The following is a 141,402-nucleotide window of genomic DNA, read 5'->3' as shown; positions in this document are numbered from 1 at the left end:
TTTTATTTTTTTATAAAAATAAAAAAATAAAAAAATAAATATTTTCATGTATTATATAAAAGATTTTAAATGAATTATATTTTTAAAATATTTTGATAAAAAATTATATTATATAATAATATTTTTAATAAAATAATTAGTTAATAAATTTAAATATAATAATCTAATTATTTATTAAATAATATCTAATTATTATAGTTTAAAATATTATTTTAATATATTTTTAATATTATATTTTTTTACATAATAATTAATCTTAATGAATAAAGAATACTCATATTTTTAATATTTATATGTTTTATATTTAGTTATTTAAGAATAAAGATTCTGTTGTCATTTAAAATAATGTGTATTAAATTATTATTGTTTAAAGTATTTATTTATGTAATAGAATATTCTGTAATTATTAGAGTCTATCAATTTTCTTTTTTTTTATACTTGCTTTTTATTTTTATCTAATAAAATCTAATGATCTATATAAATATAGTATGTTCAATAAACATATAATTGTTGTGCTTATTTTAGACATACCCTATTGATGGATATATCACATAAATTTTTGTACATAGCACAGAAATTTATTTGTTATAGCACAAAAAAAAATTGTTGTGCACTAATTTTTGTAATATGTATATCAAAATTTTTGTGTTGTGCATCAAAATTCATGCGTTCAATATCTTTACTAAACATATATTGGGAAAAAAAGGAAGTATAACAATAATAATAAAAAAAGATGATGAAAAAAAAAGAAAGAGAAGAACGATGAGAAAAAAAATGTTTAATGTCTTTGCTAAACGTATATAGGAGAAGAAGAATAAAATGACAATAATAATAATGAAGAAGAACGAAAAAAGAAAAGAAAAAAGAGGAGGAAGAAAAAAAAAAGACAACCTAAAATAACAACGATAACGATAATGATAACAACGTAAAAAAAAAAGAAAAAAGTTATAAAAATGAAAAGAGAAGAAGAGAGTAAATAAGTCGAAAAAGCAGTCTTACATATGCGAAAAAGAAAAAAAATACGCAACGACTTAATTAAAAAATCGGTTTAAAAAACGTTTCAACATCTAACTTTATTCTGTGTATATGTATATGTCATAACACTTGAATGCAAAATTTACACTTTCAATTACTCCTAATTTCAACTTATTAAATAAATTTTATTTAAACTTATTTTTTTTTAAATAGTAAATCCAGTTTGTTATATGCATATAAAAATGAAATATAAACATTGATATACTTTAGTTATTTCAGTTTGAAAGATTATCAACTTAAAAATATATTTCTAATTACACTATCATCTAATTGTATCATTATCAATCACCGCAATAATTATTATAGAAAATTTATAATATATTATTTGATGATAATTTAAACTTTTTAATTTAATTGATTAATAGTTTAATTAATTTTTTATTCTCTTATAGAATATCTAAATAATATTTTTTATTTTTGAATTTATAAAATGTACACTTTTATGTTTTGTATGATTAAAATAATTTACCTTTTTAATTTATTTGTCTAAAATACTTTTCAATAATAGTTATTATATTAGTGATAATTGTTTGGTTGATTCAAATAATAAATTAAAAAAATTATTTTTTATTAATTTAATATTATTTATTTTTAATATTTTATTGTTAATAATTCATATATAAAATTTAAATAAATATTTCTTAACAAGTTAATATTTTATATTTTGTGATAAAATATTAGCAATAACTAAATTATTAATATATTATTTATATTATAATTATTTAATTTAACTAAATAATTATTACTAATTTGTATATAACTTTTAATGATTATTAAATAATACAAATTAAAAATATATTATTGAATAAATCACTCCAATAAGCATGGTAAATATTACATACATCACCCAAAATTAAAAACATTACATGCATGTTCCCATTCGTATTTTTATATAAATCGAATAAGGGTTTGATCAAGGGACCATATCAATTTAGCAGGAAATATAGTAAAACGATTCAAACTGCTTCGATTTATACATGAATGCTTAAATCCCTAGTGAACAGGGGTCGTAATAAATAGGGTAGGATAGGATTTAGATCTAACCCTAACTCTACTCGTGAGTTAAAATTTTTATATAAACTCAACCCTACCCTGCCTGCGAGTTGAGAATATTCTAACCATAATCTTACCCACTCTTAACCTGCAGCTATCCGACTCTATCCACGGGTTAAAAAAATATACAACATTATTATATAACTTGATGATAATTTAAGATAGAATTGATTTTTATGTAAAAAAAAAAATTTAAATTTTCAATTAATGATTTTCTTTTAGTGGTTAAGAATCTTTTGTATTTAGTGAGAGGTTTTTGATTCAACATCCACTTAAAACATATTTTTATATAAATATATAACATAAACATATATAGAGTGCGAGTTAGTCGGATAGGATTGAGACTCAATCCGCACCCTACTCGATCCGCACAAAAACCCTACCCTACTCCCGCTGCGGATCGGATTGACAACCCTACCCAATCGAATGGGATCGAATTAGGTACCCGCATATAAGGTACATATTGCCACCCCTACTAGTGAATCGAATGAGTACAATTGGATTTAATCTGCTATAATTAATCAAATAAATCGAATGACACTGCATCCATTTACATGCATATGAACCATTAATAAATCGACACAATACAATTCGATTTACTATGTGTTACGGTGGGTAACCGGAGATGGATTGGACGGATGGCGTTGACTAGCCCAAATGTGTGAAGGAAGAAGTTTCCGTCTGGGTATGCAACTCGGGAGACTCCGTCTGACTTGTGCTCACAAGTGAATGGGGGGTGGTACCTGCAAAGACACTCCGATGCCTAAGTTAGCAAGGGTGCGAGCAGGTCTAGAGAGTATTAGGCTTAGAGATACCTGAGGAGTGTCAGTGTACTTATAGTGGTGAGCCAATAACCACCGTTGGAGTAGTGCCGTATCTTTAGGATGTTAACCGTCCCATTATCTTAGGGATGTTAAGATATGGCTTTATGAAGCGGTTAGAGAGATTTTAGGGGCGGTTACTCATTTGAATGAGTGCTTATCTGCCATCTAATCTCATGTCCGACTTCTTCAGAGCAAGTCGTAGTGAACACCGACTTCTTGGGTGAAGGTCGGCGCTTAGAAAGGCTTAATCTATTGGATTGGGCCTTTTAGTTGGACCTGGGCCCTTAACATTGGGCCAGGGTATGAACAGTGCCCCTACTTGAGCCCAAGATCTTTTTTAAGGCTTGGGTTCAAGTATTTAATTCGGATCCGTAGCCGACTTTCACGGGTTTTGAAACCGACGTGATTTTCGCGACCTTTTGTTTCTGACAGTTACGTCAATTCAAGCGTCGTGTCCGTTGGGGAAGAATTTATGGATTGAGGGCTTTGGTAACGGTGCAACCTCATTAATGACTGCTCCGCTTTTACCATTATGCCCCTTAGTATGTTTATAAATACTTTCCCTCTCTTTCCATTTTCCGTTTCTGCAATCTTTCAAACTTCTTCTTTCTTTGCACGCGTCTTATTTACTCATACTACGTTCTTGTGCTCCGGAGACCTTTGCTTCTTCCTTCATTCCGAAAAGAGGTTAGTTTCTTTCTCCTTTTTCGCACTTTTCGTATGGCTTTGCTTTGTAGAGAAATAGGTTTGTAGACTTGCGCGTGGTTCTTTTTTCTCCTTTTTTAGAGACCTTTGTTTTTTTTCTTTGTAGGTTTCTTCATTTTTCTTAGAGAAAGAAAATGGCCTCCGTAGATTGGGTTGACGTTACTGTTCTGGGGGAGGAGCCGTTGGTTGATGCGGAGTTTATTACTCACCTTCGCACCCATCACCGGCTCTGTACTTCGGATGAGGATGAGCCTAAATATGAGTTGCTTGTTCCCGGTTTAGAGGACCGAGTCTGTCATGGGAGAGCCAACGAAACGGCTCCCCATTTCTTCTTTATGTATGAGTGCATGATCACCCGTCTGGGCGTCTTTCTGCCATTTTCAGATTTTGAGATGTCGGTTTTGCAGCATTGTCGGGTTGCCCCTACCCAGCTTCACCCCAACTCCTGGGGTTTCTTGAAAATTTATCAATTCATTAGCCAGGCTCTGGATTTCCTGACTTCTCTGAAAATCTTTTTCCATCTTTTTCATATGACCAAGCCTTTTAGTGGGCTGAATAACAAACAACAATGGGTTTCCTTCCGAGCCATACAAGGTCGGAGGGTTTTTACCCTTTTTGATGAATCTTTTCATGACTTTAAAAATTTCTTTTTCAAAGTGCAAGCTGTAGAGGGTCATCACCCCTTTTTTCTGGACGATAATTCTTTTCCTCGCTTTCCTTTATACTGGCTGGAGGCCTTTCCTTGTGAGAAATATGGTCTGGATGACCTGGATGAGGTAGAGATTGCTGTCGTGGGGTTCCTCCGAGAAGTGTGGGGGAGGGCCCCATATTTGGATACTAAAAAATTTCTCCAAGGGTCTCCGACCTTTGTTCAATCACAGCTAGGTAGTTTTTTCTGATCTTGTTAAGTTTCCGACTTATTAACTGATCATCCCGACTTGTTTGCCTTTTTAACTATTGTTTTCTTTTTCCAGAAATGGCAAAGACAAATGCTCAAAAATCCTTTCAGAGGGTCCAGGAGGCTAAAGCTAAGTCTCGCGCTCGGTCTGGTGGCGCCAGGGTTATCTCTCCTCCTCCTCCCCCTCGCAACACTGGGACTTCTTCCAAGCCTATTGTAATTTCTTCTTCAGCTCCCTCTCAGTCGCTCCCCGTCGTCCGACCTTCCCCCGATCCAAAGAAGCGCAAGACTTTAGAGTCTGGTGCTTCTGAGGTTAGGGCAGATGCCCTTGAGTTTGTCCGAAAGAATATCTATCCCCATGTTCGTATAGGCATGGATGATATGTCTGTTCGGGGTCATCTTACCACTATGGTTGAGGAAAGTCTTAAGGCGGCGGGGGTTTGCGGTAAGCTCTTGGATATCTTTGAGAAGGCTCCCCTCAGCTCTTTAGGGACGACCTCGAAGGTCGAGGAGCTAGAGGGGAGGCTTCGCACATATCAGGAGCATGAGGGAGAGTTGAAGAAAGAAATTGCCAAGTTGAGGGAGGAGAGAGATACCTTTCGGGAGAAGGGGAAAGCTTTGCAGGCCCAGTACAACATGGAGGTGGAGCTGAGGAAAACGGCGCAGGCCAGTTATCAAAGCTTATTCAAGGACCTTGTGTCTGTGAAGAACGATCTGTTGAACTCTCGGAAGGCATATAATGAGTTGGAGGACTCAATTGCTGATGGCGCCGAGGAGTCTTGGAGGATTTTCTTGGAGCAAGTAAGGGTCATTGCTCCCGACTTGGATCTTTCTCCTTTACATCCTGACAAAGTTGTTATTGATGGTGCCATCGTGGATCCTCCTGCCCCCGTGGTTGTTTCCGAGTCGGAATTGAAGACTCGTGGGCAGAGGATAATTGAGTCCCCTCCACGACCTAAGGACGCTCCGAGTTCTTCAGATGTTCCTCCGATCCCTTCATCTCCCATGGATGCTTCTGGTGCTCCTCCCGATTTTGGTGGTGATGACTCGTCTGCTGTGAAAAAATGATCTTTGGCTATTTTGGGGGTCCGGCCTGTGGGCCCCCCATTTTTAAACTCTTTATTTATTTCGTTCTTGGTTGTGTAGTTTGAACAATTTCTTTTGGCCTTTTAAGGCCGTTAACAAAATATTTTGGCGAGTGCCCTTTTTTGAATAAGGGTTTCGATTAACAAATAAATACCCTTTTTTGGATAAGGGTTTAAGTTACCTTGTGCGCGCATGCTTTTCTGTTTTTCTGAATTCCCCTTGGCTTTTTCTTGAAAACCTTTCTTTTTTGGCTTGTTTGTTTTTCGGAATTTTTCGTTTAAGGATTTTTGGGATATCCTTTAAACTTCTTCCTAGGTTTTCCTATCTCTTTTGTTATCCCTCACACTCAACTTTTGTTCTAGCGAGTTCCTATGACTTAGATTATTTTTGCGATGCGTTTTTCTTCTACTCGGTTCTACGCTCCGATTTAAGAATCGGTGTGTTTCCGAGCTTTCCTGTTCGAAATATCGTTCCGACTTATGAGTCGGATTTGATTCTGAGTTTTTACGATCGACTCATATAATCTCTTTACACCGACTTGTACATCGTCGTTTTATCCTGACGACCATTTAGGTCGGTTCATGGGATTTTCACGTTTTGTCGAGCTTAAGTCGGTGCGTTTCGTAGAAGGACTTAGAAAAATGAAGAAGGATATTATAAGAGATATTATGAATGAAAAAGAACTTTATTAAATGGGAAGGTACCTTCTTTTGCTACTAAGGGTCTTGATAGTCTATTTTTCCCTTAGTCTCTACTATGATGCCTCGTTAAAAACCCTTCTCCAGAAAAAACCCTTTTTGGGAAAAAATCATGAAGTTGGGAAAAGAGTACATCAGGGAGTAGAGTTCGCTTTTAACTGTAGTACCTTTTCATATTACAAGCATGCCACGACCTTGGTAGCTCAGTGCCGTTTAGGTCGGTTACTTTATAATAACCTTTTCCTAGGACTTCATTGACTTTGTATGGTCCCTTCCAATTTGCGGCGAGCTTTCCTTCTCCCGATTTGTTGACTCCAATGTCGTTTCTGATTAAAACCAAATCATCTGGAGCAAACGTTCTTCGAATGACTTTTTTGTTGTACCTTGTAGTCATTCTTTGTTTCAACGCAGCTTCTCTTATCTGGGCACCTTCTCGGACTTCGGGGAGTAAGTCGAGCTCTTCTTTGTGTCCCTGTATATTTCCGACCTCATCATGGAGAATTACCCTTGGGCTTTGCTCATTGACTTCTATTGGAATCATGGCTTCCACGCCGTAGACTAGTCGGAAAGGTGTTTCTCCCGTGGCGGATTGGGGTGTTGTCCTGTAGGCCCATAGCACTTGAGGGAGCTCTTCAGCCCAAGCCCCTTTTGCTTCTTGCAATCTCTTCTTTAGCCCCGCCAGTATGACTTTGTTAGCTGCCTCGGCTTGCCCATTGGCTTGTGGGTGTTCTACCGAGGTAAACTGATGCTTGATTTTCATACTGGCCACTAAGCTTCTGAAGGTAGCATCGGTGAATTGGGTTCCATTATCCGTAGTGATGGAATAAGGTATCCCATATCTTGTGATGATATTTTTGTAGAGAAATCTGCGACTTCTCTGAGCGGTGATGGTGGCTAGTGGTTCTGCTTCTATCCATTTTGTGAAGTAATCTATTCCCACGATCAAGTATTTGACTTGTCCTGGCGCTTGGGGAAAAGGACCTAATAAGTCCATTCCCCATTTTGCAAAAGGCCATGGAGAAGTGATACTAATGAGCTCTTCTGGTGGAGCCACGTGGAAATTTGCATGCATCTGACACGGTTGACATTTTTTCACAAATTCTGTGGCATCTTTCTGCAAGGTCGGCCAGTAGAATCCAGCTCGGATAACTTTTCTGGCTAGTGACCTTGCTCCGAGATGATTTCCGCAGATCCCGCTATGTACTTCCTCCAATACCTCAGTGGTTCTTGAGGTCGGTACGCATTTTAACAATGGTGTCGATATCCCTCTTCGGTAAATGACATTTCTTACCAAAGTGTAATACTGTGCTTCCCTTCAGATTCTTTTGGCTTCCTTTTCCTCTTTAGGGAGGATGTCGAATTTCAGATATTCGACTAAGGGGTTCATCCACCCGAGGTTCAAACCGACTACTTCAAGTACCTCTTGCTTATCTTTTGTTACTGAGGGTTCCTGGAGGGTTTCTTGGATCAGGCTTCTATTGTTCCCTCCTGGTTTGGTGCTTGCTAACTTGGATAGGGCATCTGCTCTGCTGTTCAGATCCCGAGTTATGTGTTTTACCTCGGTTTCTGCAAAGCGCCCAAGGTGCTCCAAAGTTTTTTCCAAGTACCTCTTCATATTAGGGTCCTTTGCCTGATACTCTCCGCTTATTTGGGAGGTCACTACCTGTGAGTCACTGTATATCATCACTTTTGTAGCACCGACTTCTTCTGCTAATTTTAGCCCAGCAATCAAGGCTTCATATTCTGCCTGATTATTTGAGGCTGGGAATTCAAATTTTAAAGAAACCTCTATCTGGGTTCCTCTTTCATCTACCAATATTATGCCTGCGCCGCTTCCCGTTTTGTTGGAGGATCCGTCTACATAGAGTTCCCATGTAGTTGGCTTTTCCTCTTGGTCTCCTGCGTATTCTGCTACGAAGTCGGCGAGACATTGAGCTTTGATTGCTGTCCGAGTTTCATATTTTAGATTGAACTCGGAGAGCTCTATTGCCCATTGAACCATTCTCCCTGCAACATCCATCTTTTGGAGGATTTGCTTCATGGGTTGGTTTGTGCGGACTCTTATTGTGTGAGCTTGAAAGTAAGGTCGTAGTCTTCGTGAGGCTATCACTAAGGAGTAGGCAAACTTTTCAAGTTTGTGGTACCTTAGTTCAGGGCCTTGTAGGACCTTACTGATGAAATAGACCGGGTGCTGTCCGACCTCGTCTTCTTTTATCAGGGCTGACGAGACAGCTCTATTTGCTACGGATAAGTACAAGACGAGGTCTTTCCCTGGTACTGGTCGGGTTAAGATAGGAGGTTGGCTTAGAAATTTTTTGAACTCTTGGAACGCCTCCTCACATTCCGGAGTCCATTCAAATTGGCATCCCTTTCTTAATAAGGAGAATAATGGAAGGGATTTTAGTGCCGATCCTGCCAAGAATCTGGAGAGGGCTGCAAGTCGGCCATTGAGCTGTTGGACTTCTCTCAAACAAGTCGGGCTTTTCATTTCTAGGATGGCTCTACATTTATCGGGATTGGCCTCAATCCCTCTTTGTGTTAGCATAAATCCTAGGAATTTTCCTGCCTCTACTGCAAAGGCGCATTTTGCTGGATTTAGTCTCATCCCATGCAGCCTTATGGTGTCGAAGACTTGTGAGAGATCGGATAAGAGGTCGACTTCTTCCTTGGTTTTTACTAGCATGTCGTTGACGTATACCTCCATTAAAGTCCCCAGGTGAGAGGAAAACACTTTATTCATCAACCTTTGATATGTGGCTCCTGCATTCTTTAATCCGAATGGCATGACCACGTAGCAGTAGTTGGCTCGGAGTGTGATGAATGATGTTTTTTCCTGGTCGGGCCCATACATCGGAATTTGATTATATCCCGAGTAGGCGTCCATGAATGATAAGTATTGGTACCCCGAGCTGGAGTCCACTAGGGTATCAATATTTGGTAGGGGATAAAGGTCCTTAGGACATGCCTTATTTAGGTCGGTATAGTCGACGCACATTCTCCATTTACCGTTTTGTTTTTTGACTAGCACTACATTGGCTAGCCATGTTGGGTACTTGACCTCTCTAATAAAGCCGGCTTCCAAGAGCGCCTGTACTTGCTCTTCTACTATTAGGGCTCGTTCGGGGCCGAGCTTGCGTCTTCTTTGCTGTACAGGTCGGGATCCTGGATAAACCGAGAGCTTGTGGGACATGAGCTCGGGGTCAATCCCAGGCATGTCGGAGGCCTTCCAGGCGAAGAGATCGGAATTATCTCTTAGGAGCTTAGTCAACCCTTGTTTTAAAGTTTCCCCTAGGTTGGCTCCTATGTGAGTGTTTTTCCCTTCCTCTTCACCAACCTGTATCTCCTCGATTTTTCCTCCCGGTTGTGGTCGTAGCTCTTCTTTGGCCTTTGCACCGCCGAGTTCTATTGTGTTGACTTCTTTGCCCTTTCCCCTTAGGTTTAGGCTTTCGTTGTAGTACTTCCTTGCTAGTTTTTGATCTCCCCTTACCGTTGCTATTCCTGCTGAGGTCGGGAATTTCATGCAGAGGTGAGGGGTAGATACCACTGCTCCGAGTTGATTGAGGGTAGCTCTGCCGATTAGAGCATTATAAGCTGACCCCACATCGATGACTATGAAGTCTATGCTCAGAGTTTTTGATTTTTCCCCTTTTCCAAAAGTAGTGTGAAGGGGTAAAAATCCTAGTGGTTTTATTGGCGTGTCCCCTAATCCATATAGGGTGTCGGGGTAGGCTCTTAGTTCTTTCTCATCTAACCCTAGCTTGTCGAAAGCAGGCTTGAAGAGAATGTCCGCCGAGCTTCCTTGGTCTACTAGGGTTCTGTGGAGATGGGCATTTGCTAGGATCATAGTTATTACCACTGGATCATCGTGTCCAGGGATTATTCCTTGCCCATCTTCTTTTGTGAATGAAAAGGTGGGGAGGTCGGATGACTCTTCCCCGACCTGGTAGACTCTCTTGAGATGTCTTTTGCGAGAGGATTTGGTGAGTCCTCCTCCCGCAAATCCCTCTGAGATCATATGGATATGTCTTTCTGGGATTTGCGGTGGTGGGTCTCTTCTGTCCATATCATCTCGCTTTCTCTTTCCGTGACCGTCCGACCTCTCTATGAGATATCTATCAAGCCGACCTTCTCTAGCCAGCTTTTCTATTACATTCCTAAGGTCGTAACAGTCGTTAGTGGAGTGACCATATATTTTATGGTACTCGCAATAGTCGCTACGGCTTCCCCCTTTTTTATTTTTAATGGGTCTAGGGGGTGGCAATCTTTCAGTGTTGCAAATCTCTCTATATACATCCACTATAGAAACTTTCAGGGGAGTATAAGAGTGATATTTCCTTGGCCTTTCGAGACCGAGCTCTTCTCTTTTCTTGGTTTCCCTTTCCCTCTCTTTTGCTGAGGGAGGGAGCCCAGGTCGTCCGCTCAGGTCTCTCAGTTTGGCGTTTTCCTCCATGTTGATGTACTTTTCAGCTCTCTCTTGTACATCACTTAGAGAAACGGGGTGTCTTTTAGATATGGACTGTGAGAAGGGACCTTCTCTAAGCCCATTGACTAGCCCCATTATGACTGCCTCTGTGGGCAGGTCCTGGATCTCCAAACATGCTTTGTTGAATCTTTCCATATAGGCTCGTAAAGATTCCCCGACCTCCTGTTTTACTCCCAGGAGGCTCGGTGCATGTTTTACCTTGTCTTTTTGAATTGAGAACCTCATCAAAAACTTCCTTGAGAGGTCTTTAAAGCTTGTGATAGATCTTGGGGGAAGGCTGTCGAACCACTTCATCGCAGCTTTTGATAAGGTGGTCGGAAAAGCCTTGCATCGAGTAGCGTCGGAAGCATCAGCTAGGTACATCCGACTTTTGAAATTGCTTAGGTGATGCTTTGGATCCGTAGTTCCATCGTAGAGGTCCATATCAGGGCTTTTGAAGTTTCTCGGAACTTTTGCCCTCATTATGTCCTCGCTAAAAGGATCTTCTTCACCTAAGAGTGACTCTTCTTGGTCGTCGCGGGAGTTGTGACTCTTGAGGGAGGATTCCAGCTTTGAGAGTTTCCTTTCTAACTCTTTCCGCTGTTCCATCTCCTCTTTTAGGTACTTCTCTGTTTCCCTTTGTTTCTCCCGCTCTTGTTCTAACTGCTCCAGACGGCTGTGGACTAACCCCATTAGCTCAGTTATGTGGGATGGTCCGCCTTTTTCTAATTCTCGCTCGTCTGAGGGGTTTGCCTTCGGGTTTTTTACCCCGGAGGTGCCCTCTCTTTGCTGATCGTTAATTTCTTGGTGGAGGGTCAAGTCCGCATTGTTATTACCCGCGTCCAGATTCTCTTCTTCGGAATCTGTTTCCGCATGGACTTCTTCGTGGGATCTATCCGCCATCAATGGATGATCTCTCGGGTCCCCGGCAACGGCGCCAATGTTACGGTGGGTAACCGGAGATGGATTGGACGGATGGCGTTGACTAGCCCAAATGTGTGAAGGAAGAAGTTTCCGTCTGGGTATGCAACTCGGGAGACTCCGTCCGACTTGTGCTCACAAGTGAATGGGGGGTGGTACCTGCAAAGACACTCCGATGCCTAAGTTAGCAAGGGTGCGAGCAGGTCTAGAGAGTATTGGGCTTAGAGATACCTGAGGAGTGTCAGTGTACTTATAGTGGTGAGCCAATAACCACCGTTGGAGTAGTGCCGTATCTTTAGGATGTTAACCGTCCCATTATCTTAGGGAGGTTAAGATATGGCTTTATGAAGCGGTTAGAGAGATTTTAGGGGCGGTTACTCATTTGAATGAGTGCTTATCTGCCAGCTAATCTCATGTCCGACTTCTTCAGAGCAAGTCGTAGTGAACACCGACTTCTTGGGTGAAGGTCGGCGCTTAGAAAGGCTTAATCTATTGGATTGGGCCTTTTAGTTGGACCTGAGCCCTTAACATTGGGCCAGGGTATGAACACTATGTATTCACCAAAATATATAAATAGATGTATGTTAATTCGATTTATTATGGTGCAAAGTATATAAAGAGTATAATAAAGAATACATTTAATAATATTCCTAATGAATACAATAAACTAATAAAGAGTACATTCAATAGTAAATAAAAAAATAATAATTATAATTATTTTCCATAAATTATTAAAAATCTCATTATAAATTATAAATAATTATTTATTAATTAATTTAATCAAAATATATTTTTACTTTTTTAGTAAATAAAATATAAGTAATGAATTATTAACTAATCTTAGCAATGTATTTTTCATAAATAACACACATATAATTTATATGATTTTGTGTATACATTATATAATTATTTTTATAATGTACTTTTTATTTTATAATAATAATATTTGAAAGATAAAGAAAATCAGTTAAAATAGTTTAAATTTATTTTATTTTAACCTTTATTAATTATTATTATAATTAATAAATACTAAATAAGTTAAATTTAGTAAAATAAAAAATTTTAACTAGAAAAGTTGTTTTGATAAAGTGCAATTTTTAATGATTTGTTGAGTATTTATTAAAATAAAAAATTAAAAATTTTTATTAATAACAATTTTAGTATGTATGTCAATGAATTATAATAAAAATGACATAGTTTTGTTGTACTTATCATATGTTTAGAGTTTGAGTCTTCTTATATTTAGTAAAAAAAAAAATAATTTTGGCATGTGTCCTTAAAAATTAGAACACATAATAACTAAATTCAAAATTAATTGATATTTTTACCAAAATTAAATAACGAATAGAATAAGAATATTTTTATATAAAAATCAATCAATGATTTAGATAATATCACAGTCAATAAATTCAATGCTAACTGATTAATAAAATATAATATTTTTGGTAAATATTTTATAAATTTTAAATATTAAAGACTAAATTCTAAATCTTAGATTTTAATAGTATAAAATAAGTTATTAACTCAAAATATTAACTAATATTGATAAAAAAATTTAACCTATTTTTCATAAAAATGCTAAAAGATTAATAGAATTATAAATAATTATTTATAATTTATAATAAAATTATTTAATAATTTATAAAAAATATTTATAATAATTATTTTTTAATTTATTATTGAATGTACTCTTTATTGTATTTATTATGAGTATTATTTTATAAAATTTTTTACTTTATATAATATATGTAATATTTACAATATTTTAATTTATTGAGGTGATTTGTTCTATATTATTTTAACATGATAAAAAATATATATTTTATAAATAAAAATGTCAGTATTTTTAATTTTTATATCATATATTTATTTTAAATGTTTGTTTGGTTCTGATTATATTTTTTAATTTAAACAAAAATATATTTTTTAAATATTTTGTGTGTATGTGTTTTTTTAAAACTGTTTTTAAAAAAAAACAAGAAGCTAATCTTTTATGATAAGATGGTTACAAATGTTGTTTTTGAATAAGTACTCAGGATATAAATATACACGTGTTGGGATGCCATTCGATAGAACACGTGCCCGTTTTAACACAACTACCACATGGCATAGCGGTAATTCCGTGGAGAGAACGAGGTCAATTTCAGAAAGTCAACACCTGCAACAAATCCTTCCTTTTCAACCTTCTTCAATTTTCCTTTCACTTTCTCTCTTTCCATCACTTTCTCGTTCCTCACCTTCGGATTTTCTCATCTCGCCCGAGAAACTGATATAGACTCAGACACACAATATCCGTTTTCCCCCTTCGCAGCAGCAATAACAATGGAGGATAAGCACGCATCTGCGTTCGAATCCGCTGCCGCCGAATCCAACGGTGTCTCCTCCGCTGCCTCTCACGGCGCCGACCATGGCTGGCAGAAGGTCACCTACGCCAAGCGACAGAAGAAGAAGCCGAACAAGGCCGATGCCGCTAACGATTCGCGCGCCAATTCCAATAAGCTCGCTTCCAACGGCATGCTCTCCGGCTCCGATGGCGTTTTCAGGTCACTGGAGCTTCAGTCGGAGGACCGACGCCGGAGAATTCTTGAGGCGCGGAGGGTGGCCGAAGAAGGATTCGACGATGCTCCTGTCAGATCGAAGCAGCGGACTCGTGATTACAACGATTACGATTCCGACGATGATGACGAGACGGATCGTCACGCAGAGAACGGGAAAGCAGAGGAGGCGAAGAAGGTGAAGCAGAAGAAGCCGAAGAAGCCGAAGGTGACGGTGTCGGAGGCCGCCTCGAAGATCGACGCAGCTGATCTGGGAGCTTTTCTTGTTGATATATCGGTACGCCAATTTGAATCCCTTACGCTTTGTGCCAATTGAATGTTGCATGTTAATGATTCGTGTTAGAGTTTGATCTGTTAGATCTGGTAGCACATGCATTTGGGTTGGGTTTGATTTGACTTTGTTTTATGGTGTTATTGTTGAAACAGTCATCGTACGAGAAGCAGCAGGATATACAAATGATGCGGTTTGCAGATTATTTCGGACGTGCTTTTTCTGCTGTTAACGCTTCCCAGTTTCCATGGGTGAAGTTGTTCAGGGAGTCACCAGTGGCTAAGATTGTTGATGTGAGTTTTGCATTGTTGTTTCTTATTCTGGGGATGAAATATCATTCTTGATGTGACTCTTGCTGATTCTAAATTGTATGTGTCATTACACAACTGTGATGCTGTGTGCCCGAGTGTTTGAAGCATTGATCATTGATGTATCTTTTTCTTTCTGGCAAATATGTTTGCATAATTTTGCAACTTAACATGCAGATAGACTGTGAGAGCATTTATTTAATAATTTTTGCTAGTCTAACAGTTCATATTCTATCTTATGTTGTTCATCAGAATAGTGATTCTACTTTCTTATTTCTTCACGTGCCACTCATTAATAGCTATGCCTTTTTTTCAGGTTCCATTTTCTCACATACCTGATGCTGTTTACAAGACATCGGCAGATTGGATCAACCAACGTTCCCCTGAAGCACTTAGTTCCTTTGTGCTTTGGGCTTTAGACAGCATTCTTGCTGACTTAGCTAGCCAACAGACGGTCGCCAAGGGTTCCAAAAAGGCTGTGCAACAAGTGTCATCAAAATCTCAGGTAATTCATGCCAAATAGGCTTCTTTGTCATGCAATGCTGAATCCCCCCCCCCCCCCCCCCCCCCCTTTGTGGGTTTTTTTGGGAAAAACAGAAGTTACCTCCGTTAGAATATTAGGATGGATAGAGAAGGATCATATTGAATCCAAAACTAATAAGAAAGCCACCCACCAAACAGAAACAAAGCTAAAGCTCAAACAAATATACCGAATATTTCTCCTGGCAAACGTGTGAGTTCAAGTGAACAATCTTGCCCCTAAGCATTATTAATTAACAAAAGAAACCTTCCTTTTAGGAAGCCAAATCTTGCTTTCTATAGCCCGTTGCAATATGAGTGCTTGATTTGTGTCTGAGGGTGAGGGTGACTTTCTTACGTATGTACCTATGTGCCGTTTGATGTTTTCTATTATTTGCGGTAAGTTAGCAGATTTCATATGATAACCTCTTTTCTAAGTTTTTAAGTGGCTTGGATTTGTATATCCTTTCGAGAGGCCAGTGGATAGGGCTCAATATTGCTGAATTTTAATTTCATTTTTATGTATGATGTCTCAATTTTCTATGGGGATCTTCTTTGACCTTGGCATATGCAAGTACAAACATCAACATGCATTTGTACATTTTTTCAGGATGTTAAACAAAAGAGAGAGAAAAGGGGGGGGGGGGGGGTTGTTATAAAGAGATTTAGATTTCGTGGTTCTAATATGGACACGATTTATAATTATCTTGTTGGCCTGCGGTTTAAGGGGCATTCGATAGTGTAGGGGCCTAGGATGTCAAATGACCATGTTCTTCAGTTGCCATTCACATATTTCCACGTTCCAAGAGTTGGAAAAATAAGCTATCTTGTGCCTTTTAAACTATCCAGTGGATATGATTTCTGTTCTAGATTTTGAAAGCATTTGAAAATGAAGGTGAAAATGATAACGAATACTTCCATCTGAATCTACCATATGTTAAATTTGAATTAAAATGTTGCTTTGTACATTGCAGTTCTGATTTCTTTGCTCTGGCATCATCATTTTTCTTGATTTTATTTTGCCCTGTTTCTTTTACTTGACAGATTATTTATTTATGTTTTTAAAGATTATTATGTTCGAACTTTCTATTTATGTGTGGCTTTCCAAATGCCAACATGTTCTCTTTTCTCCCCAATCTATCATATGCACATTGACATTGAATTTACATGACCTTCAGGTTGCAATATTTGCTGTTTTGGCAATGGTATTGCGTCGGAAGCCTGATGTTCTTATTGCTGTGTTGCCATCATTGAGGGACAATACCAAGTATCAAGGGCAAGATAAGCTTCCAGTGATTGTATGGATGATAACTCAGGTAAGAGAAGATGCAGTCAACTTCCATACATCCCAAAATAACTTCTGTTTAAACTTTTCAAAAGGAGAAATTTATCTTTCCCTTTTATTTTGCTAATGCTTCATATTTAAACATTTCTTTTAGGCTTCAGTAGGAGATCTGTCAGTAGGGTTGTTTGCTTGGTCACGGAATCTCCTACCTATAGTGACTAGCAAAAGTGGAAACCCACAATCTAGGGATTTGGTTTTGCAGCTGGTTGAGAAGTATGTACTTTTTTTAAAAAAAAAAAATTGAAATATTTTCTCAACGTTGGTTTAATTGCTAATTTTATTTATTTATTTGTTTATCTTTTATGTGATTTGCTGGCAGAATTTTATCAACCCCTAAAGCACGGCCTGTTTTAGTAAATGGTGCTGTAAGGAAAGGGGAACGCCTAATTCCTCCACCTGCTTTTGAAATTTTGCTCCGGGTTACTTTCCCTACATCTTCAGCTAGAGTAAAGGTAAATGTTATGCTGGCTTGTCTATTTCTGTCTTTAAATGTATCATAAATCTAAAACACTCTATATTCTACTTTTATCTAGGCTACTGAAAGATTTGAGGTCATATATCCCACTCTGAAAGAGGTTGCTCTCGGTGGTTCCCCGGGAAGTAAATCAATGAAGCAAGTTGGACAGCAGATGTTCAATTTCGCTATCAAAGCAGCAGGAGAAAGTATGGAAAAGCCTGATTTTATGTTTTCACATGTGTACTTTTCTTATTTAGATGAAATAATTATTTTTGAGGATATTTTGAAGATTAGATGTATTTTTCAGATAATCCTGAGTTGTCCAAAGAAGCAGCTGGTATCTGTATTTGGTGTTTCAGCCAGAGCGCTGAGTGCTACAAGCAATGGGTGAGCTATTTTATTTATTAGTGTTCGTGTTGGTTTATGTAAAAGTTGTGTTCTCTTTAAAAATATTTTTAACTTCCATTCATTGATTCAACATATTCAATTTACTTATTTTGTCTTAATTTTTTATTTACATGGCCAGGAACGAGTTTATCAGGACAACATTGAAGCAAGCGTTGCAGTTCTGAAGAAGCTTTCTGATGATTGGAAGGAGCAATCAGCAAAATTGTCTCCTTATGAGGCACTAAGGGATACACTGAAGGGTTTTAAAATAAAGGTAGTTTCTTGCTCATCATTGAATTGTGTGTATTGTAGTGAAGTAGTGGAATATCTGACTTTGGTATATAATGGATTAAACTATTTTTGGCTACAGAATGAGCAAGTATTGACTACTGGGACAGATTCTCGCCAAGCACTCTTCAAGGATGCAGATAAATATTGTAAGATAATATTAGGAAGAGTTACCCGAAGCCATGGCTGCACAGCATGTTTGACCGTTACAGTCATTGCTCTGGCTGTGGGATTTGTGTTCTTGTCCCCCAACTTGGAGTCTTGGGATGTTCAGAAGCTCTCTGCAGTTTTCAACCCTCAGCACTGAGCGCTCTGAAAATATTATGCATTGCTGGCAATTGGTTGCTCGCACCCACGCAGGAAATTTCTTTCCATCCCAATCCCGTTGACAAAATGGGTACAGTAGACCAATTGCCTCATAATAAAGGGCATAATGCGGAGGTTGTACACTTGGTTCAGATACTTTTCGGCAGATACAGAATAGTTGCGGTCGACACTGCTTTGAGCTTTACTTTGGTTTGACCATTTTATAATTTATTTCATGTTGTTTTGGTTGAGTTCCCAAATTTTAGTTATTTTAATGCCTTACATTAACCATGCGGCAAAATGCCATAGGTAATTACAGTGTATTCTGAAGTGAGTTTAGTTGAATCAAATCTGGGCACACTTTTGATCGGGAAAAAGAAAAAAAGAAAAGAGATGGGCACACAACATTTTCCCTACATTTCACTGTTGTCCATTTATCAGGGTTCTTCCCTCATCTCCCTTATGTTTTTCTTTTTCTTCGATTTCTATTATATATTTTTCCTTCCAATGAACAACGTTCCCGTGCAGCTTATAGAAGAATCCGGTCGATACAGAATACAAACATATGATTGCTTTGCTTCAAGCTCGCTACTTTAGTATTTCCAAAATTTGGCATGATGTTGCTAAATTTGGCGTTGCATAATCAATATAATAATTGCTAATACAACAATTCAATTGCTGAACTGATTATGGTTGGCTATTTTATACGGTTAATCATTACAAGTTTATGTTTGTCATATGTATCAATGATCAATCTTGCTAAGTTACTGATAGAAAGTGGTTGATGTATTTCTGCTGTTTCAACTGCGTTTAACAATACTTGAATGAATAGTACTAATCTTAGAAACAGTTTATCGGAGTTGAGATTGGTCTTAAGTTTTACCTATTAATTTCTTGCAATTGAATACTCAACGCATTCTGTAAGCAGAAGCAGGAGGTGTATATTTCTACATTCACAACAATGCAGTTGGGGAGAAGTATACTTTAGTCTCGGAATTACAATCACAAGTGATGTGCTGTATTGTGATCTTAAATTCACGGATAATCATAATCTTCAGGTTCGGCAAATGGATACTTAGAGTATGAATTTCTAATTTTTGAAGGATCTTCGGGTACAGACCAAGGGAACTTCAAGGATGGATCCCTGGGGAACTTCCTGAAGTTGAGAAATGGTGCCCACAGAATAATCCTACAACACAATAAATAAATAAAAACAAGCATTGTGGCAATTGTTTAGTTTGGTTTGAGACTTGAGAGTAAGAGGGTCTTACGCTGGGAAGAAAATGAAGACAAACATGAACTGGAGATACATCTCCCCAAGCTTTCTTCTGTACCACCTTATCCTAAGCCAGTTCATGATTATTGGCTGCAATTCATTCACCATGTTTCAGTTGGATGAACACCAAACAGCACAGAACAGTATAGGAAACAACCTACCGGTGCGACGAGGAAGTAGAAAAAGAAAACAATGCCGGCTTGTGTTAAAATCCAGGTGAGTTCTACTGGGTGATTATTCTCTCCGGTTACTGCTAATGCTGGCTGCTCCGCCTGTTCAAGTAGCCACACTCAACTCTCTGTCTAAAAACAACACAACAAACTCAATTTCTATGTATATAAGAATCTCACCAAGGCCAAGAGTGCTGCTCCTATGTGCAGTGCCACACCTTGTTTCTCCATGCTGAAATAGTCATGTTTGCCGCTGCATGTCATCTACAATTGGATTCAAGTCAGATAAGATTCTTTAAAAGGATCTTACAAATTAAACTACTGGCTGGGGAGAAGATGTACATGTAGTGATTGGGAAGAGGTGGTCTTGTGAGATGGCTGTTGGTGTTTGGAAGCAATGAAGAGAGAGGAAGTGCCACGTGGTGGAGTGGGGAGTGGAGGCAGAGCTTTAGGAAGATGAAGATGGAGATGGAAGTTGAGTGAGGAGCTCATGTTCTGTAAATTGCTGTTTTCCTTATCCTTTGATATTGCTTAGTTGATGAGTTCCATGGACTATGAGCAAGAAGGCAAGTGTGGCAAAATAGATGACAAAATCAAACGGCGGATTGAATAGATTACGCCTTTATTGAGACTCATCTGCCACCACTCCTTCTTTTTCTTGTCCTTTCAGCTTGTAAAATTCGTTTCTTATTATTATTATTATTATTATTATTATTTATTTATTTATTTATTTATCTCGTGATGTTTGTGATTGCGTAGTTAGCCCAACCAACACCGTTCCTTCGTCTTTACTAATATAGTCTCACTTTCACACCAAATCATTGCTCTTGATTCTAATAGCATCAACCAATTAGTTGGGTTAAAATTTTATGCAAGTGAACTCATAATTTAAGAGTCGACACTTCTTTCAATTTTTTCAAAAGACAATGCTATTCAAGACAAAAATTAGACAATTTGAACTTTGATTATGTCTGTCATGAGACAACCTGACCCCTCAGAAAAACTTACCATGGATGGTTAGTGAAATTTGTTTAGATAGTACATTATTGCAATGACAATAATGTTAAGTATTAGCTTAGAGGAGGATTAATATTAATTAGGATCAATTTGTCTCTCAAAAAGGTTAGGATTGATTAGAAATATTTTATGAGCAATGCTAGGGGGCCAGCAATTTTTGTGATTGTTAGCTATCAACTAGCCATCAATGATGATTTGATGGTGTGAGATTGGTGTGAGATTTTATCCAATGGCTCACCTTCCTCTGCTGGTTACATGTTGGCCAAAATTCAATAAAACTGCTGGTCCCTAGACTTTTCCATATTTTAGTTCCTCATCATCCCACACTTATATGATCCTCACCCTTATAATTGTCACAATTTTAAGCTCCGCAGTCTCTCTGTTTTTTTTTTTTTTTTGAGACTATTCATTTAAAAACAAAAAAAAATTAATCAGTTAAAAAAATTAACCATATTTGTTTGGGTTATGATTTTACAAAAACAAAACACCATAATACTTTGATACCTAAATAAGTAACATTCAAACCCGTTTACACTTTTGAATTCCAAATTTTAGAAGCCATCTTTTCTGTTTAGATTTTTGGTTAACAAGTAACAATCTCTCAGAGAGGTTGAAAGAGATAAAGGAGAGCTTGATTCAATGGTGAGGGAGAGGTGACAACAAACATTGGAATTGTGGCAGCTGTGAAAGTTTGGATAAGGATAAAGGAAGATAAATACTATTCCTAACATCTATCAAAGGTAAATTTGATCCTTTATTAATTTTAACCCTCTTCTACATAACACTTAACGTTCATGCATGATTATCATAATGTCATCACAATAACGTGCCGTTTTTCTATTAATTTATGATGAATTTTATGAAGAGATCCCGTAGTCTCATAATAAATAACATTAGAGTTGAATTATCTCTTGTTTTTCTATAATTTAATTTATTATTAATATTTTGTATTTTATTTATTTGAGATGATAGTTTGTGAACTTTTTTTTTTGGATCAAGATCCTCTAAAGTGAGAAAATTAGTAAATAAGTAAAGTAAGAAGTTAATCATTCTTAAATTAAAATAGTAAGACACACATTGCATGGAATTTACAAAATTAATAGTGAATAACTCTTCAATTTATCACTTTACCAATTTACTCATTTTAAAAGATCTATTTTTTTTAAAATATTTATGGTTAAAAAAAGAAATCAAAAGATTTCTCAAGTTGTTTTTCATGAGTTGCATAGAAAAAAAATTACAATCAAATACAAAAATTTTATACTCAAGTGAAAGTTACTAAACAAAAAAATTAGTTATTTTAAAATAAATATTTTAATTATTATATTAATATATGATTAAATTTTTGTGTAAAATATAATTATAGTATACATTAAAGTATTGAATGTTTGAATTCATTATATGTATATTTTTCTTTTTGGGTGAAAATAAACTTGTTAGCTAATACTTAATAATTTAATGTAGAGTTAACTACTAATTTAATAACAAAAGATTCATAATAAGGTATTTGAAAAATGTTATTGATAAAATGGTTTTGAATAATTTTAAAATGCGATAAAAAATTAATAAATATTATATTTTTTATAAGTAACAAAAAACTTTCATATTTAGCAAATAGATTATCTAATCTAAATTTTATATCAATATTAAAATAAATATTTAAAAAATATATAAAAAATTTAGAGTAAAATTTAATCTTTAAAATTTTTTAATTATAAAAAAATTTAGACTAAAAAAATTTTAAAAAAATTATCTGATGAAAAATTATAAAATTTTAAGAATAAAAATATTTTATTTTTATAATGATGCTTAAAAAAATTATATTAAAATATTATTTTTATCATATATTTAATATCTAATTTTTTCATATTTTTAATTTTTTTTAAAATTTATTTATCGTTAATATCTTTCAAATTTATTTCTGGGAGCAGCATAAATTTTGGAATAACATTTTCACCCTTTACTTTCAAGTAACCAATTTCATCAAAATAATACTACAAGGACTTTTATTTTATACTTTCAAAAAAGAATGTTACCGGAAATATATTATATAAAATATATAAAATAATAAAATAAACAGATGATGACGCACAGCGAAGGGAGGGGCCGTCAAAAGCCAAGGTTGTCGGAATACCCAATTCGATTCTTTCTTCAATCCTTCGCATAGTCGCAGCAGTTCGAAGAAAATTTCAATATTCTTCGATCAAAGTCCCTCACTTTCTCTCTCTTCATTGCCCTCTGATCAATACCCATCACACACGCAAGATCCTAGAGAGAGAAAAATCTAGCAAGAGAGAGAGAGAGAGAGAGAGAGAGAGAGATAGATCATCGCTTGAACTCAAAAAATGGGTACGCTTCAGTCTTGGAGAAGAGCCTATGGTGCCCTCAAAGATTCTACCAAAGTGGGTCTCGCCCATGTCAACAGCGATTACGCGGTACTCTCTTTAATTGGGTCTTTTTATTTCCCTAAAAATTTTATTTTTATTTTCTCCTCTTTCTTCCGTTATCTAAAGATAGGTGTTTGGATGCCAAGAAAATCCCCTCTCCTCGATTCGCTTCTATTTTCTTTCATTTTTTTATTTATTTAATTGTGTTTTCTTTGATGGGTTTCTTCTCTCATCTTGGGCGGGTTGATTGGTTTTGCTATTGTTAGGATTTGGACGTTGCGATAGTCAAAGCCACGAACCATGTTGAGTGCCCTCCTAAAGAGAGACATCTCAGAAGTGAGTGATTTTGTAGATTTGCGTGATCTCTATAGATCCAAATCGATCTTTATATTGAGGGTTTCAATTTTGCAATGGGAGAATCGTAAAATTTGCATTCTTTCTTGGGTTTTGTTTGCAGAGATTCTTTTTGCCACTGCTGCTGTTCGACCCAGGGCTGATGTTGCATACTGCATTCATGCACTCTCCCGTCGACTGGCCAAGACTCGAAATTGGACGGTATTACATTTGATTGGAAATTGCATTTAATACTCAGTTTGTGTGATGATCAATTGAGATTAATGGAACTTGCAGTTATGATGTTGTTTGAGTATTCAATAGTCAATAATTTGTATTGTGTTCATTTCTTAGACATGTACTTTGTCCCTTTTCTTTCTTGATGGGGCTGGTGTTTAGTTTGTGGATTGTTTGGGAGGAATAGGATTCTGTGCATTCTGTACTTTTTTATTTGTCTCATTTATGGGACCGAATCATCTTTCCTGCTTGTTAAACACAATGCAATACTTGTAATTTCTCAAGGTGCTTCAACTATTGATATTTCAACTGAGTATTTTGTATTATTCTTGATTCTTCTGTTTTTCCAGAATTTAGACCTTGCCCTATGTGATTCCAGTAACTGTTGATCTTCTTCTACCTGTAATTTGGCATTTGTTACTAGCTCAAGTGCATAACTCTGTTTATTTAGGTCATAATTGTTTAATATTTAGATATAGATATGCATATTTCTGTTCATTTTGTCTTGTTCACAGGTGGCATTGAAAACGCTGATCGTCATCCATCGGTTATTGAGGGAGGGCGATCCAACTTTTAGAGAAGAACTTCTGAATTTCTCACAGAGAGGACGCATTCTACAGCTTTCTAATTTTAAGGATGATTCTAGCCCAATTGGTAACCTTTACCTTATCATTTTTTATGTATTTTATTTGGTTTGCGGTCATTTGGGTTCTAGTTAGAGGTTTCAACAGAATGTTATGAAATTTAATGATTTTTTCACCTATAATTAAATTGAATTTCATACTTTATTTTTCCTATGTGATTTTATTTGCATTCAGCATGGGATTGCTCTGCCTGGGTTCGTACATATGCATTATTTTTGGAAGAAAGACTCGAATGTTTTAGGATTCTGAAGTATGATATTGAAGCTGAGCGGCTACCCAAGCCTGCTCCAGGGCAGGAGAAGGTAATTTCATTCATCTCTCCCTTGTGATTGCTGCTAAATTTCAAGTATGTAGTATCTATGACATTGTTTTATGTCGTTTAGTAGTGTTCGTCTGAAAATAAATACCAGTCTGATGCTATTTACTGCTACCAAACTCGTATCTAATTACGAGTGAAAAGCTTGCTATGTTTCAAATATGTTTATGCGTTTATACTGGTGGTGAAGGTCATTAGTAGTATTTCAGATGCTTCCCGAAATTGGCCTTCCCTTCAATCCAACAAGAAATTTCTTTTAGTTCCCATGTCTGATGACAGCTTGTTTACCAGGGATACATTGGCTTTTGATATTTTATGGGACAGTAATAAGGGTTTAGGTGATCCTTCACCAATAGTGTGGACCTTTTAAGTTCTTTACTTCTTTTTGCTCGATAATTAGACCCTTTTTTCAGCTTCAAACTCAGTCATACTAATTCTTCTATCCACGAGAGGCTTGTCCTAGGAAAACCTATTTGGGAGTTCAAAATTCTCAGGAAGCTCAATCTTTTTGTTTGGGTATATGTAACAATGAAACTAGAAGAGCTGGGGTAGGAATGAATTAGTGTGAAATCAACCCTTCACCAGTTATGGAATTATACTGGAAATGCAGGAAATTATAGAACAGAAAAATGCTATGGTAGTGTTAGGGTGACTACCATTCTCGCTTCAATTCTCTCTTTATTCCTACCCTCTCATTATCCCTTTTCCCTTATATAACAGAATCTCTCTTCCCTAACAGAATCAACCTAGGATCACACACCCATCCACTAAATCTGCCATGTGGCTAATTAGTTACAGAAGTGATTCTCCACCATTTACTTTTTTCCCTCTCCTATTCTTGCTACTGTAAAGGAGGAATTCCCTTGGCTCCTGTTGCTGCCTCAATAGAATCTCCTTTTTTGCTCCCACCTTTGTGAGGGTACGTAACAGTATATTGAAGTAATTAATTGGATTAATGCAAATGGCACAATGCTATTTCGTAGATCTCACATAGTTTTTCTTCTGTCATGTGCAATGTATGCTGATGTATTCAGAAACACTTATTTTTCTATTGCTGATTGATATTGTAGAAGTCTACATAATGGCTGTTTGTGGATGTATTTGTTTTTTCTGTTTGTAGTTATGGTAATGTATTTTGTTAGACTTGCTACTAGTTAAGTATTTGCTCCTTTTAAGAATAATTTTGTTGTACAATGTTCAATTCTTAAGTCTTCAATTATCATTTATGTTTATTCGTTTTCAAGCAGGGGTACAGCAAGACCAGGGATTTAGATAGTGAGGAGCTCTTGGAGCAGTTGCCTGCTCTGCAGCAGCTGCTATATAGACTTGTTGGTTGCCGGGTAATGTTTTGTAACATTTCGATATCTATTATCTTTTTGTATCATAGTCATAGAAACTGATTGTATGCTGATCTTTATATTTACAGCCAGAAGGAGCAGCTGTTAGCAATTATGTGATACAATATGCTTTGGCTCTGGTATGTCTTGATATATAATTTTGGAAAGTATGCATGTATACAATTTTGGGAAACCTGTGACTGAGCGCTGAGGATTTTCAGGGTTTACATTTTCACTTGTATTTCTATTTATGCCAACTATAGAAAAAGGAAATATTAACTATCGGGCTTAGAAATATAAAAGTAAATTTTAAATATCTGCGCCCATTTACTAATGTTTCTTTTATTCAAAGTGAGACTGGTATCCTCCATAGTGTGCATCCATCACATCCTCTTGGTTAGTGAGGGCTAATGACACTAGGCTCTTTTTTTTGTTATTCCTCTAGTTGGTATTGAAGGAATGTATATAATTATTTGATTTTGAAATTGACCTGGTTCTGTGGCTCATTCTAGGTACTGAAAGAGAGCTTTAAGATTTATTGTGCTATTAATGATGGCATTATCAATCTTGTTGATAAGGTAAATTTAGCATAATTTCTCTATATAATGTTATGAAGTTCAGTAAAATGTGTTTTATAATGGGAAGTGAAGCGGTATTTTGTTTTTGCAGTTTTTTGAGATGCCCAGGCATGAAGCCATTAAAGCTCTTGAAGCGTATAAACGTGCCGGTCAGCAGGTGATGATTTGTATAGAGTTTTGCTAACCTCAACACATCTATTTTAATTTCATGATGCATGTATTTAAAAAATAGCTCAACTTTTGCAGGCAGCAAGTCTCTCTGATTTCTATGAAGTTTGCAAAGGGTTGGAACTTGCCAGGAATTTTCAGTTTCCTGTTTTAAGAGAGGTTTGTCTTTGCAAATGTGTCAATTTCATGCTTCAATTTAGCGTTGTTACTTTTTATTATTGGTCTTCCTGTTCCATTTTTATCATGGGGCTGCCAATTTCCAATTGTTTTGATTGTTGTTTTCAGCCTCCACAATCTTTTCTCACAACCATGGAAGAGTATATTAGGGAGGCACCGCGAGTAGTGACAGTTCCAAATGAGCCATTGGTTAGTATGTTTATTGTGTGCCCAGTTGGCATCATAGCTTATTTTATGTCATTTTGTTTCTCTATACCCTGGCTAGATATCCCGAAATCCTCAAACATTAACTTCTTTCTTCTGTGTTGACAGCTTCAGTTGACTTACAGAGCCGAAGATGCTCCTGAAATTGAAGACACTCAAGTACACGTTGAAGAACAGGAGCCATCAGTTCCTGTTGACAACGATGTTGCCTCCAATTCTGAGTCTGCACCTCCTCCTGCTTCTCTGCCACCGCAGCAGAACAATTTTGAAACTGGAGACTTACTGGTACATTTTCAGATACAAAATAAACTCAGTTGTCTTGCCTGAACTTTACTTATTTGTGCCCCAATTGCAGGGATTGAATGACACCACACCTGATGCATCATCACTAGAGGAAAGAAATGCCCTTGCCCTAGCCATAGTCCCCACCGAGAATGGTGAGCTTTTTTTTTTGGTGGTGCTTTTTTTTTGTTTTCTTCGCAAACTATGATGCTCGTCAAGCTTTTGTGAAATGTTTCTGCTCATCTATGATGCTCATCTTTTTTGTGCAAGTAGGCACTACTGCTTTTAACCCAGGTGCTACTCAAACGCAACCAAAAGATTTTGATCCAACTGGATGGGAGCTTGCTCTGGTTACCACTCCAAGTACCGATATTTCTTCAGTCAATGATAGACAACTGGTAGGACCTTCCTTTGATCACTCTGGGTTGTTACCAGTTATAAATTGATACTAATATTAGTGTAAAATCAATGTAAAGTTATGTAAGTGATTGGTCCTTCTAGCAGATATGTTTATCTTTAATTTTATTTTGTGTTTCAGGCTGGTGGATTGGACTCTCTTACTCTTAACAGCTTATACGACGAAGCAGCGTACAGATCTGCACAGCAACCAGTATATGGAGCACCTGTCCCGAATCCATTTGAAGTGAATGATCCATTCGCCTTGTCAAGCAGCATCCCCCCGCCAACCAATGTCCAAATGGCATCAATGGGGCAGCAACAAGTGAATCCATTTGGTCCTTACCAACAACCCTTTCAGCCGCAGCCACCACAGCAGCAGCAGCAGCATATGCTGATGAACCCAGCAAATCCCTTTGGAGATGGTGGCTATGGGGCTTTCCCTGCACATCCTGTTTCTCACCCGCAGAACAATCCATTTGGAAGCACTGGCTTGTTGTAAGGGAATGAATGCCTTTTTGGAGATGCATGCATGCTTGTATTTAATCAAAACCAAGATGGAATTTTCTACATTTTAGGGTTGTGGAAATTGTAAAATGATCAACTACTACTTTCTTCTTTCTTTGTTGCTAGATAGGTTGTTTCTTGATTGGGATGCTTGCCTTATAAAATCCAAGACTAGACACAAAATGTAATAATCATTTTATTATATAAAGAATTGTGGATTGCTTTCTTTGGATATTCTCCACTCATTTTCTTGAAGACATAGGCATACATGTTCATATATGATACCTTTTTATTGTTTGGTTTTATGGATAGAGTAATGTTACACATTCAAGTTTTTTTATGAATCAAGTCTAATCAAATTAAACAATAAGACTTGAAATGATGTTAGTCATAATTGATCTTTATGTTAGATTAACTTGGTTAATAAAAAGACTTAAATGTATAGGATTACTTTTATGGATAATAAACAGTTGTGGGGATCCATTTACAGCAAAAAAGGAAATTTACTCGATTTTTATTTTTCACCAGATCAATAGCTTATTTACATTGTTTTAAAGACCCATAAAGTTAGATATGTCTCAATTAATTACTTGGGTAGAATACACACGTGTTACAGCTAGAGAAACAGAGTATTGTTTAGCAAAGAAGTAATTGATAGCACAAGAGATCATATGAGTATCTACTATCCACTATCAAAGTGTTAGATTTGCATTCATGACATTGTTACGTGTGCCTATGCATGTGTGTATTTTTGGATGGTAATGTATCAAAGAGTTTTTTGAAAGAGAGAGTGAGAGGGTATCTATAACAAAGTGAAAGCATAGTAAAGAAGAGGGTGAATAAGGTGAATAGATATGTCCATGTCCCACATATCCAACACTTTTGAAGTCATCATCATTACTACCACATCTCTTTCAATTTATCTAAGCGGCCTTCTCCAGGAATTTTAATTTACTTAAAGGAATTATTCATCAAATTATATTCTCAATATAAAATTTAACTTTCAGAAAATTCTGTTGCCAAAAGTTAAAATTTTTTATTCTTATTAAAATATTATTCTATTCTCAATTATTATATTAAATATCAAAGAGATTTTTCTTTTATTGATAATGATAGTATTTTTGAAAATAAGAATATATTTCCAAGAATATATACAATGAACAAACATATTTATAACTTATTTTTGAGAATATTAAAAATAATCTTTAATTATTTAGAGTAATAAAAAACAAGTTTTTTTAATAATACTTAGGTATAATATTTCTAAGCATAATATTTTTAAAAATATAATTTTTAAAGTACATTTTTAGCCTTAAAATAATATGTTAAGTAGTACCATTTCTCATTTTTGTGTTGGGTGAGCTCTCTATGTTTATTTGTTTAATCTCTTCTATTTTCTTGCTTAAGGAACAATGAGTGGTATCCTATTATCAGCCAACCATTCTATGATTCTTACTTTCTTTAATTTCTCTATTATGTATTTCTTTTTATTTTTTGGTTTTGGTTTTATATTAAAACAGAATCCTAAGTTGTAAAACAACAGAAAAGAAAAAGGCAGCGTTCCAACCTGCCTTTACTTCCTAAAAGATTTCAGAAAAAATAAATATTCACAACTTAGAATACAATATTCCAAAAACCTATGTTTATTGATTTGCTTTTTGTGACTGCTATTTTTACTTATATATATTTTTGTATATATAGATATACCCTTATAGAATTAGAGGGCCCCTAAAAGGTACATGATGAATTTGAATTATACATCAATGTTATATAGTGCAATATTGTATATTATTGATATTAACCATGCATTTTCATTGGTTGTTGCTTTGCTAGTAATTTAAAATTGAGTTTATTTTTTGAAATGAAGTAATAGGTTTAAGATTATTTTTGTGGCAGTTCCATTTCTGCCACCAAACAACAACTCAAGTTATAGGCTGTTTTTAAATTCAGGCAATTTTTCTTTTGGTCCCATCTGTGTGAACTGTCCTTCAAATCCCTGCTGATTGCTGTTTATTAAAAGGATTAGGGAATAAAATGGTGTCGGATTTCATTTGTAGCCATAGGAATCTAAGTTCTCTTCATTCTCCAAACCATAATCTTGTATAGATTTTGAAGACAGAAAGGTTAAAATTATATCAAATCAAATAAAAATACAAGAATTGAAGATGTCTCCATCGATCAGTAGATGTCCTTTCACCCCTTTGATATGCTTTATAGACATGATGTCAGTATCATGCAAATCCATCTGTATTTGTTGTATACAATATAGTTAGTTTTTATGCAACTTAAAACATTCATATCTAATCATTAGTTGTTGCATAGGCAAAATTAATTCTCTTTTAAATTCACTATCTTAAAGATAAAATAAAATAAAAAACTTATTGAAGGTGCATACTAGCAGATAAATGCAGGCCATCTTTCAGTAACCAAATTTTTATAGGCTCTTTGTCCATACATTAACATGTTGGGAGTAGTATAACTTTGAAGAATCTTTCTCTTTCTTTTTTTTTTTTTTAAAAAAAGAAAGAGTTTAACCCGCTCAATCTCAAAGTGGAATATACAAAGACACAGATAAAATAATAAAAAAAACAAAACAATGTTATTTTCGGCATAACCATCAACAAATGAGTTATTTAATATTTATCACACTATTCCATAGCACATAAAAACCATCGGGCCGCACAATTTACAATCCATATTGTTTTGCTCTGAAATACGACGTCATTCTTTTGTAATCAAATATTTTATATAACTGAAAAGAACCCAACTGACTAATATTTGTGAAGCTCTTTTCTCGTGCATGGATCTCTAACTCTCAAAGTGGTGATATTTTAAGGTACCGAGAGCAATCCACATTTGTCTAACTGTGATTCATGTACACCACACTTGCCAAGAATACTTACAAGTAATAAATAATTGTTGTACATTTTTAACATCCTTCTTATACAACACGCACAAATTATCATTCTGTTATAGGATTTCCAACCTACTTAGCCGATTCTTTGTATTGACCCGGCCTACAAATATAAACCAAGTGAACAACTCAACTCGAGATGAAACTAATCTTTTCCAAATTTCTTTTATAAATTTGTAATTCAGAATCTTCTCGTCTAAAGTCTCTTCTTGCAAAACCTGTACAATTTTTTTTAATTACATCTTCAGTGTGGTAAATTAGTAATGAGAATGGGAACATTCAATTACATTGATCTATATATTTTTCTTAAAAAGAATGAAAAATTATTTTTGCTCATTCTTATCCGTGAACCAAAGAATTGGACATTCTAACCATCACCTAATACCTATGCTTATCTCAAATTCTCATTCTATAATAGATTCTGGCACCTTATCACAATTTGTTAAATAGAACGAAAGAGAAATATAACATCCCACTCTTTATAGGCCATTTTTGCCTTTTCAATTTTCATATCATTCTTAGCATGAGGACTCTATAAATCAAGGTTACAACATGGCACTAGAGCCTAGAGGATATGATATTTATTTTAGGAAAATAAATGCTAAATTAATTAGCTTAAAACTCAGTTAGCATCGCTTCTGGATTCTCATATCAAACATTGGAGCCTACTTATAATAATGCTAAAACTTTGATCCTCTAGAATGTCATAGTCACCCTTCATTTTCTATCCAGCAGTTTTAGACTTTAGTATACCATTTTTTTTGAAATAAAAATAAAATTTTAATTGTAGACCCCTTCACTTTCTCCCGCGGCGCTCCCAATCAAGAAAAAAAGAAAGTTAAGAGTGTAATAGAAGGACGTTAATGGTTATCATTGGAAATGAAAAAATAGGGGCCATTTAGTATAATTAATATGTAGGATTAAATAAAGTATATACACTTGCAGATTAATTTCATAATATTTTATATGTCACATTTTTTGTTGGCTTTGAACCCACGCAAGCCGTCTAATCCTGATTAAGGGTCCCTCATCTAATTGAGCAATTAGATAACAATTACAATTCATGAGCTCATTTTCAGCATAACTCGCCAAATTTGAAACTTACAAGGAGCTATTTGGTCCATAATATTGGACTTTTAGTAACAATGTGTGAATAAGTATAACATAATCTTTTGAATAATATTATTCTTGTTCACATGGTTTTAATTATTTTACACCATGTCATTTGTTCCAAATATGGGAAATTGAAGAATAGTATGCAATTTTTGAGCTCTATTTATATTTTTTGTTCATCTTTTTTTTTTCGATTATTATTAGGAATCTCGACCCAAAGGGAAGGATTGTCTAAACAAATTACAAACGATTCATAATCTCAAAAAGACTATATCCTAAATACCTATTATACTTAATCACCTAAAGAGATATTTTCCTCGAACAATCGACATAACCATTTTACTTTATCCTCTATTGTAGATTCTGCAAATTTTTGAATCCAGCTCAGATGTACACATATTCATCTAATGATCTTTTAGTTAGAACAAGCAAAAATTGGAATTGGGTAAGAGCAAATTTTATTTTTTAGAGCTCCCAATAGGAAAAAAGAAAAGAAAAGAAATTTTTTTTTTATCACTTTCTTTTGTTTCACATTTTAAAAAATGTTTGATGCTCCTTTAATTGGGATTTATTAGGAGCAATTGAGGGCTCCCCCACCAGTAATTAACTTTATAAAGTTGTATTTAGCTTTGATGTTTCTTCCAAGAACAAGAAAGATAGTGCCTTTGAATTCAAAAACGTTTTTAATTTTTTTTTTTCTGTTTTGCATATTCAACTCTGCCTAATCATAAATGGCCCCATCTCAATACCTATCTCATTTAGTCCCAAGTTATACACAACTACTTGCCCATAATTAAAATTATGATACAATATGTTCATATAACAAACTTTGATGAATCATGAATGAATTGGTTTATTCATTTATTGTATATAATAAGACATTGTCATTAATGAGGGGGCAGCTTCCTTTTTATTTTTTCTTCTCTTCAATTTTCTCTACCTAAATATATACTTATATTGCAACTTAGGTACCATTTTACTATCTGGCATAACAATTATTTACATCTAAAATTTGTACTTTATGGATTCAAACATGATCAATTATGATGAACAGGTGCAAAAGTATGATCAGATTTGCTTTTGATTTCGTTTGAGCTGGCAAGTGTGTACTAAATAAATTTGATAATGGGAGTGTAATGTAGGTTAATTATATTTGCTCAATTATATAACAAAGTAGGGCCAATTTGGACACTGAAAAACTTATGGTGGAGACTTGACTAAAGGAAAAGCAATTTGGAGGGCCAAAGGCACAACATTAACTGAAGCTAGCCATAGATTTCTCTTTCAAAAAATGTACATATTATTTTCGAAAGTACATATATTGTCACAGTTTTGAGTTCCAATTCTAAGTTAGAAAATAATAATAAAGAAAAAGCGGATTAATCCATCTTTTATAATATAATTATAAATCACAAAAAAGAACAAAATAATATTGAATTGTCATAAAATAATTTTAGAAAACATGGCAACAAGGTCGGTGAGAGGCGGTGCAGCCCTGCTTCCATAAAAGGCCAAGTTGGACCCTGTTGGAGCCTAACAAACTGCTCACTCCATATTTGTTTCGGCTTCTTAAGCCCCCCACCATTCATTTTCTTTCTTTTTCGCTTTTTTTGTTTATATTGGATTGTATACCTAACTAGTCACTCATTTTCATGGTACATCCAACATGAAGATAATGGAAAAAAAAAAAAAACAGTGTATAAATTTAGAGTTTTACTAATAGAAATTTCTTCCGTCAAGGTAAAGTTGGATAAAGAATAAAATTTATAATTAAATATTTTTATATTTTAAATATTTTTTTATCTCTTTACTCAACTTTTTTTTTCACTATAGTATTATCCTTTATTAATATGTGTTCTAGAAATACATTTTGAGAATATCATAAAAAATATAATTAAATTTTTAAAGAAAGTGTGTATTGCACATAATATTTTTATTTTTTAACATATTTTTTATATTATAAAACAAACAATTTTCACTCTTTACTCAACTTTTTTCTTCACTATAGTATTATCGTTTATTAATATGTGTTCTAGAAATACATTTTGAAAATATCATAAAAATATATTAGACTAAAAAGTTATGCAAAACCATCAATTTTTTAAAAATAATTACTATTATAAACTAATAAATTTATAGATTAGTATATTTGACAAAGAAAGCCAATTTAATTTTGGGTTTTGACATAATCTTGAGTGAGAAAAAAAAGAAGACAAGATACTTTTCTTCCATAATATAGTAATATTAGATTTGTTGAGGTTATTTATCAGCATATATAAATGCTTGTTAGCAAAGTAAAATGAGTGAAGGTTTTAAGGAGCAATATTGTGAATAAAGAGTTTTTACTTACAATAATAATTGGTTGGTTGGAAGTGCATTATATGTATATAACAAAAAACAGAAAGTGTGATAGGAAACAGACCCTCATAATGAAGTGAAGCATCTGCAGCCGTATAAGGCCCCACACCCACACCCCCTTACTTTGGAGTGGTCCCCACCACCTCATATCTGTGGTCTTGTGGGCCATCCCATTTCTTGCCTTTGTGGATTTTTCCAACACGAGCTGGCACCATTAATGGATTTTCAATAATATTATTTTCGCCAAAGAAAATTCTAGATATTGATGTAGTAAATTATTTAGTACTTCAATCCTAAAAAAATTACTGGTTGAACAAAGAAACTTATTCAGATTTTGTATCCACAATATTAAGGCACAAATGGGACAAGTAACCTTAATTGTTGTTCTAGTGGAACAAGTGAACTACTGCTACTAAGGTTCTATAGTTTTTGTCAAAAAGGCACTAAAATGTTGCTTAGAAAATAAAACATTCTTTAACTTTCTTTGACTCAAGAACATCTCTTTTCTTTTTAATTTTTCATTTTCATTTTCATTTTCAATTTCCCCCTCACCTCAGAGTCTTCTTTGGTTGTCATTCCATTCAAACCATACCACCACCAATACCTCCAAATAAAACCACCCTCTCTCTCTCTCTCTATCATAAACAGTTAAACCCTCTCTTCCCTTGGAAACTTGTTCCTCTTCCTCTAATTCTAGTACCACCTCCTTTAGATTCCACCAAAATCTGATATACTAATACTATTGTAGGGTAAAAGATCATCCCTTTATTGTACATAACAAAAGAGAAAACACAGAGAAACCAACAACAACAACCATGGCTGCTAACAAGTTTGCAACCATGTTACACAGGAACACCAACAAGATCACCCTTGTTCTTGTCTATGCCATCCTTGAATGGATTCTCATCCTCCTCCTTCTCCTCAATTCTCTCTTCTCCTACCTCATCATAAAGTTTGCAGATTTATTTGGCCTCAAGAGACCCTGCATGTGGTGCACCAGAATCGATCATCTCATAGAGCCTGCAAAATTCAACAAGAGTTTATGCAAGGATCTTGTTTGTGAAGCTCATGCCTCTGAGATTTCCAAGCTTGGGTTCTGCTCCAACCATCACAAGTTGGCTGAATCAAACCACATGTGTGAGGATTGCTCATCTTCATCTCAACCAAGTTATGCCAAATTGTCTCAAAGCTTTGGTTTCTTCCCATGGATGAAGCAAATTGGTGTGGCTGATGACAGGGCTATTGAGAAAACAGAGGAGCCTCTGACTTGTTCTTGTTGTGGCACCAACTTGGACAGCAGATTCTACCCTCCTTGCATTCTGATCAAGCCTTCTCTTGATGTTTTGGGGTATAGCCAGAAGCAGAATTTGCTCACAGAGCGTGGCGTTGACACGGAGGTTGACGATGGCGATCGCTCAGATCACAGCAGATCAGATGAACAGAGCACTGAAGAAAACAGGGGAGGTGACTTGGTTTTTGAGATTGATCAGTGCTCTGGTAGAAGAACAGAGGAAGCAGGGGAGAGTTGTGCTTGTTCTGTTTGTGATGGCTTGGATTTTAGTTTAGAGAAAGGGAAAGAAGCCATTGAAGAGGAAGTAGAAGCTTTGATAGTTTCTGAGGAAAAGAATGATGATCAGGCCTGTGAGAAGAACACTACTTCTAAAGTTGATTGCACTGAGGAGGAGACGACTCTGGAAATTCCAAACAAACATCTTGAATTTTTCATTCATGGTGATGATTGCAGGTTGATTCCTGTTGAATTTGACTCTGCTGCCACAGAAGATGCAAATCAAAGCAGGTATAAGGCCAATGGCGAAGATTTTATTCTGGATTTTGACACGAGTGTTGATGCTGAAGCTGCGCCGGTTATTGAGAATTGGCACATTTCCGGGGAGGAAACTGTGGCAGAATTTTCATGCCAAGAGAATACAAAGGCCTTCAAGGTCAATGAGATTGAATCAATTCAATTACAAGAAGAGGAACAACATTTGGAGCAAGGTTATCAAGATGTGAAGATTGCTGAAACCACTGAAGATTTGCACAAGGATGATAATGCTGAACCAAACATGGAAAGAAGAGATGGAGAATCATGTTCAGATGTTTCAACAGGTTAGTTGTTATTCTATTCTCTTACTTGATTTTCTATGTTTATTGAATGATCTAATACCTATCTTTATTCGCGCAGCGTCTGAAGATGGATCGCAGTTGCAGGGAGAGGAATTTGAAGCAGAAGTGTCCATAGGGACTGAAATTCCTGATCAGGAGCAAGTTGATGAGTATCAAAGCCAAGATATTGTTTTGGATACAAGTCAAAGGATACAAGAAGATCCATCTACTAGCACAGTCAGTTATCAAGTCCAGGATCATAGTGGTAAACCTTAACTTCTTATCTCATTCTTGCTAGAAATTTTTCATTCTGTTTTGTGACATTTTTCAATTTAATATATAAGTAGGCCATGAGAAATTAGAAGAATTTGTGGAATTCAAAACCATGTCACTTGAAGTGAGAATGCCAACAGTAAATAACCACTTTTCGGAGTCTTCTGAGGTTCATGAGAATGAGGAAGAAAGGGTTCCTGAGACCCCAACTTCAGTGGAGAGTCTGCATCAAATACACAAGAAACTACTACTCCTTGACAGGAAAGAATCTGGAACAGAAGAGTCGTTGGATGGAAGCGTTGTAAGCGACATAGAATGTGGCGAGGTATCCATTGAGAAGCTAAAATCAGCATTGAAATCAGAAAGGAAGGCTTTAAGCACTCTATATGCAGAACTAGAAGAAGAGAGAAGTGCATCTGCTGTGGCGGCAAATCAAACAATGGCAATGATAAACAGGCTTCAAGAAGAGAAAGCAGCAATGCAGATGGAAGCTTTGCAGTATCAGAGAATGATGGAAGAACAATCTGAGTATGATCAAGAGGCATTGCAGCTTCTGAATGAGCTTATGATGAAGAGGGAGAAAGAGAAGCAAGAGCTAGAAAAGGAGCTTGAAGTGTATAGGAAAAAGGTTCATGAGTATGAGGTAAGGGAAAAAATGTTGATGATGTCAAGAAATGGTAGCAGTATAAGAAGCAGAACTTCATCTCCCTCTTGCAGCATTGCTGAAGATAGCGATGGATTATCTATCGATTTGAGTCATGAAGCGAAGGAAGAAAACGGATTTTGTAGCAGCCAGCAAGAATGCAGCAACAACCAGAACACACCTGTGGATGCAGTCTTGTATTTGGAGGAATCATTGGCAAACTTTGAACAAGAGAGGCTATCAATTATAGAACAGTTGAAGGTACTGGAAGAGAAGCTTATTATATTGAACTATGAAGAGCAAGAGCAAGTTCATGATGATACAAAATCAACAGAATATCTTTGTGAGGAGAATGGGAATGGATATCATGATCATGATGTTGATAATCATGGTGGTCAGGTAAATGGATATGCAAATGGCCATGCAAATGGTAAGCATCATGAAGGGATAAAAATCATGGGTGCAAAAGCCAAGAGTCTTCTCCCACTTTTTGATGCAATGAGCACAGAAGAAGATGTGGAGTTGAGTGGAGATGAGTTAGAATTTTCTCCCATGCAACACATTTCGGCAGAAAAGGCTAATTCGGATAAGAAAAAGCTTGCTCTAGAAGAGGAAGTGGATCATGTTTATGAGAGACTACAGGTGTTGGAGGCAGATAGAGAGTTTCTAAAGCATTGTATCAGCTCCTTGAGAAAAGGGGACAAAGGGTTAGAGCTTCTTCAAGAAATTCTACAACATCTTCGTGATCTCAGGAATGTGGAACTCAGAGTGAGGAACATGGGAGATCTTGCAGTGTAACTAACAAGTCCATGCTCATACTAGGTAAAATGCTGAACTTGAGTTAACTCCCCAATTGAGTTTATGATTTTATAATACTCTGCAACTCTCGAGTTTGATTACCTTGTTTGATTTTATGGACTTATCTTGTTCTTTAATGAATGCAGATTTGTTATACTGGAATTGAAGTTGATCCACATGCAGCAGATCAAGCATACAACATGAGCATTGAGTACCACTGGTGTGGTCTACCATAGATACAGGACAACCAATGCAAATGCATCACTTCAATGTTAACAAAAAGTGGGATTCCTTAATGGAGAGGGGAAATCCTGGTATGGTCTGTGTTGATACAATCATGGTGGACAACAAAACTGGAGTCTACCCTTCTCTTTTTCTTGTTTTGTTTTGTCCATGTAAGCCCAAAATTTTTATGGGGTTGGTGTCTCCATTTCATCATCAGTCTTTGTGGAAAAGGATGGTGATGATTGAGTATATGTCTGTGTAGGGTAGTGAGGTTAAGGCCAACCTGTCACATTGTGTATTTTGTGAGAAAAAAGACCTGGCTTGCAAAGCTGGAGGGATATAACAAAAGATTCCAGTGCCAGGTACATATAGCTTTAGTTTATTAGAGACAGAATTAGGGCCACTACTTTTGTCATTTTCCTTCATTTTTTGTTTCCTTTGATAAGGGTGAAAGATGGGGTAAGTAGCCTCTTCCTTTTTCTCTTCTCTCATCTTTTGCATACTTGCATTCTGTTGAGGTTTGTTTTTTAAATTTTTTATTTTTCTGAGGGGGACAAGGTGAGTCACTTGTATACTACATGTATTCATTTTGTAATTATATATATATATATATAAAAAAGTGTTTGTTTGTTTAAACTTTATACTGATTGGAAGTTCCTTGGTTACTGTTGTTGCTTAAAGCTAGCTTGTGACTGAGATATGCGTTCCGAAATAACTAAAAAGTTAAGAATAAGAATCAGAATATGAAGCCTCTATGGTTTTAGCATTGATTATGCTTTAAGGTTAAGCATAATGCAACTTCTTGTTAGGTTGAGACAAATGTAAGTAAACTAAAATAATAATAATAATATAATATTGAGATGCATGCTGCGTTGAAAAGTGAAAACAATAGAAGGACGGCACTGAGATATTGATTACTAAAAGGAACATTGCATGAAGTCATGAACCTATTGATCATAAGATGAGAAAAGGTTCCAAAATCTATTAAAAGTGAAATGGCTAGTTAGCTACACAAGTCAACATCAATGCAAGAAGTTTTCTCAATACTAGCACTCATTAAGTTTGCAGGGTTATGAAAGAAAGAAAATGTTGAAGAGTTCACATTCATTAAAGAGTTGCTTAACTACTATAGAATTCGACAAAGTGGTTTATTATGTCATCCAAATTAAGGATAAAAGTAAACATAAGGGGGCAATAATTTAATGAATATCATGTATGCGAGACAATTAGATTTATGTTTATTATTAATTATTTATTTTGACCAAAAAGTCACATATTTACCAATGTAGTTTTGACGTGCAGAAATGAAGGCTATAAGTGATAAATAGAAAGTCAACATTTTTTTTTATGATTTGCATGTAGAGGGACAAAGATAGTAATCTCCATCTTATTGTGTGTTTTGTACCCAACCTCATGAAACATAAGAACTTTAAAAACCTTCCAAAATAAATGTTATTAGTAAGAAATTGTCGATGTCAATCAAAGATGACGAGTTATGTATGGTGTATACACTGCATCTGCCCCCCAACTAAGTTTTTCAATCAGTGAGAAACAAAAAAAAAAAAAAATGTTTTCAGGGAAATTTAGGAGTGCCCCTGATGTCACGGTAGCATCCCAATGGACCCAATTTGCCGCGAAATTTATGTACCATCCCGTTTTCTATTTCTTCTGAGTCCACAGACCTTACTCTAATAAATGTCACTTTTATTTTCCATGGAGAATGAAATAGACAATTATACCCTGTGACCGGACAATTTTGCAACCTAGTATTAGTTGTACACAACTTTGGTTCAAGGAAAATGTACCCTTTCTTTAACGGAATTTTTATTTTAATAAATAAAATAATTATAATAATTACTGAAATAAATAAATAACTCTCTTTTATCTTGTTTACACGGTAAATAATTTAATTTTGTATGTATTTTATTTACAGTATAAACGAGAGATACGTGCAAACATGTAAACGAGATAAGGTTGGGAGACATCTTTAAATATATGTCGTTCACAACCTTTGACCGGATCCCAGTTTAAACTTTTCAACTACTTTTTCGTCTCTTTTACTCTTTTCTAACCATATCAATAAATACAACGATGGCACGTGCAGTTAGTAATGATGGAGACATCAATAGGATGAACGAGATTTCGCATTACGTTTGGCAGCCGACTTTAATGTTAGTTCTTATGTGTTGAATTTTGTGCTATCCCATATAGATATATTTTTGTATGTAGCCATAATTAGGATTGTCGCGAAGAACTAGAATATAATTTGTAGTGTTAGGAATAGGTCGTTTGTAGAAATTTGGAACTCTATTTAATTATGGTAGGTTATTACTATATAGTTATTAGTTTGGAATTCTATTTTATCTGTGGCAGGTTATTACTACTTATTATAATCTTTTAGTTAGGTTTTTTTAGTATCAAATATATTAAAATTAATAGAATAATATTTGTCTAAAAAACATGTAATTAAAGATGTAAATATGTCCTTAATTAGAAATATCTTTAACTTAGAAAAAAATATTTATTTAACTTTAAAATTTGTTATACTAAAAAAATTCAATTACAAACTAAAATAGTGTAAGAATTTATTAAAAAAATATAGAAACCTATTTAAAAATTTTAAAATATGAGGACTGTTAAACGTCGAAGACCTAATTAAAGTTTTAAAATATTTTTTTATAATTATGAATATTTTTATTTTTTTCAGAGGCCTCACCTTCTACTGACTTGACAAGTAAGTCATACCTTTCCTTTATCGGATGTCATTGTCCCGTATCTGGTTGAGACTGGATTCGGCGACACAGTACCCCTCAGAAATTTCATATTCAACAATTCCCTAATTATGGCATTCGTGGAGCGATAGCTTCGGAGATCCACACGTTTCATCTCCCGTGAGGTGAGGCCACTATCACCCTGCAGAACGTGGCGTACCACCTAGAGCTACGCGCACACGGAGCCCCAATCAGAAGTACCTTTGTGACTTCGATAGGTGGTATCACATGGAGATGTGACAGTTGATGGAGCGATTGATGAGGTATTTAGTCCAATCATTAAACCAGCCACAATCCGGGTTATACTTACCATTGCTCTATCAAAACGTTGGCAAATTTTTCAATATGACTTCAATAATTAATTCTTGAATAGTGTCCTTCATGAGACGATGTATATGCAACAACCACCATGCTTTGTTGATAATGACTCTATTCAAGATTGTCGACTGCACAAATCCATTTATGGATTGAAGTAGGCACCACGTTCGTGGTTCATGACTCTATCCAATACTCTTTTAAAATTTTGCTTTAAAACCACACGGTTAGATTCTTCCCTTTTTACACGTCTTACCTCTTTTTCATCCATTTATATCCTTATTTATTTTGATGACATCTTAGTTACTGGTTCTAACAATAAGAAAATTTTCCTACTTATGAAACAATTGCACTCTATTTTCTCCTTAAAAGAATTGGGTGAGTTTAATTACTTTCTTGGTATAGAAGCCATCAAATCTGATGCAAGTTCCTACATTCTAACTCAATCTAAGTATATTAAGGATTTACTGCATAGAGTTGGTATGAATTACTCTAATCCTATGCCAACACCCATGATCACTACTGCTAAGCTCTCTAACATTGAAGGTGAATTTTTTGACAAACCCACTTTCTATATGTCAATGGTGGGTGCCTTGCAATATGTGACTCTCATTAAACTAGAAATTACATTTGTTGTGAACAAAGTTTCATAATTTATGCATAACCTCGGTTACCACATTGGCTTGGAGTTAAAAAGATCCTTAGATATCTTGTTGGCACTATTGATCATGGGATTATTTTCAGACCGTGTACTAACTTAAGGATTTTTGCCTTTGCAAGCTCAGACTGAAAAAGTGATGTTGATGATTGACGCTCTACCTTTGGTTCATGTGTCTTTCTGGGATCCAACATTGTAGCTTGGTCTAGTAGGCAGCAGCGGTCTGTGAGTCGATCTAGTGTTGAGGCAGAATTTCAGAGCATTGCAGCTGTAGAAATTGACATTCGATGGCTTCAAAACCTTCTATCGGAATTGATGATATCATGTTCGTCTATTCCTACTATTTATTGTGACAATATAAGCGTTGTTCTTCTTACAGCAAATCCAATCCTTCACAATAAGACTAAGCATTTTAATTTGGATCTTCATGCTGTGTAAGAGAGAGTTCAGCAACGTAAACTTCGTGTAGCTCATATCCCGGCCTGTGATCAGATATTGCTGATATCCTCACCAAATCGTTGTTCGTCAGTTCCTTTACCCAATTTAGAGACAAACTCAGGGTCTCATGTTGAAGGACCATGAGTTTGAGATACATCATTTACATAGAGTTAACTTATTTAACAAACTTCTGTTAGGCTGTTCTATATAAAGCTAACAATTTTGAGACTCTATAAATAAAAATATACATACTGCATAATAATGTAATGATTCAATATTAATAATAGGTTTAATTACTCTATTGATCCCTATAGTTTTACAAAATTTTTAATTAGGTCCTTATATTTTTTTTTCTTTTAATTAGGTCTTTGCACCAAATTTTTTTTTCAATTAGGTCCCTCTTAGTAGTAATTGACTTAATTATATAGAGATCCAACTAAAAAAAAATTAGTGCAGTGACTCAAATAAAAGAAAAACAAAAATATAGGAACTCAATTAAAAAAAATTTAATGTAAAAACTCAATTAAAAAAAATATAAAAACCTAATTAAAAATTTTACGAAATTATAGGATCAATAAAGTAATTAAACCTTAATAATACTCATTGTCATATTCTTTTACTCTCTATCATTTTAATCTCTTTCTTCTCAAGCCAAGATCATCATTGTTATCTGATACCTTATAACATTGTTATTAATTGAATTATCTCCCCTTTTCTTAAAAATCAACATTTTCGATTCTTTTATGTGAAGTTACAAAGTCAGGTTATGTGATAAGACACTTGATGATTCTATAAAGTTCAACCATTTGAAAGATGACTTTGTGAATTTATACCTTGGTTTGCAAATTGCAATTAGGTTAAAAGAGTCATCTAGCCATATATTCATTTTCTATCCTGTTCAAGGGATATATACATTGGTCAAATAGTCAATAATAATTGGCGCAATGTTAATGACCCATGCATGTACTTAACCCAGTTAAACTCGATTCAAACTTAAAGCCCAAGAAGTGGGACGTACTATTCATGCAAATAAAGACTGCCACTAAACAAGTAGTCAAATCATAAAGGAAGTTTGAAAGTGTTGGTGGGTCCCCAACTAAGTGGGGCCCACATCTCATTAAAAAAAAAAAAGAAAAACAAATAAATAAAGAAAGAAAGGCTTTAAGCCACGGTGAGAGAGAAGAGTTTTCATTCAGTTTTGAATGAAAGGAAATTCGGCGTCGAAGAGAAGAGAAAATTTGGGGGAAAATGGCATGTCAACCTTGATCACATTGACTTGGTAAACTTGCTCCATTTCTTATGAAATTTTAGTATGTTATTCCTGGTGTAGAGATGAACATTAGGATATAACTTGTTAGTTGTATTGCCTTCTCTTTTGTCTGATTTGAGATACCCACTTTTGTGGAGGGTTTATGTTGATTCCACCAGTTTTGGTGATGTATTTTGTTGATTGTTGAGATGCCCTAGTGTCACTAGGAAGACTGTTTGTGTACCCATTATTCTGATAGTGGAAGATTTTTCTGGACTAGGTCCCGTGGGTTTTTTGTCCCTCTTTTGGGGGTTTTCCCACGTTAAAATTCTGGTGTCTGATTATTTAATTTCTGCCATTATATTTGCTGCTTGGAGTATCTTTGGTGTTGCCTATTTAATTGCACCGGTTGTGGAAAAAATTATTTTTGGTGCTTCCGCTGTTAGACAGGTTCTTGATTTAAACCTGTGTTGAGTTTTTCCCAACAAAGTGGTATCCAGAGCTTTGGTTGTTTATTTCTGTGCTGGTTAAATGGAGGAAAATACTCATGGACCGAATATGGTCAAATTGAATTCCCAAAATTATTCAATTTGGAAGACCCTCATGGAAGATATGCTGTATAGCAAGGACTTGTATGATCCTGTGGAGGGAGATAAATCCAAAGGTACTAAATCCGATGCTGAATGGAAGAAACTGAATCGGAAGGCAGTTGCTTTGATGAGGCAATGGCTTGATCTTAGTGTGTATCCACATGTTGACACTGAAACGAATGCTGAGAAGATGTGGAACAAATTGAAAGAGTTATATGAGAGGAAGAATGTGCAAAACAAAGCATTCTTGATTAGGAAGCTTGTCAATATGAAGTATGTTGAAGGTAAATCAATGCCGGAGCATTTGAGCATTTTTCAAGAGACTGTGAACCAATTGACAAATAATGAAATCACCTTGAATGATGAGTTGCAAGCCTTGTTGTTGTTGAGCTCTTTGCCTGATAGTTGGGAAGTTCTGGTTGTGACACTGACTAACTCAGCTCCAAAAGGAAAGTTGACGTTAGCAATGGTTAAAGAGAGCATGTTGAATGAAGAAGCCAGAAGAAGAGAGCGAGGTTTGACTAATGCCTCCTCACCGTCAGAAGCACTTGTTTCAGAGTCACGGGGAAGAAGTCAAAGTAGAAAACCTCACAGTTCTGACAGGTCAGAGAGTCGAAGCAAGTCAAGAGGAAAGTACAAGCCAAGAAAGGAGTTCATTTGTCACCATTGTGGCAAGCCAGGGCATATCAAGAGGTATTGTAGGTTCTTGAAAAGAGAACAATCAAGGGGAAGAAACGAAGACAAAGGTAAAGATAGTGATAAAGAAACTGCTGCTATTGTTTATGAAGATGTTATTATCATATATGATGAAAATTATGTGAATCTTGTCTGTGATGATTCCACTTGGATTATGGACTCTGGTGCCTCATGTCATGTCACCCCCAAACATGAGTTTTTCACTTCTTATACTGTTGGAAATTTTGGCAAGATCAAATTGGGAGATAAAGGAGTGTGTGATATCATTGGTATGGGTGATATGTGGCTTGAAACTAACATGGGATGCAAGTTGCAGTTGAAGAATGTTAGGCATGAGCCAGATATGCGGTTCAATCTCATTTCAGTGAAGGCATTGGATCAAGAGGGGTATTGCACTTCCTTTGGTAGTGGAAAATGTAAGATTACCAAAGGGGCTCTCATTGTTGCTAAAGAAGACAATAGTCTCACTACTCTCTACCGGTTGCAAGTAAAGTTGTGCAAAGAAGATGTGAATGTAGCTGATGATTCCTCTTCTGATTTGTGGCATATATGTCTTGGTCACTTGAGCGAGAAAGGACTAAGTGTCTTGGCCAAGAAGCACTCACTTCCAGTGAAAGGTACAACTTTAAATACTTGCACTCATTGTTTTGTTGGAAAGCATGCTAGAGTATCATTTCATAATTCTGGACCTCATAGGAAATCACATGTTCTAGATTTAGTTCACACTGATGTTTGCACTATGGATGCTAAGACACTAGGTGGTGCATCATATTTTGTTACTTTTATTGATGATTATTCTCGAAAAGTGTGGGCTTTTGTTTTGAAATCTAAAGACCAGGTGCTCGGTATCTTCAAACACTTTCATGCAAGTGTTGAAAGAGAAACAGAAAGGAAATTAAAATGTGTTCGAGCAGATAATGGTGGTGAATACAGGGGTCCGTTTGAAGAGTATTGTAAAGGACATGGAATCAAGCTTGAGAAGACGGTTCCTAAGACTCCTCAACATAATGGAGTTGCAGAGAGAATGAATCGCACTATCAATGATAGAGTAAGGTGTATGCTCTCTCATGCAAAGTTGCCTAAATCCTTTTGGGGTGAAGCGATGAGGACTGCAGTAGATTTGATCAACCTTTCTCCTTCTGTTCCACTTAATGGTGATGTTCCAGAGAAAGTTTGGAGAGGGAAAGATGTCTCCTATAGTCACTTGCGAGTGTTTGGCTGTAGGGCTTTTGTTCACATTCCAAGAGATGAAAGGTCTAAACTTGATGGGAAGTCAAAGCAGTGTATCTTCATGGGTTATGGTCACGAAGACTTTGGTTACAGATTATGGGATCCGGTGAGCAAGAAGATAATTAGAAGCCGAGATGTGATTTTTCTTGAAGACCAAACTATTGAAGATCTTGAGAAGACAGATAAGCCAACAGTATCTGTTAGACGTTCTGTTGATGATGAACCTGGTCCTTCCACTAGACCTCCTATTGATGGGGGAGATGTACAAGTTGATAATGATGGTGATGATTTGCATGATGAACCTACACCTCAACCTGAGGTGCCAGATGTTGAAGTTCCACCTGAACCACCAGTTGAGCCTGAATTGAGAAGATCTACTAGAGAGCGTCATCCTTCTCAGAAATACTCTCCTCATGAGTATGTGATGAACACTGAGACTGGGGAGCCAGAGAGCTACCAGGAAGCTATGTCTGATGAGCATAATGAAGATTGGTTGAAGGCCATGCAAGAAGAAATGAAATCCTTGCATGAGAATCATACTTTTGAATTGGTGAAGTTGCCGAAGGGTAAGAGAGCATTCAAGAATAAATGGGTGTTCAAATTGAAAGCGGATGAAAGTGTCTCACGGCCAAGGTACAAAGCTCGATTGGTTGTGAAAGGCTTTGAGCAAAAGAAAGGTATTGATTTTGAGGAGATTTTCTCTCCAGTTGTGAAGATGTCCTCTATTCGAGTTGTGCTTGGATTGGCGGCTAGCTTGAATTTAGAGGTTGAGCAGCTTGATGTGAAGACTGCATTCCTTTACGGTGACATAGATAAAGAAATCTATATGGAGCAACCAGAGGGTTTCGAGGTTAAAGGAAAGGAGCACCTTGTATGCAAGTTGAAGAAGAGCTTATATGGGTTAAAGCAAGCACCAAGGCAGTGGTACACAAAGTTTGATTCCTTCATGGAAGCTCATGGGTACAGTAAGACTTCTTCTGATCATTGTGTATATGTTAAGAAATTCTCTGATGGTGATTTTATAATTCTCTTGCTTTATGTTGATGACATGTTGATTGTTGGTCATGACACTAAGAAGATTGAAAGTCTTAAGAAAGACTTGAACAGATCCTTTGCTATGAAGGATTTGGGTCCTGCAAAGAAAATCCTTGGCATGAGTATCACTCGTGACAGGAAGAATGGAAAACTGTGGTTGTCACAACAGAAGTACATTGAGAAGGTTTTAGAGAGGTTTAGCATGAGTAATTCCAAACCTGTTAGTACTCCACTTGCTAGTCATTTCAAGCTGAGTTCGCAGCAATGTCCTACAAGTGAGAAAGAGAAAGCGGAAATGAAGAAGATTCCATATGCATCTGCAGTTGGCAGTTTGATGTATGCTATGGTTTGCACCAGGCCGGATATTGCTCATGCTGTTGGAGTTGTTAGTCGGTTTCTCTCTAATCCTGGCAAGGAACACTGGCAAGCAGTGAAGTGGATTCTCAGATATCTTAATGGTACTTTCAGAGTTTGTTTGTGCTTTGGGAGTGGCCAACCTGTGATGGATGGTTACACAGATGCAGATATGGCTGGGGATCTTGATTCAAGGAAGTCTACTTCTGGTTATATGATGACTTTTGCAGGGGGAGCTGTGTCGTGGCAATCTCGACTTCAGAAATGTGTTGCTTTGTCTACTACAGAGGCAGAATACATTGCTGTTGTTGAAGCTTCTAAGGAACTCTTGTGGATGAAGAAATTCCTACAAGAGTTAGGCATCAATCAAGAGAAGTTTGTGTTATTTTGTGACAGTCAGAGTGCTATCCATCTCAGCAAGAATCCGACGTTTCATTCCAGATCGAAGCATATAGAGGTGAGGTATCATTGGATACGTCAAGCGCTTGAGATGAAGTCATATGCACTTGAGAAGATCCATACTGATAATAATGGTTCAGATATGATGACTAAGAGTTTACCTGCAGTGAAGTTTGATTCCTGCAAAGAGAAGGCGGGCTTGGTGGAGCAGCCTATCCCCACTTGAGTTGGTGAGGGGGAGATTTGTTGGTGGATCCCCAACTAAGTGGGGCCCACATCTCATTAAAAAAAAAAAGAAAAACAAATAAATAAAGAAAGAAAGGCTTTAAGCCACGGTGAGAGAGAAGAGTTTTCATTCAGTTTTGAATGAAAGGAAATTCGGCGTCGAAGAGAAGAGAAAATTTGGGGGAAAAGGGCATGTCAACCTTGATCACATTGACTTGGTAAACTTGCTCCATTTCTTATGAAATTTTAGTATGTTATTCCTGGTGTAGAGATGAACATTAGGATATAACTTGTTAGTTGTATTGCCTTCTCTTTTGTCTGATTTGAGATACCCACTTTTGTGGAGGGTTTATGTTGATTCCACCAGTTTTGGTGATGTATTTTGTTGATTGTTGAGATGCCCTAGTGTCACTAGGAAGACTGTTTGTGTACCCATTATTCTGATAGTGGAAGATTTTTCTGGACTAGGTCCCGTGGGTTTTTTGTCCCTCTTTTGGGGGTTTTCCCATGTTAAAATTCTGGTGTCTGATTATTTAATTTCTGCCATTATATTTGCTGCTTGGAGTATCTTTGGTGTTGCCTATTTAATTGCACAGGTTGTGGGAAAAATTATTTTTGGTGCTTCCGCTGTTAGACAGATTCTTGATTTAAACCTGTGTTGAGTTTTTTCCAACAGAAAGTACTTTGTTGAATGTTGTTCCTTATAGGAAGCAGAGACAAGCAGTTCTTCTCCACGATGATAATTGATAAGTGAAGTGCTTCTGTTGATAAGATGCTAAAATTCTTAAGTTATTACCTCGTGGCTGAGTTGGAACTATATGGCTGCACTTATGTTTTGAGCATTATATAGAATGTGTTCAAATCTTTATTTGCATATAGATCACATTGTCAGCTAACACAGTAACACACTAACGTTAAAAGAGGTTAAAAGATTATTATTTGGCAAATATATAATTAATAAAAAAGGTTAAAAGATTATTAAAATTTATTATTTTTAGTTATTATTTAATTATTAATTTAATTTTTTTAATTTAATTTTTTTAATTTAATTTTTTTAATTTAGTAATTTAACAAAATACTTTATTTCCTATTTTTAAATATTAATAGTTAATCGATGGTTAAAAATAATAAATTCTGATAGTCATATATTATTCTTCATATATTACTTAAAAAAATTATATATTACTATATTAGATAAAAGAAATAAAAATATTATTTGTACATTAAAATCAATTATTATGTATTTATACATAAATATATATTATTTAACTTATTATATATATATATATATTATATTAATAATTAATTTTAAAAAATTTAGTATACATCTAATATTATTATAAATAAATTTATTTGCTATATATTTGTTAATCACTTAGATTTTCTTTTACTGTCTTATTATAATAAATAAGAATAAAATTCTACATCCAAGTCTAATCAATTTGTTATAACTACTTTTTAAATCACGCGCCTTTTCTTTCTCCTTCTCCGTTTTCTTCTCCTTCTCCTTTTTCGTTTCCTTCTCTTCCTCCTCATCTTTCTTCTTCCGTTTCCTTCACTTTTTCCTTCTCCTTCTCTGTTTCGTCTCCTTCCTCTTTCTCCTCCTCCTCTTTCTCTATCTCAATTGTTATTTTTTTCTCCTTTTTTTTTTCTGTTTTTGTTCTTTCGTTATCGTTATCACCACCACTACCTTCTCCTTCTCCTCTTTCTTTTTTTCATTTGATTTCTTTTTTTCATTTATTTTCCTCCTCCTCCTTCTCCATCATCATTATCATTGTTATTGTCATATTGTCATCGCCATTTTCGTTATCATTATCGTTATCATCGTTATAGTTAAATTTTTATCATATTAATGACTTCTGATCCAATATTAATTTAAATGTGTTTTTGTTCATAATTCAGCATTGTTTGTGTGCTTGTTTTTGAACTAAGTTTGTGTGTCACAATCATTAAATAATTTCAGTGTAAAAACTAAAAAATTTATGTATATTTGTTAAGAAATTTCGGTGTATTTTTATTCTGATAAGTTCTGTATAATTTAAAATTCTTCATTTTCCTCTTTCTCATTTTCTGCTATTTTTTCTTTTTTCATCGTTATCTTTTTTTTTTCTTATTCATCTTTTTCTTCTTAAGTTTCTTCTTACTTTACTCTCTTAACAAGAATAATAAAAATAAAAAATAAAACTAAGAAGAAGAAAAAATACATAATACTACAAAATTCCTAGAAAGAGGATAAACTTTCATTCATTCAACTAAAAAAGAAAGAAATAATAAAAATAAAACGAAGAAAAAAAATACAGCATTAAAGAAGATATTTTTGTGCTTTTGTAGCAAAATTTTGGTGTAAAAACTAAAAAATTTATGTGTATTTATTAACAAATTTTGATATATTTTTATTCTGATAAGTTTTGCATAATTAAAAATTCTTCCTTTTTTCGTCTGCTTCTTTTATTTTTTTATAATTATTTTTATTTTATTCTCTTAAAAGGAATAAAAAAAATTAATTCTGTAAAATTATTAGAAAGAAGAAGAGAAAAAAAATACAGTAATAATAGCAACAATAAAAGAATGATAATGGAAAGAAAATATACGAAAAGACTTGGGGCACAGGAGTGAATAAATAGTGTAATGTATATGGTTTGATATCCTACAAAAATGTTTTAGTATCCCTCTCCCTTTCCATAGAGAAAATGAAACTTTTGGTTGATATTTGATTTTGATTTTTCTTTCTCAATATGAAGAGAGAGTCAAGGAGGCGTCACCTAGTCAATATGAACACACACGCTTCTGTTCTGTGTTCTCTCTTCTCCATTCTCCATTCTCCATACATATTTATGTTCCGTTTCTTTCTCTAAAAACCAAACTAATAAGTAATAACTAAGACCCCAAAAATGAAAAAGAAAACTAATAACTAAGAAGTAATAACAACTCAGGTTTCGTATTCATCATTTCATATCTCTCTTCCCTTCTTTTATATTCTCAAGCTCCCGCTTCATCTCCATTTCCTCACAAACCCAATTTCCTGTTCACAAAAAAGATTGCAACTTTGCTTCCTTTGTTTCATGGGCTCATCTTTCGAATCATAGAATTCCGTCATGGACAAGGATAAGGACAAGTCGTCCCACAGTTTTCTTCATAATCTCATCAAACACATTAAATTGGGTTCCAATAAAGGTATTCCAACTAAATCCCAACCTCTTTTTTTCCCCATTGATCTGAATTGTATCTTCTTCTTGATGTGCTCTCGTCTGATTATAGTAGGGTTGTGTTCTTCTTCTGTGTTGTTTCTTTTTATCAGAGCGAAGCAATGAAGCTGAAATAAAGCAAATGGCTGCGCAGGAGCAGAAGGTCTTTTCCTATGAAACGTTAGTTGCAGCTACCAAGAATTTCAGTGCTCTGAATAAGCTTGGTGAGGGAGGCTTTGGACCCGTTTATAAGGTGAGCCATAATCACCAATTTTGTTAGTGTTTTTTGTGTTTGGTTGCAAGGGAAAATGGATGAGAGAATACTGAGAAAGCTTTCAATTGGTTAAAGTAAAGGTACATGTTTTCTGATCATGAATTCAGGAATAGGCTCTCCAATTTTGGAATTTTCACAAAGAATCACTTCTGATCCCTAGAATTTCTCATTTTCCCCCCTTTTTGGGAAGCCCCGCATAAAAAAGGTGGTTCCTTTTTGTTTTACACGGTAAAGAAAGAACACATAAAATCTAAGAACTATTCTAAATAATCTGTTTTTGATTTTTCATCAAACTTTCATCACTTGCAGGGGAAGCTGAGTGATGGGAGAGAGGTTGCAGTAAAAAAGCTATCACGCACTTCAAATCAAGGGAAGAAAGAGTTCATGAATGAGGCCAAATTATTGGCTCGTGTACAGCACCGGAATGTGGTGAATTTGTTGGGCTATTGTGCCCATGGCGGAGAGAAGCTTCTTGTCTATGAGTATGTTCCTCATGAGAGCCTTGACAAGCTTCTGTTCAGTAAGTTCTTCCCCCTTTCATTATTACCAATCCTTATTCTCTTCAATGAAATCACATGGAAGGAAGAACACCATTCATATTTTCCTAAGAGGATCTATGTAGTTAGGATTGCTTGTGGAACATGTTTTCTGTTTTTGTTACTTGTTGGGTACACAATACTAATAAAATAAGCGTTTCAGATTAATTAGGTTTTTATAATTGATAGTCTGAACTAAGATAATTGGTGGTTTTTATTCAACCCAAAATTTCATTTTCTTCAGCTGACTTTGGAATGCAAGTTTCCATATTTACCCTTTTTCCTTTAAAAGTTTCAAACCAATTTTGCTTATAATAAGCTGTTCCATCTTCTTCCCCTCCATTTTTTTAATGCAGAGGTCTGGACTTTTCAGCTATACCAACAACGTGGGCGATTAAAATGTAAAATTAGTTTTCTATTGTGATAGTGACTGCACTTAGGACTGACTTTGATTCAAATAAATAAACTTCATCCTTAAATTGGCTTGTGTAGTCAAAGAGATTGTTCCAACTTCCAAAACTCCTCCTTAGCAAAGCCATGACGAATCCTTAATTATCTTTGATGAACCTTCCTTATCATCTTCTCTTTTCCTTTTCAATGATGGTGCTTAACCATTTATGGCTTCCCATTATAAGAAGGACAAAGTGAAACTTCCCAAACCCAAAAGCTTTCTAGTTTCTAGCATTCTTTTTGGGGTGGAAAAGCCATTCAAGATTCAAGGCAAAATAAATAAGTTGTGGGGTCAATCCTTTCTCATTTTTCTCTCTCTCAAACCAACACAATGCATTTATAATTATATTGTCTACGTATTTGCAAATTGGGATAGAAATAGAAAAATATTAGAAAATGTCTATATTCCAATATATTATTTCATTTTTTACTCACTAACAAATTAAGACGTGGTGTAGATTGAGACAGATCTTGTTTCACTGTATTTATATTTCGTGTTATGAGACACTTATCAACAAAGAAAAAGAAACCATAATTTTGATTCATTAATCAGATCAATATTGTGAGAAGCATTTTTGTATGTTGTTGACTTGCTTCAAGAGAAAAGATGAAGATAAGAAATTGAATTGAATGAATGAATGCAGAGGTGCACAAGAGGGGGGAGCTAGATTGGAAAAGGAGGCTGGGGATAATAACAGGGGTGGCAAAGGGGTTGCTTTATCTTCACGAAGACTGTCACCATTGCATCATCCACCGCGACATCAAGGCCAGTAACATCTTGCTCGATGACAAATGGCAGCCGAAGATCGCAGACTTTGGCATGGCCCGTCTCTTCCCCGAAGATCAGAGCCAGGTCAATACTCGTGTCGCTGGAACCAAGTAAGTCTAACCACAACTCTTTCGTCCCTTGTACTTCAACACCATATTGAAGTCAAATATCAAAACTAGTACTATCACTAAGTATACATATATTTTTCTCCTAAGGTTATAGAACATAATTAGATGTTTGTGTTTTGGTAGAGTCATAATAATTTGGTGATCATATCACAGTGGTTATATGGCACCGGAGTACGTAATGCATGGACAGCTGTCTGCCAAGGCTGACGTATTCAGCTATGGAGTGTTGGTGTTGGAGTTGATCAGTGGCCAACGAAACTCTAACTTTAATTTGGATGTGGATGCACAGAATCTACTTGATTGGGTAACTAACAATTGATGCCTCATTCTCCTTCACTTATATTTTCTCACGGTTTAGGTATTGTGTATCCTTTTCTTAATCACCAAACTATATAAAAACAATAATAATTAATAAACACATGTAAGCGTTTCTTGACTTTTCAATAGAGAGTTTTGGAGATCTTTCGTTACTTTAAAATTTAGTTAATTCAATAAATTGATTCGGAGATTGACTCATAACCCCATCACCAATCACCATCACATCTTTTCTAAAAAGAATTTAAACCAAACCCCAACGCCACAAACTGCTCCCTTACCTCATGGATACATAATCTGATTCCATCTAGAATCGTTGATAATAAAGCTACTTTACTCATAAATACTGTAGTTAAGATTGACATTAAATAAATATTATATTAAACTACAGAATATTGGGAGTAAAAGGGGGGAAAATCGCAGCTCTGCTATGATGTATTATCTCATTCTAGAAAACATGAAAGAAAAAGAAGTTATGATCGATTGGTTGCAAGGGTACCCCAAGAGAAAGGAAATAGTGACGCTACTACATGCTAAATTCACAAATTTATTTCAGTCACAAAAAGCAACAAGGATATCTAAAACGAATTAGAATTTGCATAACAACTCTAAATGATGTCTATTTTGTGTCTGGTTCTAGGCATACAAGCTGTACAAGAAGGGGAGGAACCTGGAAATTGTGGATTCCGTGTTAGCATCCACAATGGAAGCAGAACAAGTAGCAATGTGCATTCAGCTTGGTCTGCTATGTACTCAGGGCGACCCAAAGCTCCGACCCGACATGAGGCGTGTTGTGGTAATGCTGTCTAGGAAGCCAGGCCACATGGAAGAACCTACCAGACCGGGCGTGCCCGGTTCCAGATACAGGAGACGACCCAGGCAGCATACTGGATTGTCCTCCGCCACTCCTGGTACCTCCGGTGCCTCGGATTCTCAGACTTCTGATTCAAGTAGCAACACAACCAGTGTTACTGCTACTAGTGCTACTACTCCAACTGCAACTAGAACTAGAACAAGAACAAACTCGGGAGTTGCGGAATCATCGGACTCAAGAGGGAAACGACCAATGGAGGAGGGTTAGACTAATTTTGTTCTTTATGGTGTCATTGGGGTCAATCATGATTTTGTTATTCATTTTGTAAAATATGAGTTGGTGATATGATTAAGCAAGCAGTTAGAATGTAAATATTAAGAGGGTTAGGATAACTGGATAAGGATAGGTTGAATTGAAATATTCATATCTTATTCTTTTATATATATTAAAATGAGGAAATTAGTTTATCTCATTTTCATTGCCACAACAAACTGATACATACCATAGTTTCTACTGTTTTGGAGGAGAGGGGGTCATGATCTTGTTCTCGATATGTTTCTGTTTTCACTAATAACAAGTGCCGTGCACCTTAATGGCTGCTGAAAATATCGAACTAAACATCAAAATATAGTTGGCTAGTTGGTATATGCCCTTTAATGGCTGCTGAAACATCAAATAATGCAACATTCATGTTATTTTTGTATATAAATAACTTCTTGTCTTGTGGATGTGTCATTTAATCCAACAAATTAAACATGACGAAGCAAGCTATCTCTAGCTTATAGTCAAAGTTATCGTCATATTTTAGGTGAAATATATGGTAAAGATGTTGTTTTAAAGATGTGCTTATGTGGCAAAATCTAAACCACACATTCTAAAACCACACTTTTAACTTAAAACCGTAACCCTTCACAAAGAAAAGCGTCACCTAATGGAAAAAAGTAAATTAGAAGATTTAAGAGAAGAAATAATTAAATTATCAAAACTAATAGATCAAAAATTAATGATTTTAACCAATGTTAATTGTAATGACACTGAATTCTTAAAATCAATACAAAATGATTTTTCTCAAAATCTTTATTTTACTATAAGTTTTATTGAGGGACTTCAAAAACCTGAAAAAACTTATTTTTCACATGGAATTTCTAAAAAATGCTACCATGGAAATGTTTCCCCACATCTTCATCATACTTTTAACCCACAATTAAATTCTATAGTAGATATGCTTGAAGAAATATTAGTATCTATAAAATTTCAAAGAAATAAGGAAAAAGAGAATCCCAAAGAAGAAAAATTTCAAAATATAATCAACATAACAGACTTAAAAGTAAAACCACCATTGAAATTATGAATATTGAAGAAAAATTAGAAGAAGTTACAATGCTTTTTAAACAATTAAAAATGGCTCAAGAAAATATTATGGAACATGGTTTTCAAATAGAAGAAGAATTAGTAAATGATGAAAATATAGAAAATGAAGAACATATTCTAGACTATTCAAGTGACGAAGAACCAGCAATTCCAATACAAGTAAAAAATGAAGCTGGAACATCTAAGGATAATCAATCTCAATTTAAATGGGAAACGGGTTTTGATAATTATGCTTTTAAAAAAGGATTTATAAATAAAGATTCAAAATATACAAAAATACCATCAAAATACGTTCCTAAAATCCAGGAAATGGAAGGAGAAAGAATGCTCGATTTAGACTGCAAAAAGAACGAAAAAGAAATTTTCGAAAACTGGTTGAATTTCTTCTTATTAGAAGCCTTTACTAATCCAAAACTTAGTGAATTGTCTGGAAGAGACATTTGGAATTACATAGGATTTCATACTAAAGGAACTATAAGAGATTATATGACATCAATAGAAAACCAAATAATAGAAGAACTAGAAACAAAAACAACAGCTTATGATAAGATATATATATAATGATGATTCTATATAAAGAATTTTTTGGAAAAAATATTATAGATCATAGACAAGAAGTCTATAATAAGGAATATCAAGAAGCAAAAAACCATTTAGCTAATATTCAGATATATGATTTATGTAATGTGGAGTCTTATATATGTGAATATAGAATACATTATTACAAATTAAAAGAAGAAGATAAAAATCATTATCTCAGTATGTATATAACAAAACTTCCATATCCTGCTAATGAATTTATAATGGGAAGATTTATAAGAGAAATAAATAGAGGAACAATTGAAAATAATTTTGGTGGAGCAACCTCTACAATAAGAGAGGAAATAAAAGAACGTTGTATGCAAGAAGCAACTCAAAAAAGATTTGCAAATATAATTAGAATTTGCTGTCAGGATAATGAAGAGATACCTCAAAAATATGGTCTTAATAAAAATTTTCAAAGAAAAAGAAAATATCAATTTAGAAGAAGAAAATACTATCCAAACTGGAGAAAAAAGAGATATTTTAGGAAAGAAAACAACAATAAAAACAAAAGACAAAGAAATAACTATTGCCCGAATAAAAAAGAAAATTGTAAATGTTGGTATTGCCAAGAAGAAGGACACTACGCAAATGAATGCCCAAAAAAGAAGGATAAAAAGGATCTTACTAAACAAATAGAAATTGCTAAGTCTTGTTTCATGGAACCATTAGAAGAATCTGATGATAACTTAGACTATATTTTTGAATATGTCTCAGAAACAGACTCAGAGACTGAGTAATAATGCTACATTTATTACTATAAAAATAACAGAAAAATTTATAAATGCTTTCATAGATTCTGGAGCAACACAATGCTTTGCTAGTTCAAATATAAAACTTGATTGGAAAAAATTAAAGAAACCATTAAGAGTTAGAATAGCTGACAAATCAATACATAAAATTGACCAAAAAGCAGAGATGGTTGAAATTTTTATTCAAAATTATAGATTCATTGTTCCATCTATATATATGTTAGATTCTGGAATGGATTTTATCATAGGAAATAACTTTTTAAAGCTATATCATCCATTCATTCAAGAATTAACATATATAGTTTTAAAAACTCCACACGATTCTTCAATAAATCAAAAATCAAAACGTATAAAAATACCAACTACTACTATAGATAAGATATTAAAATTTAAAATATTTTCTATATTAGAAACATGTTATTTAAATCTATACTTTCAGATAAATATTCCAAAAAATAATCTTGAAATAAAGATAGAAGAACTTTTAAATGAAATTTGTGCTAAAAATCCTTTAGATATTAAAAATACAAATAACGAATTAGTAAGTATTAAATTAAAAGATCCCACAAAAGAGATAAATGTTCAAATAAAATTCCTTATTCCGCAAGAGATAGAGAAGAGTTCTCACTAGAATGTAAAGATCTTTTGGAAAAAGGAATTATAAGATTAAGTAAAAGTCCTCATGCGGCTCCAGCTTTTTACGTTGAAAACAATAATGAAATTAAAAGGGGAAAACGAAGAATGGTAATAAACTATAAGAAAATGAATGAAGCAACCATTGGTGATGCTCATAAACTTCCAAGAAAAGATTCTATTTTAGAAAAAATCAAAGGAGCAACTTGGTTTTCATCTCTTGATGCAAAATCAGGATATTGGCAACTTCGTTTAGACGAAGAAACAAAGAAATTAACTGCTTTTACTTGCCCAACAAAAGAATCAACAAGTGTGTTGCTCTATGAATGGAATGTATTACCATTCGGATTAAAACAAGTCCCAGGTATTTATCAAAGATTTATGGAAGAAAATCTAAAGGAGTTAAATGAATTTGTTTTAGTGTACATTGATGATATACTAATTTTTACAAAACAGGATAAAGAAGATCATCTTCAAAAATTATTAATAGTTTTAGAAAAATGTAAAGAAAAAGGATTAGTTCTTAGCAAAAAGAAAGCAAGAATAGCAAAACAAGAAATAGAGTTTCTTGGATTAATTCTATCCACTGAAGGAAAGCTAAAACTACAACCAAATGTTCTAGAAAAAGTAAATTTATTTCCTAATAAAATAGAAGATAGAAAACAATTACAAAGATTTTTAGGGTGTATAAATTATATTTCTGATCAAGGATTTTTAAAGAATATAACAGAATACACTAAAAGCTTATTTCCAAAAATAAGTACTAAAAAAGAATGGAAATGGGATGAAAAAGATAGTATGAAAATTCAAAGAATTAAAGAATTATGTGAAAAACTTCTAGAACTTTATATTCCAGAAGAAAATGACTACTTAATAGTAGAAACAGATGCCTCAGACATAACCTGGTCAGGATGTCTAAAAGTTAAGAAAGCTATAAAAAGCTTAGAACAAGAAAAAGAATCACTAGATTCTAAATATCCCCCAAAGGAATTACTTTGCAGGTATATTTCAGGAACTTTTACTCCAACAGAACAGAGATATACCACTCATGAAAAGGAAACTCTGGCAGCAATTAAATCTCTTAAGAAATGGAAAATCGATTTACTACCCAAAGAATTTACATTAAGGACAGATTCAAGTTACCTAACAGGTTTTATACGATATAATTTAAAAGTTGATTATAATCATGGACGATTGGTAAGATGGCAATTATTTTTGTTACAATATCCAATAAAAATTGAATATATTAAGGGTGACAAAAATGTTATTGCAGATACATTAACAAGAGAATGGAGTTCGTCTATAACGCATTAGATCAAGAAATTCAAAAATACGAACAAGAACTCGAAAAGTGCAAGCATTGTCAGCAAATAAGGATACAGATCCAATCCCTCAAGAAGGCCATCGAAGCAATGAAATCAACACAACAACCAAAATCATCAGAGTTCAGCCAGCTAAGCGTGGTGGACAAATCAGGTGAAGAAAAAATTCCAGAAAACAAAACAATTGCTGAAATTATCAAAAAATCCACCCAAGATAAAAAATATTATGTAATTTATAATGGCCCCATGAAAGGAGTATATGATGCCTGGGAAAAAGCAGCACCATTTACACATCAATCAAGGATAATTCATAAAGGAGGGTTTTTAACACTGGAAGAAGCAAAAGAATCCTTTAGGGAATATGAAGCTCTTCATCCAGAGCAAACCCTAAAAAGAGCAGATAAAGCTCCAATTCAAACCCAGAGAACAGGAATAATAAGAAACATTCCTACAAGGGTTGAAATCAAGGAAAAGAAAAGGGTCTGTAGATCAAATCTCAGAGAAACCCTTAACATAGTCCTAAATTGGACTGAAGAAAAAAGGGCAATCTTGGGATATTATCCTATTGCCAAAGAACAGCTAACAAAGCTGGTTATATTTTCAGATGCTTCCCCATCTGACACCTATCAATTTTTCCAGTATGGATTAATTGATACAATTTTAATTTTTAATGATTTAAAAATTATTAGTGAGTTTCCTGCAGGATTCGTTGATGCAGTAAAGAGATTTAAAAATATGATTGACAACGTAAATCCAAGGGATATATCCCTAAAATTTACGAATAGTCAACCTATTTTTAATGAAGAAGAAGAATGCTTGGTTCCAGCACATCAAGTAATTTTCATGTCCGTCTTCCCAAGAAATTTTCAACCAATTGATCAAGTTCAAGATTTAACAATCTACAGTCATGAAGGAAGACTAGCCAGCACACTAGCAAGGGTCTTCGAAAGAACTCAAAGGATAACAAGGGAATCTCATACAAGAATCAATTATAAAAGCAGAAATACTTTGCTTGTATCCAGTAAAAGGAATGAAATTGAAGAAAGAGAGATGAGACTCTTAGTGGAATTTGAATCAGCATTCTACAACTTATCTGGGCTCTTAGAAAAGCTCCCCGAAGGGATAAAAAGGAATCTCTGCTATTTGATAAAAGACAGAGAAGACCACAAGTGCCAGCTATGTGTCTCAGAGTTATCTGAAGAAAGCAATAATGAAACGGAATCAACCCACATGATAAAGGAAGGAGACAACGCATCTGAAGGCCACATAATGAAAGAGGAGGACAGCACATCTGAAGCATCTCTCAACATTATTGCATAATGACGTAAGCGCTTAGGTCATAGAGCACCAACAATGTAGCTGGTGCAAAATAATAAACAATGACGTAAGCAATGACGTCATAAGAAGGGTAAGGATGGGAATTGTCCATCAGACCCAACCATTATAAATAGGTTGCTTAGGCAATTGTAAAGATCATCAAACCATAGAAAACAGGAGGCTAAGAGTACTCATATGCTAGGAGAGCAAAGAGGAAGCTGCTGAGGCGATTCTATAGTTTGAAGAAAAATTCCCTTAGGAAAAACCAATTCTAAACTCCCCTCTAGAGTTAGTATCTACAATCTCCCCTCTGGAGATAAAAAACATCTTATGTAAAATATTCTAAATAAAAAGAAGTTTTTCTCCAGAAAGGTACGCCTTTATCCTAATCTCTTAGTTACGAATTATTTAGAAAGTTTAGAATTAACGGAAGAATCTGACTATTATAGATTATCTGCATTATTAGATAATGAAAAACAGGCTGTTCTAAAAACAGAATTAAATCTCAAATCAAATGAAAATTTTAATAAACAAAATCTTTTAAAAGAAGTTTTTAATAGGAAAAATATAATATACTATGGAAAAATTCAACTTGAAGCCCCTATAAAGATAAAATCTGCCAATGGAGAACTTGAAATAGCTTTGATAAATGATGAAGAATTGAGTAAACAGATTGAGAAAATTAAGGATCAACAAAAAAGATCTAAAATTGGATGGATCCATATTAGTACTATACAAGTCTTAATCAAATCTACATATATGAAAGGAATTAATTCACCAATAAGCTTAACAATATGTGACAAAAGGATTACTGATGACCCAATAGATCAAATAATTGGAATTGTTCATGGAAACTTGGCAAACGTAAATGTTAAATTCAATGCCCATCTTGGATATGCTATACCTTTGTCAACTGAAAATCTTGGAAGATCTATAAGTTTGGCTTATAAATTTCACAGAAAGAATCTAATGGAACAAGATGATGAACCATTTTCAATTACATATGCAATAAATTATGCTTTAACAAATAGCCATCATAGTATAATATTTAAAAACAGAGAAAGAATTTATGTTGATGAATTATTTCAGAAAATTGTAAAGACAGAAATACCAAAATATAAAGCTATTGAAAACCCAGTTCTTTTACTAAAAGAACCATCAGGAAAATTAGTTTCATCGAATTTTCAAATAAGAGAATCCAAAATTAATAGCCCTTTAAGTTTATCTAAGTTAAAGTCTAAAGAAGAAAATTCTGAAATAAAAGAATTAACAAAAAAGGTCGAAAAATTAAATGAAACCCTAAACACTAAGTTATGACAATAAATAAAGAAAAAATATATGTAACCTACCAAGACAAGAAACAAGAGCTCTTTGAAAGAGAAAATCGGTTGAATTATTTACAGTTTTCTGAAATAAATCAAGGAGCATTTAAAGCTCTAAAAATAATCTATGACAAATTAAAAGGAGAAGTTGAAGAGTTAGAAAAAATAATAGAATCTCTAGAAAATAGTGATGAATCGATGATAGAATTTGCAGAAATTCTAAGATAAATAATGAAGTTTACAAAGATTGAAAAATCAGAAAACAAAATAAAAAGAAAAAGAGCGAAAAAATTAAAAAGTAAAATAAAGGAGTATAAAAAGGAATTAAATAATCTTCAATTCGAAATTAATGACCTTATAATAAAAATGATAGAAATAAGAACAAATATAAACAAGTTAGAGCTAAACTTAAAAAATTTATAAATGCCCGGAAAACCATATTATGACTTAAAAGAATTAAAGCTGTTGAAAGAAAAAATGGAAAATGAAGTTGAAAAATTAAAAAGATATTTAGAAACAACAGAAAGTGTAGAAATAAAAGAAGTTTTTGAGGATTTGAAAAATTATATTAAAGAAAAGGACAAACAGATAAAAGATCTTATATACAATAATCCATGCAAAAAAGAATGTTATAAATTAAAACAAGATTGAAAAACTATAAAAATCAGAATTAGTAATAGTAGAAATGGTCAATACTTTTGATTATGAAACTGCAAATTATAAAGTACCACCAACCAAATCTATACAAATTATAAAAGCAAACTACGAAGAGTTAATAGAAATTTTGAAAAAGAAATTACATTTTAAAACTTTACGAAGAGTTAATAGAAATTACATTTTAAAAATTGGTATCAGAGCCAAGTTAACGATTAAGGGTAACACTTTCTCTTTAAGCAACACTTTTAGTGATACGCTTTTAAAAACAACAAATAACCATAAAAGACAAACATCTTTACAAATGCATCTATACACTAGATGCCCCTATATTTTATGGTTTTAACTGATGACGCTTTGACCTTGGTAATAGTTATATTAGAGGCACTGACAATAAAGTAAAGTTGGTTTGCTAATTAATTGTACATCAAATAGTAAAAGAAATTGCTATCTCAAATCAATTTTGATTTAAGTCTATGCAATAATATTTCCTTGAAATAAAAAAAAAAACATAAATTCTTAACAAATTAAATTAAACAAAAGGAAGAAGAAGAAAAGAGGAAGACATCAGTGCGATCAGCTCAGCAGTGAAAGTGAAACCCTAGACACCGCCATGAGACGCACCCTTCTCCGAAGTGCTTCCCTCTTCTCTCGCAACCTTCTCCTCCGCCCCCCTCCTCCTTCTTCTTCCTCCACCACCTCACTCCCCTCTCCTTTCGCCGCCGCAACCCGCCCCCGACTCAGGCTCTTCTCCTCCGACACCAACGACTCCTCCAATGAAACCAAAAACGACGCCGCCCTCGATATCAAGGACGTGAGCAACAAAGGTACACAACCCCCTTTCAATCATTTCCCTCTCTAAATCCACCAAATGAATCTGTATATTTATGCATTCTTTTCGGTTCTGGCAGAGCTGAAAGAGTTGATGGTGAGTTACTTCAAGGGCGATAACCAGGTTCTTCCGTCCATCATGGAGGCAATCATGCTGCGGAAGCTCTCCGGGAAGCACGAGGACACCGACGACGAGCTCATGGACAGCCTTCGTATGGAGCCCATCGATGACGTCGATGACAAGGATTTCGAGGACGATTTCGAGGACCTAGTGGAGACTGATGAGGAGATCGATGACCTCTACAATGCTAGGGATATCGTCATGAAGAGGATGGTCAAGGATGAGTTCTTCAACATGGACGAGAAGAAGTGGGATGAGATCGTTGAGGATGGGGTCAAGCATGGCATCCTTAGGGACACCAAGGAGTGTGAAGAGATTCTCGAGGATATGCTCAGCTGGGACAAACTTCTCCCCGGTATGCCGCCGATTCTTGTTTAGAAATTGTACTGATTAATACATGATTCATTCTCTTTAGTGCTCTAAAAATGATTAGTTTAGTGTGCAGTGTTAATTACATTCAGGGCTATTATAAATAGGTTGGTAATAAGTAATAACTTCAATGTGCAGTGTGAAAGGCAATAATTCTGTAGGCACCAATTCTTATCTTCTTGCTTGTGCCTTTTCTGTTATTATCTTTGCATTTTTTGAGTTAAAATTTAGTTTTCAAATTCGACATTGGGTGACTTATGTTTGCTGACTATGCTGCTTTTTCATTTCTCGTTTTGGTGTGAAATTTCATATAGATGAGATAAAAAAGAAGGTGGAAATAAAATTTAATGAGCTTGGGGACATGTGTGAGAGAGGAGAGCTGGAACCCGAAGAAGCTTATGAACAGTTTAAGAAGTTTGAGGATGAGATGGTTGCTGAGTACATGAAGATAATGGAAACACAGGAGGCCCAGTCTTGCGATGGTACAGCTGTCCCAGACAAGAAAAAGGATTTAGATGACCCACCTGGCGAAGGCCCGATTCTCCGGTGGCAGACACGGGTAGTCTTTGCACCTGGTGGTGATGCTTGGCATCCAAAGAACAGGAAAGTGAAACTATCTGTAACTGTGAAGGAGCTCGGACTCTCAAAGTACCAGTTTCGCCGGCTGAGAGAATTGGTAGGGAAACGATATCATCCAGGAAAAGACGAGCTTACAATTACCAGTGAGAGGTAAAGTGTTATACCTATAATTTTCATTCATAGACTATTTCGTTCAATTTTCTGATTTGTGTTTGGAATCCTTTCTGTATTTTGAAGGTTTGAACATCGGGAAGAAAACAGAAAGGACTGCTTAAGAACTCTTCTCAATCTCATTGAGGAGGCTGGCAAAGCTAACAAACTGGTGGATGATGCACGGGCTTCATACGTGAAGGGAAGGCTCCAAGCCAATCCTGCTTTCATGGAGAGGTTGCGAGCAAAGTCGATCAAGAGATTGCAAGAATCTAATCAGGTGCCTGCTTGAGGTTCTTCAGGTCTGATGTACGAATTTCGGACCCACCTTTCACCCGCCTTAATTTGTCACTGCTCCCATTCTACTTCTGTGATTTTGATCTTTCCTTTTTACACCGGAGTTATATTGTGAGCCAAAGTTGCGGCAATAGCCTTTTCCGCATGGTGGGCTGAGGTTGTAACATTTGATTCTCCGAGTACGCCATAACGGAAGGAGATTCAGTGCACTGAGCTGTTCTTTAGTCGTATCTTTGATATTTAGAGATAGGCATCGCCGATAATTTACCTTTAGCAGGTGTTGTATGCTAAGTAATTGGTTTTTATCATGCTTCAAAGTTTTGTTTGCTTTTTCACCAATAAAATGTTTTTATGTGTAAATAAATACAACTGACGGTCACTTGGATACTGACTAAAAATTACTTTGTAGCTGTTCAATTATTTGAATTGCACAGTGAATACCTAAACTAAAAGTGTTGCTCGAAAAGAAGATATGGCAAAGATTATTAGTGCTAGCTTTGTTTCTGTAGAAGCCGTTGGGACATTGATTGGTGGTTGCCGAAGCGCAATGGATAGTCAATACGAAGGCTAAATGCAAACAGAATTTGACTTTGTTTACCTTTAAACGCCTTTTTCTACGGTTTAGATCCGATCAAGTTACTTGGAATTCAAGTGCACCAAACCTTTGATTAGGGAACATGAATAAATAATGAATGAATAAAAAACAGCAGCAGCAGGTGACCAATTTTTTACCGTTCCGTTCAAGGCGCTCAATATTGCAATAATATTTTATTTTTTGAAAAAGCACCTGTGATATATAATCGCCACCGCTTATGGCTTCGGATTACATAGTAACTGAGCAATCATTTGAGTTCGTGTCTATTACTTGGGATGGCCGATATTGACCTAAACATCACTGACTCATTTTGAACGAAGTCCCTAATCTGAATCTCCATGTTGAATTTTTTTTAATGCACTCTTCCAAAAGCAGTTGGTGTGAAATGTGGAAATAGGGAGCATAAACTAAGACAAACGAAGCATTATTTGTTGAGAAGCATGAAGGTAAGCCTGCCAATGGTAACCTTTGTTCATATTCTAGCATGCGCTCTCCACATCAGCAACCATGTTGGAGATGCGTGGTTAACCTGGTTGAGTTTCTGTTAGTTGTTGAATGTTGTGTGATTGTGTCTGTTTCGCGTGAGGCCATGATACACAATGTATAGTTGTATGTTCTGACAAAAGCAGGATTATGGAATGGGATGTTTCCGGAGCATTCTTTATGTTTTGACATTGATTCAGGTGATATTTTTTATGACGTTAAACCAAATTGTGTATGAAGCCAAAACAAGAGTACAGTCGTAGGCTTTAGATGTATGGATATTAAAAACATAATAAGTAAAAATACATTGTCAAGAATGGGATTCGAACCCATGCCCTTTCGGACCAGTACCTGAAACTGGCGCCTTAGACCAACTCGGCCATCTTGACTTATATCATGATTCTGGCAACTTTTATTAAATAACTTCATGTATTATAATTTTTTTTTTCTTGTTAATTGTTATCATAACTTGGAATGGGTGTTTGGACCATAAATGCCAAAAGCTCTTCATATTTCCCTACACAGTGGTATCAGCAGTATACACCAAGATTAATTTCTTCATTTCTTGGAAACCCCCCACCACAAAAATGATATTAATTTAACTCAGCATTTATATATAGTCAGATAACTACTTTGGACAAAAGAAGGAAAAAAAAAACAAAGCACATTGTTAGCTTGACTTTATAGGTTTGACGCATTGCACTGACACGTAACACCCTTCAATATTGGTACAAAAGTTGGGCCTAAAATGTGTCTCTATTATACAGTGGATTAGCATAATAATTGAAGGAATTTTTGTTCTAGAAAAAGTATAAATGTGATTACTGGACCTTACTGCTCCATTGTTCTCGTCATGAAATTAAAAATTATGGTAGTGGAAACTAATTAGTATGGCTTGCCGTTTCTCACACACAAATCATGTGATGCGAGTCTAAATGGTTAATACTTTAATTCCAGCTAGAGTTTAAAATTGGCACACATGTTTTAATTGACACTTTCATAAATAAGCTTAACCAACAAAGACATTTATTTTTGTACTTGGGGAAGCGGCAACTAGTTTAATGTTTTTCACTTTAATTGGAGACTTAAATAAATGAGGACTAAATATGGTTATTGTTGGTTGATGTTGGAAACTGCGACAGTGTTGTGATCCTAGTCCCTTATATTATTCTTAAGGGAATTTCTATATACATATATGGATATATACCAACACTTGACATGAGAATGATGATGATATTTTTTCATCCAGTTTATAAAGTATGGTCGGATTGTAATTTTATTTGATCTTCTTTTCCTTGACCGGTCCTCTGGGAATTTTGTTCAGATATGTCTTCTGAAACCTTCTATATTTCCTCCTAATATCTATCATGATATGTTCAGCCAAATTCCTAATTTCTTCCTCGTATCTATCATATACAATTGGCAGTGTTTGGATGCAGATAGAACCTTGTGATCATAAACATGAAAAGACAAAAGTTAATGCACTTATTCTGCAGTATCAAATATCTTGACAAAGAAACAAAGTGTAGGAGTTGAGTTCTAACCAATGTATAGCAGATTGATAAAGCTGAAGTAGTTTCCAATTTCTGATAATATATAGAGGGAGATGATAATCTGAAAATTTTTATTTACAAGTTAGATATTTAATTTGGTTTTGGTTAAGAATTCAAGTGCATAGATGGATAATCATTATTAGCATACTAGAAGAAACCGTGGTAGGTCTGTTCCACATGAAATGTGGAAGAGCACTTGTAATAGCTGGTAAAATCTTCTCTGCAAATTGAAAGCCAGATCTTCAAAGAAAGAATCTTTCAAAATAGTTTCCGGAATCTTGGGACCATTCCTGTGTATCACCACGTGCCAGATATATAATTTTTTTAGCATATTAATTTTTAAATTATTTGGAGACATTATATAAAAGTAATGCTCTATAACTATAACTAGTGAAATTAATGAAGATAAATTTATTGTTGAGTAATAAAGTAGTCCTCAAATTTACAGTTTTCACTATAGCTCTTTAAATTTAAAATTAATTTATACTAGTCTCTGAAATTCATTTTTAGAACTATATTGGTTCCTAAATCTTTTCTAGTATTGAATTAATGAACTAAGTGTTGAGTTGACTTTGACTTGTCACATTTAGACATAGGACTACATAGCGTCATTTTGTTTTGTCACTTAAACAAGGCAAAAACGAAAAGAGGAAAAAGAGTTTATATAATGTGTAAATCATTATATCTCCATTCTCCAAAACAACTTCGCTTTTGCCTTAGTTAAGAACTATAACCAAAAATATCATTTAGCCATGTGTCTAGCGTGACAAGTCAAAGCTAGCTCAGCATTTTGTTTATTGATTCAACGTCGGAAAGAGTCTAAGAATTGATATTGATGCCTGAAGCTGGATCTCAAATTCATCAATATAGCAAATTTTAAATATAAAAGACTAAAATAATAAAAGTTGTGAATCTTAAGTACCACTATAAGAATTTAGTCTAATATATGACTCAAGTCAAAATGGTTACCATTTAAAGATATCAGCAACCGTGGACCATATGTAGAGTACTAGCATTGTGGTGATGGAAATGTGAGAAATAAGTGTCACGAAATTGTACTCAACAACCTCAAACAGAAACCAAATAGCTGTAATCCCAACCAAAATTGCAGCTGATACATTTCTATCTTTCCATAATAACACATCTGCCACTGAAAATTCAGCAACCAAATAATATAATCAATTCATTCAACTACAAGAAATAATTAGAAAAAAAGATTAATTACTTTTGCATCTCACATGACACAGGTGAAAACAGTAAAACACACATGGCTTTGTAATATTTTATCATCAATTATGAAGCGTGTACTTTTTTATCCCTTTCCTTTTGTTTCTTATTATTATATTCTCCAACATGAATCAAAAGTAACAAGTACCTTTTCCTCCTCCAAGAACTTCATGTATTGATTTTCCATGGGGAAAGATCTTTGACTGTGTTGTGATAATTTCATTATCAGAATCAGAGGATGTATTGTGCGCCATATTTGCTTGTTAGAAAGAAGATATTGCTCTATTGTGCAGCCATTGTTATTTTATACTATTCTGGCATGCACAATAGTAAGTAATTATTCTATTCTCGTTATTGAAGGAAGGTATGAATTAGGTTTGAGGTTAAACTTGGATACCTTGAATCTTAGATGAGACTACTACTTTGGCATGCAATTCTTATTGATGGATTTGTCATGTAATTCATGCCAAGTATATACTACTGTATATATATATTATTAGTTTATTACAATCCAATGCTATTTAATTAATTTTAAAAAAAAAATATGAAAAAATGATTGGATAAGAGCATGTTTGGAAAACAGGAAAAAGAAAAGACAGACTTGCTCAAAAAACAACTTATAAGCAAAAATATTGTTTTTGAATTATAGTAATTTTTTTACCAAGTTAATCACAATTATCACATATCAAATAATATAAATAAATATTTTATACATATTTTTGTAATTATATCATTTAAAAATAATTTCTTTTTTTTTTTTTCATACATTCCAAATATAATGATTGATTGTCACATATAAAACAAGAATTATTTAAATAAGTTTAATTTATTTATCCTATATATGTTACTAACCACCACTCTTTAATTTCTTTTTTACAGTATTTCTTTTTTTTTGTTATTGATCAGGATATATGAATCCAGCTTGTTTAGAAAGGGTGAAGAGAAGAAAGATAAGAGAGAAAGGTGTTGTGTTTGTTGGCTCAGCTTATGAATACTTCTTGTGAATCAACTAAATCAATGAATATTCTAACTTCTAAAGACATTCCATTACTAATGTAATATAGAATCTTAAAACATTTACCGGGACTTTGCATTGTTAAAATCTTAAAATATATGTGTATAGTATAGAGTCTTAATTTTAATTATTTAAATGTAACGTATAGAGTCATATTTTTTTAAAATATAAGTGAAATTATATGTCTGTTGTACATAAATTTATCATCATTATTATTTATTAGAATAATTATTTTAGAAAAAGTAAGAAGAATAAAACTATTATTTTGGGCTTTAAAATGTTATTTTGAAAAAATATTTCTAAAAAAATATATCATATTTTCATCCTCATAAAATCAATATTCGCTATATAAAATTCACCAAAAATAGAGATAAAATAAAAAAATAATTTTAGAGATAAGATTTTACATAAATAAAATTGTTATATCACTCAAATTTGATAATTTTAGATAAGCTAATTTTTTTTAGGTGGATAATGTAAAAAAAAATTCTTAGAAAATTGGAATTATCCTCTTTAGTCTTTTGTATGCATTTTTTAAATAATGTTCTAAATATTACAAATAAACTAGATTTACAAATAAACTAATGTTATAAATTTTTTATATAAAATTTTTTGATAACTAAAATTATAATAGAGGAATTTTGAGTTTTATAATTAGTTATAACATAATTTATATAGCTATTAAAACAAATATAATAAATTTTATAATAAATTACATTAGTAATGTATAATGAAAACTAATTAGATCAATCTATACTTATATATATTGAAGTATTTGCTTATATAAGTAGTATTTTTAACATGTGAAGAGCACATACTCTTTTAATTTGCTCTATTAGGTTTTTCAAAACATAATTTTTGTACCATCTAGATCAATATTTGATTTTGTCAATTTTTTTAATTTTTAATTTTTTTCTTTATTTCTTTCCTTTAATTTGTCATAAAAATTCTTTCACAAAATTATCGCGATTTGAAAAGATCTCTAATCGTTCATAATCTTAATCTTAAAATCTCACTCCCCCAATATGAATGGAACCCTAATTCCTCAGCAGCCATCGAAGTCCCACTCTTTCGGCTACTAACTTTGGAAATTTTTATCACCTTCCATTAATTTCATGTTTCTAATATGGATGTTAAAAAATTTTACAATTTCATTACTAAGTTACCTAGGTCAAAGTGTTCTTCTTGTAAGCTCATTCTTATCACGTGTTGAAGACTCATTAAAAGTTATATCTTAGCCACCACATGTCCACATCTATCAGATTCAATTGGCTATCATAGAAGTCACCCCACAAAGTATTTGTTTAAGTAAAATATTTGGTAAAATATACTAAAAAAAAAAGAAGTGTTATTTTATCTTAATATTGTTGAATATAAATTAATTTTACAACTTAAAATTTCATCTTAAAAATTCAAAATCTATAAAAAAATTATAATATATAAATTATTTAATCTATAATGTAAATTATATAAAAATAAAATAATATTTTAATAAATAAAAATAAATAATATGATAATTTTTCTTAAAAAATAAACAAATAATGGTATTAAATTCATTATTAATTAGGAAATAATGTTAGTTAATGTCATTAGATGAGAAAGGATAATAAGAAAAATAAATTTAAAATTCTATAGAAATTATAACTCGACAAAAGGTGACAATATGCCTCTTACCTGCAAGTACCTAATTCGATCCAATGTGATCGAGTAAGGTTGCCAATTCGATTCGCAGCGGGTATAGTAGGGTGTGGTTCGGGTAGGATGCAGGTTGAACCTTACTAATCCGTACCTTATATATGTATATGTTATATACTTATATAAAATATATTTTAAGTGAATGTTGAATCAAAGACTTCTCACTAAATGTAAAAAATTCTTAACTACTAAGAGAAGATCATTAATTAATAATTTAATACGTCTTTTTTACATAAAAGTCAATTCTATTTTAAATTATCATCAAGTTATATAATAATGTTGTATTCTTTTGGTAACCCCGGGTAGAATTGGGTACCCGCAGATTAAGAATGATAGAATTAGAGTTAGAATATTTTCAACACATAAATAGGGTTACGGTTGGATCCAAACACTATCCTATCCTAATCATTGTCACTCCTAATAATAGAATAAGTAGAAAATTGGTCATTTTTTAATTGCAAAAAATAATCATATTAAATAACCAGCTGAGTCAATTAACAACAGCTAACTATTAGTTGGAATATAAACAAACAAAAAAATCTAAAATAAATTAAAAAAATTCAAAATTAAAAAAAAAAACATCCAAATCATTATAAAAAGAATATTCAAAATTTAACAAAAAATATTTAAAAACGTAATAAAAATAAATATTTAAAATTATTGTACAAACATTTTTAAAGGCGATCCACAAAAGAAAAAAAAAACAAAAAGAGAAAAACGCAAAAAGAGAGACTACATAGAAAAAAAATACAAAAAGAGAGGAGAAAAAAAATAAAAGAAAGTACAAGAGCTCATATTTTTTTAGCATAAAATTAGTTTTTAAAATTTTAAAATTAGAATATTTTAAAAAATTAACTACTTAGTTACGTATAGATCTAATTTCTTAGACTTTTTCTGCAAACAAATATGAATATCAAATTTTACATTAATAAAATAGATAGATAGATTAAATTAAACACAATAACTCTATCAGGTGCCTTTTATCAAATTGACATTCTCTCTTAAAAGGATTGGGTTTGCTTTCCATCCAACATGATTCGGAAATGGGCCCTTCAATTTGAAAAAAAAAAGTAACGAGAAAAAACCGGTTTTTAATTAGTCAATATAAAATTAAGTTGGGTTAGTCTAATGGTTAGCTCACTAGTCCGCTTAAGCAAGTGTCGGGGTTTGAATTCCGCCTTGTGCATGCAGCAACCCATTAGCCAGCGACAAACCCTTAAATGGAGCTCAGTATTGCGGCGGATTAGTCTTTGGCTTGCCGGATTAGGGGATACTGTGGGAAACAAAAAAAAATTAGTCAATATAAGTTATTTTTTAAAAATTTAAATTGAAAAGAGTTAGCTCTCTAATCAAAATATTTGAAAAAACATAGAAATTGTTTACTATTGATAAATGATTTTAGAGAAATTATATTCATTTTTGGACTGTATCACAGATATCAGAGATTAATGTGAGTAAAGCTTATATCCCTTTATGTTGGACAAGATATTGATGTGAACCCTACATTTTAATCATGGTATCATTTGGACTGTGGAGATAATCCATATGAGAATGTACATGGACGATAAAATTGGTTAAGAGGGCAACACCAACCAACGTTGTATTTCATGGACACTCCCTTGGTCCTGTCCTTTGGCAGTGCAAAGAGGCACATTATTGGAAATATGATACTCAGTGAATTATTATCATTCGTGTTTCGTACTGCTTAGTCAATTTTAAACCAATATATAATTGCAAAGGAAATAATTCGAAGTTAATGCCATCATTGTAATATTCACTAATTATTTGAGTTTTGGTGAAAGTGACAAGTGCTTTTACAAAAGAATAATTATAGATCCAACAAGAAGCAAGTGGACAAAGTTTGGGTAAGTAGACTACACTTAATTAACAATTAGCACCGGGAATCTTTTTGGTATAATTAGGGAATTGGTATCCCTTTTTACAATCAACAATGTAGATTTAGTTACAATTTTATCTGCATAGATAAACCTGTATGATATATTATTATCTCCACAGTCCCCATGTGACATGAATGATATTTTCTATAATATATAGTACATAGTACACACTTGAGACAAAGTGAAAGAGAGTACGAAACAATATCATAGGACGGACACAACTACAAATAATCACCATTGGCATCTTCTTATGCATAGAATTCTCCTCTGATTCATTCACACACTCATCTCTCAACATCTGCAATACATAACATAACATAACATACACACTTCATCAAATGGACTCACCTAGTTTGCGGTTCCATCTCAAAAACTCAAAATCCCACACTTTCATCACACCCTCTCCTACCCTTTTCGCCAACAATTCCAACAACTCCAATTCCATCAATTTTCCAACTTCCTTTGCCAAAAAGTCCCGTGCTTTATTCTCCAAAATGATGGTTTCTTCTTCTGCACCTGCAACAGCAGCAGCGCCCATCACCTTTGGCTTCAAGAATTTGATGGAAACTTTCACTGTTGATGTGCACAGAGCAGAGAACAGGCCACTGAACGTGCCCTTGATTGCACCTTTTACCATTGCATCATCAAGGTTGGAGATGGTAGAGAACGTGGCCCTTAGAATTGAGCTCAGCAATGGCTCTGTGGGTTGGGGTGAGGCACCAATTCTGCCTTTTGTTACTGCTGAGGACCAGAAAACTGCCATGGCCAAGGCTTCTGAGGCATGTGCCTTTCTCAGGAGATGTCCTTCACTGACACTGGGTTCCATGTTGGAGGAGATTGCTGCTATTCTTCCTGGCCATGAATTTGCTTCTGTGAGTGACATTCAGTTAAACTCTTCATCTTCATCATCATATTAATTTTTTCTACTCATTCTAATGTTTTCCTTTTGTACTTTTGAAAGGGACGTTTTGCATGCCCCTTTGCTAAATGAATTCATATGGCTTTGAATTAACTACGATCCTTCTTATTATTGGTAATTAAGGAAATGAAACGAGACTTGTAAAATTTGAGAAAGTTTTAGTCTTCAATTAGGCATTGTATTTTGTTGTATTTATTTGGTTGACTTTTGCCATTATGCCCTGCTTTTTGCGCCTAAAATTTCTGCTTTGATTCTTGTCTTTGGTTGCTTTTGAGAAAATGTGTTGTTTCAAGGTAGCTTAGATTGTTTGAAAGTTGCTAGCTTTTCCTGCACAGAAATCAATATCAAAATGTACAAAAGAAAATGAATCTTGTCCTGGTGCCTTCTTAAGGATAATTCAACCTTTTTCCCTCATACTCCATAATTTCCTCTTAATACTACTATAGCAATAAAGCTATTTTCATTCAGTTGGGATTTATGTAATGTTAAAGGTTAGGGCTGGGGTGGAGATGGCAATAATTGATGCTGTTGCAAATAGTATTCGTGTGCCATTATGGAGGCTTTTTGGTGGAGCCTCAAATACCATAACCACTGATATAACGGTAAGTTATCATTGATCATAAAGATAAGATTTTAATGGAAATACTTGCATATAAAGAAATCTAAACTAACTCATATCTACAGATCCCAATTGTTTCTCCAACTGAAGCAGCTAAATTAGCTTCTAAATACTACAAAGAAGGGTTTAAGACTTTAAAGCTGAAAGTTGGCAAGAATCTGAATGCAGATATAGAAGTGCTTCAAGCTATAAGGGTTTCCCACCCTGAATGCCAGTTTATTTTAGATGCTAATGAGGGATATAACTCTGAGGAAGCAGTGGAAGTTCTTGAGAAATTAAATGGTTAAAAGCTCACCTAGTTGAAGTTTTTTTTTTCCATGATTTCCGCTGTCATACAGAAACAAAAATGCACACATGCACCAATTTACTTAGCTTGTGCAAACTTCTGTTAATTGCAGTATTTTAAGAAAGTTGACATGGAACTTAGATTTAAGAATCTTTTTTTTCTGTTGCAGAAATGGGGGTCACACCTGTCCTATTTGAGCAACCAGTTCATAGAGATGATTGGGATGGCCTTGGATATGTCAGTAACATAGCAAGAGAAAAATATGGAGTGTCTGTTGCAGCTGATGAGAGCTGCAGAAGTTTAGCTGATGTCTACAAAATAGCCGAAGGGAATCTCGCAGATGTCATCAACATTAAGCTGGCAAAAGTTGGGGTTATCGGTGCTCTGAATCTCATTGAGAAGGCAAAAGCAGCAGGTTTAGATTTGATGATTGGTGGTATGGTTGAGACAAGACTTGCAATGGGTTTTGCTGGGCACCTTGCTGCTGGCCTCGGTTGTTTCAGGTAAGTACATTATAGTTAAAAGATTTTGACACTACTTTAAGTTTTCAGAACGAATTCATATTGTTTTCCTTCTGTTTATTTAAAGCTTTAAATAACCAAACTCTTTTCTAGGTTCATTGACCTGGATACACCACTTTTGCTGTCAGAGGATCCGGTTCATGAAGGCTATGAAGGTATACTCTCTGTAATATGCACATGCAGGCATACAGCTCTTAAATTCAAGGTTTTATGTAACAAGTTGTTTTATTGGTGTCTTTTGCAATCTGATGACATTGAGGTATTTATTTGAACAGTTCAAGGTGCCACTTATAAGTTCAGAAATGTGAAGGGACATGGTGGATTCCTTCATTGGGACAATCTTGCTTAGCAAATTCTGGTTTTCTTGGAGAGTACAACCATAGTTAGTCTAGCATGGCTGCTAACATATGATAGTTGTGAATGAATGAATGATGTACACCTTAAAAAGAATTCAAATTATTCATTCCTTGTGATTGGTTGGGAAGAAAAACATTACTATAGTTGGTTCTTGAACTATTACCAAGAACCTCTATGATCAGATTGCTTTACTTAGACAAAAATGTGGCATAAGTACTATGTGAATAAGTAAGAAAAGAAAGGTGTTTTTTATTGTATGGAACTGGGAAGCGTTGTCCAAAACAGTTTGAATGCTACTTACATAAAAAATCAGCTTAAAACAAAAATTAATTTCCATATACAACATTTAGATGGTACTTATATTAGTCATGATGTATTACAAATTTAGTAAATTTGTTATAGGACTCCAGTCCATTAACCAGGGTCTCTTGTCAGATGGAAGCACAAAATTGAGCTCAAACATCTCCCTTGATATGTTGCCTCCTTCACAAAACCCGACAAGTTTTGCAACTATTTCAGCACTCTCCTTTACATGCTTTGGATTATGTGGTTCTGTCCAGAGCTTGCTTACAAACTGCAGCCTCTTCTGCTTCCCAACAACTGGAACATCCCATTTCATGTACAGTGCATCCCTCTCCTCTAGTGTCAAACGTGATCCCAATCTCTTTGCAAGGAATTCCCTTTCTCTTTTCAAGGCTTTGATACTATGTCATAAAATTTATAGTTAACATAAAAGAAAGATGCATTGATATAAAATATCATATAAGAAAGAAAGAAAGAAAGAAAGAAAGAAAGAAAATACCTTGATGACAAAGAGATCGTACGCTCGTCTCCAACATGAGCGGGGCTTGCATTCCCAACTTCTGCCAGGTGTTGTTGCAACCATGTCAAACGCCTTAGTTCAACTTCCATGTATATTTGGTCAGCTGGATCTCCCTTGAATAACAAATAAAATTGGGTCCTATGAATTACGGAAACAAAACAAAGATCCCATAATTCAATGATCTGCTGCTGCTGCTCCTGAAATGTTATATGCCCTGAAACTTGGGATCCTTCTTGTTCACTAAGACCTTCATTTTCTATATTGTGGCCATTTGCTTCATTTGCTTCAAGCTCAAGAACCTGTACAGATGAATGACGTGAGTGAACAACTAAGAGCATAGCAAGACATAATGTAGACTATTCAATGGTAACGCAAAATGATTTTTAAGTAGATACTAACATACCTGGCAAACAAGTAACTGCTTTTGGTATTGCAATTTGGCCACACGTTCCTTCAACTCTGTAACATAAGTCCTTATACTTCTAACATTCTCTTCTGCAGCATTCTGAAACATTTTCTGCATTTTCTTCATGTTAACTGAACTAGAGCGTCGATAACCTGAATTGTTGTTGTCCCGGGATGAAACATTATCCCCTTCTTCATTCTTGGATGGAGTTTCCTCCTTCTCAGATTCTGGTGGCAAATTCTCACTTGAAACAATGTCTTCATCATCTGGAGCTCTATTTTCGATATAAGATTCCAAAACTTGGTGAGGGGTGGATAATGGTGAGCATGGAGATCTTATAAAATTTTGCCGATTCACAGCATTAATTGAAGCCAAAGGAGGCAACTTTTTCCTTCTGTGTTCTTTTCTCAGTTTCGAGGCTTTGCTGTTTAGTTGTTGATAATTGTTTGGGAGAGACATCACCAGCTTGTCTATGGACCTTTGAACATTTTCTAGCTGTTGCTCAAGATTTGCAATGTTGCTTCCCTGTGAATGAAGACGGACAATTTCATGCTTGAGATTAGCACTGATGCTCTTGTTTACAGAAACCATTCTCCCAACTTCAACTTCCTTGGGTGCAGACCTAACAGCACACATTTGCCTTATTTCAGCTTGCAGGTTAGCAATTGTCTCTGCTGCATTTTGGTTCCCTAGTCTGTGACATGCCACTTCCTTCTGTAATACTTCCAGTGCTCGATTAGCTTCTTCCCCCAGCTGCGTCTGGAGATGCTCAAGTTTATGAATTTCATGCATAAGAGTAAAAGGAGCAGTAGATGATTGCCTCATTGACTGCCTTAATGTTGTGTTTCTTATTTTATCTCGTTTTAGTGATGATAGTGAACCAGTGTACGAGAGACACTTCGTGACTGATAACTGAGGTGATTCAACTTGATTTGAGATGTGATGATCCTCCTGAAGTTTTTTGTTTAATTCATCCACCTGAGATTGTGCAAGATCTCTTTGAAGTTTCAGTTGTTCAATCTCCATCTCCATCTGGATATAATTAGGTAATATTATCAGCAATATAGTAAACATAGTCCTGTCCTATGTCATCATACCTGTTCATAGTAATCATCTTTCTTTTCCAATTTACCTGCTGAATTTTCAAATCCTTTTCCCTTGACTGATCAGGTGTGCGAAGCTCTGCCTCAAGCCTGGCTAATTCCTTTTGCAAATGTTTAACAAGCTGCTTGTCAGAAACAACCTTTGTAGAGTGTTTCAACACAGGAGATTCACGGATTTAGTATCTGGAAAAGGAAAAAGGAAAAAGGAAAAAAGAGGCAAACCAAGAACTTTATATTACCATGTTAACTTGAGCATTATTTGTTACTTCCTTTGCCCGGGTAGCAAATAAGAGAGTATTTCGCGACTGCTCCAGATGACTTAGTGCTGGGCTCAAAGTACATATGATGGCAGTGCGTGCATTCCCTCCGAGAGAGTGTTGCAATATACGGGTGAGTTTTGAATCTCTGTAAGGTATATGACCACTTCTTTTTCCAACACTGTGGATGAATACTAGTTGTCAGAGTAATCACATCAGGTGTGTCATGGATCCTGACAAACAAATAAGCGCAAATGACTGTCTCATAAGATTGTGAACAGCTATTCTGACCTGAGTTTCCGGATCACCGTTGTGAGAGTCATCAGGCTAAGATTAATATGGCAGCCTTCTCTAAGCCTAGTGCCATCTGCATGTGTCTGTGCAGCCCTCTCACTTCCAGCCAGATCAACAAAGTTCTGCAGCAACAAAGTGAGTTTGTTACTTCCTATAAAGAACTAATGTGTGCTTAGCTAAAACAAGTTTGGAATTTCGATTTACCAGTGTGGCAAGAAAAGATCTCACACAATCTGAATTTTCACGTAGTGTACTTTGAATTGTCTGCAATATATACCAAAAAGAAAAAAAATAAATACTTCCATTACCCTATTATTTGTTATGAGGCATCAAGGGTTTGAAAGAAACAAAAGAAGACTAAATGTTTAAAGCTAACCAGTCTTATTATTTGGTGAGATCTTGAGCTCTTATCATTAAGAGCAGTTTCACCAACCTGCCTTTGAGCTGCTCAAAAATTAAAAATTAGGTGATTAACTTGTGAAAAAGAAGGCCATCTCAATTGCAAGCCAAGGCAGTTAGTTTCATTACCTTCACAAATAGATATAAGATATCTTAAATGCTTGTCATCATTTGCAGTTTCTTCCACCAATTTCTCAACAACAGTACCTTTCTACATAAAGTGATTAAAATATCAAGTTGCATTTTCACTGAAACATGGCAATAAATTGTAACATGAAAAGCAAACTAATATGATTTGAACCTAAGGTACTCCCAGATCCATCTCCATAAATAAAATCTCAAAAAATCATTCCATAATTACCTCAGGATCATCTAAAAGCTTCAGACTGCGTCCAGATTCTGAATTTAACAAGTCCCTCACATTTTCATTGTATATTTCAAGTCCAGATATTTTTATAGTGAAATCTCTCTCTGGGGTCTGCATCCATCCGATTCAAAAGTTTAGCTTTGTTTCCAAGTCATATCTAATCCTCATGAACTAGAGTAACTGAGCAAGAAATACTCTTCCTATGAAATAATACTAATCAAATTCTACAGCACCAAATATTGATTGATAGCTACATGAAGGTTTCGATAATACTTACATCCATTATATGGTTATATATATCATTGACCGCCTTCTCTGTTATGCCTCTCATTGTGTAAGTCTTTCCACTGCTTGTTTGTCCATAGGCAAAAACAGTTGCTGCAGTGAAATAGTTCCAGTCAAAGATCTATCATAATTCATGTATCTACGGTTCAAGCGATTTATGAAAATTGATACAAGCAGTACAACTATAATGGGTACCGTTGATGCCCATCAACGCAGACAATACGACATTCTTCACTCCTTCGTCGTATACTGTCTCGGTTAAACAAGCAGGACCAAAAACTTTATCTGCAGGGATGAAAGTAAAGTCAAGAACTTGTTAAAATACAAAGACATTATCTAACATGGAATTGATCCGATAATTGAAAAATGAGAAAAATTTAGTGAGGATCAATGTGTGATTTGATACCAAAAGCAAATGAGGTTGGTTGAGTTGCATGTTCAGGAACTTGTGGTTTACACACGATCCGGTGATGATCGACGCAATCCCATGCGACCTGATCTTTAGAGAATTGCTCTCTTCTGTTTAGAGGTCTTAGCCTCACTGTAACTACAATCTTATCCTCCCTTGCTCTTGTCCGTCCAGGGGTTGATGGTGGTGTCGTTTCAATCTTTGAAGCTGGTGTTCCAGGTGTTCTAACAGTCATTTTCTAAACAAAAAAGGGATTAAGAAGGTATTATTAATCGAAATGATAAGTAAAATTGAATGCTAAATTTAAGCATTAAAGTTGAATATGAAGCAAAATAAGGAAAGAGGATAGTAAGCTCACTTGTGTTATAAGTAGCTCAATAACTTGAACTTAAGTAAGATTCTGAACAAGAAGAAGAAAAGATAGCAGCTGCAAGTCTGCAACAATGATAGTTGCATACAGAGAAACGGGAATTTAGGGTTTGAGAGAAAAAAAAATGAAGGAAGGATGAGCCTTTGCTTTCATGTGTCTTCACTCCTCAGACTTCAATACAACGCATGTTCTTACGGGAGCCAGTGGACTCATAACGGCTACTTTCTTTCTTTTACTTTTCCACAGCTTTTTTTTAAGGGAAAAAAAGCAAAAAACGAAATTATAGTGCGGGTAATGCTCGGCCTGTTTTTGACTGATTTGCTTTAGCTACCAAACATATTATAGTGCAATTAATTTTGAGGCTATCCATATAAAATTGGAAATAAGGCGGCCCACGGGGTTTGAATATCTAGATCTAATTATTTTTTTTTTCTTTTTCATATGTAATGAAACTATTGTTTCTATTTTCAAAAACTTTTATTTATCTTTACCCATTTTAAAGCACTTTTGGTGAAAAAAGATTAAAAAAAACAATTGAAACATAATTTTAAAAAAGGAAAAATAAAAATAAAAACACAATGATATGCTCATGCAACTCATGTTCAAGAGTTTTGAAATTTCTCCACCACGAAAGGAGGAAGAACTTGTTTGTAACAAGCTTTAATACTGAAGACGTTGTATACTTCCTATTTCAGTAAACATTAGGTTCACATTATTGTGCGGGATATTCAGTTTGTAACCAAACAAACGTATGGCAGAGAATCACAAGCAGTGACCGCTTTTCAACATCAATCATAAGTTGTCTTGTAATATTCCACACACACCCACAGAATTCTTGACAACATTCATATCCCAAACCGACCAGCATCTAAAGAGTCAAGGATGCAGCACTAGCATTATAATTCATAGTTTAGTCATTAGTGCTATCATACAGTAGTACCAAAATTGCGCCTTCTTATTGTTATACACCAAACACCCATTTTCTTCGAAATCACAACTACTATTTGTAAATATTTAACCATTATTCAAATGGTGGCATGATCCCGCAGATGCTCCCTGTTAATCAATTTCCTCTAGCCATTTTTTCTTTATATTAGATTTTCACCTTTTTCACTAAGGCCTTCCACTTATATGATAGAGTTTTCTTTTTCTCCATCCTCCGTATAAACCAACATTCCACTTCAGCATCATCTTTTCTACTGCTTAGGCAAGTTACCACAATCTCCATAAGATGGATAGACTTTTTATCAACTTCACACCAAGCAATCAACACAGAGATTTGAGCTTTTGGCCGTAGCAGAGAGAATGGAATGACGTGTCGTCTAATTTACTTCACCTGTGGTGCGGCGCCATGATTTAAAGAACTGATAATCTGGGTGGTTCACCTGAAGAAGCCTTAACCAGTTATCTGCAGCCTGAAAGAGGGAATTCACCAGTTGACCCTCACCAACTCCTTTTTTCATCCACATGGATCCCTTTAACTTATAGGAGGCCATTGCAAAAGTGGGCAATGAAATCTTTGGTATGCCATCCATCTCATTGGGATAAACCAATACGGGAGCCGGAGTACGACCACCACCTAAAAAATGAAATTGAAAAAAAGATGAAAATAAATAATCAATGTTGCATGAAACAGAAACATATTTCACATATTTAAAGCATGACATTAGTTTTGCAAATAGCTGTGATAATGGTATTGCTGTATTAGAATGACTTAGGGTGTAAGAACTAAGAAGCCATAGAAATACAAACATAGGCTTGAAGTTCCATAACTACCTGTTGAGGGTGTATGTAGTGTATGGTATGTAAGAAAGCAGGCATCTAAATCTTTTAATGTTGGACCTGTGGGTATTCGATATATAGGATACCTAGAATATGACAAAAAATTGTTAATTCACTAGTTTAGTACAAAAGCCACACCTATCGAAAATACAAAAACGGGAAAGAAATGAAGCAGTTGATCACCATGCCACAGACATCCAACTAGCTGGCAATAAATCACAACTTCTTAATGACTTTAGGCCAGGATAGTGGCGTGCAAGATATAGTACCTGTCCCAATATTATGAAGTACAAGTCATAAGAAAAGCAATGTAGATTTAGGCCAAACAAGCCACAAGGTAATAAAGATCGATATAAGGTACATGCCTTGTCAGCCAATGGTTCACGGCTATAAGGAGGATCTGGTTCAAAATACTCAAAAACTAGATCCTGAGGATTTCCAGTTTCACTGTCATCACTGGAAAAGCCTTCTTGTATTGTGTTGGGCTTATCATGTACAGAAAGCCTGCTCATTCCTAAAGAAACATCACCTGTAAGATATTGACTACTCTGTCCTATAAACTGATCAGTCCTTTTCCCATATTCATAATCACTGCTTTCATCGCTACATGAATCTCTGTAGTAATCACCATCACTGTCTTCACTGGTGTACCTAATGAAGCAAGAAAATCAAATTTTATTATGCACTAAAGAATATAATTGTACAAGCTACAGTTGCATAAGGAAAAGTAAATTCATAATTCATGTTTACTCTAATTAGGAATCATTAGCCACAGAGAGACTGAAATTAAGGTCAAAAGATCCAACAATTTTAACTTTGCTTGATGAGGGAGAGAAGAAGAAGGAGCAGAAGTAAAAATTGACAAGGTATCAAACAAGGCACACATCTAGACACATCACTCAGTTGTGCTCTTCTCGATCTAATTCTATTTCTCCTGTTATAACTTCTTTCCAGAAGCACAAAAGAGATTCATTCCTGCACGGTACAGTCTATAAGGAATTAAGTTATATATTGATCATATAAGCACCATATCATATATAAGGAGAGTCCTCTCAACAATTCAAACACTGTATCTCCAATTACCTCAAACTCCACAGACAATTTATTCACTCTTTCTTCTGATCACCAATCTCGTTTCAACAAATCATATATAAACATTAAACAGTTAGAATAAAACCAATTACAGAACCAAACTTGAGTGACAAGTGAATCATTAACACACTATCTTACGAAGAACTTTAGTCCCAAAAAAAGAGGATGAGAAGTGAAGCCAAAAGATGCAGGAGTTACAAATCAGGCAAGATGAAGAGTTGTGAAATAATAAATTTGAATGTTTCACACGGTTAATTTGCAAAACACAAGAGACTAAGTAAAACTCTAAAAGCGTATAGAATAATACTGGTAATAAAAGAGATGCTGCACATATAAAAAACTTAACCTCATTTCGAGTGATCATAGTTAACTACAGTCAGCACATATTGAAGAATGACACTAAAAAATGCCAATACCTTGGCTTAGCACTTGACTTCTGAGAAGATTGACCATACAGTTGGATGGCTGACAAATAAGGCACATAATATTGTACAACAGATTCATTCTGATCAAGAAGCAAGGGCACTCCTGCACCATACGCGCTCCACTCCTTGAATGACTCCCACAGATCATCAAGAGTGAAATAAGACTGATACTCAACATCACAAGTTTTCCAACCTCTCATTGTTGTCTACACCCACAAACAGAATAAAAGAAACAAATGCGGTCAGAAGCTAAATCATATAGACTATATTAACAAAATTACAAGTGACAAAAACATTGTAGCCTACACTAGCTCAAATCATAAACTACTTTAAGTACCTTAACCCAAAAGAGCTAATGTGAAAAAGATAACCTACATATTATTTATTTGTCTGCATTATGAAAGGACTCATCAAGAAGCAAGATCATGGCATAAACCAAAAGGAGGTGAATAGTGAATAGGAATCATCAACCTTTGAGAAATACTGTGCGGGGACTAATGGAGTTGTGGACTCCAAGAACCTATCAATGTTACTAGCAGTTTCTACAGATTCACAAGGAGATGGCTTTGACAAAGAACACAAAGATTCATGATTGGAATTGTTATTCTCGGAATCTAGAAGCTTAGTCTTCGGAGCTGAATCAGTAGTTTCAGGTTCAGCAGCGTTCTTGGGTCTGTGAAGCTGTTTGCGCTGATTCTGATTCTTCCTTGCCTTCACCGGAATGTAGAACCGATCCTCACCGCGAACACCCCTAAATTGCAGTGCAGTTCCTAGCATTTTCCGAATCCTTAATTTTTCAAGGAAGTACTATATACTCCTCCGTTTTGGTCAGAGAGAAAACGGAGGAAAGTATCAGATGGAAAAGAAACAAGGACCGAATTCCAAAATCTTCTCTTTTTTTTTCCCACACTCTTGATTATCGAAACAAACGGTTCCAATTAAAGAAAGGAGGGAAAAAATGAAACTATTGTCGGTGGGAGTGAATAAGGGATGTATGAATTTGTGACGAACCAAACAGAGATTAAAAAATGAAAAGAGGTCTAAGAAATCGGAATCAGCAATTGGGAAGCGACGAAGAGAGAGAGAGAGAGGATTGGAATGCGTGGAAGCAAAGAGAGGAACCGTGAAGAAAAGAACAGAAACGCAAGAGGAAGAGGAAGAGGAAGAGGAAGACGAAGAAGACAAGCTTCAACCACAACACTCTTCTTACACACCCAAAACGTACCAAAAGTGCACGCTAAGTTCCGCGCTCCCTCACGCACAATATAGTTTCCCGTTTCCTTTCTCTTTTTTTTTTTTTTAATTTAAAATAAAATAAATAACAAATAGTTCTTTGATTTTGGTTTGGACATTTAAATTTTTAAAAATTTAAAAGTACATTTATATTGCTGACATTCTCAAAATCTTGAATATATCGATGTCTATTTAATTTATTTTATTTTAAAAATTTTCTTATGTGTACATTTGTATACTGATTAAGATCAGTTCATATTTAATTTTTTTATTAAATCTGTTAGTCAAAAATTAATGTATCAAAATTTCGAAAAAATTATAAATTTAAATATATTTTTAAATATTTAAAAATTTAAATATTTATAAATCAAACAATCAGTGACATATTTGTTTTTTTCTCTTTAAAATATTTATCGAGGAGTCCAATCCATAATTTTTTATTGTAATGTAATATAGTTACCGTTATATCTAATTTTAAATTTGTTATTTAGTATTCAAATTTTCTTTTAAAAATAAAAATTAATTTGCTTTGGAAAATTAAGAGTTAGATTGTTCTAGAATGATTTTAAAATATTATTTTTAATATTTCTATAGAATTAATTGATTTATAATTAAAATTAAAAAATATAATAAAATTGATTTTACTTAAAAAGACAATATCACTTTAATAAAAAAATTAATAAAATGTTGACATTAGCATAATTATATCTTAAAGAAAAGAGATGGTTTGAGAAATCACCTCTTGGTCTCTAAAAATTTAATTGAAGAAACTTTTTACTCTTATACAAAACGAGAGTCTCCTACCCTCTGAAATTACTCTTGTCAGTGGATAGCAAGCAAGCGACAAATTAGAATTAACCATCTGTTTTCTATGACTTCCAATTCAAGCTCAAAAAAATGTCTTACAATTCATAATCAAACTTCATATTCCTAAGAATTGGATAAAGACGATAAAGACATTAAGTTTCTATGCTTGATAAACCAAGATAGTTATTCAATCAATCATTCACCAACCTCCTGATGTTTATGTTATCTGGTTGAACCCCCAAGAACCTTGCTTTATGCCCTCCAATGTCTCTAAGACCTGCTTCATTGATAGCCTGAATTCTTTAGGATGCTGCACACACTGAAATGCCAACTCTGCCACTGCAGTTATAGTTTCCATAACACTACTGTCCGAGTGAAAGCCAAGACTTGGATCCACAAGCTCTTCCAACTCATTGTTCAAGATCTTTCCCATTGCAAAGTTAGCCAAAGTAAAAAGCTGCGGCCCTTGCCTTACAGTGGAAGGCATGGATGATATGAGCTGAAACAAAACCATGCCATAGCTATATACATCGCTTTTGTCACTCACCTTATTGAATTCAAAGTTCTCAGGATCTATATAAGCAGGGGTTCCTACTGGAGCAGTAGAAACATGAGTAACAAAATCAAGATCCCCAAGTGGAAGAAACCGGGCTAGGCCGAAATCTGCAACTTTGGCACTTAGATTTTTGTCCAAGAGAATGTTGCTGGGTTTGACATCGCGGTGAATTATACCAGAATGGTGAAGATAGGCTAGTGCAGAAGCAGTCTCAATGGCAATATTTAATCTGGTAGCCCATGGTAGTATGTTTCCAGAATTTCGATGGAGATAGGTTGATAGAGAACCGTTGGAGACATACTCGTAAACTAACAGGAGTTCATCACTGTCATCAGAACTGCGGCCATACAGCGAGACCAGATTCTGATGGCGCATGAGACTTAGGATCTCAACTTCTCTCGTGAATTGCTTTCTTGTCTTCTCTTTCTTTTCATGGAAACGTTTGATTGCTACCTCATATCCTTGTGGGAGCTTCCCTGAACACAATTGTAATTCTAATTGTAAAAATACACAATATAACTCTAAATAAGCTACACTATAAAGTAATGTCTCTTGAAACTTAAAACTAAATTATAAAGTTAAAGAGAAAGTGTTGTTGCAACCATTCAACACCTAATTGAAAAAAAAAATATTTGCTTTGAACACCAAAAAAACTAAAGATTAAATATCCAACATCTCTTACCATAGTAAACAGTCCCAAAGCCTCCTTTCCCAACATAATTCTCAAAATGGTTAGTTGCTTTTGCAAGCACATCATAAGAAAAGATTTGGAATTGTGACTTCATGTAATCCCAGAAAAATGCCAATGTCAGAGTTTCGGACTTGAAATCTAATTATCACAAAAAAAAAAAAAAAATACACTAAAGAGAATGCAAACACTTGAACACCAGAATTAGAAGCATGAAGAAAGTGGTAATCTATCTATGCGTTGCGCCTTCACCTCACCTGCAGTCAAATTTAAGTCCCTTCTCTGTTCTCTGATGCCCTTCAAACCCTCAAGCACCTGTGCCATGGATGGCCTTAGAGGCACATCATGAATCAAGCACTGATATGCTAACACTGCCACAGAAGTTAGCATCTGCTTTACGGCAGGGTCTGATTCAAACCCAAGGCTTGGATCCAATATCTCCTCCAACGCATTGTTTTCGATTCTACTGATTGTGAAAGTAGCAAGCTTCATGTCTAGTAAGTTTTCCCTCTTCATGTACGAGGGCTTGGATGTTAAAAGCTCACACAACACCACCCCAAAGCTGTATATGTCATTCTTGAAGTTAAGACAAAATTCACCATTATGTGAAACAAAACCAGAAGGGCCTCTGGCAAGTTGCCATGATCCAAGACAGTTCTTAACTTTTGCACCTAAGTTTTCATCCAGAAGAATATTGTGGGATGTTACCTGGTTGTGGATGATGCCATTAGAGTGAAGATATGCCAACGCATTGGCAACATCAATAGCAATATCCAATCGGGTATCCCATGGCAACGTGAGACGCTTTGATCCTTGGCCATGAAGATGATTATGAAGAGCACCATTTGGAACGTACTCATGTGCTAGCAGGAATTCTTTCCCATTAGAACTGTACCCATACACAGACACCACATTTTTATGCGGCAAAAGACTTAAGATTCTGATTCTGCAGCCTTCTACATGCTTTTCAATGAATTGGAATTCACTTGCCGATAAGCGTTGGATTGCAACTTCACGAAAATCTTCTAGTATACCTAATGAAAAAAAGAGCACCCAATCAATTCCCTGGATAAGCTAATGATTGATAAGTTCATTTTTATGATCTCATATATAAAGCACTTCAATTTATTATTGAGAAATGAATCAATGTTTGAGTAAGGTAAATTCTGACATTATTCTATAACAATTTACAAGTAGCTAATAAAATATAGTCAATAATCAACCAACAAGTTACAGAGAGATTCTTAAGCTGATGTGTACTCAATTATTCTTTACACTATGTATCTATCAATCAATTTTCTATCATAAGTTTTAAACTAGATAAATATATAAAAGTGTATTTGATATAGAAAAATAAATACTCATGATTGTGTTTTTTTTTTTTTAAGAATCAGAAGAGTAATTATGTTTTTGAAGGAACGTTGGCGTCTTACCATGATATACCTTGTGATATGCTCTAGTTCCAAGATTCTTGGATGGATGAAAATGATGACAGGCACTGGAAAGTTCAGTATAACCCAAGTTTGGTAACTGTGACTTAATATCAAACTCGGTGGATGCATCAGAAGTAGTGCACGCAAAGCAGCACTCAAAAAGGGCACACCTCCACTTCATAAGGCTGATATATCTCACTACTGCAAATCCAATGATGACTACCCGGTACTTAGATACAAGGAAAACATGCATAGAAATAAATAAAAGAGAAGGAAACTACATCTGCAATGACACGTTGTTTAGTTTACTTGTAGTCAACCCAAGAAACTTTGATTGAACTGCTGGGAAGGAAACTATATATCCCCCCCTATATCCAATGATAGCTTCCTCCACTTTTCCTTATATTTGGTCACTCATTCTATTTATTCAGTATTCAACTATTCAACTATTCATAGTTGGTTGCTAGCTCAACTCGAAGTCTCGAACAAATATGAAAGGGTCATTTTCTATAATAAATATATTTTAGTTATTTTTTATAAAAAATAATATTAATTTAGATCGATTCAAAATTTAATTTATTATTTTTTTTTGTTAAATTAATTTATCTAACCTAATTTCGATAAAAATAACACGACTTAATTAATTATATGTGTTAAATTTTAAATAATAAAAAACCTCTTTAAAAAAAGATGTTTTAGACATCTTTATCTGAGTAGTTTCCATATATAAAATTATTTGTTAATTTTTATTGTTAGAGAATTTAGAATTTAAAATTAAGATTTAGAGCTAAAAAAATAGAATTTAAAATGTAAGATAAAAAAGTCCAAGGTAATTTTGCCCTTTTTTCTTGTTATCTTAGGTATTTTTCAACCCGACAGGTCAAAGACTAATCTGTCGTAAATCGGAGTTTCATTAAAGGGTCCATTAGCCAATAGATTGCTGCATCTATAAAATAGGATTGAAACTTTCGCACTTGTTTAAGCGGATGAGTGAGCTGATCAGTCACCAAGTTTATTATTTTGCCTTTAATTTAAGGGTTTTTTTTTTGGATATTATTTAAGGTGTTTCAACCTTAATAAATTTTGATTGTTTTTTGGGGTTCGAATTGTTGAAGGAAGCCCTAACAGCTGGAGAGAATTGGGCTTTCCTGGGCTTCATTTTCGAAAGTCCCGCGAGTCCAGCCCCGCCACCTCAGCTATATTCACCTAAACTGCCTAATCCTATTCTGAGTGGTTTCATTGTTCTTGCTAAATTCCATTCCAGCTTAGACTCCCTACATACTTTGATTGATACCTTCTGCTCTAGGGTGTTACCGATCCAGTTTCCGTAAGTTGGTGTATCTGTGATTTTCAACCCAAGAGAAGAGAGAATGCAGCTATCGTTTGATGCGCCTCCTGAGTCCCCAGATGTTGCGGCAAACCCTAACAACGAAGCAGAGGAAGAGAACCCCGAACTTGGGTAAAAATCTTATCTTTTAACTGTTTCAGATCCCATTGTACCACATTCACTTTATTTTATTGAAAATATTCGATTGGTTGGTTGTTCAGGGCTTTACTCTCGGAGCAGATGAGAACACACGAGTCCTTCTGCGAACCCAATATAAAACCGGTAAGATTCCTCTGCTATTAGGAACTAGGGTTAGGTTAGGGGTAGCTTCTGTTTCTTTTTCTTTTTTCCTATTTGGCTGCTGGAGCCTGGACTTATGAGAATGAAATACAGGATGAGATTAATCCTATCACTCCTGAGCCTCTTGGAGAGAATGGAGACTTTGCCGTTCACCTTCATTCTCCCCTTACCATAGAAGCGAAACAACTCAAACTGGACTCTGATTCAAATGGTAGCCCTCGAACACCTAAAGGCAGTGTTTTTGACCCCTTTGCACCTGGTCCTGAACATTTGATGCGTGCGCCACAGGGTAAAAAATATCTTGAATTAAATATCGGTGTTTCTAGGCGACTTGATTTTCCTCACTCTCACTCTCTTGATGCTTCCTATGATGAAGAAGAATCTCTTTCGGATCAAGAGATCTTTGACTCTTTATGCAAGGATCTTATGAAGGTCATTGTTTCAAATCAGACTGAGGTTGCTTATTGTACGACGCCTCCTAAGCTTTTGCCGGTATTCAGTGCCAGCCCTGGTACTTGTCCTCCTGCACCTATCAAATTGAGATCAGGAGCCAATCCAAGGAATACGAATACTGAGGTGGGCTTATGCAAGAAGCTTGAGTTCTGACGAAGCTGATCTATAGTTAATCCCATACATCCATAACTGCTTTGTGTCCAGCTAATTTTAACATGTTTTGTTCTGATCTTTTGATCTCTAGTCTACCCTTTGAGACAAACATGAACATTTGCATCTGACTAACATGCTGGCAAGCATTCCAACAGCATTGTATAGTAGTGTAGCCTAGTGTACCGATTGAATTTAATTTATTTTCTATTTGTTATTATTTTATGTTAATTAGATCATCGCGATATATTCTGCGATGCTATTTTTCTTTGTTCAATTGGTAAAGTTTTGTTTCATCTATCAATTTGGTAGCAGTTTTTAATAGTTGGTTACTAGGTAAGTATCGATTGATATATATTTGTCAACAGGAATTTTGTTAGGAAAGGAATTTTGTTGCTTGTGAACAGGGTTAAAGATCTTGTTAAAATATCCTACCTTTTTTAAGTTTAAATATTGTATTTTTTGAACAAGATTGTTTTGGAACATATTTTTTTATAATTAAGCATAGTTAGAAAAAATTCATAAAATTATGCAATTTCAATAAGTTGATAAAATTCACTCATTTTAATTTAAAATTTATAATAAAACACGAGTTTATCACTTATGGCATGAAACGGCGACTACCACAACTCGAGCAATTGACTGTTTGTTGCAATTAATTCCATGGCATGGAGTGCAATGTAAGACCAATGTAATTATAATTTGGATGTATAGCGGTTTATACTTACCTATATTATCTCCTGAAAAATTATGTCATTGTCAATATAAAAACTTAAAACAACTACTTTAATATTTTCATAGGGCAGTGTATTCATTACATAGACCTTTCATATAAATGGTTTTCAAATTCAATACATTTATTCTCCAAACCTAATTTCTTTGATTTATAAAATTATACAGTAGAGTTTTGTTTGAGTACTCGAAGTTAAATTGATGTTTTGAAATTGATAATATAAAATTTATATTGGAGTACTATAAAAAAATTAATAAGAATTATTCTTATTTTCTAAACGTACAATAGAATAATAAAAAAAATAAGAGGTTAAAGTTCTTAATACTATGTGACTTATTATGATGCATTAAATACACATGTACTAGTGATTGAAGTCGTTATATATTTTGGTATTGTTTGTATGAACTATATCATGTTTTTTTTGTACAATACTACTTATGAAAACTTATATTATTTTTATACCACTTTCGTTTATATCAGGTTGTAATGAATTTAGAATGGTACACCAAAAAGAATGAATATTAAGTTAATTAACTCATGATAGTTGGAATGATATGCATATAACACATAATTCTTCATTTTATACCTGTTTAAGTTCCATTTTAGATAAATAAAAAAGATTTTTATTTTATATGAATACAAGTTTAATACATCATAGTTTAGGGTAACTAGTGTAGTGTCAAAACTTAAAAACATGTGCAGAATATAGACTCAACCTAGATCGTACTTAAGCACTTACCAAACTAATAAATTCAAATACCAAACAAAGCACAACAATCAGATATTAAAGTTGACACTATTATTGATATAATCTGAAATTGATATAGACAAGGTCCAATCATTCATCCAACTTTTAAATTGATATAAATAAATATAAACTACTGTAAAGGGACCACAATTTATGCCTTTTAAGCATTCCATCAAAAATTGCTAGAGAGACATAGTGGTTTATTCTCACACAACTCAACGTAAACCGCATCCGTACTACTGTCACAATTTGTATAAAAATAGCAAAGATTGTATTTTGATAATATTAAAAGACAAATAATTTATTTTAGTAGATTGTCCTTATTTATGATTTATTATATCTTATTAAAATATCTTACTCTTTTAAATTTAAATGTTTTTTTTTAATTTATCTATCGGATCATTGGTGGTCATTTTCTATTTTCTATTTTTTTTTAAAACAAAAAATTAAACACAATAAGGTGGAGTATCAATGAAAAAATACTAAATAGATCAAATAAACTAATTTTTAATCATCACAATATCATCAACAACCCAAAAAATTAAATATCACTCCATATTTTATAATTCCTAATCGATATGTTAGATTACTTTCGCAATACCCATTTCTTAATTCCTAAAAATTTGTCATTTCTTAACAATCAAGTACTTCAAATAATAACAATAAAACTAAATCCACCAACATTCTATCAATTCGGTATTGAGATTTCAACTGCAAAAAATCAATAGAAATATCTAAGCCATTGCCTGTAAAAACAAACATAAAATATAATATAATGTGCTTGCCGCTATCTTTTGAAGTCAGCATTTGATATTTTTCCTTTGATAAACTTCAATAGAAACACCTCAATAAATTATTCCTTATTGAAAGAAGTCAACATGACGGTTTGAATGCAACTTTGAAGCAGTATGGATAGCAAAGTGATTTATTTGAGACAGATGGAAATGACTACAATCTAATTAAGAATTTAATTAAGAATTTACTTAATGACCTAAACTAGGAGATTTATAAAAATCAGAAGTCAAATTTTGTTCTTGTCGCACTTCGATTTTATTATATACTTATACAATATAGGCAGCTTTGCATCCACAGATACATAAATCATAAAAGGTCTATCTGCATAAAAGTATTCAAAATAAATAATAACGATATAATATAATTTTTTGAACAAGCCTGATTTGAATAATCACAAGTCAAATCTCAAATAGACAACTCTTCTAATATTGCGTCATATGAATAGTCATCATCATATGCATAGAAAGAAAGCAAGCAATTAATAATTCTATCAACCTTTCCATCTTTCATTATCAGCATCTCCACCTCCAGGTTCTATCTATGGCGGTGCAAATACATGAAAACCTTGTTAGATCAACGTTCACTATATCTCTGTTATGCTTGGCCACTTTGGCAAAACTTTCAATCTCTCAAGAATATGAAGCGTGCTCCAAGGCTTACAGCTGCGGAGAAATAGCCAACATCTACTATCCTTTCTGGGGAGGGAGCAGGCCAAGCTATTGCGGCATCAGCCAGCAATTCAAGCTCAGCTGCGACGCTAATCACAACACCTCCATTCAAATTGGCTCACAGACTTTTCATGTGCTGAATATCGATCAACCTGCTTGCAACATAACAATGGTTAGAACTGGGATTGCCTATGATCAATGCTCTTCTCATTTAACCAACACTTCCTTAGAGACAAGCATGTTTCGCTTCTCGCCAAACGTTAGGAACGTCTCAATCTTCTATGACTGCGCTGGCAACAACAGTGAAACAATACACTCTTTCCCTTGCAAGGATGATCCCAAAAAGCGAGCTTTTTATGGGGATTTGGGAGTGGCGGTGGCTCAGAACTGCAAAGGAGTTCATGTGGAAGTGCAGGCGATAGAGGAAGTGAGAGCTAATGAGGATGGAATTGAAGGGTTGAATAGAGCCTTGAGTGCTGGGTTTGATGTGAATTATAGTTCACCTTTTGACATTCAAAGATGCATAGGATGCATGTCGACTAAGGGAATATGCGGATCCAAAGATGAGTTTCAGTTTACTTGCTATTGCCCTGATGGAACTAATCATGCTTTGGATTGTTCTCATCATCATAGTATGTCTTCTTACCTTCTTATTTTCTTCATCTGAATATATATGACAATCGGACAATGGTTTTAGAAATGGGTTTATATTAGAGAAAAGATTTTGGTGCAAGAGTTTATGTATATCTTGAAATCTTGATGAATCTGTATTGCCACTATAGAAGATGTGGAAATATTGAAAGTAGTTGACTTTACCATTGATATTCCCAATAATCCACTCTCATTTCCTCAGAACTTATCACCACAGCTCTTGAAAGCATAAACCATGGTTATCCTCTGGTTGTTCTAGTTTTTCTAGAGGAAGAATGTTAGAAGGCCATCCGAAATTATTGTTTTTGACAATCAATTAGTCATCAATGTTTAAAGATGTGAGTTAAAGTATGTTGTTGGATTAAATGATGGCAAAAAACAATAAATTCTGATGAATTTCTAGCATTTTTCTATCTAAACTTTATGTACATGGTTAATTTCTTTTGTTTACATAAATATTATTTTTTGTGGTAGTTCTCAGAGGAGAAAAGCCAGAGTCTTTGCCTGTTGGTTTCTATCCAATAAAGATTGTTGCTTTTTCAGATTGGAGACGAGGCAGACCCATGCTTCCTTTTTACTTTTAATGGTCTACCTTTATCCTTATGTTTTCACACTGCACGACAATTTTTACTTTGACCAGTTTGAATTATCTAATATCTAACTATGATATTTTTCTTTGAAAAGAAAAAAGTTTAACGTTTTCTGTTGCTAAAACAGTAGGGTTTTTATGCAACCATAAAGTATTCTGCTTAACCTTAATTTGAATTGGCAAATGAATTTGATGAGGTATGTGTATACAATATGAAGTTATTTGACAATATTCATCTAATTCAAACTTTGTCCTCTATCTCAACCGTTTCAGGTAAATTGAATTGGAAGAAGAAAGTTGCTATAGGTAACAGATGCAATCTTTATGAATAATTTATTTTCACTAAGCTATGTTATTTCCTATAAACATCATATCAATTGAAAATCCAACTCATTCTTCGTAGGAGTTGCTGCTGCTGTGCTTAGTGCAGTTATATTAGGCATTGCCTTTAGTCTCTATTACCGTCGATGGAAGAAGAATTTTCAAGATGTATCATTTATACCATCTCATAGCATGTCTTCTTTTTTAGAAGACACTGAAAAGGGACATCAAAAATACTCTGGACTCCAATTCTTTGCCTATAGAGAACTTCAAGAGGCCACAAACAACTTTGATTCGGACAGAGAACTAGGAGATGGAGGCTTTGGGAAAGTATATTTTGGTATCCACAGCAATATCCTTAATGATCAAAGAGTTATAAATACATAATTGCTTGCTTTTTTAAGTCATTAGTTTCAAATGTTTCATACTTGTTTGGTCAGGAAAACTTGGAGACGGCCGTTTTGTTGCTGTGAAAAAGATGTATGAGAACAATTACAGGACAGTAGAGCAATTTATGAATGAAGTTGAGATCTTAACAGGCTTGCGCCACCAAAATCTGGTATCACTGTATGGATGTAATTCCAGCCACAGCAGCGAATTAATGCTTGTCTACGAATATGTTTGCAACGGAACAGTTGCAGATCATCTCCACGGGAAGAAAGCGAAATCTGGTGCTCTATGTTGGGATACTCGAATGAACATTGCTATAGACACAGCTAGTGCATTGGTATATCTTCATGCTTCAGACATCATCCATAGAGATGTTAAAACCAATAATATCCTTCTTGATGATCACTTTAGAGCCAAGGTAGCCGATTTTGGACTCTCAAGACTATTTCCAAACCACTTAACTCACATTTCCACAGCGCCACAAGGCACACCTGGTTATGTTGATCCGGAGTACCACGAGTACTACCAGCTGACAGATAGAAGCGATGTATACAGCTTTGGAGTTGTGCTGATTGAGCTAATATCTTCAATGCGTGCAGTTGACATAACAAGGCATAGGCATGAGATCAATTTGTCCAACATGGCCATGAAGAAGATTCAGAGTGGTGCGTTGCATGAGATTGTAGACAAAAGCCTTGGATTCGAATCGGATTTGAGGGTAAGGAAGATGATCAATGGTGTTGCAGAGTTGGCATTTCGGTGCTTGCAGAGTTCTAAGGATATGAGGCCTTCAATGGTACAAGTGTTGGATACTTTGAAGGATATACAAAGTGATGGGAAATATAAAAGCAAACCAGAGGTGATGGATATATCAAAACAAGAAGATAATGATGCAACCCTGCTTAAGAACGAACCACCTCCACCTTCACCTGATTCAAATGGAAAAGTATAAATAGACAATGCGAATACTAAACAATGTAAACAATGGATATGTAGAATGTTTAATTCAATGGGTATACATATAATTATGTTTATTATTTTTTATTGGATTATTATTTTTTTTATTCGGTTTACTCATGCACAATTAACAATGAATGGATGATCAATTCATTAGGTGTGCGGATGGTTATCCTAATGTTAGAATTTAGGAGATAATTTGAGAGTGGAATATTTTTTTTTTATTATGCCAATTCTTGAGCTCATTATTTACATGGTCTACCTAATAAAATCCAATTCAAATTTGTTGACCAACTAATGTACACCACCAATTTGGAACATGAATTCTTGTCATCTACCATTGTTTAGGAGAGTTCCTTTCTCCTTTTTTGGCATTCATTTCTAGGGGTGAACTCGATTAAAGGGTCGAATCGGATTGGATAGGACTAAAATCTCAATTTGATCTGTATTAAAATTATCGGATTCTTTTTCTATTTTTGTTCAAAGTTAAGAATGGGATTCAAACCCAAGATCTCTAGGTAAAAATAGGAAGAATATACTACATGTTTACTCTTAAAAATATTATTAAACATATTTTTTTAAATAATAAAAATAAAATAATACAACATATGATAATTATTAAATAAAATAAAATATAAAAAAATATTTATTTATTTATTTTTATAGATATGCAAAATGAATATGTGTTTAAAATCCGTAATCCAATTCTATTAGTGTACGATCGAATTCGGATTCAATCCAATAATAAATCAGATCAATATCCATAACTTTTGGGAGGTTCCCAACAATAAACTTAGGAATGAAACTCAAATTTGTATTGAAATATTAAAAAAAAAAACAAGTACAACTTGACCCACAAATTCAAAGCCAAATATTCAAACCCGATTTTGATCCACCAACTCTCTCTTGGTTAACAGAATAACACATGACTGTTTCTATACAGTTTTGGTGGGTAGCTCCCAAGGTTAATGTTTGGGCCGGAGAGTTTTATAACTAAAATAATATTGGACTGTTGTTGACGTTTTAAGGTTTTGATTGGGAACCCTTTTTTTTCAAATGTCAATCCACAAATAAGGAATAGATCTTGTCCAAAACAAAAAGAATATAAAGAAGAGAACATAATGTTAAGCCTATATAGTTGGGCCAAATTTTATTTTCAGGAGAAGCAAAATAAAATTTATGACAGCTCAACAAATTAAAAAAAAAACAAAAAAAAACAAAAAATACTTTTAATATTAAAAAGAATTCAATAAACCTTATCATTACTTATTATGCTCTAGCAGAGAAGCTTTAGATTTGGACAATGACAAAACGTTACAAGCTACCTTTTCAAAGTTCCATGTATTTGTGAATCCCTCTCCTTTTTATTTTTTATTTTTTGTGATGGAATAAATAATTGCATTCCTCGGCCATTCACAAAGCTGGACGTTCTCTTTATCCTTTCTTTGCCATCCACTTAACCCAATCTATCTTTACAAAAAGGTTCTTAGATTCTTCAAAAATGAGTTGTGTAATATATAGTTATTTTTGCTTTATATGTATATAGTAAGTTGACACAGATGTTGAATATGAGTTATGATGTGAGTAGCAGTAGCACATTATCGGTGTCATGCTGTTTAGTGTGAGTGGTTGCTTTTTTTTTCTTAAATCATGGTTGATATATGAATTTTTATTGTATGATTTTGATCATTCTCTTTTTGTTTTGAGTTGGATACTCTTTTCATATCATTCTTCATTTTATTTTGACTTTAATAATACTTTTTTATTTATCAAAAAGAAATTCCGAATAAAATAAGAATAATTTTTTTTTAACTAATAATTAGTCAATTGTTAGTAAAAAGAAAATTAATTTTCTTAACCAAAATTGTGTTTAAAAAATAAAAGATTCCTATTGAATAAAAGGACATCTGTAAACCAAGAAAAAGAAGAGCAACTATTAATTAAGAAAACGAAAGAGGTGCCTAACCCATACTCAGGTTAACCATAGATTCATGGTTGAGTCGCTGTCTTGGGTATAAAGGCATTCAAATTAGTGAATGTCAAAAGATTATGACATATCTCGTCATCCACCACCACTTGATGCAACAGTCTAAAGCACTACCAGAATTTTGTCTTTGTCAATAAATTATAATTTTATATTATTATATAATTCGTATTTTAATTTTCTTATTTGGAATCTTTGATATGTTTCTCCCATTGTCCATTGATATAAATTATTTGCTTTTTCACCTATATAGATATACCCATTTAATTTGAAATTCTTTTAGAGTATGATAATATATGATATATCCACTAATCAAAAATCATTATTTTTAGTTGAATGAAAGGACAGATTACACTGAGATGGATGTGGAGATCAATGATATTATCTACTTACATTATTTTTAGTTTAATAAAGAGATCCCATAAACACTAAGGAGCATTATATATATATAATCTATACTTACATTATTGCATTATGATGACAAGTACTATTATCCCCCTTGTCATTATCATAATCAAATAAATCACCAATAGGATATTGGATTATAGCATGGTGGAGAATGGAAGCCGAAAGTAGTGTAGAGCATTTGCCATCCACTAACTTCCTGTTAGAAGCAGCCAAGAGGAACACCAATCATATAAAAATGGTTCAAAAATAATATAAAGGGACAAGCGACGTGATTGTTTTCCAAGATTTCCCAAGTGATCAATTCCGTTAGGGAGCCAATGGAGTATTTGTATAATGTGTACAATAGGCTATTTATTTAGTCTAATATAAGTTAAAAATGAACATTTAGAATAAAATACTACTAATTTCTCAAATACAATACACTCATACTATCTAGAATAACCATCCGGGTACCAGGAATAATAAACATCTGATATCCTACTGAATCGAACATCCCTAAATCTCTATTATACACATTGTACAGATACTCCATTGACTCTCTATACTTTCTCTTTCTTTATTATTGATGATAGAAATTTGTTGATCACTGAATTAGTCGTTATCTAAAAGATTATTTTTAAGTGATAGAAAGCTTTTCTTAGATCTACACTACTAGCTAGTGTAGTGATTTTTCTTTTATTAAAGAATAAGAAGCAATATATAGTCATGTTACCTTTGCATTGTATGAGGTGACAAAAGAAGGTGTCATTTTATGTGTGTAGCCAAAAGAGATGCATGGTAATAGGCGGCATATAGTGTTTGAGGGTGTCGATGAATGTTTTATATACAGTGATGGCAAGATATGAACTCCCAACATGAATTTGTCGCCTCTTAATGGAACGACCAAACCCATTGACACTTTCAATAGGGACACATGCATCTCTATCTTAATTCTTTCAGCCTTTTATACCATACCCACCTTCTTCTCACGTGCATCTGCTATTTTGTTAGATTTAATTTGGTAAAATTTTGCTGTTTAAAAGTTAATTTATTAAACAAACGAAATATAGCTCAAATGACATAACCTTTTTTTATACTTATTTAGAAGTCGCGAATAATAAAATATGAGTAATTTTAATAATCACAATAAAAAAAAAATAGATAACATTTAAAATAACCTTAATAAATATTAGAAATAAATGTAAATTTTTTTAATATATAAAATTATTATTAGATTTTTTAATTTTAAAAATACAAACTAATGTAAAAAATATATTAAATTTTTTCAAAAATAATCCAAATTTTTCAATGCTAAAAATATAAGTATATATATGATTTTTTTTTATTTATTAAACATAAATAATTTGTATTTTTTAAGAACACAAACGCCTCTCGAAAAATTTATCAAACGAACCGATTTTATTATACCCTATTTGCAACCTCAAATGAACTCTGTTTATTTTTCAATTTTTCAATATAGGAAGGGGATTTATTCTTTTTTCCTTTTAAACTTTTAGTTAGCAGTAAAAAGAATGTATATAAAAATAAAATCCAAGAATAAAATAACGAGCACAACGCAAATTAAAGTTTGACAGCCATTGTTCGCCAACCAAATCTTCGTCTTTTATGCTTGCTTTTGTCCAGTTTATGGAATATCTTGCTCTATATATAAGAAACTTGAAATGGATTTAGAGTAAAAGCTTTACCTTTGTATATATTCAGAAAGAGCTGTGGAAAACAAAATTTGTTTTAAAAATATTTGTAACAACATAAATTTATTAGTATTTAAAAAGTTGTTTGGCATAATTAATATTCATCAAGAAAGTGATGAGATATTAATATATTTCTTAAACGACATGAGACATTAAATTAGTTCTAAAGGTTGAACTTTATTTCAAATAAGTTACAACTTCAATTTAATTATTTATTTATTTTGTCAGTAGATTGGACAACCCCCAATCCTAGATACACAATACACCCACACACTCCTTACATATTTATCACATTTTTTCCTCAAATGCAACCTCTAGAGTTTGAACTCTAGACCTTAGTGGTGGGGAGGGGGTGAAGTGCCACCTGAGCTAAAGCTCTTCGGCTCTTGAATTTTATTTAAAGATCTGATACTGGTCAATGGATTATTGCATATATATGGGTTTTAGTCTTTCAAAAAGCAAATTAATGTTATAATAAATATGTAGTAATCTTAATTAATTTGGATTGGTCTAGTTCACATAAGTAAGTGTCGGAGGTTCAAATCTCGCATTGTGCATCCATGACAAATTAGTCCTTGACTTATCGGATCGGAGGATATCATTGACAACCAAAAAATATTTTATAATATATTAATCTTTATTTGATGATCAATTTGAAATTTTATTCTATTTTTTAATTGGCATTAGATTTTTGAATTATATGTGATTAAAAACGGTTTTGTTAAAGGATTAATCTTTTAAACTAACAAAATAATAGATGAACAAAGATTAAAAAACAAGAGAAAAAGGTTAAAAAAATAAAAGAGAAATGTTAACTGATTATCAACTGAAAAATTAAATTAATTTTTAATAGAAATATATATAATTAAAAAATAATATATATAGAGTAATAAAAAATAACTATAGAGTAATAAAAGTTAAATAATGATAGTCCTATTACTTATAACATATCTATACTTTTGTCTTTCTCCGTGACATTCTCACATCTCAAAAGCTTCAATTGGCAGTAAAAAACATATGGAGACTCTCCTCCAATAATCAATAGAACTATTATTATTGAGGTAACTAGAGTAAATAATAATAATAATAATAATAATAATAATAATAATAATAATAATAATAATAATAGAATTGTAGGTAAGTGAGGCCTTATTATTATTACAAGAACTGATCAAAAAAATTATTACAAGAAACTAAAGGTCAACAAGACAAGACTTGGTGCGTATAATGTATGCTTTTGAGCTTGAACTTGACCTACATGCAGTTGCAACAAACATATACAAACACATACACAGTTCCTCCATGTTCACCACTTCACTAATTGGAGATCCAGACTGACTGATAAGACAAAGAAATTAAAGCTATGTTACTATATATGCTTACTACAATTATTCACATCAACAATAATATCAACATCCACCTCATCAGTCGGCAAAAAGCAACACACATATATATAGTTAATTAAATACGCATCAACACAATATTTATTTAATTAACTAATAATATTGACAGAGTGATGTTTACAGCAACTCTAATTTGATCCATTTTGAGTCACTTTTGATTCTTATAGTAATGGATGTTATTTAAAATTAAGAATATTTTTATGTTAGATTTAATTTTAATTTTATTTTAGATCCTATAAAATACATAAATATCTGAAAGAAGTTATTTGAAATTAAAAATAAAATTTATTCTTTTAAGATTTAATCTTAATTTAATTAAAATTTTATATTATTTTTAATTATTTTATTAACATAATTATATAAGTAGCAAAATTTTATTAGTTATTTATCAATGTGATATCAGTTTTATTTTATCAATTAATTTTAATGCAAATTTTAATTTTTTATCAATTCATTTTTTTAAAGTATCAAAAGCGATACTCTAAAAACACTCCATTAGAGATGTTTAAAATGCTTGTATTGGATACCATTTTTGAAATAATTTTGGTATCAATAAAAAAATATTAGGAGAATAGATCCTCTCAATTTTTGTGCTCAATTGGTAGTAAATATGATCGCTGACCTTACCTTCTTTAAGTGGGACTCAAAGAAAATATGTGAGAGAAGATATTTAAGAGTGAGAGATCATATTTTATGAAAGAATTGAGAAAATCTATTTTTCGAGATATGGTATCATTTTAAAAAAAAATCAGTAAAATACTGCCACTTGTATAATACATTAAACTCCATTAAATGAACATTGTATCGTTGTAATAAAAATTCAATTAAAATATACTCAAATAAATTAGATGTACTCAGTTATACGTATTTTATTACTCTATTCTTTTTATTATCTTCTTATCAATCAATTTAGTAAAAAAATGAATTCAAATCAATTTAATAGTAAATTTTTTTTCAATTATTTACAAATTTTTTATTTTTATTAATCCAAATATACAAAATTTTCAATCTTCACAATCACAGAATTATTAATTTTGTAATTTTATAGTTTTTTATTTTAGTTAAATTTTTACAATTTAATTAAAATTATTTAAAATAATTAAGTATAAATTAAAATGAAATTAAGTATTAGAGTGACAAATTTTAAATTACGTTTCAAATTAAATTTTACAATATATAATCCCACAAATATTTATGTGATACTTTATATAACCTAAAATAAAATAAAATAAAAATAAAATCATACATAAAAAATAGATGAAGATGACCAATAAATATCTCAAATAGTATAATCTTTTTATACTCATCTAAAAGTTCGTCGGTTCGAATCTCTTTATCTGTTAAAAAGAAGTGGCATCAAACATACGTTATTATTGATTGATCTTTATCTTATTTCTTTCGATATTTATTAATTTTTAATAAATCCTATATTTCTAAGTACGGTAAATATTGAAATCCTTAGCAAGTGTCCTATAAAAAAAACAAATAAAATTATGCATAAGATATTTATCAAGTCATAAGATATTTAAAAGAATAACATCAGTTCAATTTAAAATAGAATCCTCAAATATATACATTAATCAGACTTGCATGTTAGATCAAAGACTCTCCAAAAATTATGATTCTAATTAACTGCACAATATACAATAAAATAGTAGAGGAAGCAATAATCCAAATGAGGCTGGAAAGGTTCGAACCTTGCACCTTGATATGAGTGAGGGTGCTTGGGTATTTAAAATATATGCTTTTTCCACTAAGTCAGTAACATCTTCATAAACATAGTTTCAATAACAATAAATATTATATATCTGTATAAAAGTTTTTCCTTTAAAATTCAATATTGCAGCTATTTATACTTCATCTTATTTTTAATTTATTATATTTTATTTATTTTTGTTTTGATTATCACAATAATTTTATCACTTACTTTACTTTTTTTTAAGTCTTTTTAAATTTATTTTTTCTTTGTTGATGTAGTTGTAATAATAGTATTAATTTAATATTTCTCTTATTAGATTTTTTTCTTCACACTGAAATAATTGGTTAAATTAAAATGTATATATAATTTAATTAAATTTAAGTTATTTGAAATATTTTTTATGTTTTATAAATTATAATTTTATATATTATTTAATTATTATCAAGGCAAATGGTTTGACCAATAATTCGCCTATTGAATCATTAATCTAATGATTTAATAATTTGACCAAGTTAATTATCGATTTTGTTTTGATAACTATAACTTCATTTGAGGAGAATTACTGTGAAATTTTGATAGTACGGAGATTACTCTCCATCTCTAAACTCTCAATATTAAGTATGACATTATATCTATCAAAAGTGATCTTCTAAAAATATTTTATTAGGATGTTAAAAAATTTGTATTGAATATTATCATATTTGAAATGATACTGATATTAACAAAAAGATACAGTATCAATTCGAAAAAAATAAAATAAGATATTGTCACCTGATATCCATTAAATAAACATTGTAATGTTTGTAAAAAAAAATTCAATTAAAATATATTCAAATAAATTATAGAGTAAAAAACCCAAATGAGCCAAGGAGAGCTCAAAATTACCTAATTCAGCCAAATAAAAAATCAATACGTGAATCAACCAGGACGAATTATTATATAATTCGAATCAATATGATTCGAATTTGATTTGCATGTAATTCGAATTGATATGATTCGAATTACTAGGAAGCCAACAACTGAATGAAGTTCGAAACAACTTGTTTCGAATTACACCAAGATAATTCGAATTTAGTTAATTCGAATTACTAGGAGAAGTGGCTATTAGAGGGGTTCGAATCAAGTTGATTCGAATTAGGTGAAATTGGAGTTGCATAGTAATTCGAATCAAGTTGATTCGAATTACAAGGGATTCGGCTATAAAAGGAGTTCGAGCCAACTTCATTCGAATCACTTTCTCATTCTCCAACCCCACCAAATCCCAGAGAAAAAGACCAACGTTCAGTACGAGTGCGACCAGAGCGGCTGTTTCTGTCGATGGGGGACGATCCGGGAAGGCTTTATCGTTTGGATGGAGTAGCTCATATCGCCGGTGTGATCAACGACGAGGTTAGTGGTTTATGTAAGCGACTTATGATAACGGTATTTGTTAATGGTTTTTTATAATGGTTTATGTTACTGTTAGTGGTTTAGGATAGTGGTTTAGGAAAGTAGTGTAGGGTAGTGGTTTTTGTTGATGGTTTTTGTTAATGGTTTTTGTTAATGGTTTTGTTTTAGCGGTTTATTGTTAATGGTTTTTGTTAACGGTTTAGGAAAATAGTGTAGGCTAGTGGTTTTTGTTGATGGTTTTTGTTAATGGTTTTTGTTAATGGTTTTGTTTTAGCGGTTTATTGTTAATGGTTTTTGTTAATGGTTTTTGTTAATGGTTTATTGTTGATGGTTTTTGTTAATGGTTTTTGTTAATGGTTTTGTTTTAGCGGTTTATTGTTAATGGTTTTTGTTAATTTAGTGGTTTGTGCATCTGTTCTAATTATGCGGCTTATGTACTGGCCAGCCTCGTCGTTGCATATCCAGTGTTAGGCGGCAACAGGGGATGCGTCTTGATGAGAGGTATGTCCCGTACTTGCAGATGGCGGGACTTTACCATCTTGCGAGACTGAACGACAGATGGTTCCGACTAGACGAGCCCCTAGTCAGCGCATTCGTCGAGAGGTGGCGGCCTGAGACGCATACCTTCCACATGCCGTTCGGAGAGTGCACTATCACGCTTCAGGACGTCGCATACCAGCTGGGGTTGCCAGTCGACGGAGACTATGTTAGTGGTTGCCTTACGGACTTCCACCTTTACATTGAGGGTGGGAGACCTGCTTGGCAGTGTTTCCATGAGTTGCTCGGTGTTTTACCTCCGGAGAACCAGGTGCAGAAATTCGCAGTCAACTGCACCTGGTTTCAGGAGACATTCGCAGAGTGTCCAGATGGGGCAGATGAAGAGACAGTTAGGCGATTTGCCCGGGCCTACATCATGATGTTATTGGGTACGCAGCTGTTTGCCGATAAGTCCGGCAATCGTATACACATCAGATGGCTACCATATGTTGCTCGGCTTGAGGAGATGGGTCGCTACAGTTGGGCGTCGGCGGCACTAGCATGGCTGTACAGGTGCATGTGCTGAGTCGCCAACAGACATGTTGTGAAGTTAGCTGGCCCATTACAGTTATTACAGTCGTGGATCTTCTGGAGGTTTCCCACACTCAGACCATCTGGGTATGATGAGATCAGCTGGCCCCTTGCCTCGAGGTACCGTTATTGTTTTGTACTAGATATTCTTCTTGTTATTATTTTGTAATTATGCCCTATATTCTTCTGTTTTCTTGTACGCAGATGGTCTGGTTACAACCCTGGGATTAGCAACAAGGGACCTCGGGTACAGATGGCTCGCATGAAGATCGACTTGTTACAGCCTCGGCAGGTAAGTAAGCAGAACTTTTGTGTATCTCAAGTCAGTGTTTCAGTTTATATCACTTAACTGAAAGTACAATCGATTTGATTTTGATTTTTTCAGTTCATATGGATGCCCTATAGCGCAGTCGACGTCATCCAGGTTGTCCATCCTGAGGTGTTGGAGCCTCGGCATACGATGTTGTGGCGATGCAGGACGTCCCTGATTTATTTTGCGGTTGTCGAGTGGCATCAGGTTGATAGAGTTTTACCTCAGTTTGGCGGCGTTCAGCCCATACCGTCTCCCGCCCTGAACATCGACTTTCTGATGTCGAAGGACGGGAGAGGAGGTGACCGTTGGTTCCTGGCACAGTACCCTGAGTGGCATCTTTACTGGCAGGAGCGTGCTGATTATATTCTACAGTTTGACATCGTGCCCGACCCTGGACCGTCACATGAGTTCTTGACATGGTGGTATCAGCACGGGAAGAGGTTTTTATCGCCGGAGATGTTATTGGGGGATCCGAGAGGTGTTCCTATTCCAGATGAGGCGACGCAGAGGGGTGCAGGCCGACTTCCAGACATGGACCGGGTAAAGGATGTTCCTGACAGACGTCGCATTGAGAGGAGAGCACGAGTTGGGACACGTCGTAGCCAGCGTGAGTGGAACTGGGTAGATCAGGCTATGGATGCCGGAGACGACCCAGTTAGGGGTGGGGGGAGAGTTCGTGGTCGTGGAGGCAGGAGGAGGGTGGGTGCTGCTAGACAGGGTGCCCAGATGCCTGGGGGAGGTGATGTTGCGGGGGTTGATAGGGCGCATCAGGGCGGGCATGATGGTGGGTCCCCTGGATCTGGTATGGGAGATCCCACGAGTCACACTGATGCTGGGCTTGGTGGTGGAGGTCTTGGAGATTACTTCGTAGGTGTTCCCGGTGATGATCATACCCTTCAGGATAGTACTCCATGGGTGAGTCCTGGCTCGATGTTTGGAGACTTACTTGCTAGTGATGGCATTGTGCACGAGTTTGGTGGACCACATTTCCTTGAGGATATCCGGACCATCATGCAGGAGGATGAGGCTGCAGCCGGACGGGTTCATACGACAGGGACACAGGCACCGCTGGACGTTGATCTGAATGAGCCTGCCACGGTAGCTCCTGCGCATCCTTTTGCCATGGGTGGGACCCCAGCATCGGCGCAGAGTATTGGATCACACTCAGTTGCCGGCCCGTCCTCATCCAGACCCGTCCATGTACCGCCTATGACCCCGAGACAGCCAGTTCCGGATGACAGCGACGAGTCGATTGAGGATGAGGAGCCACTTATTCGTAGGGGCTACCGGACACGGGTGCCACGCCGTTGCGGCACTGGATCGCACCTGTTTAGATGATTCATGGATAGTGGTGTATGTCTTGTTGTCATATTTATATTGTGTACTTTGTTGGTTTGTTATCGTTGTTATGGTATGTACTTTCTTATTATGTTATTTGAATTTATGTTATGTAGTCTCATTTACGTCGATGTATTCTACTTTTATGTTATGATTTATAGTTTCATGTTATGTTATTCGTTATCAGTCATACCATGATATAATGTTGTTTGTTCTAGTTATAAATTTCAATGATTTAAAAGACATTCAACAGAAATATTTGGTACAAATAACAAGTTTCATTACACATACGAAACAAAGTTGTTCCATACAAGTTGTAATACATTAAAAGTTATAAACAAATAGAGGACAAGTGCTAATACAATAAGAAACAAACACATACATAGCAAATCGCCTACTGATTTCTAGCAGTCCCGCTGGGGCCTGCGGCTTGTGGACAACTACGCCTGGTGTGACCTGGCTGCCTGCAGAGGCCACATCTCTTTGGCCGGTTCGGATCTGCTTCATCCATGTTGGTTCGAATTCTTGTGGATCTAGGACGACCCTCCCTTGCACGCCTCATACTCGGATCCGGTATAACGGTAGGCCCGGCATAAGGTGGCCAGAAACCCTCCGGAATGGGAGGGGCAAATCCCATCTGATAGACACCGAAAACGGAGCTAAGGCGATATACCTCGTGGACGTAAGGCTGCCATGTAAGCTGTGAATAAGCACAGCATGCCAGTGCGTGCGGACAGGGAAAATGAAGTGCTTGGAAGTATCCACAATCACAAGTCTTAGACCCTAATGAGACCCTGTACGTACCAAGAGAGAATGAGCCTGTCGGAGTCGTCTCAGCAACGGTGTACTCCGAGTTATCCCTGTCGTAAACAGTCACCGTGAAATGCCTGGCTGTTCTCAGGTTGGCCTCGATACACTTTACTAGGTATTGACTGAATTGTTGTCCAGTACCCATCTGAGCCTCGGCCTCCCTACCCTTACGGACAAATAGCTCAGCAAGCCTTCCGTATGTGGCCTTCACCAGGGAGCAAACAGGGAGGTTTCTAACCCCCTTCAGGATTGAGTTGACACATTCCGAAATATTGGTCGTCATGTGCCCGAATCTCCGACCCTCATCACAGTGCTGTGTCCACAACGAAAACTCGATTCGGTTCGCCCAGTCACACATTGCTGGATTCTCAGAGCGCAGAATGTCAAACCAGTAGTCGAACTCCACCTCGGTCTTGGCATATGCGGCGTTAACAAGAAGCCTCCGGGCATCTTTTTCCTTGAACGTCAAGGCAAAATTCGCTGCAACGTGTCGAATGCAGAACGCCCGGTACGCAGCAGGCGGTAGCCATCCCCCATCCGGAGCCTCGAGGGCTGCCTTTATGCCGTTATGCCTATCTGAAATAACTAACAGACCCGGCTGAGGTGTCACGTGCTCACGGAGGTGGGAAAGAAAGAAAGACCATGACTCAGCATTCTCACCCTCAACTAGTGCAAATGCCACGGGGAGGATGTTTGAGTTTCCGTCTTGTGCAATGGCGACTAGCAGTGTTCCCCCATACTTCCCATATAAATGGGTGCCATCAATACTCACCAAAGGCTTGCAATGACGGAATGCCTGGATACAATGGGAGAAAGTCCAGAACAGCCTATGAAAATAAACCTGAGAATCGTCAACCTGTCCCCCAACTCGAACAGGGCAAGTCCTGAGGATGGCTACAGTGCCAGGCATCGTCAGCTGAACTCCTAAAACCCACCTAGGGAGCTCATTGTACGACTCGTCCCAGTCCCCATATATCACGGCAACGGCCTTCTGCTTCGCCATCCATACCCTCCTGTACGTAGGCCTGAACCCAAAGTGTGCGGCCGTGGCATTTTGGAGCACCTTGATGTTCACACCTGCATCAGCCCTAACCATCGGCATAACGAAGGTGGATATGACATGGTAGTCCAGACTCCTATGGTCGCTGGAGATGGAGCTGGCAAGACATGTATGCGGTCCGTTGTATCGCTTCACTTCCCAGATACCCTTCCGCTGTCGGAGACTCAACCGAATTAGCCATGTGCACCCATTCCCAAACTCAGAACACTTTCCCACATACCTGCGGTAGTCAGACTCAACGACCTTGTACTGGACCCCTCGGCGGATACTGTACGTCTTCACACTCAACAGCGCCTCATCTTTATCCTGAAATTGTTGGCCAACCTAGAACTCGTTCATACCGGCAGACCCCTCGGTATCTCTAGCACCAAATCCTGAGGCCTGCAGAGCATTGTCGTCCTGCCGCATGGCATCCAGGTCCAATGAGGAAAAATGGGGTGGATACTGCTGTGTGCCAGAACTAGATCCACCTGTAGCCCTTGTCGGAACAGTAGTTCCAACATCATCGCCGCTTTCATCAGCGATCATATCCGGCTCCACGTCATCGTCATATGGATCATCAAACAAACCATCACCAACACCAGCCGGTGTGGGACAATGTACCTCGGTGGGAATATGTTCCCCATACCGAACCTCGTCTCCAACATTGCCGCTCAGATCAACGGCAAACGAAGGGGACGCAACAGGCTGCATCGGTGGCTCATACACAGGAGCAGAGGATGAAGCAACAGCAGGTCTCGAGCTCGAGCCGGCAACCGCGGCTATCGTAGTGGCATTCCGGTTCGAACCACCCGAGCTAGATACCACATCAACCAACTTTGCCAACAGCTCTGGTGTCCTTACCTCGGGAAACTGCCTACGAGAAAGAAACATAACCTGCAAGTCCTCGTCACTACCGATTGTGAAACAATCAAACTTCACGGTGTCATGGAGCACCGCTGTTGGAATGCGGTAGAAAAACTTCTTGACCCTTTTAACGCCTTCAACACCCAGCTTCTCCAGCACAGAGCTAACAAGTGCATCGTAGGTGGTTGTCGGCGTCACGATAATACATAGGGGATCCTTATCAGTGAACTTCACGCCGGATCGAGTTTTTCTCTTAATCGACCCTCTGTAATGTACCAGAACTAAGAAACTCTCCTCACTAGCCATCTCACCTCTTTGTTGAGAGCAACATGAGTTCACAGCATATATATACAGGCCTGGCTCGCACTATATATATATATAATTCGAATCTATATGTTTCGAATTATGTAGTGTCACAACCTAACCTAGTAATTCGAATCAAGTTGATTCGAATTACTTAACAATGTGCCTTCATAGTAATTCGAATTAACTAAATTCGAATTATCTTGGTGTAATTCGAAACAAGTTGTTTCGAACTTCATTCAGTTGTTGGCTTCCTAGTAATTCGAATCATATCAATTCGAATTACATGCAAATCAAATTCGAATCATATTGATTCGAATTATATAATAATTCGTCCTGGTTGATTCACGTATTGATTTTTCATTTGGCTGAATTAGGTAATTTTGAGCTCTCCTTGGCTCATTTGGGTTTTTTACCCTAAATTATATGTACTTAGTTGTATTTTGACATTTTATTACTCTATTTTTTTATTTTCTTTTAATCAATTTGATAAAAAAAAATCCAAATCAATTTAATAGTAAGTTCTTTTTTCAATTATGTATAAAATTTTAATTTTTTTCAATCCAAATATACAAAATTTTTAACCTTTACATCCACAAAATTATTAATTTGCAATTATATATTTTTTATTTTAATTAAATTTTCTTAATTTAATTGAAATAATTTAAAATAATTTAAATATAAATTCAAATGAGATTAAGCATTAGAAATAGAGTTGTATAGTAACATCAAATATAGGTTATTGTTGATTGATTTTTTTCTTATATCTTTTAATATTGGTTAATTTTTAATAGATTCTATATTTTGTTTAACCACTATAAATATTGAATGAATTCTTAGCTAGATATCTTATAAAAAAACGAATAAAATTATGTAACAAACATTTATCACATCAGTACTCAGTGAGTGCACGTATATAAAAAACGAATAAAGTTAGCTTAGCTAGCTAGAGTATCTTTAAAGGTAAAATTTAAAGGAGAATGTGATTGAAAAGAATAATATCAGTTTAACTCAAAATAAAAAAAAAAAAAGAAATTTGTAAAAAAAAAAAAGTCATTGTATTTGATTATAAATTTAGGATATAAAAATATAACTACAACTAAATAGAGTTCTCAAATATATACACTAATCATATTTGCGTATCAGATCAATATTTAATATTTTCCAAAATTTATAATTCTAAGTTACTGCATAATATATAATTAACTAACTGAATTTGGTCTTCTTTTTTAATAGTTTCATTCAAACTAAAGTATAAACTTTAAAATATCCTCAGTTTTTGCAGTTTTTATTTTTTAAACGAATACCATGACAAAAGTTGCGTCAATAAATATACCATTTGATCTTAATAGGGTGCATAAATAATATAAAGTAATTTTTGGTTTATTAAGTCTTTAGAAAAAATAAATATTTAATTCTAAATATTTACATTTAATTGTCATAGTAAATAATAGAGGAAGTAATTTAAAAATATCCGTTAATTATCTCTCAAACTTAATGAAATCTTGAGCAGCTAACAATTTTATTCTTAAATAAAGTGTTCATAAAGACAATAATCTAAGTTATGAATGCTAAATCATGTGCAAGTCTTATTTCTCAAATTCTGTCATGATTTTCTTGAGATGAATTATAGTAGAGTTTTGTCATGATTTTCTAATCTTGTTATTATAAAGTTGTAACAAAAATTTGAATTAAAATATATTCAAATAAATTAGGAACAATGTTACGGATCAAAATTTTTTTATGAATAAAATTAAACAATAATATTTAGAACAATGTTAGCTATAATTAATCTTTGTTATATTAGATCAATTTAGTTAACAAAAAAACTTTCATAAATTGGATGTACTCAATTGTATTCCGACTTTTTACTACTCCTTAGAAAAATGACTTCAAATCAATTTAATTATAATTTTTTTAATTATTTATAAAATTCTAAATTTTCTTTCAATCCAAATACACAACATTTTTTATCTTCACATCCACAAAATTATTAATCTTGTAATTTTATGTTTTTTATTTTAGTTAAATTTTTACAATTTATTTAAAATAATTAAAAATAATTTAAGTATAAATTAAAATAAGATTAAGCATAAGAGTAACAAATTTCACATTCAATTTCAATTAAATTTTATAATATATAATCTCACAAATATTTATATAATATTTTATAGAACCCAAAATAAAATGAAATTAAAACCGTGCATTGGAAATAAAAGAAAATAGAATCGTGTCGTAGCTAGCATCAAACATAGGTTATTGTTGATTGATTTTTTTTATTTTTCTTTGAAAATTTGGTTAATTTTTAATAGATTCTATATTTTGTTTATTTCAATATTGGTTAATTTTTAATAAATTCTATATTTTATTTAACCACTATAAATATTGAATGAATTCTTAGCACCTATAAAATATGAATAAAATTATACATCGGCCATTATTTATCAAGTTTGTAATCGTCGACTCGTCGTATGCGCTTATTTTATATATATAACAAAAATTAAATTAAAATATATTCAAATAAATTATATATATTAGTTGTATTTCGATATTTTATTATTTTATTTTTTTTATTTTCTTTTAATCAATTTGATAAAAAAATAGATCCAAATCAATTTAGTAATAAGTTCTTTTTTTCAATTATGTATACATTTTTTATTTTTTTTTCAATTCAAATATACAAAATTTTTAACCTTTACATCCACAAAATTATTAATTTGTAATTATATATTTTTTATTTTAATTAAATTTTCATAATTTAATTAAAATCATTTAAAATAATTTAAATATAAATTGAAATGAGATTAAGCATTAGAATGACAATTTTTACATTGAGTTTCGAATCAAGTTCTATGATACACAATTTTATAAATATTCATGTGATATTTTATAAGACTTAAAATAAAATGAAATTAAAACCATGTATTGAAAATGAATGAAAATAGAGTTGTATAGTAACATCAAATATAGATTATTGTTGATGGATCTTTTTCTTATTTCTTTAAATATTGGTTAATTTTAATAGAGTTTATATTTTGTTTAACCACTATAAATATTGAATGAATTCTTAACCGGGTATCTTATAAAAAACTAATAAAATTATGCAGCAGACATTTATCACATCAGTAGCAGTGCACGCTTATAAAAAAGAATAAAATTAGCTTAGCTTAACTAGAGTATCTTTAAAGGTGAAATTTAAAGGAGGATGTGATTCAAACAAGAGAATAATATCAGTTCAACTCAAAATAGAAAAAAAAATATTGTATTTGATTATAAATTCAGAATATAAAACTATAATTACAACTAAATAGAGTCCTCGAATATATACACTAATCAGATTTGTATATCAGATCAATATTCAATATTTTGTAAGATTTATAATTTTAATTAACTGCACAATATATAATTAACTAACTGAATTTGGTCTTCTCTCTTAATAGTCTCACTCAAACTGAAGTATGAAATTTGAAATATCCTCAGTTTTTGCGGTTGTATTTTTTAAACAAACACTGTGACAAAAATTATGTCAATGAATATATTATTTGATTTGGATAGGATGTATAAATAATATAGAGTAATTTTTGGTTTATTAAGCCTTTAGAAAAAAAATAAATATCCAATTCTAAATATTTACACTTTAATTGTTATAGTAAATAATAGAGGAAGTAATTTAAAATATACGTTTATTATCTCTCAAACTTGATGAAATTTTGAGAAGTGAACAATCTTATTTTTAAATGAGGTGTTTATGAAGACAACAATCCAAGCTATGAATGCCAAATCAGGCGCCAAATCTTATTTTTCAAATACTGTCGTATCTTCTCGAAAAAAAATTAGTAAAATGTTGTTACTTGAATAATTTATTAAATTCTCATTAAATGAATATTATTGTAACTTTGTTGTTGTAATATTATTATTGCAAAGTTGTACAAAAAATTTAATTAAAATATACTCAAATAAATGAGGAATAATATTACATATTAATTTTTTTTATAAACAAAATAAAATAATAAAATTTAGAATAATGCTAGCTATAACCATTTTTGCGCTTATATTTTTCAAATAAATGATGTGATAAAAATTTTGTCAATAAATTTACCATTTGATTTTGAGAGAGTATATAAATAATATAGAATGATTTTTGGTTCATTAAATCTCTCAAAAAATAATATCTAACTCTAAATATTTGTGCCTACTCTAAATAAACAATGAAATTTATAACTAATAGACACCCACTTTCATTGTCATAATAAATAATAGAAAAAATAATTTGAAAACATCGATTGATTATCTTCCAAATTTGATGAAATCTCGAGCAGCAAACAACTTTATTTTTGAATAAGGTGCTCATGGAGGTAACAGTCGAAACTGCGAGTGCCAAATTAGGTGTCAAGTCTTGAATTTCTTAAATTCGGTGATGGTTTTTTTACTTCATCTGAGATAAATTATTGTAAAATTTTGGTAATATCAAAATGACTCTCAATGCCCAAATTCTTAATAGTAAGCATGGCATCATATTTCTACATTGAATAGTTATTTTCATTCAGTTTATCGGTTATTGGAGAGAATTTGGAGAGAATTTTTTTATTGTGAAATCAGATAGAGTGATCTTCATGATTAAGTTGAACAAGGTAATGCAAGATTAGAGGTTTTTTTTATCAATTTCTTGCAAGATTTTCTACCACAAAGGAAGAAATGACGTTACTATAGATGCCAAACAAATAATATAATTAGAACTAATGTATAAAAAGGATTACACACAACACAACATCTAAAACAAAATACCTTCTATCAAATTTAAACTACCAAAACTTCAAACAAAATACTACTCACTCCACTAATGAAGAGATGTCTTGTCCTACTCTCTAAAGTCTCTTCGACATGGCCATTAAGACAAAAAGAGAATGGAACCACACATAATTTAAAAAAATCTGTATTGCTAACAGCAGCTACTTTATCAGAAACGGTCACACCAATAAATTCTTTGACAATCTTTAGATTTTGCAAAATTTTTCCAAGAGCTGAAGTGCTTGAAATCAATCAATTTTGCAAAATATATCTATAAATTTTCTATATTATGCAGCACATTCAAGAATTTATTTCTTTTAAAATTAAAGTTCCATTGTTTGTAGTCTTTCCTTGATGTCCAATGCACTAAATTTGGATTATTTGATATCACCTAAAGGTCTTCAATTTTACCAATTGACTCCTCCAAAATAAATTGTATCACATTATTCACACCCTGAATTTCAACAGTTACCAAATTACCTGCATCACATAACTCACAAAAAAAAGCCACCAAATAATTATTTGCATTTGTAAGATATCATCCGATTGCAATCAATTGCTTTTCATGGATAAAATCAACACAAAGCCACCAATGCAAACTATTTTGGTTACTCCTATGGGTGATATATCTCTTCATACTTGTTTTTTCCACCTGCCCCTCTCTTATTCCTCCCTTTGATATAGACATCCCACTCTTTTTAAAGATATTTTATTTCCTCCCAAATGTCCTCCACTTTATCTACTTTATTATGGAATATCTTTTGATTTCTCTTCCTCTATAAACCACCCAAATAATCGCAAACCAAAGATTGATTCATCTTCTCCTTCCGCACATACTCGCTTCTTGATCTCACCACGCCTCCAAAAATTGTTTTAGCTCTACTGATTTAACCCACTGTATCCGCGATCTCTTCCTCTTGTAATGCTTTTGCCCACATAAATTTCATCAACTTGCAATGAATAAAAAGATGATTTTCATCTTATTCATGTCTTTCACACAACTCATAAGTAGTCTCACTCTCTCCTATAATATTCAACCTTGCTAACTTTTTCTGTGTTCAACCTTCTAAAAAATCGTAAACCACGCCATCATTTCTACTTTTGGTGGAACAGCTCCTCTCCAAATATTATCAAAGAAGTGTTTAGATTCGGCAAAACCAAGAATTTTTCCTTCTACAGCATTTATCATTGATTTGATAGTGAAGCGGCGTCCACACTGCTTTATCCTCTGTACCTGCATTTAAGAAAATATTTTACAAACAAAAATGTAATTCCTCACACTGTTTACGTTCCCACTCAAAAAAACATCTTCTCCACCGAAGGTTCCGATTCCATAATAGACCATCCCAAAAATCACAATTTGCAATCACTTCATTCTTGTTATTTGATATGACAGAGTCTCGAAAATTTATCTCTGAGGCTAAAGTCTCCTAGCCATTTGTCCTCCCAGAATTTTGTTTTACTCCCATTTTCCATCGACATCCTTAAACCGTGACCCACAATCGTCTCCATAGGGACAATTTGCTTCACATCCTTAATTATGTCTTTCCAAGGTCTAGTAGATTTAGGGACCTTAAAGTCATGAAGAGATTCCTTTAGCTTCATATAATTGCAAGAAGCCACAATCCGCTTCCAAAGGGGTTTATCTTCATCTGCATATCTCCACCACCATTTGAAAAGTAACGCTGCATTTTTAATAGTAATGTCCCCCACTCTTAAACCTCCGTGCTCTTTTGGTTTTTGAGTCTGACTCTAACTGATCATTGGCATCTTCTTCTTACCATCCTTCTTACCCCAAAAGAATGCTGATTGAAGTGTAATTATTTTCTTCTCCATTGCTTTGGGCATTTTGAAGAGGCTCAAATAGTATATTAGGAGATTATTTAATACCGCCTTAATCATTGTTAGCCTTTCAGCTCTAGACAGAAGTCCTGCCTTTCATTTGGATAATTTTTTTTCTATATTTTTAGCACCGATTTTCAAGTTGCTATCTTCTTTGGATTAGCACCTAGAGAAATGCCCAAGTAAATTACAGGTATTGTGCCCACCGAATACTTCATTTCATCCGCCAAAAGCTTCACTTCTGATACCGCCACATTTACCGGGATCAAAGTCGATTTATGATAGTTGATTCGTAAACCCGACATCATACCAAAGCAATCAAGAATTCTACTATAGTTCTCTAAAATAACACGATCAGGGGGGACAAAAGAGCATTGTATCATCAGCGAATTGGAGATGGAACAGGATAATTTTTTCTCTTCCAATCTTTAAACCGTTAATGAAACCTTTTTTTTTTTTGCCAAGCACAACATTCTATTCAAAGTTTCACCTACTAAAATGAAAAGGAAGGGCGAGATAGGATCATCTTAGAGATTTTAATGTCATAAAAAAGATTGTGATTTAAGAGAATAATATTAGTTCACCTCAAAGAATAATGTTATAACTAAAATAAGATGATTGAGAGTAAAACAGAAAAAAATAACTTGTGAAAGAAGTGTTGCATTTGATTATAAATTCAGAATAAAAGAGTGTAATTACAATTAAATAGAGTTTTTGTATATATATATACCATTATATATGTATAAATATATGTATTATTTAATTTATTTTAATATATTATATTTTAATATATATTTTATATTAATAATTAATTTTGATGATAGATTTTGATATAGGTCTATAATGTTTTTTTTTAAGTAAAAAGAGCTCAACACAATAAGGTGGAGTATAAAAGCAGAAAAAGAAAAGAGAACCAACAATTACAAACTCAAAAGCGCAATAACACCTAGTCATCTCCCAAAAGGTTCACCACTAATCCACTCGTCAGAGTTTGCGAAGGATATGTTGATAATTTTCACTACACTTGAATCCTGATTGTTAAAGATTCTATCATTCTTTTCTCTCCAAATTGTCCAAATAACAGCAAAAAAATCAATGAACCACATTTTTCCATCCACCTTTGATGTTGGTAAATCCATCCAATTTTCTAAGTGTTGCCTTAGAGTACCTGATATTACCCACCTCCTTCCAAGAGCAAACAACTAAGTACATCGTACCTGACAAGTAAACTCGCACCCAATGAACAAGTGAAAACCAGTTTCAACAAATTATTACATAAAATACACGTATGATCATTTTGGTCAATAACACCTAATTTACAAAGTCTTTCTTTTATATTCACCCTGCCAACCAACACAAACTACGTAAACAGCTCAATCCTTGGTGGGACAAATCCTCGCCAAATTGTACTAGTGAAACTATAGCTTATTATATCCTTCGGAAATACCTCTGCCTGCAACACTTGTACAAATGAGTTAGTTGAATAAATACTTTGTTTATTAAATTTTCATATCACTTTATCCTCTCTCTTAGTTGTTAATTTAACTGATTGTAGAATCTCATGAAGCTGGTTTACTAATTCCAACTCCCACTCAAATAACTCTCTCCACCATTGAAAATTCTAGATCCACTCTAACCCATCTCAAAACTCACAATCCCCTATAACAGATCCTGTAAGAGTTGAAACTGAGAAAAGTTTTGGAAACGAATCTTTTAGCACCCCATTTGGTAGCTAGCTGTCCTCCCAGTACCATATCATCCTACCATTCCCAAATTTCATAGACAAACCTCTAATCATCTTCTCTCTCACTTGTGGTGTTAAACATTGTAGCTGACAGATATCTTTCTACGGACTACTTCTTGTAGGTACCGGTCCACAAATCATCTTGGAAAGATTCATGTTATTATAGGAGTATATAATTTTCTTCCATAATGGATAATTCTCTTTCGAAAACCTCCACCACCACTTGAATAAGAGAGTTATATTTCAAATCACCGCATCACCAACTCCTAATCCACCTGTCTTTTTTAGAGCTTGAACAATTTTTCATTTCATAAGAGGCATCTTGTTCCTCGTATCCTCTTTGCTCCACAAAAATCGTCTCTATAAAAAGATCAACTTTTTTACTATTATCTTTAACATTTTGTACAAATTAAAGTAATACATAAACAGACTATTAAAAATAGATTATTTAATAAGAACCAGTTTACTTATTTTAGTGAGAATCCTTGCTTTTCACAGAGTTAACTAAAGTCTATAATGTTATTTTTGAAGTAACCATGTGTGCTACATTATTCTTCTTTTTCTCTTCTCCATTTTATGATATTTTCAAATCCTCTTCAATGATTAAAGTATTAAACAGAATATCTTATGATAGCCATGCTTCGGTGCAATCAGAGAAGCGTCCGGTAAGAGTTCATGGCCATCGATGACGCTCTGGAGGAAAATAAATAGTTAAAAACTAATGACTTTACTGCGTTTATAGAAAAGCAAAATTAAAACAGTATTTTAATGAAAACAATATTTTAATTTTCTTTATTTTCCTATCCTGTTTTCTAAATATAATAAATTAAGGAAAAACTTAAACGCCGCTTATGCATGCTCTATGCTTCTGTTTTCTCTGGTAGCTCTTGAGGGAACAGTGAGATTCATTAGATTTTGAAATCAAAGGCCAAATAAATGAGAAATGTAAAAAATTAACATTTTTTTATTAATATTAATTAATAATTTTAAATTAATACCTTATTTTAATTTATTAAAAATTATAATTTAATTTTTAGTATCTAAATCGAATTGATCAGACAAAAATAATAAATTTTTTCAGTTATATAATATTTTTTATTTATTTTGAAAAGTAATAGCTCAGGTTTCTGCTATATATAATTATATATAGAGAATGCTATGATAAATTTTGACAATATTTAAAATATTATATTAAAATTAATGTAACATTTTTATTATTTAAAAATATTTTTCTATTTTAAAAATAAAAAATATGATCAATAATAAAAAATATATAATTTTACTTTAACAATATTTTTTGAATATTATCAAAGTTCTATAACCGCCATATATATATATATATATATATATATATATATATATTGAAAGGCTCTAAACACAGCTAGCATCGTTTGTGGTCCAGTAATCAATCTTCAGATATTAGAAAACAGTGGGAACGAACAAGTTGAGCCAGAGAGATCAAGTTTCATATGTACATGCTCTACTTAGATCATACATTGAACATTCCTTTCTCAATGAGCCACTTCGAGTTTTATTTTTTTTTTCATTTTCAATAATTAAGCTATATTATTTCTGGACATTACATAATTTCGAGTGGAGAAATCATCAGTGGCTCTTGGACTGAATGGGGACACAGGAATTTTGACTATTAAAGATAAAAGAGAAAAAAAAAGTTATTCCCTTATTAAGTAGCACATAGATTAAGATTTAGGGTTTAGAATTTACGATTTAGGATTCATCTATAATTATATACCAATGTCCAACAAAAGTAGTTGATGTTTCATAAAAATTTAATTAGAAACTAGATTTATTTAGATACATCACAATTAAACGATTATTATTTACATAAAAAGATATCTTCGTCGTATAAAAATAAAAATAATAAAATTATGTAAAAATTTAATACGTTTGATTAAATTATTTAATATAATATGTCTTAATTTTTTTAATTATTATGAACATATATAAAAATATTTTTATATGAAAAATTATCTTATAATTATTATCATTTGTTGTATCAAATTTAAGTATTTTTACTTCCAGAATCAACAATTATTTCGAAAGAGTGATGTTATCAAATGTGATAACTTCTTGAAATTAAAGTTCACATGCATGTTTGAGAGTTTTACCGCTACTAGAAAACGGCAATCAATTCAACTAGACTACAAAACCAAAATGAATTTAAAAATACACCCCTATTTTAATGTCAATCAAAAGGGAGTGGGGGGAAAATAAATAAATAAATAAATAAAGAAAAGAAAAGAAAAGATAAAGAACAATCTGCAACACACAAGTGGGGCAAGATGGGGAAGTTATGGGAGTCCATGAGTAATGACAATGGTAGCTGGGTCAATAAATTGTAAAGAAAAATATCCTCTATTCTCACAAAAATTAAACATATATATCACCTTACAAAAAAGGTTAAATTAAATATTGAATAAAAATGGGTCCACTTCTTTCCGTAGGGGAACGGGTAATCCTTTTTAAATTGCAAATGTTATATTCTCAATGATCCATAATTAGAATTTAAAGTTGACTCCTTTAGACTACTATTTATTAACAATGATCTTATGAAGAGAGTTGGCCAGAAAAAGAACTTGGGCAAATACTATTTGTGTATACACATACGTAGCCAGTACTAATACCTAATTGATTTTACGTAATAATTAAAGGCACGACTTTAACTTTATGCTAATTTTGTTTATTTAAATAATATAGTAGGGACTAAGAGGCGATTATGATAGGATGCGAGTGACGACAGAGAAGGTAGGGTAACCCTTGCTTTTATTATTGTCTCTGGTGTTTGCTCTCTTTTAAGTCCTAACAGACACTCACAAAGACAAAGAGGACACGGACACCAATAAATACTGCAGCACCTTTTTTAAGTACGCCTACTTAATCAATGTAACTTATACAATTATTTACAATTATTTATTTCATTTTATTAAATCCAAAAAATTATTATACACAGACAAAAATAAGATTTGGCCATTGTTTCAAAATTCTGTGTCTATAATTACATGATAAATTTAATTATATATTCATTTAATATATTAAAAAATATAAATTATTGTATTTAAATTAAATCTTAAAAATAAATTTATTAATAAAAGTATATTGTTTAATAAATACTTTCACAACTTTATAATATATCTTTTTTATATTTAAAAATGTTTTTATTAAGATTTTAACTATAAATTAATTAAAAATATTATAATTTTATATCATAAAAAACTTTTTTATTTAAATAAAATAAAAAGAGATGAATATTATCTAATTTTTTAAATTAATTTTCAATCCGTAAATTTCCTATTCCTAATAAAATATAAATCGTTTTAAAATGGTGTGTTTTAAATTAAATGTTAACCGTTACATCCTAAAACAATTTACGTTATCTTAAAACGATTTATATATTATTAAAAATAAAAAATTGAGGTTTTAAAAATTGATTTAGAAAAATCAAATAATACTAATCTCTCTTTATTTTATTTAAATAAAAAATATAATAAAAATACACGTAATAGGTTTATTATGTAATTATATATGATAGAATATAATTTACTTTTTAATTTTTGAAAAATATTCAATTATTTATCGGAATAATTATATATATATATATATGTATATATGTATGTATGTATATGTGTGTGTAATATTTAATTTATTTTTAATATTATATAAAACTAAACTAATTTAATAGTTACTTTTTTTTTCATAAACTTAATATGCCTGCACTTCTAAACATGTTGCAAGAATAGTTATTTATGTTTGAAGGGACAGACTCACACTGGTAATGGGTAAGCGATGATGATAATTGATAAATTGATAATAGGGGGCTTAGGAGTTAGGAGGGTTAGTAGGAAATAGAAACCTCAAATTCGACAAAACAAGTGCCTTCAACTCAGTACATGTTATCTGACTCCTCTGACTTTCCTCCATCATCATCATCATTCTCTCTCTCTCTCTCTCTCTCTCTCTGTAATCTTATCTCCTTTTAGTTGTTTTTCACTCACCCCTTTATGGACTATGGTGGTGAATGCTAAAAGGAGCATGCTATTGCTACCCTTTCGTCTTCTTGGTTCTTTCTGATTCTCTCTTCCAACTTCAAAGTTGGTAGCATATCACTCAACCAACCTGCACAGGATTTTATTTTTCTTCTTTCCAGTACAGTACTATATGTAAGTAAGTACTTTCTTTTTACCTATATCACCGCCTAAAGATTTGTTTTTGATCATGTCCCTTTATTTTATTCCCCCTTAATTTTTCCTTTTCTAGTTCTTACATGCATTTGAAGACTTCCATGCTACTTCCTTACTTTGCTTTCCTCTTTCTGTTTTTGTGTTTTTCCCCACTGTTTCCCCCTTTTTTCACACCGCTTTTTCATTTGTGTGGTTTGGGATCTCATGGAGCTCCAGTCTTAGCTTGCCCAACTGATTTTTGTTGTGCCTGCTTCTTGGCATGTTGAGGATTTTACAAGTTTTTCTTTCTTTATTTGAATTTTGAAACTGTTGTTATGAATTGTATGAGTGATTGTGTATAATCAGTTTCGTAAAGAAAAGGGAAGGGTTGTGCCTACTAAAGTGAGTATCAGAAATTAGATCTGTGTTTTAAGTATGAACTGAAAGCTTTCAATTTGGTGTTAGTAACATCCCTTATCTCTTTATATGGTTTAGTGATTTTAGTAACTCGTAATTTCCATTTTCCACTTCTCTTTCTTCTTCTTCTTAATCTCTTGTATGACCAACCCAAACCTTGGTTATCTTGGTTGCTATAGTCTCATGGATGATGTTGGAATAGTTTTGTGTTTCTATGATAATTTACTGAGAGTTAAAATCTGTCCAATTTCTGGAGATAATTCCCTCTTGATTGTTCAGATAAACAAATCTGATTCAAATAATCATAAATTTTGGAAATCTTCTTAATTTTATCTTGGGAGGAAGTCCTGAAAGTTTCCTGCTATGAGGCTTTTTATCTCAGTGTAAAACTGTAGGTTCCAGCACACTATTCTAGCTTAATTAGTGATGTGAGAAGGATAAAGATAATTATGTGATTATTTTTTGATAGAGTGATGACTGGCATTGGTATTCATAAGAAAAGAGTTAACTAGCAACAAGAGTGGCTGACGATTTGTCAGTTTCTTGAGTTGTTGGTTGTTCAGCTAACTGGTGGTGATGGGTAGCTAGAAGAGGGTAAGTGGGTAAGGTAGCAATTCATTGCTACAATTCTTCAAATCTTTTTGTTAAACAAGGCCTCCAATAAGGAACAATCATATTTCTCCGCTAAGCATTTCTCTATTAGCACAATGACTCTGACCAAAAGTTTACTTTGACATCTTTCTCTTGAAAAATAATTTAGCCTTACATTTTCTGCTCATATTTCGGTTATTGCTGAGTTTGGAATATACAACAGTACAATAGATAAATTAGAGGGAACGAAAAATTTCTTGACATGGAACTAATTATCTTCTGGTGTGTCAAATACTGTAATGTTAGAACATATGCATACATTGTGTACATATACATGGACATGTGAGTCAATGCAGTGGAACTAATTATCATCTGTTTTGTATGTACATTATGCTGTTTTGAGTTTTGCAACGACCCGAATTGGGCATTAAGTTTTACATAGCACACTATATTGTGAAGGTTTTATCAAAAGAGCTTTACATAGTAAAAGGATGATGATAATGATATGAAAATATGATAAAGTAGTCCAACTGAAAGGAGCATAGTTTTGTATTTATATTGCTAACTACTAACAATCACATAACTACTCCTGATTTTTTAATTTTATTGTGTGTAAATGATTGGAATGAACGTGGTTTCCTTAACTTATTGTTTCATGCTATGTTCCATTTTACAGCCATAAACTGAATTATCTACCTTGAGTAGCAAATAATACAAGTTATCATCATATTTGCAGGTGATATAGTATTATGGTAAGATAACCACAGTGATTCGGTGAGGAATTTGCTCTGTTTAATTGCTTTCCCCGAAAGAAGTTAGCTGTTAGTAGAACCATGATGACTCCAAATTTGAACTTGGAACCTGAAAATTACTCAGAAGGCAGCAGCCAAGTAGCTTCGAGCGTATCGCTCCAAGAAACATCCCCTGAACTCAACAAGGAAAGCACCACTGCTTCCTCCTGTCTTACAAATCTTACAAAGGCCGAAGGTGATCCCGGCTCCGTTACCCTTGACTTGACACTCAACTTCAATGCGAGTGATGGCGAGTTAAAGGGTACTAGTGATGCTAGCAGTGAAGTGGGACCGGAAGCTTTTGCTTCAGGATCAGCAACTCCCAGGGTGTTCTCTTGTAATTACTGCAGGAGGAAGTTCTTTAGCTCACAGGCTCTTGGGGGTCACCAGAATGCTCACAAAAGGGAGAGGACAATGGCAAAGCGGGCAATGCGAATGGGCATGTTCACCGAGAGGTATACAAGCTTAGCATCTCTGCCTCTTCATGGTTCACCTTTCCGGTCTCTTGGCATTGAAGCTCATTCTGCAATGCACCAAAGACCCATGCCACAATTGAGGGCTCCTGATTTGAGAGCAGGTGCAAAATTTGAGAGAAACCATTTCGGATCACCCATATTCATGGAAGATGAAGATGTTGGGCTATTTTGGCCAGGCAGTTTCCGACAGGTCGGGCAGCAAGCCGGTGTTAACATGGTACATGCTCAAACATCCAACACTAATTATTCTCCTATGGCACCTGCTCAACCAAAAGCATCAACATCTCCGGATCTCACCCTCAAGCTTTAGAATTTTTGAGAGATGATACATGCACTGCTGAAACCTCACACAGCCTGGCACCACCAAAAATAAGTGGCTGGGGAAGTTCCTCATTCATCATCTTCAATCCTAACCATACTTTCTGGGCCGATCATTGTTCTGTTTATGGGTTTATGATGGTTTTGAATGGCGTGTGTATCATCATCATCTTGGCTGAGATATTTCATCTTGATTTGATTCTCTAGAGACATGGAAAATTATGATTAGTTAAATAGCGCGCGTGCATTGTACAGTGAGATATGTATTATCCAATGGCGATGTTAGCTTATTTGAATTTCTCATTAATTTGGATTTCACTTCATTGTTGATGTTGTAGCTATTATTGCTGTGTAAGTTTAGGAAGACAAACTAAATAAATGTTCTATATATTTCTACAATGTATGTTGTGATAATCTCATAGAATGTGTGACTATACAGGTTCCTCACTCGAAGGAAGTGCTACTTTCTGGAGTCCAGCGTAGGATTACACTCCAACTTCACTTTATCTTATTATATTCCATATATTCTAATGCTATATAGGCTTAGGATTTCTCTGCTTAAATTTTCATGGAAGATACCTATCGTAACTACACGAGGTCAAGGTGGTCAAAGGAGATTTATGTGTCAATAATCTCACTATAGACATAATAAATGATCTAATTGTGTCGTTTGATTCATGTAGTCAACTCTACCTAATTGAATAAGATTTTGTGCTGTTTATGGCTATTGTAACTACACATTAATTTGATGAAAAGAAATTCTTAAGAATCCAACTTGCAATTTTATGTGTCGATTCTTTCATAATTCATGGGAGAGGGGGATTATTGTTATTAGAAGCAAGAAGATGCCAATGTTGTATACAAAACAAAGATTCTTATTTCACCTCGACATGCATATTTGAATTGAATTGGACCGACTCTTGAAGACTTAAAAGGGACATATCAATCAGATTCTAGGGAGTAAGGACAAAAGGCATTTTCAAAGAACAGAATAAAGAACAACTTGCAGCATATAGGGACAAAATCACGACAACTCTTTGTGTCATTTTGTCATTTTGTTTTGGTGATACATTGGGGCCTAGGCCCAAAAGAAAAAAAGAAGAAGCCACTCTCTACCAAGGGTTAAAACCAATTTGGGTTGGTCGAGTGGTCAGCTTACTTGTCAACTAAAGCAAATATCAAGGATTCGAATTTCGTCTTGTACATGCAACAATCCATTGACCAGCGTGGACAATCAAAATAAAAAAATCCCTTGTCTATCTTTTGCAATCATAGCGTTTAGCTCTTGTAGGGGATTTTCAATAAACTGGCACCCGTGTTGCTATGTTATACTTCTTCTTGCAAGCCAATTGGCACAAAAATTCCCTTCTCCTAAGGGATTCTTAATTTCTTATATACTAATTTCCATGGCCTCTTCATCATCTCCATAATGTTTCTCACCAATGGGTTGGGTACTAGAAAGTGGAAAGTTCTATTATTTTTTAGAGTATATACCCATTTTGGTCCTCAAAAAATTTCAGACTGGACACTTTAGTCCCAATCTAAAATTAATTACTCGATTGGTTCTTAACAATTAATTCCGTCAATCACTTAAGTCCTTTACTCCGTTAACTCTAACGGAGGACAAAATAGTCCCTGACAACTCTAACAGGGGACAAAATAGTCCCTAATCTCCTCTGTTCGGAAATGACACTGTTCTCTCCCAATTTTCATCATATCTCACATAACACTAGCAATCTAACACTGTAACTTCAAATTACACCATGCACACTCTATAAATTTAATGTTCACAAGAAAAAAATACTCAACTTGTTCTCAACCAATTCATATTCTGAAAACTAATGCCTATGTCTCTCAACTAGTTATCGTCTTCGACGGATCCCATAAATCTAGACAGCAAGTCTGATTTGTTAAGACCCGTCGTCGTCATTGTCATCTCCCTCCTCCTCTATCCTATCATCTCCATGACAATATTGTCCACCACTCCGATCGCTTTCTTCAGCTTCTTCTACAAACCAATGTTCAGTAATAGCTTCAGTTTCCATATGAGCGGCAACGACGACATTGCTCGTTGTACTGATAGCTTGGATGCGAGATCGAAGCTGTCTGCCAACTTGGACTCTGGAAAAGAAGGAATGAAGCACTTGATATCTATTTTAAATGAGAATTTACATATGATGTCGAAGGAGAATCTTCTCATGATATCCTAATGTCCAATAATTTATATTGCTTGCCGGAGAGTGGAGAAAGGCGTGTCATTGGAGTAGTTGTGGAACTTGGTCTTGAGGATGTCGTGGACGTGTTAGGGTTGGAGGTGATGTTATCGAAGACGTGGAAGTGGATGCTTTTGGTGGATGAAGTGCAAATGAGGTGGATGTACCAGTCACAAGAATTTAGGAAGTGTGTGGTCCATGACATGTTGAGGTAGGTGCAACATGTGTGACAATTATACCATAACTTAATCTTGGAGTTAAAGAGGAGGAAGGAAAAGATGGAAAAGAAGACTGTGAAGGTGAAGAAGGAGAGTATGAATGTTAGGGTTATGCGAGATATGATAAAAATTGGGGAAGAATAGTATCGTTTTCGAATAAAGAGGTCAGGGATTATTTTGTCCCTTGTTAGAATTGTCAGGGACCATTTTGTCTCCTGTTAGAGTTGTCAGGGACTATTTTGTCCTCCGTTAGAGTTAACGGAGTAAAGGACCTAAGTGACTGACGGAATTAATTGTTAGGGACCAATCGAGTAATTAATTTTAGTTGAAGACTAAAGTGTCCAGTTTGAAATTTTTTGAGGACCAAAATGGGTATATACTCTATTTTTTATTTTCGGACCGATGGATACTGAAAAGTTAAAAGGATTTTAAATGTAATGGGCCTTGATGGTTGAATGGTAACTATATATGGGCATGGCTCAAAGCCTGGATTAGCCACAATGAATGCTTCATGGAACTTTTACAACTTTTGAGCCCAAAAGAAGGAAAAGAAAAAACACGTACAACTTTCTGATCAATACATCAATATATAAAAAGGAACTAGGTAAAGAGCATCTTTAAAAACCAAGTTGAGTTGGTCTAGTGGTTAGCTCATTAGTCCATTTAAGTAAGTGTCGGAGATTCGAATCCCACATTGTACATGCAGCAACCCATTGGCTAGCTGCAAAGTGCAAACCCTTAAATGGAGCTCAGTACCGCGATAGATTAGTCCTTGACTTGTTGAGTTGGGAGATACTGTGAAAAACCATAAAAAAAAATATTTTTAAAGAGATAAGTTAAAATAGAAAATTTGGACTTTAAATTTAAAAATTTTATATTTTCTATTCAAATTTCTTATTATATTATCCTGAAAACTTATTCTTACGATATTTGTTGGTATTTAAAAAAAAAAGTAAATGAACAATGTTATATAGTCAGTAAATATTATTATTTTTTATCAGTTATAATTTATACTTATATTTATATATATTTTATATACAAAAAATATATAATTTATATTTATATTTATTAGAATTTTATACATATAAATTAATATAATTTATATCTATATTTTTTAAAATTTATACACAAAAATTACAAAATTTATTTATTATTAATAATTTAATATTTGTACTGATTAAATAATAATAAAAATATTAAAAATTACTGTCCCTACAAGTTTTTTCAAGTAAATTTATAAGGAGTCCTCGTAATGATCATAAATAACTACGTGAACTTAAATTTAAAAGATTGTACATGACGTATTCTTACATGCTTTTCAAATAGCAAGTTAGCAACACTAAACTAAGTCTAAAATTATTTTCCACGCCATTAGACTTGAGGAGAAATTGGCCCCTCCCCTTACGTTTTGATATCGGGTGGGGCAGTTTTAGTGGATTGGGGAATGGCCACTCCTCATCATGTACGGCATTTGGATTTTGGACCACCCTAGTGAGTAGTGACTAGTCCATAAAGCTTTCTGTAAATGCATGTATAATTTTCTTTTTATATTTATGATCAAGTCAGCAGCATATTAATTACATGAAATTACTATAGTTTTTTTTTTACTAATAATATATTGAATTGCTGATATTGTCTTTTTTATACTAGTAATTGAAAGAAGTCAAAGTTACAATATATCTAATTAATGAAATAACCAATCATATAAAAAGAACATTCGCTTGACTTTGAAGAAAATTAACATATTCATTAGAAGCTATTAATACAATTTAGTCCAATACGGTGATCCATTTGTTGGTACCAACTCTCTTTGGGACTAAATTAAATTTTTAATTTGATTATTTTATTATTAAATTTAACGATGTAAAATTAAATACATATTTATAAATTTAATTTTATAAAATATTTATTATTATTTAATGTTTTAGTTTCGTTGCATATTTAAATTTTTTTGTAACGAAATTTAATTAAATTGGTTCAAATTTAACAAAATTATTCACATATAGAATTACATTGTTCTATTTTTTTGTATTTCTTCGCGCACTTTCTTTTCCTTTTTTTATTAATATTGTTACTGCATTTTATTTTTATTTCTTCTTCTCATTTTTTTCATGTATTATTGCAGTTCTTTAACTTTGTTTGATTTTTTTTGTTTTATTCCTATTACGAAAATGAAACAAAAAAAATGATAAGAAGTAAACAAAAAAGATGAGAAAGAGGAGAAGGAAGAAGAAGAGCTTTTAATTGTATAGAATTTATTAAAAAAATAATATCAAAATTTTTTAAAAATAACACATAAATTTTTTTAGTTTTTACACCAAAATTTTGCTATAAAATCACATAGGTATCTTCTTTAATGCTACATTTTTTGCTTTTTATTATTTTTTTTTTAGAAACATTACTTCTCATATTAGATTTGAATAAATATGTCTGTCAGCAGCCGAGGCCTGGGTTAGATGGCCACTTTGTGTGCCTCCCATAGAGCTGCACCGGGTTCAAGTTCTCATGGAGGAATATAGAACCATTTATGTGTACTCCCATGTAGTGTGTGTGAGTGAGTTGTGTGGGTGTGTAATACATGGATGTATGGATGTAATGCCTAGGATTGGGGGTTGTCCAATCCACTTGACCAAAAAAAAAAATATGTCTGTCATGTATTGCAATCTTAGTTAGTTGAACAAATGTAGGTTTGCACTTATTGGATTGAATTCTTGCCAAAAATTAAAAAAAAAGATCGAAATTTATTTAAAGTGATGCCGAAATTTAAATACAATGATACAAAAGGTACAAAATAAATTGCATACTAAAATATCACATTGACTCTATAAAATAAAATAAGATAACACCAAAATTAGTCCATTACTTTGCATCAAATGACTCATTTTAGTCTCTGAAATTGAATATCATACACTGAATTAGTCCCTTCATCAGTTTTTTCTCCCTTTTTTTTATAAATTCAAAATTTTTAATATCTTTAAATACACTAATTTTAATTTTATCTTCTCATAAGTTATTTAAATATAAGTGCTTTTATAAAATATTTTTAAATTTTTAATTTTAATTATACAAATTTTTTTCTATAATATTTTATTAAAAGAATTATATGAGATATTAATATTGATTTAGTAAAGAGTGTAAGTTAAGAGTATAATAATATTTTTTAATATAAAATTTTTAATATTTAACACTTAATAAATATTTTAATAATACTTAATAAGGTACTTGTTAATTAATATAAATTTATTATTCCTATCCATTTTAAGAATATCCGATTCCCCATATAATTGACTTTAATAAGATATATTTATACTATCAATTATAATAATTCATTTTATCTATAACTTAGTTAGGTGGCCTTTTCATATATTACATTATTAATTAATATAAGCACCTATTATAACCATGGCTTGAACAGTATTAAAACAGATACAAATAAATATAAGAGGCAATAATAAAGTTTTGAATTTAGCTAACATATGCTCTAACGATGCAAGTTAAAGTTATTAATTAAAAATTTATTATAAAAAATGGTATAATAAAAAATATAAGAGTGGATACCCCACCCGCCCCTAACAATTATCTCGAAAGGACAACGAAGCTCTTAAGAAAAAAAAAAACACTCAACCCGGCCCTTGATCCTTTTTTTTGGGACTGATTAGCTCATGTGCCAACAAAAAAACAACATTGACTTTTTTTAGCACAGGGGCTAATCAGTCCCAATAAAAGTAAAGCTCAAGAGTTAGGTTGGGTATTTTTTTTGTCAAGGATCTCATTATCTTTTGAGGTAATTGTCAGGAGCTGTTTTGGGTTTTTCTTAAAATATAATTAAAATTAGTGTATAAAAAATATTTAGAATTTTAAATTTACAAAAAAAAAATGAGAAAAAACTGATAAATGGACTAATTTGGCATATGGCATTTAATTTTAAGGACAAAAATGAGTCATTTGATGCAAAGAAAAGGACCAATTTGGTGCATATATAACGATGACATAGTGGATGACACATGGCATAATCCGACATGTGGCAAAATAGCATTGTGACACATGGTATAACCATCCACGTCGACATGCCACGTGGCACTAACACGTCATCATACCGTTACACGTGGTCAAACCATGAGGTAACACGTGCCACCAAAGGTCCACGTCAGCGCGTCATTAACGGAAAACGGGTAGGGACTAATATGATGCAATTTTTCCAATCTCAAGGATGTAATTGGTGCAATTGGAACCTCAAAGACAATTTTGGTGCACAGCGTCAATCTCTGGGACCACTTTAAAAATTTAATCCACTTATTAGATTGAATTCTTGTCAGAAACAAAAATAGTACTGAAATGTGTTCACTCTAACAATAAAATTTCTAACTAAATGATACGAGGGAATTAAGAATTTATTTCGTGAAGACTTGAGTCGCAAATTTATAAATTTTGATCGAAAAAATAATAAGTGAAAAAAATTGTAAATAACGTAGCAAAATTAACCAGAACAAGTGCAAAAATTTGACAATAACAATAAATGAGAATGAGAACGACAACGATAACGACGATAAGTATAAGAATAAGACGACGATGACGATAATGATAAGGATAACGATGACGACGACGACGACGACGATGATGATGATGGAAGAAGAAGAGGAGGTGAGGACAACGATAACAAAAAAGAAATAAAAAAAACGAGGAGAAGAAGAAATAGCAACAAGGGTATAAGGAAGAAAAAGAAATATACACACATTAAGTCAATTTATAAGCCAACGAATTGAATCTATTTTTATTCATGTTCTACTAATTAGTATATGAACCTAACTTTTTAAACTATTAATGAGTTGAGTTCAAATTAGTTCATAACTACAATTTCAATAAATCAAACTTAAAATATAGCTAAACTCGTGAGAATAAAAGCGTTAAAGTAATTTTATATTTTATAGTAAAGTAAAGTCTTTTCTATATATGTTCGTTGAATTTATTTATGATGCAAATCTTTCCAAAGGTTCTAATGTTGTTTTAAGTAACGAAAGACCATATATGAAAACATAGTTGGCTTCAAACTCGTTATATCGCAAATAGATAAGATACTGCTTGAAATGCTTTATGGAATCAACCAAATTATATTGCAATTTAACATACTTTGCAATAATAGAGTGCAAAATTTCACATCGAGAACTTGTCCTAAATCCTGCAAAAAATTTGCCTCGAATATGTGCAGTGGCCCATATATGCCTTTTTTCATGATATATAAAACAACACAAAAAATTTTTAATTTTGACACTAAAATTTTACTATAAATATATAAAATTTTCTTCTTTAATGCTGTATTTTTTTCTTCTTTTTATTATTCTTTCTTTCATTCTTTTCTGTTACTCTATTTTACTTCTTCTTTTAGGAGCATTACTTCTCTTATTAGACATGAATAAACATGTTTGTACTCTATTGCAATCTTATTTAGTTGAATGAATATATGTTCACAGTTATTAGATTGAATTCTTACAAAAAATAACAATAGCATCAAAATGTGTTCACTCTAACACCAAAATTTATAACTAAATGATGCGATGAAATTAAGAATTTATGTCATAAAGACTTGAGTTGCAGATTTACAAATTTTGATAGAAAAAAATAAGTGAAAAAATATGTAAATAACGTAGCAAAATGAACCAGAACAAGTACAAAAATTTGACAATAACGATAAATGAGAATGAGAATGATAACGATAACGAAGATATGTATAAAAATAAGACGACAATGACAATAACAATGATGATGATGATGATGATGATGATGATGAAGGAAGAGGAGGAGGAGGACGATGATAACGAAATAAAAAGATGAAGAAAAACGAGGAGAGGAAAAAATAACAATAAAGGTGTAAGGAAGAAGAAGAAATATACACACACATTAAGTCAATTTATGAGTCTAACGAGTTGAATATATTTTTATTCAAGTTCTACTCAATAGTATACGAGTCTAAATTTTTAAACTATTAATGAGTTGAGCTCAAACCAGTTCACAAATACAGTTTCAATAAATCAAACCTATAATTTAACTAGTGAGAATAAAGGTGTTAAAGTAATTTTATATTTTATAGTAGAGTAAAGTCTTTTCTATATATGTTAGTTGAATTTATATATGATGCACATCTTTCCAAAAGTTCCAATGTTGTTTTAAGTAATGGAAGATCAAATATGATAAGATACTTCTTAAAATGCTTTATGAAATCAACCTAACATATTTCGCAATAATAGAATGCAAACCTTCACATCGAGAACTTGTCCTAAATTCTGTAAAAAAAACTTGCCTCAAATATGTGCAGTAGCCCATATATACCTTTTCTTATATATGTCAATAATCTAAGTCCTTTTAGCTACGCCAAATTTCTCAACCATTTCAAATCACTTCTGCTTGAAGACATTAATCTCGTAATCTCTTAGCATACACCTTTTAAACATAGATATAAATTTTGAGTTCTCAACATTACTTACGGCGTTTCGAATGAAGTGCCAGACACATCATCTATGATGGACATTTGGAAATACCGCCTCAATGACAAACTTCATTAATGGGGCACTATCTGTAATCATAGATACAAGTATTTTTTCTTTATGGCTGCCAATAGTTGTTGTAACAACCACACATGGGCATCTTTACTCTCGTTGGTAATTAGAGCACTTTCAAATACCATTGTTCGGTTGTGACGATTCACACCAAAAAACACTACTCCCAGACACAAGTACTTGTTCTTCTTGTATGTTGCATCAAAAGCTAGCACACCTCGAACACTTCATATTCTAACAGGCTTCTTCCATCACACCAAAATAGAGCTCGCAACACTCATTTAACATCAATTATGTGCTCATAATAGAGGCAAGGATCTTTATCTTTCTGGTTTTTAAAGTATCGCAATGCAGCTCTAACATCACCTAGGATATGACACCTTTGCCTAGCAATTTTATTGTATATATCTCTTAAAGTATAATTAACATTCTCATAACCACCTACTTGATTAGCTAACATAACATATATACGGAGTGTGCTAATGCTTGCTTTCTTCATGTTGGTTAATTATTTGTCCAGCATCAATTTCTGTCATTTTTATGTGTAAGAAGAAAACCAATTAACCTAGGATCAAGGTAATCATGATTGTGCGACTCAACAAACAAAAGCACATGCCATTTTTCAATGTAAGCCACAAAACGAGCAACAAACCTAGCGAGGCAATCACAACAAGTCTTAGATTTTGGCTCTCTTTTTCTATTTTTCATATTATAATATTTTTTTGGTCTAAATCCCACATGAGAGCACACAAATAATTGCTTTACATATTCTTCTTTGTTAGTTTTTCAAGTTTTACATTTTTTAGCACCAAAACCAGCAAATTTTGTATAATTGTTATAGAAATCAAATGTTATCTAAAGTTGAGAAAAATGAAAACATTCTATCTCATGAGAACATATATTCAGAAAATCAACCATGACAATATTTTTAATATCATCTATTCAATATACTTAATTCTCCTAATGTGAAAAATCATTCTCATCAAATATTACTTAAAATTTGTTCTTTTAAGCCTCAGAATTCACAAATTTTTGCTCAATTTTATTTTGATACATTTTTTAAAATTCTTCTATATCAACTGTCTTCTTTATTAACTCATCAATTTTTTTTTTCTATTTTATCATCCTTCTCAAGATCCTGCTTAACAATTTCATTTGCAACCAAATCATTTATTATTTGTCTTTGGAGTAATAAATTCAAATCATTTAAATTTTTTTATGCTCTTAATTTAGTATTAACAAAAAAATAAAACAAAATTTATATTTTTTAATTCTTCTAAATTTATATATTTTTTAATACTAATACTATTATTTCTAACTCTACAAATAGTCTTTTATTTTTTTTTTAGTTTTTTAAATTTTGAAAAAAAAATAGAAGAAAGCGTTGAAGCTTAATTATATGCCTTGGTAGAAAACAATTTCTGTTATGCTATGAAACAGTAATGTTGATTAACTTTGAAAAAAAAATAAAATGTGCATTATACAAAATATGAGAAAAAAATATCAATAACAATATCATCGAAACAGAAGAAAAAATTTGTGAAAAAATAACATAGAACTATTAATGTGAAAAAAAGAGGAAAATACTAACGAAAAATTTTGACACTAATAAAATGATACTTGATTTTTGTTATTGATAAAATGATCCCTGAAAGATTTTAAAATTTGACAAAAATGACCAATCTTCAATTGAATTGTCTGGAGTTAAAGTTTAAGGGTGACGTGTCAGTTAACAATTTTCATAATTACAAAATTTACCACTTTTAATTTTTATAATTTGAAAAATACCCCAATTTCAATTTTTTTTAAAACCCTGGTTCCTTTTTTCTGGAACGTGTTCGTCTCTTATTCTTTCTCAACGTTCTCCTCCAATTATCTTTTTCTTCTCCAATAATAAACCCCTCTTCATTTTCGTTCGTCGCCGCCTCTACCTTTCTCCTCTTTGTTCCTCCGACCAACCTCTGGTTCTGGCTTACTACAATAGTGCCGCCCTCCTCCTTCCTCCTTCTTCTCTCTCTTCTAACCAAAAATGCTTATTTGAGACTCAATCCCTTCTTATCAAGACTCAACCCCTTTTTTTATTTCTCTTTTTTTTTCTTGACTCAATGGTTGTGATGCTACTATGTCTATTGAGCTCATGATGGATTGTTATAGAAATGACAATCGCAGCAGCAGTTTCGCCACTGTCAAGGCTGAAGAGAACGCTGTGCAAGAAATGACATCTCTCTCAAACTCAGCCTCAACACTTTAACGCTTATCTTTCTTCTTCTTTTTCTTCTTCTTTGTCAATCAAGACAGTTTTACGTATGTCCAATAAGAAATTTTTAACAAAAATAGTAGCAACAAAACTAACAAAAACCCCATCAATTCTTCACTCAAAATGTTCGCATTTTCATTATCATTATCATCCAAGGAAATCAGATTTTTGCCGTCAACTTGTCTCCACTCTCAATTTTCATAAGCATCTTGTCTAAAATATTTTATGTATCATTTTTAGCTGTCTTACATGAGGTCTCTCCCGTAAAAAAGAGAAGAAAAAAAGATATTATGATTTTTTGAAAATGATGATGATTTAGAAGAAGAGATGAGAATTTTAGAAAAACGGGATTAAGATTTTTTAAAAATTGAAATTGGGATATTTTTAAAATTATAAAAGTTAAGTGGTAAATTTTGTAATTATAAAAATTGTTAATTGACACGTTACCCTTAAACTTTAACTCCAGTAACTCAATTGAAAGTTGGTCACTTTTATTAAATTTTAAAATTTTTTGGAGATTATTTTGTCAATAACAAAAATTAGATATTATTTTATCAGTATAAGAATCTTTTGAATACCAATTTAGTATTTATCTCATGCAAAAAAAAAAAAGAATTATATGATAAAGCATAAAATTCATACATTAGAAAAGATTTATTAGTAATTACATTTCTCTTATGTCATCATCTGAACCACTATTATCAGTTTCGATAAAAATTATGTTTTCCATATGAATTCTAATGATTAATTAAAAACTGTTATAGATATCTCTATTATCTTTAAGTTTGGAAAGATTTATTATTTTATTTTATTTTTAAATTAATATTTAATATAGACTTAAATGACATAATAAAAAATTAAAAATATAATCATAAATAATTAATATTGAGTTATTATTATAATTAACAAGAGTATAATACTAATATTGCAATAATAAACTAACGATCGATTCTTTTGCAAATGAAAAAATTTAATTGTATTAGACAAAATACCGAAAATAGCAAGGAGCCAAGGACTAAGGTGAATGCCACCGTCGAAGACAGTTGGGTTACTCAATATTGAGAATTGATCGGATTGACTTTTAATTAATTTCGTTAAGAGTAAATAATTATTTTTAATAAAAAAAATTTAGGCGCTGATAAAATTAAAAAATATCAAAACTAATAATATACTCACAAAAACTAAATTTCATTTAACAAAAATATTCTATTATTAAATTTTTTGTTGACTACCTTAAAATTTTTAAATTGTCTTTTTTTATCATTTTCAAGCTCTTAATTCTTTAGTCGATTTCAATCTTTTAATCTCTTTCATCAATATTATCTTATTATATATGAATACAGGATACGATACGATATGAGATATATCGATATACGAATTTTAAAATTTTACAAGATATGGGGACACACATACATATAAAATATAAAATATTTTTTAGATAAATCGTAATAATATTTTGATATTTTATTAATATTAAAATATAAATTAATTTTTTAAATTATTTTTAATGTCTTATTTTAATTATATCAAATATTTAAAATATTTTTTATTTTAATAAATAATAATATATACTATATCTAAATTTATTTCAAGAATATTTGTTAAAAATAATATTGGACACGTTGACGCGTGATGGTATTTAGGTGTGTCCAAACGTGTCCGAAAAATTTTTTTTTACCTTTTTATTAAGACACGGATGGATACAGTAGATAAGCATATTAGATGAGCGTGGATGAACGATAAATATCGTGTCCGAAATGTGTCCAAACACCCAAAAACAACAACTCAACAAAGTGTCCATGCTTTATAGATATTACCAAACATTTTCAACCCTTACTTTCTTCTTCCTACCTCAAGCTACGCCTATCAAACCCAAAATCAAAACCCTGTCAGCCCAACCACCACTCACATCCCAAAATAAAAAATTTTCAGCCACCGCATGCATGAAATTTAAAACGAGATGCCCACATTTGGCATCCAACTCTGTCTTGGTATCTTGATGTATATAAGTATATTATTGAAATCTGTATGTGAGCAATGCAAAGGGTAAGGAAAGGGAAATTATACAAAGAATGAAATTGGGGCTACAGATTTCAACAGCTATGAAACAAAAACTATCCCTTTGGATCAACAGTTCAGGAACTTCTCGTTGGCATACTTGGTGGAACTACATATAAACTCACTCTGCGACTTGGGTACTAAATCAACATGCCATATGTAAATATTCAAAAATTGAGAATTATGTAAAGCCAATAGAGTTAGCATAGGATTGAAGAAAAACAACAGCTTGTTCCGAAACAGTTACGGTCTTAAAGAGATATTTTTTATTTTTTTGGTGGTGGGAGCAAGCTAGAGTTCAAAAGGTCGAAGAAGATGATAGAAAAATAATTTAACATATTTTTATCCAGTTAACAAAAAATTTAATTATTAAAATATTCTTGTCGAATAGAATATATCTTTCATAGATAAATTATTAATTTTATTTTTATATAATTAATTTTGTCAATATTTAAATTTTTGATAATTAAAAATAATTATTTACTAAATTTTTAAATTAGCATTTAATATGGAATTAAATGACATAATAAAAAATTGGAAATGTAATCATAAATGACCAATATTGAGTTATTGACTTATTGTTGTAATTAAGAAGAGTATAATACTAATATTACAATAATAAACAATTTTAATAACAAAGACTAACATAAACGTCACCGTGGAAGACAGTTAGGTTACTCAATATTGAATATTGACTAGATTGATTTTTAATCAATTTCATTAAGAGTAAATTATTGTTATGCTAATAAATATACAGATCAATATACATCGTAAAAAATAAGTCTAACTAATAACTATCCTCTTCCAATAGGCTACATCAATATAGTCATATACTATTTTCTTTTATTACAAAAAAAGAAGAAGAAGAATGTGATACGGAAAAATCTGCAAAAGATTGACTTCTTGTTCAGGGTACAATAAATATAAATAGTCATGTCGCGTATTTATGGATGACAAAAAATAGTTGTCTTTATTAAGTATTTAATTATGAATAATGCATTATGCACCTGAAGTTTGCAAACTGAAAGCGATACAAAGCGTTGGGCAGAATCGATTGTTGACTTCTTCAAGTTTGAAACCAAGGGAGACAAGGAAGTTGCGTGCCATCTTCGTCTCACTTTCCCTTTGACTCGTGATTTTGCCGGCTTCCTTCGCTGCTTCCTCTTACGTTCACTTTCATTTTCATAACTCCACATATTGACATTGCCAATGTAATTCACTTGTAAAATATTGCACAATTACTTTTATCTTTGTGACATTACTTTAAGAAATGCTATCTAGGACAATATTTTTAGCGGAAAAACAAGAGTAGGTTAATGTTTGAATGTAAGATTAATATAAGAAAAAACATTACTTAATTA

At 33.4% G+C, this 141,402-nt stretch overlaps 15 protein-coding genes, 1 long non-coding RNA gene and 1 other non-coding gene across 23 annotated transcripts; 11 read left to right on the top strand and 6 right to left on the bottom strand.

Annotated features, from left to right (window-relative positions):
• Window positions 1-13,824: 13,824 nt before the first annotated feature.
• On the top strand, window positions 13,825-18,534 carry LOC130968228 (uncharacterized). Its single transcript, XM_057893395.1, has 10 exons — window positions 13,825-14,514; window positions 14,664-14,801; window positions 15,133-15,321; window positions 16,514-16,651; window positions 16,775-16,893; window positions 17,000-17,132; window positions 17,214-17,343; window positions 17,445-17,524; window positions 17,664-17,798; window positions 17,895-18,534. The coding sequence occupies exons 1-10, from the start codon at window positions 14,005-14,007 to the stop codon at window positions 18,117-18,119; spliced, it is 1,797 nt and encodes a 598-aa protein (XP_057749378.1). The 5' UTR covers window positions 13,825-14,004; the 3' UTR covers window positions 18,120-18,534.
• A 500-nt stretch (window positions 18,535-19,034) lies between these two features.
• LOC130968229 (NAD(P)H-quinone oxidoreductase subunit L, chloroplastic) lies at window positions 19,035-20,189 on the bottom strand. Its single transcript, XM_057893396.1, has 5 exons — window positions 19,907-20,189; window positions 19,745-19,828; window positions 19,556-19,666; window positions 19,390-19,484; window positions 19,035-19,307 (listed from the first exon to the last, which is right to left on the bottom strand). The coding sequence occupies exons 1-5, from the start codon at window positions 20,054-20,056 to the stop codon at window positions 19,154-19,156; spliced, it is 594 nt and encodes a 197-aa protein (XP_057749379.1). The 5' UTR covers window positions 20,057-20,189; the 3' UTR covers window positions 19,035-19,153.
• Window positions 20,190-22,665: 2,476 nt separating this feature from the next.
• Window positions 22,666-28,379, top strand: LOC130968607 (putative clathrin assembly protein At2g01600). The gene is made up of 15 exons (XM_057893964.1): window positions 22,666-23,016; window positions 23,235-23,304; window positions 23,426-23,523; window positions 24,054-24,192; window positions 24,357-24,484; window positions 25,746-25,838; window positions 25,925-25,975; window positions 26,348-26,413; window positions 26,505-26,570; window positions 26,660-26,740; window positions 26,867-26,947; window positions 27,071-27,247; window positions 27,318-27,399; window positions 27,518-27,642; window positions 27,783-28,379. The coding sequence occupies exons 1-15, from the start codon at window positions 22,927-22,929 to the stop codon at window positions 28,140-28,142; spliced, it is 1,707 nt and encodes a 568-aa protein (XP_057749947.1). The 5' UTR covers window positions 22,666-22,926; the 3' UTR covers window positions 28,143-28,379.
• A 6,709-nt stretch (window positions 28,380-35,088) lies between these two features.
• LOC130968541 (myosin-binding protein 2) lies at window positions 35,089-39,217 on the top strand. Its single transcript, XM_057893879.1, has 4 exons — window positions 35,089-36,641; window positions 36,718-36,903; window positions 36,986-38,376; window positions 38,499-39,217. The coding sequence occupies exons 1-3, from the start codon at window positions 35,348-35,350 to the stop codon at window positions 38,350-38,352; spliced, it is 2,847 nt and encodes a 948-aa protein (XP_057749862.1). The 5' UTR covers window positions 35,089-35,347; the 3' UTR covers window positions 38,353-38,376; window positions 38,499-39,217.
• Window positions 39,218-51,250: 12,033 nt separating this feature from the next.
• LOC130969065 (cysteine-rich receptor-like protein kinase 43) lies at window positions 51,251-55,475 on the top strand. 2 transcript variants are annotated; one of them, XM_057894640.1, is made up of 6 exons: window positions 51,251-51,711; window positions 51,836-51,975; window positions 52,306-52,516; window positions 53,627-53,861; window positions 54,033-54,183; window positions 54,835-55,475. In XM_057894640.1, the coding sequence occupies exons 1-6, from the start codon at window positions 51,633-51,635 to the stop codon at window positions 55,273-55,275; spliced, it is 1,257 nt and encodes a 418-aa protein (XP_057750623.1). In that variant the 5' UTR covers window positions 51,251-51,632; the 3' UTR covers window positions 55,276-55,475. The 2 variants fall into 2 exon arrangements, with proteins under 2 accessions (XP_057750623.1, XP_057750624.1); XM_057894641.1 differs by having other exon boundaries at window positions 51,799-51,975.
• Window positions 55,476-63,505: 8,030 nt separating this feature from the next.
• Window positions 63,506-65,812, top strand: LOC130966306 (uncharacterized). The gene is made up of 4 exons (XM_057891095.1): window positions 63,506-63,788; window positions 63,873-64,268; window positions 64,597-65,011; window positions 65,099-65,812. Exons 1-4 carry the CDS (start codon window positions 63,575-63,577, stop codon window positions 65,301-65,303), a joined length of 1,230 nt encoding a protein of 409 aa, XP_057747078.1. The 5' UTR covers window positions 63,506-63,574; the 3' UTR covers window positions 65,304-65,812.
• Window positions 65,813-66,694: 882 nt separating this feature from the next.
• TRNAL-CAG (transfer RNA leucine (anticodon CAG)) lies at window positions 66,695-66,775 on the bottom strand. Its single transcript has one exon. It is a non-coding gene; the product is annotated as a tRNA-Leu (tRNA).
• A 608-nt stretch (window positions 66,776-67,383) lies between these two features.
• LOC130970609 (reticulon-like protein B9) lies at window positions 67,384-69,420 on the bottom strand. Its single transcript, XM_057896741.1, has 5 exons — window positions 69,315-69,420; window positions 68,909-69,089; window positions 68,088-68,229; window positions 67,931-68,000; window positions 67,384-67,832 (listed from the first exon to the last, which is right to left on the bottom strand). The coding sequence occupies exons 1-5, from the start codon at window positions 69,418-69,420 to the stop codon at window positions 67,663-67,665; spliced, it is 669 nt and encodes a 222-aa protein (XP_057752724.1). The 3' UTR covers window positions 67,384-67,662.
• Window positions 69,421-73,958: 4,538 nt separating this feature from the next.
• Window positions 73,959-76,738, top strand: LOC130969321 (L-Ala-D/L-amino acid epimerase). The gene is made up of 6 exons (XM_057894991.1): window positions 73,959-74,646; window positions 75,185-75,295; window positions 75,378-75,594; window positions 75,768-76,101; window positions 76,213-76,274; window positions 76,395-76,738. The coding sequence occupies exons 1-6, from the start codon at window positions 74,113-74,115 to the stop codon at window positions 76,466-76,468; spliced, it is 1,332 nt and encodes a 443-aa protein (XP_057750974.1). The 5' UTR covers window positions 73,959-74,112; the 3' UTR covers window positions 76,469-76,738.
• Window positions 76,739-76,831: 93 nt separating this feature from the next.
• LOC130969318 (kinesin-like protein NACK1) lies at window positions 76,832-81,345 on the bottom strand. Its single transcript, XM_057894987.1, has 14 exons — window positions 81,178-81,345; window positions 80,817-81,057; window positions 80,606-80,695; window positions 80,403-80,503; window positions 80,120-80,236; window positions 79,888-79,969; window positions 79,736-79,803; window positions 79,564-79,623; window positions 79,357-79,481; window positions 79,048-79,246; window positions 78,838-78,948; window positions 77,703-78,737; window positions 77,279-77,598; window positions 76,832-77,180 (listed from the first exon to the last, which is right to left on the bottom strand). The coding sequence occupies exons 2-14, from the start codon at window positions 81,052-81,054 to the stop codon at window positions 76,853-76,855; spliced, it is 2,874 nt and encodes a 957-aa protein (XP_057750970.1). The 5' UTR covers window positions 81,055-81,057; window positions 81,178-81,345; the 3' UTR covers window positions 76,832-76,852.
• A 468-nt stretch (window positions 81,346-81,813) lies between these two features.
• LOC130969322 (uncharacterized) lies at window positions 81,814-85,689 on the bottom strand. Its single transcript, XM_057894992.1, has 6 exons — window positions 84,960-85,689; window positions 84,480-84,694; window positions 83,337-83,622; window positions 83,155-83,240; window positions 82,966-83,057; window positions 81,814-82,768 (listed from the first exon to the last, which is right to left on the bottom strand). Exons 1-6 carry the CDS (start codon window positions 85,263-85,265, stop codon window positions 82,512-82,514), a joined length of 1,242 nt encoding a protein of 413 aa, XP_057750975.1. The 5' UTR covers window positions 85,266-85,689; the 3' UTR covers window positions 81,814-82,511.
• An 880-nt stretch (window positions 85,690-86,569) lies between these two features.
• On the bottom strand, window positions 86,570-89,569 carry LOC130969319 (LEAF RUST 10 DISEASE-RESISTANCE LOCUS RECEPTOR-LIKE PROTEIN KINASE-like 1.4). Of its 3 annotated transcripts, XM_057894990.1 has the most exons (5): window positions 89,206-89,566; window positions 88,481-88,806; window positions 88,030-88,334; window positions 87,767-87,913; window positions 86,570-87,560 (listed from the first exon to the last, which is right to left on the bottom strand). In XM_057894990.1, exons 2-5 carry the CDS (start codon window positions 88,630-88,632, stop codon window positions 86,746-86,748), a joined length of 1,419 nt encoding a protein of 472 aa, XP_057750973.1. In that variant the 5' UTR covers window positions 88,633-88,806; window positions 89,206-89,566; the 3' UTR covers window positions 86,570-86,745. The 3 variants fall into 3 exon arrangements, with proteins under 3 accessions (XP_057750973.1, XP_057750971.1, XP_057750972.1); XM_057894988.1 differs by having other exon boundaries at window positions 88,030-88,806; window positions 89,206-89,568; XM_057894989.1 differs by lacking the exon at window positions 87,767-87,913 and having other exon boundaries at window positions 88,030-88,806; window positions 89,206-89,569.
• A 787-nt stretch (window positions 89,570-90,356) lies between these two features.
• On the top strand, window positions 90,357-91,712 carry LOC130970067 (uncharacterized). Of its 3 annotated transcripts, none has more exons than XM_057896029.1 (4): window positions 90,357-90,664; window positions 90,754-90,814; window positions 90,926-91,121; window positions 91,212-91,712. In XM_057896029.1, the coding sequence occupies exons 1-4, from the start codon at window positions 90,576-90,578 to the stop codon at window positions 91,436-91,438; spliced, it is 573 nt and encodes a 190-aa protein (XP_057752012.1). In that variant the 5' UTR covers window positions 90,357-90,575; the 3' UTR covers window positions 91,439-91,712. The 3 variants fall into 3 exon arrangements, with proteins under 3 accessions (XP_057752012.1, XP_057752011.1, XP_057752010.1); XM_057896028.1 differs by having other exon boundaries at window positions 91,209-91,712; XM_057896027.1 differs by having other exon boundaries at window positions 90,361-90,664; window positions 90,926-91,712.
• Window positions 91,713-94,196: 2,484 nt separating this feature from the next.
• Window positions 94,197-97,364, top strand: LOC130967619 (LEAF RUST 10 DISEASE-RESISTANCE LOCUS RECEPTOR-LIKE PROTEIN KINASE-like 1.2). Its single transcript, XM_057892563.1, has 4 exons — window positions 94,197-95,011; window positions 95,893-95,925; window positions 96,023-96,280; window positions 96,381-97,364. The coding sequence occupies exons 1-4, from the start codon at window positions 94,252-94,254 to the stop codon at window positions 97,280-97,282; spliced, it is 1,953 nt and encodes a 650-aa protein (XP_057748546.1). The 5' UTR covers window positions 94,197-94,251; the 3' UTR covers window positions 97,283-97,364.
• An 8,207-nt stretch (window positions 97,365-105,571) lies between these two features.
• LOC130967289 (protein MAIN-LIKE 1-like) lies at window positions 105,572-106,898 on the top strand. Its single transcript, XM_057892105.1, has 3 exons — window positions 105,572-105,861; window positions 106,307-106,787; window positions 106,834-106,898. Exons 1-3 carry the CDS (start codon window positions 105,790-105,792, stop codon window positions 106,896-106,898), a joined length of 618 nt encoding a protein of 205 aa, XP_057748088.1. The 5' UTR covers window positions 105,572-105,789.
• Window positions 106,899-106,900: 2 nt separating this feature from the next.
• Window positions 106,901-107,379, top strand: LOC130967545 (uncharacterized). The gene is made up of 3 exons (XR_009081368.1): window positions 106,901-107,049; window positions 107,134-107,221; window positions 107,315-107,379. It is a non-coding gene; the product is annotated as an uncharacterized LOC130967545 (long non-coding RNA).
• Window positions 107,380-123,747: 16,368 nt separating this feature from the next.
• On the top strand, window positions 123,748-127,143 carry LOC130969415 (zinc finger protein 4-like). Of its 2 annotated transcripts, none has more exons than XM_057895121.1 (2): window positions 123,748-124,151; window positions 125,896-127,143. In XM_057895121.1, exon 2 carries the CDS (start codon window positions 125,993-125,995, stop codon window positions 126,734-126,736), a length of 744 nt encoding a protein of 247 aa, XP_057751104.1. In that variant the 5' UTR covers window positions 123,748-124,151; window positions 125,896-125,992; the 3' UTR covers window positions 126,737-127,143. The 2 variants fall into 2 exon arrangements, with proteins under 2 accessions (XP_057751104.1, XP_057751103.1); XM_057895120.1 differs by having other exon boundaries at window positions 123,748-124,155.
• Window positions 127,144-141,402: the final 14,259 nt, after the last annotated feature.

Source organism: Arachis stenosperma, chromosome 3 (genome assembly GCF_014773155.1).
Source record: "Arachis stenosperma cultivar V10309 chromosome 3, arast.V10309.gnm1.PFL2, whole genome shotgun sequence".
NCBI classification, from domain to species: domain Eukaryota; kingdom Viridiplantae; phylum Streptophyta; class Magnoliopsida; order Fabales; family Fabaceae; genus Arachis; species Arachis stenosperma.
Note: the sequence above shows the minus strand (reverse complement) of the source record. Positions and strands in the feature narration are given on the sequence as shown.

Coding starts and splice junctions, on each gene's coding strand:
- LOC130968228 (XM_057893395.1), top strand. CDS start 14,005: ATGGAGGATAAGCACGCATCTGCGTTCGAATCCGCTGCCGCCGAATCC. Junction 14,515..14,663: donor CTTTTCTTGTTGATATATCG/GTACGCCAATTT, acceptor TTGTTGAAACAG/TCATCGTACGAGAAGCAGCA. Junction 16,652..16,774: donor TTGTATGGATGATAACTCAG/GTAAGAGAAGAT, acceptor CATTTCTTTTAG/GCTTCAGTAGGAGATCTGTC.
- LOC130968229 (XM_057893396.1), bottom strand. CDS start 20,056: ATGAGCTCCTCACTCAACTTCCATCTCCATCTTCATCTTCCTAAAGCT. Junction 19,667..19,744: donor GAGCAGCACTCTTGGCCTTG/GTGAGATTCTTA, acceptor CTACTTGAACAG/GCGGAGCAGCCAGCATTAGC. Junction 19,308..19,389: donor GTCTTCATTTTCTTCCCAGC/GTAAGACCCTCT, acceptor ATTGTGTTGTAG/GATTATTCTGTGGGCACCAT.
- LOC130968607 (XM_057893964.1), top strand. CDS start 22,927: ATGGGTACGCTTCAGTCTTGGAGAAGAGCCTATGGTGCCCTCAAAGAT. Junction 27,248..27,317: donor TTGAAACTGGAGACTTACTG/GTACATTTTCAG, acceptor CCCCAATTGCAG/GGATTGAATGACACCACACC. Junction 27,400..27,517: donor CATAGTCCCCACCGAGAATG/GTGAGCTTTTTT, acceptor TTGTGCAAGTAG/GCACTACTGCTTTTAACCCA.
- LOC130968541 (XM_057893879.1), top strand. CDS start 35,348: ATGGCTGCTAACAAGTTTGCAACCATGTTACACAGGAACACCAACAAG. Junction 36,642..36,717: donor ATGTTCAGATGTTTCAACAG/GTTAGTTGTTAT, acceptor TTATTCGCGCAG/CGTCTGAAGATGGATCGCAG. Junction 36,904..36,985: donor TCAAGTCCAGGATCATAGTG/GTAAACCTTAAC, acceptor ATATATAAGTAG/GCCATGAGAAATTAGAAGAA.
- LOC130969065 (XM_057894640.1), top strand. CDS start 51,633: ATGGACAAGGATAAGGACAAGTCGTCCCACAGTTTTCTTCATAATCTC. Junction 53,862..54,032: donor ACTCGTGTCGCTGGAACCAA/GTAAGTCTAACC, acceptor ATCATATCACAG/TGGTTATATGGCACCGGAGT. Junction 54,184..54,834: donor CACAGAATCTACTTGATTGG/GTAACTAACAAT, acceptor GTCTGGTTCTAG/GCATACAAGCTGTACAAGAA.
- LOC130966306 (XM_057891095.1), top strand. CDS start 63,575: ATGAGACGCACCCTTCTCCGAAGTGCTTCCCTCTTCTCTCGCAACCTT. Junction 63,789..63,872: donor CAAGGACGTGAGCAACAAAG/GTACACAACCCC, acceptor CGGTTCTGGCAG/AGCTGAAAGAGTTGATGGTG. Junction 65,012..65,098: donor CTTACAATTACCAGTGAGAG/GTAAAGTGTTAT, acceptor TGTATTTTGAAG/GTTTGAACATCGGGAAGAAA.
- LOC130970609 (XM_057896741.1), bottom strand. CDS start 69,420: ATGGCGCACAATACATCCTCTGATTCTGATAATGAAATTATCACAACA. Junction 69,090..69,314: donor AGTTCTTGGAGGAGGAAAAG/GTACTTGTTACT, acceptor CTGAATTTTCAG/TGGCAGATGTGTTATTATGG. Junction 68,230..68,908: donor GTTGCTGATATCTTTAAATG/GTAACCATTTTG, acceptor GGTGATACACAG/GAATGGTCCCAAGATTCCGG.
- LOC130969321 (XM_057894991.1), top strand. CDS start 74,113: ATGGACTCACCTAGTTTGCGGTTCCATCTCAAAAACTCAAAATCCCAC. Junction 74,647..75,184: donor CTGGCCATGAATTTGCTTCT/GTGAGTGACATT, acceptor GTAATGTTAAAG/GTTAGGGCTGGGGTGGAGAT. Junction 76,275..76,394: donor GGTTCATGAAGGCTATGAAG/GTATACTCTCTG, acceptor TTATTTGAACAG/TTCAAGGTGCCACTTATAAG.
- LOC130969318 (XM_057894987.1), bottom strand. CDS start 81,054: ATGACTGTTAGAACACCTGGAACACCAGCTTCAAAGATTGAAACGACA. Junction 80,237..80,402: donor TATATAACCATATAATGGAT/GTAAGTATTATC, acceptor GGATGGATGCAG/ACCCCAGAGAGAGATTTCAC. Junction 77,181..77,278: donor ACGATCTCTTTGTCATCAAG/GTATTTTCTTTC, acceptor TTTATGACATAG/TATCAAAGCCTTGAAAAGAG.
- LOC130969322 (XM_057894992.1), bottom strand. CDS start 85,265: ATGCTAGGAACTGCACTGCAATTTAGGGGTGTTCGCGGTGAGGATCGG. Junction 84,695..84,959: donor CCGCACAGTATTTCTCAAAG/GTTGATGATTCC, acceptor TTGTGGGTGTAG/ACAACAATGAGAGGTTGGAA. Junction 82,769..82,965: donor ACTACATACACCCTCAACAG/GTAGTTATGGAA, acceptor TTCATTTTTTAG/GTGGTGGTCGTACTCCGGCT.
- LOC130969319 (XM_057894988.1), bottom strand. CDS start 89,458: ATGCATGTTTTCCTTGTATCTAAGTACCGGGTAGTCATCATTGGATTT. Junction 88,807..89,205: donor ATATCACAAGGTATATCATG/GTAAGACGCCAA, acceptor TTTTTTCATTAG/GTATACTAGAAGATTTTCGT. Junction 87,561..87,766: donor CTTTGGGACTGTTTACTATG/GTAAGAGATGTT, acceptor AATTGTGTTCAG/GGAAGCTCCCACAAGGATAT.
- LOC130970067 (XM_057896027.1), top strand. CDS start 90,576: ATGCAGCTATCGTTTGATGCGCCTCCTGAGTCCCCAGATGTTGCGGCA. Junction 90,665..90,753: donor GAAGAGAACCCCGAACTTGG/GTAAAAATCTTA, acceptor TTGGTTGTTCAG/GGCTTTACTCTCGGAGCAGA. Junction 90,815..90,925: donor GCGAACCCAATATAAAACCG/GTAAGATTCCTC, acceptor AATGAAATACAG/GATGAGATTAATCCTATCAC.
- LOC130967619 (XM_057892563.1), top strand. CDS start 94,252: ATGGCGGTGCAAATACATGAAAACCTTGTTAGATCAACGTTCACTATA. Junction 95,012..95,892: donor GGATTGTTCTCATCATCATA/GTATGTCTTCTT, acceptor CAACCGTTTCAG/GTAAATTGAATTGGAAGAAG. Junction 95,926..96,022: donor GAAGAAGAAAGTTGCTATAG/GTAACAGATGCA, acceptor CATTCTTCGTAG/GAGTTGCTGCTGCTGTGCTT.
- LOC130967289 (XM_057892105.1), top strand. CDS start 105,790: ATGGGGGACGATCCGGGAAGGCTTTATCGTTTGGATGGAGTAGCTCAT. Junction 105,862..106,306: donor CCGGTGTGATCAACGACGAG/GTTAGTGGTTTA, acceptor TGTACTGGCCAG/CCTCGTCGTTGCATATCCAG. Junction 106,788..106,833: donor CTACATCATGATGTTATTGG/GTACGCAGCTGT, acceptor TATACACATCAG/ATGGCTACCATATGTTGCTC.
- LOC130969415 (XM_057895121.1), top strand. CDS start 125,993: ATGATGACTCCAAATTTGAACTTGGAACCTGAAAATTACTCAGAAGGC.